This window comes from Tachypleus tridentatus, chromosome 2 (genome assembly GCF_004210375.1).
Source record: "Tachypleus tridentatus isolate NWPU-2018 chromosome 2, ASM421037v1, whole genome shotgun sequence".
NCBI lineage: Eukaryota > Metazoa > Arthropoda > Merostomata > Xiphosura > Limulidae > Tachypleus > Tachypleus tridentatus.
Window position 1 is genome coordinate 74,207,000 of NC_134826.1, and position 144,179 is coordinate 74,351,178.

The window sequence follows — 144,179 nt, forward strand, 5'->3', positions numbered from 1 at the left end:
TCTTATTGCAAAGCCACCTCTAGCTATCTATTGTGTCTACTGAGGCGAATCGAACGCCTGATTTTAGCGTTATAAATTCGTATATTTACCGCTGTTCTAGCGGGGGACTAAGAGAATAGTGTTTGAATGTTGTTGTTGTTTTTACGTTTAGCACAAAGCTACACATTGAGATATCTATGCTTTGCACACCACGGGTATCAAAACCCGGTTTCTAGTGTTGTAAGTCCGGAGATACACTACTATTTTACTAGGAACGTTTTTAATAAAAGGCAATGAAGAGCTTAGTACGAGGTAATGCATTTCAATATGAGTCTAATTACAACAATGAGCTTTTATTGCTGATATTATCGGGCGTTACTGACCAAAGTCTTTAGAATAATCTGGCACTACAATATATATGTAACAACTGCTACTGTTGTTAGATGAAAGATGGTCAGGCCCCAATTAAATGTTGTTATATGTTGCTTATTTATTTATTTTAAGATATCTTTCTTTTAACGTCTGGTCGTGTTCAACCATGTTGTTTAACTGCAGATTCGTTTTCCGCAAAGAAAATGAGATCTATTCAAACTCGAAAACAATTTGCGTTATCACATTTACGAACTACTGAACCTCAGACGTTGTTGCTATGGGTGATGTAATGCGTACGATGATGAGTCATTTTACAAGAGTTACCAATAAAAGGTTAGTTGTTTATCGCCTGTAATCACACTGGTCTTCGCCATCTAGTGGTATATACAATAAGCTATTTATTATCCACATGAGTCACATTATCAAGTTCTCGTTTGGAGGTGGTACTTTGTGTTGTCGTTTTAGAGGGTTTAAGCGAGTGAATATTTGAAAACTGTTGCACTAATAATACAAAGATTGTGGTTAACGTAAAAAGAAACAACAACATAAAGTATTGTGCTGTATTCATGATTAATATACTGTGAATTTTTCAACGTTTAATTCATTATGGCAGTCGCAACGAACGAGTCTGGCATCGATCTCGACTTTGATCTCCTTCGTGATGGTAGCTGTAGTACTACTATTGCTGATACAAGAAATTCTACTTCAAGTTTTATTAATAACAACACCGATGATGGTTTTGGAAGACCTAAACCAACCGAAAGTATCCGTGTTAAAAACGACGTCAGCTCAAACTTTATGTTTTATGAATTGAAAAGTAAAACGCCACCCGAAATTTACAGTAAAAAGTAAGTGTTTACTTAATACTAGTAGTTTCTTATTTTGCTGATACAGTAATACTAATAGTAATAACAGAGTTCAATTGTTGTAACAGGTTTTCCTGGATTAATTATCTCTTATTCTGAGAATGAGCGTATCTAAAAACGACAATATATTTCAAAATTTAAGGTCTGATATTTAGATTTAGTGTAGTGCTCTTTAAGTAAAAAAAAAAAAAAAAAAAGAGTTTTTCTGTTGATCTAGTAATTTTCCCAAAGTAAGTATTGTATTGTATTTTAGCAGACGCTAAAAGTTAAATAAGTCGCATCGAAGACACGTTGGAATTGGTACTGCAGTGACGTCAGTAAAACGTGCGTATGTCATGAATCACAATAATAGTTTTGTAGGTTGACAATAACACAGTATAGCGTATGAACTTCAAAGAAAGAAAGATGTTTGTTATTTTTAATTTTGGTTTTATTTACTTTTAAGACAGAACACTTTTTGTCACCGTGCGGAAACACATTTGGCAGTAACATCGTAAATAACGAGCTGTTGTTGACACTCTCCAATTCCAAGAGACCTAAAGGTTCTTCATACTTTTCATTTATTTAAAAAAAAACATTTTTTTTTACAGGAAACTGTAAAACTCGAGACAGTTGTTATTTCTAATGAATCTTTCAAATATAGTTCATTTTAAGTAATAAAATGGACTGTAAATTATTATAAATTCAAAATGCAAATCTGATAAAGTATATTAGCATTTTAAATGTGTTTACTGAAACTTAGTTAAAAACCATGACACAGACTAAATGTACAGTTACATAAAATGCCATTAGTTGTCTTTTTTCTTTTTGTTTGAGCAGTTCTCATCTTCATATATATTTAAATATATTTCTTAATCTGTCTCTGCATTGTGGAACTCCTTGAATACTGATGCATTCTGTGTTCTTGTGAGAACTGACCTGGTGCCAGACCTTCAGTTATCTACTAAAACAAAGAATGATAAAATACTAGGATAAAATATTTGTTTCATGATGAAAGAAGTAATTACACATTGTACTTTAACACCAACCAGAAAATGTGTTAATTGACAGAAAGGGTTTTGAAAGCTCTATTTAGCCCTCCAAACCAACCAAAACAACTGCTACCAACCAGTCCTAAATAACATCGAAGAATACTGCCAGAAATACAGAATCAAAATTAATATTCCAAAAACCCAAGTCATAGTATTCAGCAGACTGAATAAGCTGAAAAAAGATCCACCAAAACTCTATATGAATGGATCACTTTTACTGACTGCTACTTCTGCTAAATTTCTAGGTCTAACCTATGACTCAAAATTAACGTGGCTACCACATATTAAAAATGTACTGATAAGAATCTGGAAAAGAGCAAACTATGCAAGAAGTCTTTCAGGTAAAATCCGAGGAACATCACCAGACAACATACTTAAAATCTACAAAACGTACATTAGACCAACAATAGAATATGCATCACCTGCCTGGATTAACATAGCACCCACACATGTACAGAAACTTCAACGTATACAAAATTCTGTACTAACTTCAGCATACAAAGTACCACGTAGCACCTCAACCACATTCATGCACAAGTATGCAAACATAGATACAATAGCTGAAAGACTCTTGCATAATTCTCTAAAATATTTCAATAAGAATTGGCACAAAAATGACTTAATGTGTGATCTCGACAGATATCACGTACATGATGTAAATGGTCCTAAATACCTCTCCCCTTTTAACATATATTTAAGAAATGTAACACAAGCTGGCCACTATGCACTAGACACTTAGTCCTTGTTTCTTTTATTTTTATAATTATTATTTTCTTTTTTAATCATTATTATTATTATTATTTTTTCTCTTCTCTTTTTGAATTATTATTCAAGTATTGAATAATAATAATTATTATTACTTTCTTTTCTGTGTGAGTGTTTGTGTTACTACAAGTAGTAGTAGCATTCTCTCAATCGAGAAAAAGGAGAAAAAATACAAAAAATATATATATATATGAAAAAAAAAAAAATTAAATGGGAAAAAAAAACAAAAAAACTTCTTGTTCGTCCATGCATGGACTGAGCCCTGAAATGGACCTGAGTATGATGTTATACTTTTACTCTGGCCCAAAGCTTTAAAAAAAAAAAAAAAACCCTAAAGACAGACGCTATAATCGTTCGGGAGGGAGGAAGAGGTCAAATGTACCTGACCCTCCTGGGTATTTAACAACATCAATACCCAAATACCCACACAGTCAACTCGAACCAACTCAGTGTTAGAAGAAATTCTCATACCATATAATTTAAAACTCCCAAGATTTTATATACAACAGACTTATAATGTTCGCTAAGAGCTTTCCAAATTTTGTGAAGATCCACCTAGTGGAATTTGAGTTATATATAGTACAAATGAATTGTGTAAACAGGCTGATCTAGTATAGGAACAAGTGACTGATTGTTATGTAATTAACATATCATAATGTTCATTATAACCAAGACAGATTGTGTAGTATCTAACACCATGTTGGAGGAATGTGTCTTTGGAAAACTCAGAAATGTGAATGATCCATCTAAATTTGTACGTGTCAATGAGTGTTCGACTTCAGCTATCAGAACTCCAGTTAAACTTTCTTTGTTACTGAAACAAAGGTATCATGCAGTGTTTCACTACCTTCCCATAATACATTTGATTGCCCCAGTAGTACTAACAATACTTTCTTCTTTTACTCTACCAAAGAGTTTAATATACAAGTAACTATACTATATTTATTTAGCTCATTGAAGGCACATGTGATATATGTTTCACTGGTGTATTGTACAGTCTGTAACTAAAAATTAGTTGTGACCCACCAGTGGGACAAATAGCAGCAAACATGTTAAGATATCCACATAATGAATGTTCCAGTTCTCTAATAGTTTTAGGATTCTGGGTTTTAGGCATAATATGCCCATCTTGCATCCAAGCTTTCTCTTCATGATAAAATAACTTTACATAATTATAATTTAGATTATATTACATTAGTCATTGCAATTGATTCGTAAACAAATAGTTATGAGTATAAATCAATGAATATAACTTTTTTTTTCATCATAAATGCTTTCATTATGATGAGCATCATCAATTCTAAATCAGTAGATGCATCAGTTTAAAGCTATACATTTAGAAAGTTAGTCTATATTCAGGGGTTTAAAGGCATGAGACAGGTACGTTTTCTTAAACAGGCTGTGGTTGCAGCCCACTGTAGCTTTTCAATATATTTTAGACTTTTTCAAGATTTGTCACTCAGTCAAGCAATGGGAGACCTTATCTTTAACTCATTTTAAGTCTCACCCACTCCTTCGAAAATAAAAACAGGAAAATGTTTACGATAACATGTTGTCTTATCATGAAATATTTATTCAGACAGGAAGATGGAGGTAGGGGATGAATTTTTCTTTGTATTCCACACACTACAACAAAAGTCACACATGAATATATTTTGATGCCATCTAAAACACATTTCTTAAAAATTGAAATATTTTTAGCAGAATTGTATTCATCCTCTTTTGGTAAGATAGATTAAAATACCATTGAATTGAGACAGATTTTGGAATAATTACTTACCTTATGATGTAAATATAAGAGGATGAGGTTGTTTGGAGTTATTCTACAGATAGAAGTCATCTAGCAAGGTTTAAAATTTTTTGATAATCAGCATGGTTTCAATTTTGCAAGAAGCACACTAAAATTTCTCTTTTTCAAAAAAAATTAATTCAGGCAGATTCCTAAAATTTGGTAACCCTATCACACACTAGTGTGTTTTGCAGAGTCATTGTGCTTGAAGATAACTTGTATTGTTCCATTCTGACAGACAGTGACATTTTCCATATTAAAGTAATTGTAGACAGGATACAAGGGGCAGATAAGAATATCAGCTTCAACTGTTTCCCTGCACGTGCCACAAATTGAGTTGATTTCTCAATAGTTGTGTAATCTAATGTAATGGAGGTGGGGAAGGTCAGAGTTCTGACAATGTGTATAATGAGTAACTTGTTTTCAAGGCCATCTGCTAGTTTTGGTATTGTATAAACATATTTTTATACCTGGACTGGAGCAGCCTTGTACATGTGTGACAGATTTCTGTGAAAACATAATACACACACAAGTGTAATTTTACATGAAAACGTAGAAATACACACACAAGCATAATTTTTTTTTCCTTTCTGATCATCTAAACTATGAACAAACACTGTTTTCTTTTCACTTTTACATTTATTGTGAAACAAATTGACAACAAAAGTTTAAAGTTAAATTCAGCAAGCAATATCTTCCAAAATAATCATGACTATGTAAGATATGTGTAAAAAAGATGAAAACAAAATTTAGTTTTGGACTGAAGTAAATTGTGTTTAAAAACAGATAAGTAAAAATGTAACAACTAAAGAATACTGAAGAAACTTAGATTTCAAGAACTCAAGGTTTCATGTGTATCTTCTTCACCTGCGTGTTGTTGGAATACAGTTTACGAAATTCTGTTCTTACACCCTGTAAATGTTTATGACAAAATGGCCTTGTAAGTATATAAATGTTCTTTTCATTTCATTAAACAAATTTCAACTATTTTGAATATTTTTTATTTTTATTCAGTCATCTGAGATGTTTTAAAATTCATTTAAGTACCTTATGGTGGTAAATTCATTTTGTTGTGAAACATGATTAACTTATTGATATGAACTTTCAATCAGCACCAGCTATTTATATGGATCAAGAAAATAAAAACCAATCTAGAAACAAATATGAATAATCCAGCTGTTCTTACTTTCTTACTTACAGAAAAAATTATTAGAATGCATTGCTTCATAAGTTGGGTACCACTATTGTTAGTGTTGTTTTTAGTTGTAAATTCAATAATGCCTAACCTGGTTTGGCCAGCTTAGCAGACTTCGGTTAGTTCTTTATCCATATATGTGTAACATTGTAAAATATTCACTATAATAAAAATATAATAATGATAAAATACTAAAACTATATATATTGAACAGTCTAACTAATACTGTATATTATAAACATGTCCTCCCCCTTTTTCCAGTGGCTTGGCACTTGTTAATAGGGCTGTAGACATTTAACATTAAACATTAGATTTTGATACCTATAGTGAGTGTAGCACAGATATCCCAATGTGTAATTTCATGCTTAACCATAAATAAATGTTCAAGAAAGACTGATATGCCTTGCTTACTGACAAATTGGTCTCTTTGTACTCCTTTAGACAGATGAAAAGTGTGAATGTGTAAGTTCAATAGTTCTCTTGCAGTTAGTATTTTGCTGGAGATCAAATTTGAACAGTTGTTTCTTCTTTCATTAAGATACAAAAAATCTCCTGAACACAAAATATTAAATAGTATGTTCTTTGGGTAAACAATTAGTGTCATAAACACTGCAAAAAATTTTCAAACTGAACTAAATAAAAAAAATAATATATTATTTTAAAAGATAATTCTGCCAGTAAATTAAATGTACCATGAAATTTACATATGGATAGAATTTGTTCAAATGTAAGTTTAAGTAAGTAATATTCTGCCTTGATCAGGGATTGAACCCAGGATGTCATATTTATAATTTGGCATAAGTACATACTTGATAATTCTTAATTTGTATTCCAATGATGATGGAGTTGGTTATCTGTTAGTAATGGTGAAACAATAAAGATTTATCATTATGTACCTTTGTAATACTGGTTTCTCACCTTTCTAGCTTGTTGAATAAAACAGTATACCTGTTTTTCATTAAGTTAATAACAGATGTGGACTACTATTTCTTAAGTAAAATATTGTCAGTATAATTACTTTTTGTAGATGTGGTTAAAATTTCATATTATTATCATGGGTGTCTGCAAAAATATTTACAGGGAGGGGCAAAGTTCTTCATAGGGTTGGGGAAAAAATTGGTGTGAAATTTTGAATTTAATAAAAAATTTGTATTCACGTGCTGAATGGATAATGAAAAAAAATTTCTCATTTTTCAGGGGAGTAAGTGCCCATGCCCCCTTACTTTTAAAATTGTGTTATGAAAATAGGGCAGTTAGTAACTGATCAGCTTTGCACTAAAACAGATAAAAAATAGAGTGGGTTTGTGATAATATCTTTTTATATTCTTTGTTACATTTTATCAAAATCATCTGATTTAAGATGTAAGCCTTATCCCTGCTGTTGTAGACCATTTTCCAGCTGACATCACATACCTGGATGATATTTTTTATCAAATGCTTCATAAACATCTGTAACCTTTCAGAGGATATATGGTAATCATACTGGTATGTGGACCACTATTAGTTGCTTGTTTCAGTTCCTAACTGAATCAACAACCTTCCTTTTCCTCTCTCTTTTTTTTTTTTTTAACCTTCTCATTTAGTATATAAATCATGAAGGAGATGTTTATCTATTTATAATTATCAAAAATTAAACCAAAGTAGCATTGTAGGTTTAATAACAGGAGATATAATTGTCTTGTACTGCTGAGAATTGTAGTGGCATGATAAGACTAGTCATTTGTTATAAATTTGTTTCATAGCAAATACAAATACTGTTTTATCATATAACAGTCTACTAGCATGCAGTAGAAAAGAGTTTGTGTTTTACTTTTAATATGAAATACTGAGATACCTATTGAGTATGATTACAAATAAGATATATCCTATAACATGATTCAAACTTTTTCTTAAAAAAATTGTTTTCCAGTTCCTAGTATAAAGTTATCTACATAAATTAGAATTTAAAATCAACCTAGTAATGAGTACAGCTAATTAAATACAACATTTTTACTTATACACATTATAATGAAGAGTTCTATTACTTGGGTACTATTATTGTTAATATTCACAGTGCATGTAGCCAAGAACAGAAGCTATACAAAATTTTAACAAGGATTTTTAGTTTCATGCAAGAGAATTCTAATTTTTTTAACATACAAACAGGTGAAGTCCATTGTACGTGCACTTTTACATTTCTCAGAATATATGAGCATATAATTCATACACATCTTGATGGAACCTGCTATATTAGTTAAGCTGACATTCTAAACCAGATGTGTGATACTGGGTTGCCAAACAGTTGTTTGGATTGAGACATTGTGCATGTCAACATATATTGGTGAAGCTTATTCACATTTCTGATCATGCAGTTTCCTTTTAGACAAATATTAAATGATACTCATTTTATAGTTCACTTTAAAACCCACTCATAAAAGACAATGACTATGAATCTACAAATAGTTTTAATGAGAGAATGTATTTCCACTGACTTGTAATGATTAACAAAGGAATTGTCTGCTATATGACTCGTAGCCCTAATAGTTTTGTTAGAATAACTCCACTCTCAGGTTGCTAATGTTGGCTAAAGATTCTGTGCTTAAGCTCTATTGAGGGTAAAATATTAATGTTAAAATAAGTACAACCTCTAACCCTAGGTAAATGAAACTTTTGATGTTCTCAGTGTTTCAGTTTGTCTTTATCATGGCATCTGAATTGGGTCTCAAATGTCATTATATAATTGTTTTGGTATCTTGGTGATTATTTGTTGAAAACGCAAAGATGAGCTATGTTCAGGTGTGGAAGAATGTGTAATTTTTCTACAGGGCGTGCAGTCATGATATCTTGGTTGGGAAAGCACCAGGGTTAGAGCACTAGTGCAAACTGAAGATCCAGGGCTTAGTCTTGATATTATTTCCTGAAAAAGTTGTTGGAGTCATTGTCTTTTATGAGTGAGTTTTAAAGTGAACTATAAAATGAGTATCATTTAATATTTGTAAGAAAACTCTTGTCTAAAAGGGAACTGCATGATCAGAAATGTGAGTAAGCTTCACCAATATATGTTGACATGCACAATGTCTCAATCCAAACAACTGTTTGGCAACCCAGTATCACACATCTGGTTTAGAATGTCAGCTTAACTAATATAGCAGGTTCCATCAAGATGTGTATGAATTATATGCTCATACATTCTGAGAAATGTAAAAGTGCACGTACAATGGGCTTCACCTGTTTGTATGTTAAAAAAATTAGAATTCTCTTGCATGAAACTAAAAATCCTTGTTAAAATTTTGTATAGCTTCTGTTCTTGGCTACATGCATTGTGAATATTAACAATAATAGTACCCAAGTAATAGAACTCTTCATTATAATGTGTATAAGTAAAAATGTTGTATTTAATTAACTATACTCATTACTGGGTTGATTTTAAGTTCTAATTTATGTAAATAACTGGTTTAATCAAAAGATAATATTAGGTAGAGCCTACTAGTTCATTTACTTACGACTGAACATTAAGTATACAGACTCGTATAGCCTTTTGTTAACCATGGAATGAAGATGAACATGTTTTCAGAAGTATGTGTTTGCTATATTTTTATGTAAGTATATTGATGTAAGAGTAAGACTGTACTTAATGTACTTTATATCCTATCATAAATAAATATTTTATTCTTTTTTATTTTGCCATTTTACTTCACAACACTTTAACTGAAATTTATAACTTTTACCCAAGTGACTATTATAAATTTTTTGCTCATACATTTGAACATTCAATGTTTTTGTATGTTATTTCTGACTGAAAATGCATGTTAGCACATATACTACAGCAAGTTAGTTAGAAACACGTGTACTTCTGCAAGCTAGAATTGCATGTACTATCTGCCAGAAAAACTTAAGTTTCATGTATTTAATTTATTTTTTACTTTTGCTCACATGGTTTGTGTTGGAGCTGAATACCAGTTACACTAGCATGACCACATGCCTGTGTCACACTGTTAGGTAATGTCATGTTAAAGCATAATGTAACTGAATGGTTAGTCACTTTGTGTAGGACTTGTTATACCATGTTAGAGTGAGACTAGGACTAATATACATGCATAAAGTACTTTGTTTGCTCCATATTCCTCTTAATCCTTTTATTAATTTCTGTGATTGCACTTTAAAACAATAATAATTTATTAGTTAGAGTAATTTTTTTTTATATTTATAAACCACAAATAATAAAATTTTCAAAATGAAACAAATTTCAAACTGTATGTGTTTGTAAAAACATTTTCTTCTTATTGATTTCCAAGGGAAACCAAACGTAAAAAATACTGCTGACAATAGAAGTATGATTATTTTTATCCAGCATGAATATTAAAGAACAAGTATATTTTAATGGCAATTTATCGTTATAAGAATGCAAATTTGCATATTTTTATAAAATAAACTTGATTTATGAATAGATTTAAGCATCTGTATATGTGTGTGTGTATATATATATATATACCACAATGAAACAAATGTAGTAATTGAAGTTTCATAGACACAGTTTTTGAGTGGATTGTTTTATTTATTTCTTATAATTGTTATATATATTATATAATCCACTCAAAAAGGTGTTTTGTGACTTTTTATTAACCCTTAAACAGCAGGAATGTTGTAGGTATTAGGATCAATTGATGTTAATTGTCGTTTAAAGCTTAAACTATAAAGTACATTTCTACTTACAATAAGTGTATAGTAATTAATAAATATAAATACATCAGTAAAAAATAATTACAAAACTTGCTGATGTATATATATTTTTATCAGTTTTTAGAAACATTTGCTGTAATGACACTGTACATTGTTCAAGAACATATAGGTACTGTACAAAAAGCTCATGTATGAAAATATGTAAACTTGTGACTGTTATGTAACATTTTTCATACAATGCTGACTATATTTTTTACCTGCTTTATTTATTACCATGTTATTTAAAATTCTGCAATTGAAATGACTCTTGGCAGCCATCTATAAGGAAAATTGACAATTTCTTGTAGTTTGTCTTCATTCAGTTGTTTATCTACAATTTGATATCTGTAGCATGGTACCTGTGCTTGATTATATCTTGAAAAAGAATAATTTGCTGGCAGCTCAGGTTTTAGTTCACTGTATACATGTTTATTATGTACTGTACTACGTGAAAGCCATATTAATTTATGAAGGTATTGAAACCTGTTTTACTCTAAAAAAAATTTATCATAAAAATTTCCGTAGATCTCCAGACCTGAAGACTGTCACTGTCATGAGTCGCACCCACCTCAAACAACAGCTGATGCGAGAACAGATGCAACAGTTGAAACAGAAAGAAGCATTATCTCAACAGAAGTCAGAGACTGTTTCTTCTCTTTCAACAGCTGCAATTGAAGTTCCTATATATACCACTGCAGTGGGAGTCTCTGTTCCCTCTCAAGTGCTTCAGGTTAGTTTGGAAGACATTTCTTATCTTATCATCCTTATTGTATACTTGTTAGGAACTTTTCTTTTTCTCTATAAACTTAATTGTACAAATTTAAGTTGTACTTTTCTGAACCCTAATTTTGTTGCCTGTGTGTACAGGGGAGAAGTTTAATGTGATGTTCAGCCCCACAGTTCATTGTTAAAGAGTAGTCAAAGGGTTGGTGGTGGGTGATGCCAGCCATTTGTCTTCTCTATGGTTAAAAGTTCAAAAGTAGGGTCAGTGGCAGATGATCTTAGTAGCTTTAGCTTTAAATAAATAAACTACAGAGAATATGGGAGGAGGGGAGAATCAGTTGGCATTATATTACCAACAAGCCTAAACACATGGGGAAAGTATATCATTAAATTTATTTTTTTTAAAATGTTGCTATTTTAATGTTCTTACTAAATATTAAATATGTTAGTTCTTGTTAAATGTGAAGCCACACAATGAACTAACTCCATCATATTCATATCAAGAAATCAAACCTCATATTTTGACATTATTTATTTATTGTCATGAAAATAATTAACTAGTCAAAGTTAGTGTTTCAAGTTTTTAATCTTTTCAGTTATTTAAACTATGAGTTAATCAAAATTGCAATTAAATTTATTGTCACAAAAATAATCAACTAATTAAAATTAGTTATTCTGATTATAACTAGTTCAGCTTATTTCAACAGTTGTTTAATTAGAATTTCAGTTAAATCAATTGCCACAACAATTATTCATTAATTGAGATTATATTCATGATTACAACTATTTTCAATTATTCCAGTTACTCAAGTAATAATCAACATATTGGCATTATGTTTGTTTGTTGAGCATAAAGCAACACAGTGAGCTCTCTGTGCTCTGCCTACTGCAGACATCAAAACTAGATTTTATAAACATAAGTTGTTTCTTCAAATTTGTTGAGCTTTGAGCTGGTATGATCTGTTTTTTTTTTGTTTTGTTTTTGGGGGGGGGAGTCTTGGGATTCAAGGATCTCAGGTTTAATTGTCATTCCCGCTAAACTTGCTACTAGGACTACCAACCATTTCTACTGAATCTAAACTTCTGTAAAACAACTGGCTGGTATCATCTACTGCCAACTCTTGAGATTTTTTGTTTTGTTTTATATGGGAAATGGATACTATGGTTTGAAGAACTCTGAGCTAATCAGTTAGTGAGCTCATTGATTAATCAATTAACAAATACCTCTAACTGCTGAGCTTTGTCTCTAAAACATTCTTGAGTGATTTCTTAACATCAAACCTTTTTAAAGATATAGATAAATTTCCAGTAAAGCTATGAAATGATACACAATTTATAACTCATCACACGCCTCTCAAAGGTTGACCTCTCTTCTTCAGGGGCAAACTGTGAATCCAGTAAAACTATTCTTGAAGTTACAACTCTCAACCACTCCATATGCAGTCTTATTTTTTCTTGTGGTGTTCAGAATTACAGTTTTGAGTTACACCAGTAGTTATTGTTCTACTCGTATAAAATGTGTGTTGGAGGTGATAAGATGTATGTATTTTAAAGCTAATTGAACTTGTAGAATTTGTACTACAATTGTAGCATTTGTTTTCTCTTTACAACCAATTGCTATAGAAGGATCTGAGTGTGTTATCACTTTTATACTTAAGTAAGTGTAATATAACTTATGGAGGAAAAAGGACCATCTGGACTTTAAAAGCTATCCATGCACTTTCACTTAAAAGTAAAAGAAAGTAAAACTAAAATCCAGTTTTTATTTTTTGAGAAGTCATAATTTCCCTCCCTCTTCTAACCTTTTGTAATGTATGTACCAACCTTGCCTATTGCCAATAGCAACTCAGTTTATCAACCAACTACTCTTTTAACCAAAATATAATTGTTGTAACTGAAGCCTAACCTGCCTATTTTCAAACATTGGTTTGTGCCCTTTTGTCGTATTGCCCTCAGAATTCGCCATAGAGAAATCAGAGGCATTATTGTATTGATCCTCCAGATAACCTTGTATACTTCAGTTTGACCATGAAAAACTGTGGTTTCACAATACAAAATGAAAATGGTTTATGCTTTAAAACCAATTTTTACTACTTCAGGGATGTGTAGAAAGGAAGAAAGGTCTTTTGAAAGTTTCACACACTTACTTAAATGTTATGTCCATATGAACACTACAAGAATGTCGGGTTCATTTTCTCAGTGAACTAATAGGTCATTATACTGAATATCAGTACATTGTATAGACATGACACTTTTATTTCTCACTAAAATGTTTGTTGTTCATTAGTTCAACCCCAACCAGATCAAAAGTAAAACTTCATGAAGTTATTCATTAATATAAGTGTTATCTGATGAAACTTGGTATATTTGTAATCCTTTAAATTCTACCAGTTTTAGTTTTAAAAAGAAAAGTGATCCATTTAAAAATCATGTTGAAAACTGTGTATTACAGCAGCTAATGAATTCCTGATAATTTACAGTGTATCTAGTAACTAATGAATTCCCGATAATTTACAGTGTATCTAGTAACTAATGAATTCCCGATAATTTACAGTGCATCTAGTAACTAATGAATTCCCGATAATTTACAGTGCATCTAGTAACTAATGAATTCCCGATAATTTACAGTGCATCTAGTAACTAATGAATTTCCGATAATTTACAGTGCATCTAGTAACTAATGAATTCCCGATAATTTACAGTGCATCTAGTAACTAATGAATTCCCGATAATTTACAGTGCATCTAGTAACTAATGAATTCCCGATAATTTACAGTGCATCTAGTAACTCATGAATTCTCGATAATTTACAGTGCATCTAGTAACTCATGAATTCCCGATAATTTACAGTGCATCTAGTAACTCATGAATTCCCAATAATTTACAGTGCATCTATTAACTCATGAATTCCCGATAATTTACAGTGCATCTAGTAACTCATGAATTCCCGATAATTTACAGTGCATCTAGTAACTCATGAATTCCCGATAATTTACAGTGCATCTAGTAACTCATGAATTTCCGATAATTTACAGTGCATCTAGTAACTCATGAATTTCCGATAATTTACAGTGTATCTAGTAATAAATCACAGATGAGAAGAGTTAAACTAGCAGTTATACTTGTCTGGAGAGTTGGTATTTCTGCTAGTATGTTATAATATTCAAAGATAAAATATCTAACTGGTGATCCACTGACTTTCAGGTCCAGACTCGTTTAGAAAATCCAACCAAATACCATGTGATTCAGAGCCAAAAAAGACAAGTACAGCAGTATCTCAGTAGTACCCATCGCAATAATCGTCCTCAGATCCATTTTTTGTCATCCGCAGCCAACAGTGAAAGTTGTGACCCAAGTCCAGACAGTCAATCATCTGTTCCACCAAGCAGTTCAACAGCCACTTGTACCACAGAAGTGAGTTTTTTAATTTCTGTTCAGGTATTTGAACTAAGTTTAATAGTTAAATATGCATGGAAGTTTACTCATTGACTGAGCTGAATAAATTATTTAAGTTATTGAATTTGTATAAAAATAGTAAACTGGGTTCACTTTGTGCTTTGCTGGTCTGATACTTGTGACTTTGTTATGTATGTTTTTGCTTTTTAAAATAAAATATTCTGTTGGGAGGTGCATTTTGATTATGTATGTGAGTGTTAATTTTATGAATTTATAAGTAAAACTTTCATCCTTATGATGTGGGGGGTGTTTAAGGCATCCAGTAGATAACTTCCTTCCATCCATGTTTCTTTAACAAATGTATCAATGTCTGGTTGTTTTCCCATTTATTTTGGAACATTTGTTCATGGACATGACTAAATCTAATCAAAGTAATCTTCATTATTGATTTCTAACTTTTCTTTGTTGACCAGTCCTAGCTTACTTGGGTCTAGAATCTTTGTTAATCTTTATTTATATTGTATCTCTGTTCTAAGCAGATACACTTTATTACTTCCTTGGTACATTTGTTACACAACTTACTTTCATGTATTTTACCTTTTGCACCAGGTGTAAGTTGTTATTAATCTTTTTTTTCTGATCCATTGATGGTGAATGTCTATTTTTAACCTTACTAATACCTTTTCCCAAAGGATAAAAATGTGTTTTGTGTTCTTCTGTATCACGGGAAGTAAAGTGAATACTGATTTCAGATACAATAAAACAGATGAAGTTAAATGAATAAAATATAAACATTTCCTGTAATCATCTGCTATATTTCATAATCATGTATTTGAGGAACAACTTGAATGGCAACAGGGCAGCATCATTTTTTTTCTGATGACATATTTGATTTTAAAACTTGTATATTTTTAGCATTACGTTTGGCCCAGCAGTAGTGGGAAATCAACCTTTCTTGTTTCTTGTGAAATATAAATAAAATTGTTTATGGTTAGCCTTGTTCTAAAAACATTTTTGATGTTAAATTATTTTAAGCATAAATAATTTCTGAAGTAAGAAAATACGAAACACCTTTCTACTAGTAATTATTATTCATTAAAAACGTTCAGTGCCATCCATCACTCCAAGTATGATTTTGTTTAAAGTTTTTTTACTGCATTTTGAAACAAGTACAAACATAATAAAATGTGTTGCACATACACATTTTACTTAACATCCACACGTGTTTTTATTTTAACTAAGAATGAGTACTATAATTTATTTGTCCTGAACTCTTAAGAAAACATGTGTCACAGTAAGGTTACTAGTATATGTATGTAAGTGTTAACTAACACGGAACTGAACCTGAAGAAATGGATAACATTTAAGTTATGTCCATCAGAGCAATGTGATGAGTCATGTTGCATTTCCTGTGCTTTGAAGTCTAGAAGTAAAGTTTCCAGAGAAAAAAGGATGTGTGATTCAGTCGGTCATCTCCAAAAATAAATATTAAAATTAAGTTCTTTATAATTGCATAGGTTTTTGTTGGTTTTTTTGTACGTGTATATATAGAAAAAATATTTTCTTTAATGACATTTTTATTTCAAAATTAATTTCATGTTTTAATTGAGACATAAGTGGTAACAAAACTGACACATTTTTAATTTTGTTGTTAATATAAAAATATAAAAGTGTATTTCTTACTTACTGTGCTATGTCTGGTTATTTAACCTTTTCATAACAATGTTAAGATTTTTCATAACAACGTTTCAACTTCTTAGGTTATCTTCAAGTTAACAAAGAGAGTTTGTAACTGACCATTATCAGGTGCATGTCTTAAGGACAAGAGTGTTACTTAAAGGTCTTAAAAATCACACGAATATAAATGTGTTTGAAAAACAATTATGAACCACAAAAAACAATAAAAACAACAACATGGATTATTTTTGATGCATTATAACCTTGTACATAACATGTTTGAAGTTCGTGTAGTTTTATTTTACTACAATGTCTGAGTAAAGCAGGTAAAACTCGTTTACTAGTGCGTGGCTTACTATACAGTATAGAATATTTACAGACGTTAAATTTATTATTCTGTTGCCGTGGTAACAGCGAGGATGATGTAATTGTCTGTTCACATTACAGATGCTCACCAGTTTAATGGTTACAGACAACGTTATCAAAGTGCTTGTTTTAGTTTTGCTTTTAGTAACCTTACGATGTTTGCATGGCTAATTGTCTCGTCCTTTACTCCAGCTAATATAATTGTCTTCGTTAAAAAAGGACACTTAAACTGGGTTCGGTTCGTAACTAGGAAGAGTGAAACAATTTGAAAGTAATATAGGAATAACCTGCATATCTAGCGTTAAATTCCTACTTAATTTTGGTTTTGTGACGGCACCAATTTCGCCTCATCATCTTCACTCCCCCCACAAACAAAAAAGTATTCATGTTTTTGTTATTATTTTCATTTTCTTTATTCTTTAGAAGTACCTTAAATACATTAAACTGTTACACGATTTTTCTTTTTTGCCATGAAAATAAAGTGTATTGTATTTTTTATTGATTTTTGTATATTGTAGTTTATGTTTTCAGTAACTAATTTATTAAAAATCTTGTCATCAAATAATAAAGTATCTTACAAATATTACTCACACATGAATAGTCGGACCCCGACGATAAGTTTTTACATCTGATTTATGAATTTTGGCAAACTGTTTCAACTAAACAAAAAAGTAGGATCTGTTGAAAATATCATCTGGTGGGACAGCGATAAGTCTTCGATATACGAAAATATACACACACCTCTCAGTTGTCACTTCTTTTTGCTAGCTCCTATGTCGTCTTGGAGCGTTACAACCTGTTGCATAATATTTCTTGAAAGTCTTGAATATGAAGTTGTCTATGTGCGATGAAACATGTGAAATTAGTACTGGTGTAGACTCCGGAATTCATGTTAAAAAACGCATTCAGAATACAGGTTAACATTTTCTTTAGTTCTGTTCATCCCATTTTTCAGTTGTTTCTAATTTTTATTTGTTTGGCAAACATTTATTTGTTGAGTGAATAGACAGTTCTTAATTTAATCGAATGTGAAAAGTGATCCGAAATGTGGAAGTTACCCAGCGAATAATAGAGTACTGGTTGCGTGATTTTGGTCCTAGGATCGAAACCTACCTCCGAACATGATTGCCATCTTAACCGTGGAGGCATTGTAATGTGACAGCTCCTCCCACTGTTAGTTGGTAAAGAGTAGTCCAAGAAATGGTGGTGGATCTCCTGTCCGGTTGCCTTCCTTCTAGTCTCTCGCTTCAAAATTAGAGTACATTCATACGAAAATTCTTAAAACAAACTTAAACGTTTCGATAATGAATGTTAATCTCACTACAAAGATGATCCATTATGTGTTAACATCCATCACCCAGAATTGGTGGGCTCAATTACAATAATTATTTTTTTTTGTCCGGTAACTCGAAATTGCCCTAACGGTTTACTTTGACCATTTTTGCTTGATAAGGGGAATGAAAAGACTGGAGTTGGACACATTTCCACGTTTTTATATAGGCTTTCAGCTCTGAATTTAAAGACACAAACATCTAATCAGTTAATAAATGAGTCAGTTCCTTAAGACAAGGTATGTAATTAGCATATAATGAGCTCATTGGAAAGTTAATAAGAAAATAAAGAAGGGGAACGTTATTTTCCTTCATCTGTAATTACAATACTTTGACAACCTAGTTTGTCTTGACACAAATTGACGATAAGATGTATCGGTTCGCAACATGTGAATTGCGAATGCAAACTTCGTCACTCCACAGGCTCGCCCTTTCAGCCGTGGAGGCGTTAATACCCGTTTGTTAAACCGACTGTTCGTTGATAAAAACAATAGCCCAAGAGACTTCCTTATAAATTAGAGACAGATAGGGGTCCGGCATGGCCAAGTGTGTTAAGGCGTTCGACTCGTAATCCGAGGGTCGCGGGTTCGAATCCCGGTCGCACAAAACATGCTCGCCCTTCCAGCCGTGGGGGCGTTATAATGTGACGGTCAATCCCACTATTCGTTGGTAAAAGAGTAGCCCAAGAGTTGGCGGTGGGTGGTGATGACTAGCTGCCTTCCTTCTAGTCTTACACTGCTAAATTAGGGACGGCTAGCGCAGATAGCCCTCGAGTCGCTTTGCGCGAAATTCAAAACAAACAAACAAAGAGACAGATAGCCCTCTAGTGGCTTTGCGTGAAATTAACCAAACAAACTTTACGCCCCACAATAAGTAGAGATGTACTTTCTTTTTCTGGTTAATGTCCGAAATGTTATAAAATAAGAAATAAAGGAAAAAACAAATCAAAGATACTGAGGTAATGAATAATGTGCGTGTCGGTCAACGTTTCGTTCACAATAATAATAACGAAGATTTGAATATACTGTTATAGAATGAATATATGGTACTATAATATAAATAAATATAAGCGAGTTTTATATTTATCGTGAGTCAAATTAGAACACAAGTCGACATCACATAAATGAAAAATAGTAATTGTTTTTATAAAAAAAAAATCCTTTCCTTGAATTTAACCAGTAGATGGCACTACCGATCTGCAACAATTGAAATTTCGTGTCAATAAATATTGTACAAAGCCTTATTGTTTGATAGGAATAGGAAATTCTTTCTAGACGACTACGGTTTCCGTGTACATTGAGCTATATCCAGCAATTGAAAAATAAAAAACAAAACTTGTGTTTTAGATTAAATTATTTTTAATAAATATTTTTATTTAATGCTTTAAGGTCGTTCAGTAGAGCGCATGTTTTCGTTACGTGGTTTAGATCATGTCAGGCTCCAAACAAAACAACAAGGTTAACCTGAAGATATGGCCTAAGAAGGTCAAAACGTTATTCTCTACTTTATTGTAATATTTTTAATACCCATACCAGCCATCTTGAGATACATTATAACCTGATGCTGTTTGTATGAAATAAAATGTATTAACAACAAAACTGGTAAAATATTTGCTGGTTTCTTAATTTAGTCTCAATTGTTTAAAGAGATTTCTTCTTCTTGTTTTTTTATTATAAACGTTTATATAACAGAAAATAACTTACGGTGTTTAACGCCTTGTAAGACGTACTTTTTTCTTTAAAAATACCTTGAAAACTCCCCATGCGTTTTCTAAGACAAAAGTGATGGGTTAAGTAAGACAAAAAGTTAGCTTACGGTCTGCTCAAAACGGCCTCTCATACAGATCGTAATCTCGTTACACTCAATTACACGTATTTTCAATAGCAAAAAAACATTTAATTAATATTGTTGATATACTGTGGAGAATATGGTGTATTTGACTGTATTTACTCAGTCGGTTGAAAAAAAGTCAAGGTTACATCAAGGTGTTGGTTGCTGAGTGAAAACATTTTTTTCTTAGAATTGTCTTTCTAGAGTTAGGGTGCGTCTTTCACGATGTAGCGTCTTACAAGGCATAAAATATGGTAATTCAGAAATAATTTAAGTTTAACATTGAATCGATAATTTTACTTTTATGATACATTTTATGCAGCTGACTCTAGCTAAGTGATTCCGTATTTCATATTTACATGATATTTATTATAAAAAGACACAACAATTATAAAGTTTCACGGCACCCTACCACTTCACGGTGACTTTGCTTCTCCATCACTAAAATCGTAATGGGCAGACAGTAATCGAGCTATTCTATCAGGATAAATGCATTTTGGCTTTTACGGCTCCTGTGTCGAGAAATCAAGCGTGACGTGACACACAATGGCTTTTGTATAGGTTAGATCTTTTGTGTCACTGCTCAAGACGCTTTTCGAGTACTTACACCAGAATTCATGAACCATAACGGTAGCCAAACGTTTATCTGGAATGTTATTTGTATGCTCTGTTTTAGAGAGAAGTCACGTTAGGCTGTTTGCTGTGCCCACTACGGAGAATCAAACTACGCATGTTGGCGTTGTAAGCCTGCATTTACAATTATAAGTTCTGGTACTGAGCGAAAAGCAATCTATGCGTAGATAGCCTAGTTGCTTTGCGTCTTAAAACACCAAACCAACCAATTTAGGCAGTAATTTGCAGCAGAAAAAGAAATGTTATTTTTTTACGTGCATTAATTATAAATCTATAAAGTATTAGAAGAAATGCGAAGAAAAGTATTAAATCAAGTATCATTTTTATCAGGCCTAAAAAGTTCGTTGTCCAATGGGTTATAGTTGTAATCGGACGAACTGATGACAAAGTCAATGAGCATTCTTCTTGTACTTTACTAGCATCAAATAGATTGGACACTTGTCAGAACTCAAGTATGTAAGGATAGATAAAAACACTTGAAGCAAAATAATGATGCGATTAGAAGTTTATAATATGTTGGTATATTCACAGATCACAATAATTACGACATAGTTTTTATTAATAAAGAAGGTCTACCACCTATAATTGTACTCCGAATGCTTGTAAGATTTAGTTGACTAAAGCTCCATCTTGTAGTATAAAAGTTAAGTATTTACTGGTGACACGTCATTTTATGTTTCATTCGTACTTATTATATTTGCTTTAGGGATTCTAACTTCCTCATCAAACCACAGTATGAATCGCCGCTGTTAATAAAGTCATGTAATGAGTCACGATGGTGACTTTTAAGTTACTTAACGACTTGCTTGTTTTGTTGAATTTCTCGCAGAAGGTACTCGAGTGCCAACCGCCCAAGTCGTTCTTAACTTTGAAGTGACAAACTGGAGGAAAGGCAGCTAATAAAACCACTCACCGCCAACTCTTGAGCTACTCTTTACAGTCAGTTGCACAGCGGCATGTCTGCAGACTTAACAATGCTAGAAACGTGGTTTCGATGCTCGTGATGTGCAGAGCACAGATGTGTAGCTTTGTGCTTAACTGTAAATAAACAGACAAAACCCTTGACAAAATGTTATGTGTTTGTTATTGTGTTATGATGAAATTTCTTTTGTTATCTACTCAAGTCGTCTGTCTAAACTTTGTGTTTACTAAACATTTTTTTTAAATATGCAGTCTATAGACATCTAAGACTTATGCTATCAGATTTTTCTCCATGTCGACAACACAGAAAAGTTTTTTCTTGTTGTTCTTGTGTGATACGTTATACTCAGTTCCTGTTTGATTTGCATGTATAGTTTTGTTTCTAATTGTAGTAACTGAAGAACAGGCTTATACTGTTTTAGTTAACTGCTGTTTGTCTTATTTTAAACCCTTGCTCGATTGGCTAACAGGAACTTTTGTTATTCTAAATCTGAACTCGACTGGCTGAAACCAGCTTTTGTTATTCTAAACCTATGTTCTATTTGCTGACTTTTGTTTTTCGTTCTAAAACACTGCCAATTAGCTAACACTAACTTTTGTTATTTTAAACATGTGCTTAATTAAAGACAGCTGCTTTTATCATTTTAATTTGATTGACACCAGCTTTTGTGATTCTAAGCCTTACTCGATTGGCTGACGTCAGCTGAATAATACGGCAGTTTTCATGTTTGTCATACTTAATTCAGTTTTACCTGTTTGTTATATAAAGATGCTAAAGATGACATCCAGTCGGACAGTGGATTAGATTATTTAGAGTGACAATAGTTGGTGTCAGCCAATCGAGTACAGGTTTAGAATCATAAAAGCTGATGTCATTCTAATCCACTATCCGCTTGGACGTCATCTTAAGCAGCGTTATATAACAAATAGTTATTAGGTACGATAAACACGAAAACTGCCGTATTATTCAGCTATTAAAAATAAATTGCACAGTATTGCAGGTGTTTGAGACAAAACTTACATAAATGTAACAATTCTTCTACGGAACTTGCTCATTAAACATATTTCATTTGTAGGATAGGAGGAAAGACATTCTGTATAACCATTAGTTTCTATTCTTTCATCCATCCTCTTCGTCACAGCGTTCGAAACATAGTAATATAGATAACTACTAGTAGAGTAACCTTCCACTTTATCTCTGTTTTCCACAATTTAAAAACGTGACGATGGTCAGAGGATTTTCAAAAGTAAAGTCTTTCCCAATGACACAGCACAGTGACAGCAGTATGTCTGCTAGAAACCGGGTTTCGTTACTCGTGGTGGGCAGAGCACAGATTTTCCTTTGTGTAGTTTTGTGAGTAATAACAAACAATAACTTTTCAAAAGTGATAATTGTGTTATTGAATATAAAAGGGTGAAAAATGTGAATCAAAGGATGAGTCGAAAAATTCTGGTCGTTCAGAACACAGGCTATTGCTTGCTATTAGGGTCAACAAATACGTTTTATAGTTTAAAAAAAACGACTATTGCTTGCTATTAGGGTTAACAAATATGTTTTATAGTTAAAAAACAACTATTGCTTGCTATTAGAGTTAACAAATATGTTTTATAGTTAAAACACAACTATTGCTTGCTATTAGGGTTAACAAATACGTTTTATAGTTTAAAAAAAAACGACTATTGCTTGCTATTAGGGTTAACAAATATGTTTTATAGTTAAAAACAACTATTGCTTGCTATTAGAGTTAACAAATATGTTTTATAGTTAAAACACAACTATTGCTTGCTATTAGGGTTAACAAATACGTTTTATAGTTTTAAAAAAAACGACTATTGGTTGCTATTAGGGTTAACAAATATGTTTTATAGTTAAAAACAACTATTGCTTGCTATTAGGGTTAACAACTATGTTTTATAGTTAAAAAACAACTATTGCTTGCTATTAGGGTTAACAAACATATTTTATAGTTAGCAAAAACAACTGAACTTAATGTTACGTATTCGGATTTTTCAGAAAATATTTTAGTTCGCGAGGCCAGCACTGGTTTTGTTTGTTTTTGTTTTATTTTTGCGCAAAGCTACACGAGAGCTATCTGCGCTAGCCGTTCCTAATTTAGCAGTGTTAAAACTGGAAGGAAGGCAGCTAGTCATTGCCACCCACCGCCAACTCTTGGGCTACTCTTTTACCAACGAATAGTGGGATTGATTGTAACATTATAACGCCCCCACGGCATGTTTGGTGTAACAGAGATTTGAACCCGCGACCCTCAGGTTACGAGTTGAGCTCCCTAACAACCTGGCCATGCTGGGTCTATGAGCACTGGGGATAAGAAGAAAACACACACACACTCGCACGATATCGAGTGCTGGCGGTAAAAAAAGAAGTACCACATTAAATCTTCAACACCTGGGTGTTCAGGTTTCACATGAGTTCGTGATGGAATGTAGGATTTTAGTTAACATTTTTGCCGCATGTAATGAGGCTTCAGTGCATCTGCATTTGTATTTATCTTTGCTTTTTTTGTGGCGTAAGATCATTGATTTAAAAACAAACAAAAAAATTGGATTTTTTATTTCTTATAATTACTTAGAATTACCATGCACAAAGTTTTCTCAAAAAGTTTAGTATAGTTTTAATTTTGAAAGGTTGTGTAAGTACGTGTAAGTAAGCTGTTCGTGTGTCGAAGGGAGATTTTTTTTTTACAAAACTGATATATAAACTGAATTGATGTGTTTATCACTGAACTGGAGGTCAGTGTCGTCAGAAGATGTGGTTAGCTGGCGTTCGTTAAGCAGGCTATTTATCTGACACCTTGACTATTAACTGGAATAGGTAGTTGTAATATAACAGCGTGACATAGTGTAAAGCGAGAATGTAATCTGTTAGAGTGTTCCTGTTGGATGGTCTGGCATGAAAAGGTGTAGCGGTGAATAACAAGCCTGGAACTGATAAAAATCGGATGATAATTTACTTTTTCCTACTTAGCTGCACCGTTTGAATAACGTGATCCAAGATGATCCTAATTGATCATGATGCACGAGTTTGTAGTTACGTGTATACACATATGTATATATATAATGAATAGTGATTTATTTTATTCAAAAGTACATATATATATTGTCGTCCCTCACATGTATTTATCACAGCCGTTTTGTCTCACCGTCTAAAATGAAGCTTGTTTGTTTTGTTTTTGAATTTCCCGCAAAGTTACACGAAGGCTATCTGCGCTAGTCTTTCCTAATTTAGCAGTGTAAGACATCACCACCCACCACCAACTGTTGGGCTACTCTTTTACCAACGAATAGTGGGATTGACCGCAACATTATAACGCCCCCACATCTGAGAGGGCGAGCATGTTTGGTGTGACGGGGATTGGAACCCGCGACCCTCAGATTACGAGTCGAACGCCTTAACCCACCTGGCCATGCCGGGCCCCTTATATAAAGCGCCCGCCTTTTTTCTGGATTTTGGACAACTAACCATTGGTCTTCGTGACAAGGGGCGTCGGTATTCAGAGCCACACACTCCACTGTTAACCAACTTACGTTACGACTTACAGTCTTGGATTACCAGTTCCTGGTAATCATCGTGATTATCACAGAGCTTCGTTGTAAGTAAACAGTTTATGATTACAGTAGAGATAATATACAGGGTGTTCGAAAAGTCACTGTGCACTTATATATTTATTAACAGACATGTTTCAATATAGAATACAGGAGGTAAATATGAATGGCAATTATAAACAATGTTGAAAGTGACCCCCGTTGGCATCAATACAGGCCTGGATCCTTTTTATTTTGTTTCTAAACACCGCTATCAGTTGATGGCTTGAAATAGGCTGAATAAAATATTATTACAAAACTGCACAGTGACTTTCCGAACACCCTGCATTATCAACTGAAACAGTTTATTGATACAGTAGAGATAATCTATCATCAACTGAAACAGTTTATCGATAATCTAATATAAACGAAGGATTCAACAAACTTACCCCCCTTAAAACACACGCACATACAGTAAAATCACTTCACATTTCAACGTGGATATTCGTTGAAATGCCCATATCAACAAGAAACCATGGTGTCGAAGCGGACATTTAATATATATTGTACTGGAGGCAGTAACGTGTGTGTATCTGTGATCAATGGCAGTTATAGTTGTATAAATCAGAAGGGAAATGCAAGCGAGATTAATATGAAAACAAGTAGTTTAACAAGTTCCGTGACCTTCTGTTGGTTGACTTTAACCTCTTTGTTTTATCTCCTCGGCTTTATGGACATCAGCTGTAAAATTCGTCTTATAAGACTATAACTTTTTATTTGTATTTGTTAAGTTTATTATGTATCAAAAACCCAACCCGTGGTGGGAAAAAGCCTACTGAAATCTATGGAGAAGGCAAAATGGTTGCTGACCCCCGTGTATTGGAAGTGGGGGACATGTCTCCAGTTTCGATGGCTATGTATTGCTTTCAGCGTCAGTTCGTTAATCTAAATAAAGGACAGCAACCTTTATTCTGCTGGAAAACTTTGTTTTCATGATATTCATATAGGATTACCCCTTCCCCCACACACCCGTCTTGGAGTGAGCTTGGGAACTTATAACGTTAAAGGTTTAGTCTTGATATTGTGGTTATTACAAAGCAGAGCAGATAGCCAGTTGTATCACTGTATCTCCTCAGAATTCCAATGTGTGTTTTTAATGGTTTTAGACCATTGCATTATCACTTCCTTTTCTGTTAATCCAATTATTGTAGTAGTGTGTGTGTGTAACGGGTCAGGTCATTATTGTATCGCTGTCTGTCCTTAGAATTCCAGTGTAACAGAAGCTTGCATAAGGATGAGAATAGATAACGATATACAAATAAAGGCATACCTAAAAACTTGTAGACAGAGGAAAACAAATACGTCACACACCATGTACAGAAGTTACTACACCTTTTATTAACTAGCATATGTTATTCTTTTCTGGGCTAGAAGGTGTAACTAAATTGGTACCACATACGTTTAAAGAAAGGAAACATGTCTCTACGATTAATTGACCGAAAAATGTTGGAGGTAATGTTGTTGTTGTTCATACAACGATTTAAAAATATATATATATACAAATAAAATTAAACCGGTGAATAGTAAACGTTATAACAAAATCTACGAGCCAGACATGACGTAATGATTAGTGTGTGGTCTAAACATCAAAAAGTCCAGGGTTCGATACCTAGATTAAGATACTGTTGAACACGCACTCAGTATATTTAGTTATAAGCGCATTATAGAAGTGACAGTCAATTCAGTTTTTGTATTCAAAGGACCGATCAGTCCTGTTATTGGATTAAGAGAGCTGGACAAAAGTCATTATGACCACAGCTGCTACTGACTGTCTACTTTACCTCTCACCAATAATTCCAAATAATTGAACCCTAGGAATCTCTTATGTGGCCATTTACCAAACATTAACGTATTAGTGGCATTTTAATTCTAACAAAATTCGTTGTTTCGATACAGTTTGTTCTTAGGCGTAATTGCTACCGCTGAGATCCGTTATTTTATAGCTGTAAAATACCACGTAGTTGTGTTGATTATTAAACAAATAATAAACGAGCGTCCGTCCTGTTGTAGACTTGTAAGAAACTATGAGAAACAATAAGATGGGTACTGCTGATTTCCTATCCTGCGTGGATCGATTAATGAATCAAACATGACCTTTCATTTCATTGGTTTGATATAAAGCACAAAGTTACACAAAGGTATCGAAATCCGATCTCTAGCTGTGTAAGACCGCAGACATACGAAGGTTCTACTGAGGGCTTTTCCTTTAATATACGTTTTTTTATAAAGACCCACGAACTGCATCTGAGTTTCATATTGCACTGACGGACTTCCTTTCATCTTGACCCATGGAGTCAGGGGTTTGAATCCCCTTCACACAAACATGCTCTCTTTTTCACTCGTTAGGTACTTTGTGATGTTACGGCCAATCCCATTATTGGTTTGTAAAAGAGTAGCCCAAGAGTTGGCTGTGGGCGATGTTGACTAGCTGCTTTCAGTATGGTTTATCAGCGCTAAATTATGGACTGCTAGCGTGGATAGCCCTCGCGAAGCTATGCTCGAAATTCGAACCAAACAAATCTTTATCCACTTAGTAGCACAGCTGTAAGTATGTAGATTAATAACACTAGACACAGGGTTTCATTACCTGTTGGGAGAAGAGTGTAGCTTTGTGTTTTACAACAGTTATACTAACCTGGAAACAGGTCTGTCTGTAGCGATAGGGTTACATTGAATTTGATATTTATTTACTCTTTGTAACTGTAATCGTTATTAGTGATATTTTTAAAATGTAGCTGCAAACGCACGTAAATTGGAAAATTAAAAGTTCTGTATTCTAACGAATTTTTTTAAGGAATTTTTTTTTAGTGTTTATGGAACCACACTGCTCCACTCTTATTGGCAATGGGCCCGGCATGGCCAAGCGCGTTAAGGCGTGCGACTCGTAATCTGAGGGTCGCGGGTTCGCATCCCCGTCGCGCCAAACATACTCGCCATGAGGGCGTTATAATGTGACGGTCAATCCCACTATTCGTTGCTAAAAGAGTAGCCCAAGAGTTGGCGATGGGTGGTGATGACTAGCTGCCTTCCCTCTAGTCTTACACTGCTAAATTAGGGACGGCTAGCACAGATAGCCCTTGAGTAGCTTTGTGCGAAATTCAAAAACAAACAACCAAACTTACAGGCAACGTAAGACTTTTGTGTGTGTGTGTGTGTGCAACATTCATCCGCCAATAAAACTTCCACTTTTTCTCATACCCATCATCAGGATGAGGAACTAATTTGCGTTTAGAGACAGAACAGGTAAATGAAATTGCTCGAACGGCCATTTGTTTTAACACCTTGCACTATTTTAGAGTAGTGTGTTGTCTGTCAGTCAGTAGACAATAAAATGACGTCACATAAAGAACGCTTAACGAGAAGAATTGCTACGACACAACATGACGTACGAACTTGATGAGCAAGAAATAAAATCATTTGTTACTCTGAATTTTGGTTTATTTACTTTTGAAACAGAACACTCTCAGGGAACCTACATAATTACATCTAGTCTGTACATATAAAATGTTCTTAGCGTTCTACAGAATCAAGAAAATTAGTGGATCATATCGAAGAGCACACTTTACCAAGATACGAGAACATGTCTTAACGTGCCCGAGAATGTAGTGACATTTTGATATACAAATCACTGCTGTGCAACAAGATATTAACACATTTGAAAATACCAGAGGATCTGGTTCGGGCGCTTCTACCCGTAATGGCATGAACCAAACTACAAATTCATTTCTTATAAATTCGAGTGTCTACGTCTCCTTGCACAAAAGAAAAAAAGAAAGAAAATCCATTTCTAATTTTCGAGTCGTGGGTGCTTTGTTAGAGTGAGAGTCAAATTTCACTGTTACATTAGAGAAGCCCAAAGGGTTGGTGGTGTATCAATTTAAAATTAGGAAGGGTTAGCATCACTAGCTTTAGTACAGCATCCTTCATCCACCTCACAATCACCACCCAACATTTAGTACAGCATCCCTCATCCACCTCACAATCACCATCCAACAACGAACACTCAAAACTGTATTAAGTTTATGTTCTTTTGTTGTTGTTTTTTCATGCCAGTTCCATAATTTTAACACTCTTAGGTCACGTAAAATAACTTCTGGCGCACACACAATGTATGTATTATATATTAGATGTATTTCTGCAGAACGTGTTCTGTTCCAAGAGTAAATAAAACTAAAATTCAGAGTAATAAATATTTTTATTTGGATTCCATATGTCATACTGTGTTGTAGCCTCTAGAGTGCATAATTCTTCTCGCGAATCATGGCAAGCGTATGTTTTACTGAAATCACAACAGTACAAAGTGCAGCATTAAATGTCTCTTATGTTACTTTATTTCAGTGTCTACTGACTGACAAATGTGGGTGAAACTGGTGCCTCCTTCAGGCCGCCATCGGCCCCCTTTCGAGGAAAATACGTAAATTATAACTGGCTTTCATTGCCTTTCTGTGCCGATTGTTTTGCATTTATAACGCCTTGGTGGAAAGCACGCTAGGCCTATCGTCTTAAATTTCAAGTTTTGAAATGAAGACTTTATATAAGCTATCATTATCGGCTCAGGTTTCGAACCTTATATCCTTGCCTTAACCGAAACAGATCCGACCTTGTATCTTTGCCTTTACCGAAACAGATTGTTTCTAAGCCAAATATAAACAACAAAACTTGTCTAAAACACGTTTCGTGTCTGTGCTAGCACAGTGTTTTTTAACAGGTAGTATGTTGTAATCTCTAACCATAGAAGTTATTATATTACATGTGACTAACATTTGGTGAGGCCAGGGTCTAAGGTTCTAAGGTTGTAGGTTATTTACACTGATTCGAGGTCAAGGATAAGCTTGGATCACTTAGATGGCAAACATCTGTTGCGATTTAATTTAGTTTAGCAGCAATTTGTTGAATTAATGTGCAGTGTGTATTGACTTGTACATTCCACTACATTAATAATTTAACCCTAGAATTATCGTTATGCACTACGTCGGATTGCTAACACTTATTTTAGATTTGTTTACACCAAATCACTTGTAGGTCCCTTCTTTGTTACAGGGGTCTAATTAACACGGGTCACATACACACAGAAAATGAGTTATTTCACCCTATTGTATGCTAGTTCTTTGCATTTACAGTTTGTTCTGACACGGCCAAACTCGTATTTTGAGAGGCACGGGTTCGAATCCTTGTCACACCAAACATGTTCACCCTTTTAGTCGTGGTCAACTCCACTATTTGTTAGTAAAAAAGTAGCTCAAGAATTGACCAGTTGCCTTGTCTTATACTGCTAAATTAGGAAACGGCTAACGCAGGTCGCCCTCATGTAGCTTTGCGCGAAATTCAAAACAAACAAACAAACAAAGCATCTACAAACAAATACCCAAAATGACTCATGATTACTCTAAACGCGAGCTCTACCGGCAGTGAACCATAATAGAAACAAGTCAGTACGTTTCGAATATACTATGTTCCAGAACATTCGGAACTCTAGAAGAAACATTCATAACCTCTTACTTGCAGAAGTGGCTAATATGGAATAATATTGTATCTGTAATGTTGTTATACTTGGGAATAAAAGAAAAATTATTTATTAGTTTCACTGATTGTATGGACTCGTGACGAATATATATAAACAGAGAGGAACGCGACTATCAATCACTTCGTTACCATTGAAACTTAGGCTTGTACAATGAAAGCGTTTGTTCATTTAAATGAATGGTAGGAAGCTAAAACATTATTATTTGTTCTTTTGCCCCTGACTTACGTTTAATTTATTCACGTTTGCTCTTGTGTCCTGATTGGCTGTCTGAGAACGTGTGTCGTCACACCTTCGTGTTGAGAAAGTAGTAACACTTAAAACCACGTGTAGTAAAAGTGTAAGTAACACTCAGGACCACGTGTATTGGTATTTTATCCGTATTTCTTCTGTCCCTATTACAACTCACCTTTTACAATGGTATCTGTGCCTTTTTTAAAACCGTGGAATCTATGTGAATAACACTCTCCAAAGTGGGTATATTTTTGTATAATGTAAGTGTGCAACATGTATGTGAGTTGTCTGATAACTTGCGCGTGTTGATGTGTGTACCTAAAGCTTGAGGCTACGTAGTTATATCTATATATTGACCAGCAAGTGCAGGACTATATCTGTAGTTATATTTATATATATTGACCAGTTATTGTAGGACTATATATGTATATATTGTCTTGTGAAGTGGTTTTACAGGTGGTGAATTATATGTACATACTATCTAGTAAATGTGGGTTTACATGTGGTGAATTATGTTTACACATTGTCTAGTAAATGTGGATTTACATGTGGTGAATTATGTGTACATATTGTCTAGTAAACGTGGGTTTACATGTGGTGAATTATGCGTACATATTGTCAAGTAAATGTGGGTTTACATGTGGTGAATTATGTGTGTATGTTATTTGATAAGTTTTATCTGCATGCAGTAAAGTATGTAATTATCAAACGTCTATAAATAAGTGTTGGTTTCAAACAACAACAGTATAATACTACTAATAAATTAAACCAAAGTGTATTTGTCGCTACGTGTGGTTATATACCAGAATCCTACAGAATCCTATCTAGAGAATAACGGTTTTCTTGGAAAGATTTGGCTTCTTGTGTAGGGGTGTTTATATGATTTTGTGTACTTTAATCCTGTAAGTTTTTGGCATTGCCATCCATATTGGGCCCGGCATGGCCAAGCGTTCGACTCGTAATCCGAGAGTCGCAGGTTCGAATCCCGGTCGCACCAAACATGCTCGCCCTTTCAGCTGTGGGGTTGTTATAATGTTACGGTCAATCCCACTATTCCTTGCTAAAAGAGTAGCCCAAGAGTTGGCGGTGGGTGGTGATGACTAGCTGCCTTCCCTCTAGTCTTACACTGCTAAATTAGGGACGGCTACCACAGATAGCCCTCGAGTAGCTTTGCGTGAAATTCAAAACAAACAAACCATCCATATTTCATCCTTAGTTTATTAAAAAAATTTATTACTTTTTTTTTAGAAAAAATCGGTCCTACATGGCCGTGTAATTAGCGAACGATCAACTTGTAATCTGAGAGTCGAGAGTTTGAATCCCCGTCACACCAAAATATGCTCGCCTTTTCAGTCGACGTTATAATGTGACGGTCAATCCCATTATTCGCAGGTAAAAGCGTAGAACGAGAGTTGCGATGGGTGGTGATGACTAGCTAGCTGTCTTTCCTCTATTCTTAAACTGTCACATAAGGAACGGCTGGAGTAGCTGGATCTCGTGTAGATTTGGGCGAAATTAAAAAACAAACAAACTTACTTATAAACATTATATTTGTATTGTTTCATAAATTGGACGTTCTTGCAGTTTAAGAAATTTTCGGCCGTAAACCAAATATCTCACGAGGTTCGTTTAGCTGAGGAGATTTAGGTTAATCCTAAAATACACATATTAAGTTAATAATGCGGAAAAGTGTCTGTAACAAATTTGTAATCACAAGGCTAGATATTTGAAACATCCTAACCAATACTGATAATTCAATAAATGATAGAATATACCTAAATTATGTAACACACAAACACTAGCTATAACCTTCAAGCACCGTATGATACCATAAAATATTTCCTGCATTTCAAGCTGTGGGCACATTATAAGGGTGACAGTCAAAATATTAGCGGGGATGGTAGTTGATAGAGTGACGCTGACTTTTTCCTTTTTTGTAGTTAATAATTCAGAATTAGGGACAATGAAAGCCAGTCTTAGAAGCATGTCCATAAAATACAAATGTCTAAAGTACCTCAATAATTTTGTTAGAAACTTAGAATATGTTCACACTTAAAAGTTCATGGATTATAATAAATACAAGTTCTGGTGAATTTGGGAAAATCGGTTTTTGCTAAAGTGCCATTTGGTAGTTCGAAAGTGAGTACTTTTGGACAACAGGTAATCACTGTGAACTTATTACTCTGAAACTACACTCTTGTGCAAATTAATTGAAACAAGACGGAAAATTACGATTTTTTTAATTTTTTGCATTTTATTTCTGAGAATCCAAAAATTACTCACACATTAATACATGATATGGCCGCCTTTATTTTTCGGAAGATCATTAATCCGCTTTGACATTGAGTCCACGAGTTGACTGCAATCTTCACTAATTTTTGGATCGCGGTACCACACCTCAATTATGTCCTCAATTTGCTTATCTTTCGTAGTACAGTCTTTTCCCTAAAGTTTTTCTTTACAAATCGCCCAAAGATTTTCAATAGGATTTAAGTTCGGAGAGTTTCCAGGCCAGTTCAGCACCTTTATTCGCGTTGTTGTCATAAAATTCTTCACAAGTTTCGATGTGTGGCACGGAGCCAGATCTTGCTGAAAAATGTCAGATCCATCTGAAAATCTCTTTTTCAATTCTGGAACGACTCTTCTCTACAAAACTTCAATGTACTGTGGTCCTCGCATCATACCTTCTACGACATGTAAGCCTCCGACGCCATAGTAGCTGAAAAAGCCCCAAAACATCTTCTTCAAGGGATGTTTTACGAACTGATTGATGCGAGATTGTCGAAGTTTCTCACCTGGAGATCTGCAAACATGCAGACTTCTTTGACCCTGTATGAAGAAATGAGTTTCGTCACTGAATACCGCCTTCCTCTATTGTTCTTGCATCCAGTTCTTGTATATCAGACCCCATTGATACTGTTTATTCTTCATTGAGTTGGTAAGAAGTTGTTTTTTGACTGGTATCCTTGCCCTTCTAAAGCAATTTCGAATGACGTAATATTCCTCAAAATTTCGTTATATATCCCAAAAATAGATCGACCGTACTGCAAAACATAGTTAATGACGCCGTCTGTGTGAAAAAATGACCATTAAAGGAAATCAGCGGGTCCAGCGAGCCTACTCCAGCCGCCATGCTGAAAATATTGTAAAACGACCATTTGTTTCAATTAATTTGTACAAGGGTGTATATCGACATGCTGTTATGCTGCAAAACAAAAACGAAAAAAAAAAAAAAAACTCCACACGTTGGGGCAACAGGAGTAGCCCAAGAAGTGTTGATAGATACGTTAAAATAATAATTGTAAAATCCTACTATGCTGTCTAACGAAAGTAGCTCAAGAAGTGAAGGTGGGTGGGGATGGATGATTAGTTGCCTTCCCACAAGTTTATGACTTCAAAATCAGATAGTTAGCTTTCCCTGTAGCTCTACTCAAAAAACTAAACAAAAAAAACAACAAGAATCTAACACGACATTGCAGCTTATTTGAGAAAGATACACTGCCTTGTTTAGCAGACCTTGTAGTTGGAAGAAGTGAAGTCCGATTGTCAAAAGATAAGAAATTACGTTTTTATTCGAACACTTGTTAGCGACGTATACGAGTAGACAGACGTGAAGGCCGTACGTGGTTAGTTGGTTTGTTGCAGTTTGACGAAAGAACCTAGAAGTTTCGTATTTAAGTAATTTTAAATTTGTTGAGTGTGTTTAGAGTAACATCACTAGAAACAAGTTACTATAAAATAATTTTCAAAGTGAAATTTCTTGGTAATAATAATATTTAAGAAAACATTTATAACGAGTTCTTGACCTTGAATGTATTGAGTTCACATTTTTAACTTTGAGTTATATGAGTGATAGTTAAATCCTGCTAACGTATTAAAGTAGCCTGAAAGTTGGTAGTGGGTTATGTTGTTCGCTAGCTACGTTGTCTCAACTATATGGCTTCAAACTTAAGGACAACTAACACAAATACGTGAGTATCTTTGCATGAAATTTTAAAACATGCCATAAGGAGAGGTGGGAGGGGATAGCACCTACATTGTGTTTCTTGTTTACTATGATCAGGTTTCTTGGGTTTCACTTGCTGTTGTATGGGTTATGGCAGTCTGTTATTGATACTGTGGCCAGTATCATGTTATCTTTCACTTCTGTCTCTCTCTTTTTTTTTTCTATCCAGGTGTATGATACTTGGAGAAGTGAAACTTCCAAGGAATGTCATGATATCATACACCAGAAACAGAAAAGGCAAATGTATTTTGATTGACACATTTTCAGGGCTTCAGATTTTATTTTTAATAGCCTAGAATACATGGCTTTACTTTTTTGTTTAATACAACTAGATCTTTTTTTGACAGGAATACATTAGATTTGATTTCCTTAGCCCAGGTTCAAACCTGAGATCTCTCACACCCATGTGAGTGTTCTACCAATTCAAGTAAAGAATTAATCTATTGGTGCTTGCTAGTAGGCAGGCCCCTTGTTCTCAATTCATGCCAGGCTCACCAAACTGTAGAGTGGGGGAAGCCAAATGGGATAAAAGAATATTATGATACATTTTTTGTTTGAAATTAAAACTTGCAACAAAAATAATATAGTGTTATAACAATCAGTAGTCCAATGAGTGTTTTGTTATGGGTCTTATGATTATTATTGTTTGGCCAGACTCAAATTAATAGAAAACATAAATGCAATTATAAATTTTTTTATAAAGACAGAACTTTAAGATTAGCCTAGTTGTGCAATTTAACTTGTTTTAAAACTTAATTGATTGGTAGAAACTGTAATACTTATTTAAAAAAAAGGACTAACAGTTTTAGGCTTATCAATGAAAATTAATGTCATTCATACATTTATTTCTAAAAATGTCATGTTACAGAAATAATTAAAAACTGTAGTTTTGGCATATCAAAATGTTATATTTTATTCAAATGTTAAGAAGAAATGAATGTTTGTTCTAAAAGAAAAATAAAATTAATTTTTAGAATTTTGTGCAAAAGAAACTGGATTATTTAACAAAATCCTTTTCTAATAGATTCCCTTAGTAATTTAAAAATATTCAGTTGTTAAATAATGAGGTTGCTTAAAGATGTTAAAACAATAACTATCTTGTTTTTTCAAACCTATTCCTCAGTGTTGGAATATTAATGGATATTTTTATTGCTAGAAACAAAATGCAAATATGTTCCCCATTTTGTAGCTTCTGATATTCATTTTGAATACGCTCATTTTTTGTTTTGTTTGTCTCAGTTGGAAGAATTCTGGGATGATTTTAGTAACCTAGGAACTGAAGTGATGGGGGAAGATCTTCTTGACTTACAACCTTCTCTCAATCTTCCAACAATTGTAGGTATTAGTATTAGCCACCATTTAATGAATAAATTGTATTCAGAAATATCAGGTATACTTCCTGTGTCAGAATAATGAATCACCAACTTTTCAATACTTTGCCTGAGCTGTATCTACAAGTTTATTGCATTAATGAGCATGCTTTATTCATCAGAATGTAATTTCTTTTAACAGTCTTGTATGATTCTTTACTTCATAAGCTGTTACCTTATAAGATGCAAGAAAGAGAATAGGAAATGTAAATGTTTTAAGCACACATTTTTGACAAAAACGTTTTAATTTACATTTTGATGTAAGATTAAGTGGTCTAGTTTTATGAAAATAATTTAATTTTTATCTAGATGATTTATCAGAAGCTGGATTATTGAATGGCTTCTGTGTAGTTGAACAATTTTAATTCAGTTGTAGAATGGCAAGCATATTGAAGGAATTTCTTCTTAACATGTAATGGGTGAGTCTGACAGGTTAAATTAGAGGATAGATTTTTGAAGATTAATGTGTTAGAAAGAAAGCTGCAGTAGAGTTAAACATGATGTTTATTAAAAAAAAATTAACTTGAGAAGCCATTAAAAATATTCAGTTTACATAAGCAAAATATGCTTCTGAATATACAGGAATCAAAACTGTGGTAGTGGATTTGTATCTCTTATCATTTTAAAAGAAAAAACAAAATAAATAAAATTTTAACAAAGAATTTTGTAATTCAGAAACAATATGTTGGAAGAATTACGTTTATTGTCTAAAAGTTGTTGATTAACTTGCATATTCAAGTGCCAGACCTCAAAGTCACTCTGGAAGGGGGCTAATAGCATTTGCCAGATTTGATGACAATTAGTCCAGCAGTTACGAGGACTTGCATGGCCAGGTTGGTTAAGGCATTTGACTCATAATATGAGGGTTGTGGGTTCAAATGCCCGTTGCACCAAACATGCTTGCCCTTTCATCCGTGGGAGAGTTATAATGTGATGGTCAATCCCACTATTCGTTGATAAAAGAGTAGCCCAATGTTGGCAGTGGGTGGTGATGACTAGCTTACCCTTCCCTCTAGTCTTACATTGCTAAATTAGCGATGGCTAGTGCAGATAGCCCTCGTGTAGCTTTGCACGAAATTCAAAAATAAACAAACCAGCAGTTACAAATGGATGCACACACACACACATACATTTGTTAAATAATGGTTAAGATAAATAATCACAGTTTAGTATTAGTCTACAATCATTCCAACTAGTTTTGATCTTTTCTTGGTTTGTCTTGTGAAATTGCATATTTTGTGTCTATTATTGTCTCAGTAACCAGTTTCAATTTTATATAAGCTCCTCAAGAAAACTACAAACTTATTGAATGGCTGTTGGTAAAATATAATACTTGAAATTATCATTGCATCTATAACTCTGGACAGTGGTATAACAACAAAAGATGCCTCCTCCGCACAAAGATAAAAAGTAATTGGGCTTTCAACATTGTCGGCAGTTCATAAGTTGGTTATGACCCCCCCCCCTCCAGTAGTTTTAGGGACATATATTAGTGAGTCTGAGTTGTACTGAAATGATTTAGATTTGAAGTAAGGTACTTAACTGTCTCATTCTGTGTGCATTGTTTTCTTCATTACATTTTTTTAATTACAGTGCAGCTTTATCATGGTTTTTGTGATATTTAAAAGGGTATTTATAATTGTGCATATATATGCATTTTAAATATTATATAGGTTAATTCATATGTACTTGGTTGCTATAAAACTTGTAAAGAGCCAGCATAACTCTATGTGAGGATATGTCAAGGTTAAACTGAATTTACTTTAGAATATTGAGATGGGTCCACAAGTTAACAGGAAATTTGACTGGAATACTTATTAGAAAATAATTCAAAATATTTTAGTGATTAAGTCATAATATTATGTTGAATAGTGAGACTGGATATACAAAGTATACTAGATATATTATAACACTAAATTCCAACATAGTGTGTGTGTGTACTTTACTCGCTATACGGAATGTCTCATTGGTTTTATTAAACTTTGTTAATTGTTTGTGCCTTGTTCTATATTGTCTTGATTTAATGTGTCTCAGGTTGCAAAAAATGTTTCATTCACTCAGAGTGACTAGTTTTAGTCACGTGACTGGCTATTCTCATTACAATGCAGATGAGGTTGTAACCTCTAGATATAATCTAAGTTATCATTGATTTTAAACAGCTGTTAAGAGCTTTAAACAAAGTGCAGTATAGCAGTAATGCCCTCTCGGGAATAAAAGAACAAAGGCAATTGGAAACAAACTTAACAGATTTCTTGACCACATATTACGTGAAAGCTGCATGTATACCCCCCCCCAAAAAAAAAATTCAGAATAGTATTAACATGAGATAGAAATGTATCGTATATTCATAATCAGAAAAGTGTATTCCATATTTAATTATAAAAGAAATAAAAAGGTTTAAAATAATAAATTATTTACACTTTAATCCAAATGAACTGCGCTGTTAATAATAGCTGTACAGATGAACAGCTTTTAAATAGAAGTTACTTGAACTGAAGTACCAAGTTAGAAAGGTGAAGAAATTTTGTATGTTTGACCAATTTGTACTTTCATAGATACCTGGAGCTGCAAATATACTCGACCTGTTTCCTGTTGAACAAGCCAATTCATCAAAATCTTGCCCATCTGATACACACATTAAGGAAGAACCATTATCAGTGGTTAATGACCATTTGCATGCATTGGTGAAAGACAGGCAGAAAAAAGATAACCATAATATGAGTTAGTATATTGGTTGTACACTGTGAATTTTAGCTATGTTTGAAACATTATATAATTATATATTCAGTGTACACTGGTATCATAAAGTGTACATTGATTGGTTGTTTTAATCACCTTAAGGCAGACAGTGTAATAATTGTAGCTTATTCTGTGATGCATTATTTTACACATCCTTACTTTCTGTAAGTCCTAACAAACATAGAAGTTTTATTGTTCTAAGCCTGAGAAGCTATTTTATCAAAGAAAATTACATTTTTAAGCAAGATGATTTTTAACAAAATTATCTCTGTGCTAATATATCTATGAATGTGTGTGTGTGTTTATAAATATTTAACACTGTCATGTTTTATGGGGGCCAGAATTTTTACAGTAGCTTCCTTTGACTTGTTAGCAATTAAATATTAACAGTAAACACTTGTTTTAAAATAATGTGTATTCAAAACAAGTCAGACGTATCTACAAAAAATTTGTTACACTTTTGTTTACCCAGTTGATCTAGAACCTTAAATAATTTGTCTTTTTGTTAAAAGTCTGCACAGGCTGGTTCAGTTACTTTAGAACCCCACTGACAAGACAAATTATTCTTTATCTATGTTGTTACAATACAAACAATGAAACTTTCACTTTAGAAATTACCAATTACAGCTAAACTGGAAATCACACAGTCTAACTTCCTTTTTTTCTCACTTTCACTTGCTTTCCCTAACTTGATTTAACTCTTGTTAACTTGCTTCCTTTTCCTGTGTATCTGTATTGTTGTCTCACTAGAGGGCTAGAAATATCAAGCCTTCTTGTGACAACAATATTCACATAATGAGAACGTCTCAGAAGCTGTGAGTAAAATGATATAAACAATATTACAAAACCCTAGAACAACAATTAAACTACATACACAATATGTGATTCATAGAGTTATTTAACAACACTTGCCATAACTATTGCTTTTAAAATAATTTAAATAACAACAATTAACTTTGCTTGTTTTAATGTTGATGTTTCATTGGCTCAGCTCCCAGTAGTTCAGAAGTGATCTGAAGGCTTATATTGATTGAAAGAAATGGGTTTTAATACTTGTGATGATCAAAGCACAGATTGTGTAGCTTTGTGTCACTAAGTTTTTATTTCTCAAGTTAAAAAAATATTAGAGACAAAAGATTTGCTTGCTACATATGACATTTTATTTTTACTATAATTGTAGCATTTTGCTCATTACTGTTGTATTAGAGTACCATAAAAAGTATATATGGTTGTACTTAGGTAATAAACTATGATATGATGAAGTGATAAAGACATTGTTACATTTAACAAGCATGATGAAATACAGAGGCCATGAGGAATATTAAGTGGTCTCTACTTGCTGTTCCATTCATTTGCTTGAAAAAATCATTGTGTGCAAAAATAACAATAATTTAAGAGGCTGGAACCTTCATAACAGCCTTCTTTAAATTATCAAAATGTGTAACTTTTTTTTTCATTTCACTGTGTTATACCAGATTTGCAAAATTAGTACATGTCTGAGAGATTAAAGTTACATGAGTTCACATTTTACATGAATGTTTGGTAGGATTACATTATTTTTACATAAATTTTATTGCTTCAGTGTTATTTTTCGTAAAAATAAGGTTTATTTTTCTGTACCGCATTTCTTAAAACTTGTTTTTGTTGGACAGTTGAAAGACGTCGGAGGTTCAACATCAATGATCGAATCAAAGAGCTTGGAACCCTTCTACCAAAAAACAATGACCCGTGAGTAATTTGCCCCAGAGTAAAACACATGAAGAGTATAAAGTTAAAAATTAAATCAACATTTAAAATGCAAATTAAGAATATTATTTGATCAATTTGGCTAAAATATTTGTTGTCCAAAATTAAGAAACTACATGTTCTGGTAGCTATGCTTTTTCATTGTCAGGTACTGAAACATGGAGAGACTTTTAATTTTTGCTGTCAACCAAATAAAAAATCTTTATTATTCATTTTAAATGTTTATCCTGTTTTTAATTTTTAAGTTATTGCACCAGCTGTCTTGATTGAAAATTATACAGCTACATTATTTCCAAATAAGTGTTTTTCTTGACTTTTTAGCAATATAAATGTTGATTTCAATTTCATGTTCTCAGAAATTTGGAACTGTTTTTCCAAAAACCCTGCAAGGACTATGCTAGAGGTAGCTAACAGCATTGGTTTGCAGTGGGTAAGGCTACACAGTGAAAGACCAAGTGTTAAGCTGTTGACTGCCAAGTAATTCAGCTGCTATGGCAGCTACTATACCATGTTTTTTCAGCAAAATTGAGTAATTTTTAAAACAAAGGAAATAAGCAACAAATACTATTTTTTCTCTAATCCAAACTTATAGTAGTACACAAAATGAAGAAATATGTACAAAACATGAAACAATAACTCGTCCGTGGCACTGTGTTACCGATCGGCTTGGACGGGTTATCTTGTCTACAGCACTGAACAGGTTAATTGACCCTTAAATGGCAGGCATCATCCATTGATGATGCTATCTACAACATTCCTGCTGTTTAAGGGTTAATACCATTGTTGTCTGGTAGTCGATGGGAAAACATGTCACTGTAAAAGTGGTTTGTCAAGAATATGACATTGGAAGGAGGGGATGCTCCTCCTGGTGACGAATTTACCGACTTGCACCTCTTTTTTTTTCTTCTTTTGCTTGGTTGGATGAAACCTGGTTATTAAGTGAAATAAAAACTAACCTGAGTACTTATTGCTGATTTAATTTTAATTAAACTAGTTTTAGTTAGAAGTGTTGTCATGACTTTTTAAAAATTGATTTCTCTTTTAACTGTTAGAATTTAATGACCTTCAGGTGGGAGGATACAAGATTTATAGGTGGTGTATAGTAAAACAAAAACTGTTACATGTACATAAATGATTGAAACTTTCAAGCTATTCAGATTTTTCAATTGGAAGACTTTTCATGCACCTTTTTTTAGTTCATATTTGTTATTTTTTATCACAGTAACATTTGCTGAATCTCGGGTATTGTGGTTTCAGGCATTTTGATTTGGTTCGAGACCTCCGACAAAATAAAGGTACAATTCTCAAGGCAACTGTGGATTACCTGCGCTGTTTGAAAAAAGAAGTTTGCAAAATCCCTCAAATGGAACAAAAACAGAAACTGCTGGAGCAGCAGAACAGGAAGCTTCTTCTCAGAATACAGGTTTGTTCTTATTGAAGTCTTAGTTTATGTGGTTATCAGGCAGAATACAGGTTTGTTCTTATTGAAGTCTCAGCTTCTGTTGTTATCAGACAGAATACAGGTTTGTTCTTTTGAAGTCTTAGCTCCCATTGTTATCACACAGAATACAGGTTTGTTCTTTTGAAGTCTTAGCTCCCATTGTTATCACACAGAATACAGGTTTGTTCTTTTGAAGTCTTAGCTCCCATTGTTATCACACAGAATACAGATTTCTTCTTATTGAAGTCTTAGCTCCCATTGTTATCACACAGAATACAGGTTTGTTCTTTTGAAGTCTTAGCCCTCCTTGTTATTAGACAGAATACAGGTCTATTCTTATTGAAGTCTTAGCTCCCATTGTTATCGCACAGAATACAGATTTGTTCTTATTTAAGTCTCAGCTTCTGTTGTTATCAGACAGAATACAGGTTTGTTCTTATTGAAGCCTTAGTCCTCACAGAATACAGATTTGTTCTTGTTGAAGTCTGAGCCTATGTTGTTATCAGACAGAATACAGGTTTGTTCTCATTGAAGTCTTAGCCCTCATTGTTATCAGACAGAATACAGGTTTGTTCTTGTTAAAGTCATGACTCCCTTTATTATCAAACAGAATATAGGTTTGCTCTCTCTGAAATAATGACTGAACTATGTAGTAAATAATTGTTCTGAGGTGTTCTGTAAAATGACCATAAGTAAGCTAAGATAAGTATGGTTAGCGGTAAGTTTATGGACTTTACAAGATTGAAATATAGGATTCCATTCGTTTCAGTGGACAGATTGCATAGATTCCAGATTTTAGCTGTGTACTAAAACAAATAAAGAAAGCTAATTATTATATTGAAACAAATAGTTAGTAATCTCAGGAAATCACATTTCAATATAATATTTAATTACTTGATATGTTGTTGTTTTTTTTAGACTAAGTGATAGGTGGTATGTGTATTTTTACTCTAACTATGTATTAATACTAATATTGTACAAATGTTTGTAATAATAATATATAGATATATTTAGTTGAATCATAGTTTGCATGCCTAAGATAATATTATGTAAATACCCAAAATAAAACAGCACCAGCTGAGAAAAACTGATAAGTTACAAAGTGTACAAGGCTTAAGTATATGGTTTTGTATGATAACTTGTGAAAAGGAGAAAAAATGGTCTGAAAACACTCTTAATAGATTGAGAAGAACATTTTCTTACATATCAAAGTTAAGTAAATATAAACTGGTGGAAGTTCACTGTTATGTCTGTTCAGTTTAAATTTATTTTATTCTTTCACATGTTAGGAACTAGAGATTCAGCTACGTTCTCACGGTGTGCATGTCGCAGAATCCACTTGGCAGCCATCAAAACAAGAGGACCTCAACTCTCTTATTAAACAGGATCCTCTGCCACCAACATTGCTTATCAATAATCCAGGAACTGTCAATGTGTATTCCCATCTTGACAAGAGGAACCATTTGTCTACACTGGACATGGGCTTGCTAGGATTGAATGTCAAGCAAGAATCGCAAGTTAGCCCTGCTCCTAGTCCAAGTTCTGGGCTAGGTTCTCTACAGAGTGCAAGCCCATGTCCTAATTTTGGCCAGTATGATGATATAATAATGGATGACATGCCTCCCATAAATAATGACCCTCTGCTGTCTTCTCATCATATAGGAGATGAAGCCCTCTCACCAGATCACATGGAATATCTTCCATGAATAGTGACATCAGACTAATCAAAGAAACTATGTCACTGATTCATCAATAACTGTGAGAGAAACCAGTCTATAAATTTCAGATTTAATGACAAACTTCACAAGTTATTGAGATGACTTTTTGTATTTTTTATTCTTGTTATCTCATAGATAAGATAGAGAAGACTTTATGGTATGTACATTGCAAGTCTCTGGTTGAGAGGTAGGACTATGTGTGTGTGTGAATTTAGTTCTTGTGACATTTAACTCAAGGTTATCACTGGAAATTAGGAGATTCATAATAAGAGAACAATGTCAAAATTTCTTGGATTCTCTGTTCAGAAGAGAAAGAACACTGGATTATTTTCTACGATCTACACACGTAAATACGTTTCTTTGATTTTCCAAGATGGAAAGTACTCTAGCCTATTTTAATAATATGATTTTGTTATTGTGTTATGAGAGATTTAGAAATGTTTTAATAAATAAAAACGTAATTAATCAAGGTTATTAATATTATTTTAAAAGAGAATTCAATATAACATTATACTTCTAGTTTAGAAGTCAAACAGAGCGCTGGTCGGAAAGTAACTTTTTGTCTGGCTTTATGATCATGTAATGCTATAGAGTTTTTATCTATATCAGAAAAAAAAATGGTATATATATATATATATATATGTGTGTGTGTGTGTGTATAAACAGTGACATAGGCAAGCCTTTAAAGTTGCCTGGTGAGTACCACCAGGGTATGCTCACATTGCATATAGCACTGTGGTCTGATCCCTATTGCAAGTAAGTATTCAGAACTTGCCTGTGACTATGGCCAATGAAATGCATAATATTCTAGCATTGGTTTGTGTGTTATTACATAAGTATAGCAGTATTTTATAAACAACTAACCAAATTATCCATTTTTTGTATATGCAGCATTTATCTTATAATTTCAGTGATGAACTTAACTGTGTAATAATGCATGATTTCATCAGCTCCTTGATTATTTGTTTTCACTTGCATCACTTCTACTGAAACAGACTTATGTGCTTCAGTTCCTTAACTGGTAGAGAATTTATCAATTTTAGCTTGAGCATTGGCCAAGCACACAGCCAGACTATTCTTATCTTTGGCTTCACCACTGTCTACAAAACACTTCCAACTTCAGACTGTAAATTACAGACATTCTAGCCATATCATATCCAGTCTTTTAAGCAGAAAGTGTTTAATGTTAGAGTAAAGCAGATACCTTAATATCTGCTGTCAATAACTTGTAAATAATGCTTGCCAATATATTTTCCTGTTCCCATAAAAGTACCTTGTAAATGTATTGATACTCATTAAAAAATAATTGTGGTTGATTTACTTAGTTATTAATAAATTAAGTATAAATCTAGACTGTTGCCTCATGCATGTTCAGAAACACATATAAAGATAAGCTACTACTAAACTGTGATTCTCATGTAAGTAATTTGTCTCTATTAAATGTCATCATTCCCCAGTATTTACTCCTGTATTTCTAAGAATGTTTAGTTGTGATTGCTTCTAACTGATTATTATAAAATATCGTTATTTGTTAGCATGAAATAGGAATGTACTTCTTCAGCTGACCAGTACAGTTGTATGAAGTCTTTTTTTTTTCATCTGTGGTTGGTTATTGGGTCGCAGGTTGAAACAGTCATCAGTTTTATGGTGATAATTTGTGAAGTACACATTTATAGAATGTTTGGTTATCATACATAACTTCTGAGATTTCTATTTAATTTTAATAATTTAAATTTTGATCTCTAATTTCTTTAGCTTTTCCACTCCTGTTCACACATGAAAACTAATATGGTTAGGAGGCAACAGAACTAACATGAGCAGAAAGCAACAGAACTATCATGTCTAGGAAGCTAAAGAACACTTCTAAGCCTTAAAGCATAATTTCATTCACAACTGTGTAGCTGTAAAGACAAGCTAATGTGTTGTAATACAGTTTTAGTCTGTTTTTCAGCATCTGCCAACACCCCCCAGTGGCACAGTAATATATCTGAGGATTCTCACTGCTAGAAATCAGGTTTTGATATCCATGGTGGGCAGAGCACAAATAGCCCATTTTGTAGCTTTATACTTAATAAGAAATAATAAATCAATCAGCATCTACATGGAAAGGATTAACACGTCTCATTTTTAAAAATTAATAATCATTACTTGAGATAGAGTGGACATGGATCAGTTTGGTCCTTGAAGAGCTATACTGTGTCTGAAGACATTTATAAGATGTACTTGATAAAGGGTTAAAAACTGTAATCTTCCTACCATGATGAGTTTTATGCACTTGAATAATTTGTGCCAATTAAGTAAACTATATGAAAAATAATAATTTGTTTTAAATAAGAAAAAAGATAATGAATTATTTGAATTTACTCTGTGTTAACAAATATATTTATTCAAACCATGTGTTATTATTTCAGTGTTGAGTGTTATCAAAGTTTCAGAGCACAGTCTGAGTTTTCAGTGCTTAACTCTTTCACTCCCTTGGGTAAATGTGTGCAAACTTTATAGGATTACCATGAGCACATTATATAATCTCTGTTTTAGTTTAAAATTACAATATTAAGTAAATGTGCTGTTGAGTAGATGCACAATTAAATTAGTGCAATGGTTAACTGAGTGCAAATTGATTATTTACACACACAAAAATAAAAAAATATTGTTATTATTAGAACTTTGTACCTAAAACTAAACCTGGCAGTGAAAGTGTTGATGTAAATAGAAATTATAACTTGGAACATTGTTGGTAAATTGAAAAATACTGTTTAATTAATGCAGTTTTCAAAAGATAAAGTTTTATTCAGGGTATAATTGAAAAAATTGAAAAGGTGTTCAGTTGAGTGAAGTGGACCTGTTTTTGAGAACGAAAAAAAAAAGTACATGTGAACTTAAAAAATGATAAGGCAGCTCAAGTAAGTCCTGGTACTAGTGCCACCTTAAAAATAAGTTTGGAAGCTAATATCAAGGATTTTTGGCGTGCACCTGACATGGCCAGGTGGTTAGGATGCTTGAGTTGCAATGCGAGGGTTACAAGTTCAAATCCCTGCCCTTGGCATGTTTAAATTCTGCAGAGAACCTGAAATAATAATTAGGCCTGGAATGATATTAGTCGTATGTTCAGGTTGTTAGGAATTTAATTTGTGATACATTGTAGTTTACAACAGTTTAGAATTACAAAATGTAATTCCGAAGTTGTTGTATTTGAAGATGCCTTTTAAATTAAACATAGGTTAGTTCGAAAATAACTTAAAAAAGAGTCCAGAACAAGTTGAAAATTTGTCTGCACTGAATCTTTCCAGGTGGGACAGCGATAAGTTAAAAAAAATCACAGCTAAAATAGAGTTTGAATTCCTAAGTGAACAAGAAACCTATTGTGTACCTTTACAATAAAAACTGTTTGAGAATAATCCACTGATGACTGCTGTCATGTATTATAACTTATCCTAGACGAGCCCACACTTTATTATTGTTACGTACGCATTATAATTTATGTCGGACGAGTCTCCAATTTATTATGTTGTGTATTATTTTATATATTTTATAACGATTTCAAACAGCTTGAACTGAGTTAAATTTGTAATTTTAATTTAGAAATTGATTGAATACGATATGTATCAAATGTATGATATATGCCAACGAGATTGATACAATTTTCCTTCTTAACACAAAATATATTTTAATATACAAACAACAATACAATTTATAATAACGGTTGCTACAAATAATTATTTATAGACGAAAGTTTTACAAACAATAATGACTCTTCTATCCGACTTGAAAGTGAATATTTTATCGACGTTTCACGATGAGCGAATTAATTCTGTGTTGATATTATAACACTTAATGGCTTTACTCACGCCGTTATCAAGCTGACTTTTCTCCGACGAAAATATATGATGTCCTCGTATACTGATGTCTGAACTAAATTCACTGAAGTTAAATGGTTCATGATGTTCGAAATATATAAACGCACATTAAAATAAATCCATAATAGGAAATCTTTTAAACAGTACAATAAGCAAATTCGTTATATCCAGCTGTAGAGAACAGACCAGATTTTCGCAATACACATTTGACACTGTAAGTTATGTGCATTTCTAAATATATATTAAACTGAAACAAACATAGATATTTAAATATATAGTATTAAATTTGTTACAGTATAATCGATCAGTACAATCCACAAATCACTCAGATCTATGTGACTGCATTTACAGTCCTCCGCTTGGAGAGCGGTAAGTCTTCGGATTTGCATCGATTAATATCAGGGGTTCGATTCCCCTCGGTAAGCACACCAGATAGCCCGAGGTGACTTTACCATAAGAAAAACTGCATTTACATAACTGTTTTCTAGTACATATTACGATCTTTCATTTGTTCCTCAGTTTTTATGTTTTTAAAATAATTCTCGAGACATCGTGAAGGAATACTGTAACATATTCATTACATTTGTGTAGTTTTTTGTTATGTTTTTTTTATTTCTGTAAGATGAACAGGTAATACAAGTAAGTATTGGAGCTGAAATTTCAGAAGACCACACACACACACACACAGGTACAACCAACTGGCTAAATAGATTACCAGTCTATAAACATGTTTATATGATTCTGCTATTTCACAGTATTTCTAATGTTGCAGTTTAGTTAACTTCAGATTTTTTTTGCCGTATAGTCGAGAAGATAGGAAGAAATGTTTACAGTCATTGTTCCGCAAGATGGCGAAAATTTGAAACTAGTTGGAACTGCTCAGAAATACGATCTATCTAGCAAGGTTTATTTGTTGCTTGGTACAGTCAGCCACCTAGATGATATTTTGGGATCACAAAATTAGTAACAATATATAAGTAATCTACAGTTACTAATTCTGTTGTTCAGACGATAATGACATCTTGTTGATATCAACATTAATTCTTCCAACAGTTGTAACCAGAGTTTATTTTACAATTCTTTATTGATTATTCCGATTACAAAATGTTTACGTTGCATTTAAACTAAATGCTCAATTCTTTCCGATAAGATCAGAAACAGCGGTATGACAAGAAATAAAATTAAAAGAGGATCATCGTATGTTACAAACAAGTAATAAAAGTGTTTTTAATAAAGTATAAGGCTATAATACAGTAGTGTGTCTGTCAGTTAGTCAGTAGATACTAAAATGATGTCACATTGAAAAACGCTTAACGTTGTAATTTAGTTTGCCCTCACGTCAATAAAACGTGCACGTACTATAAATCACAAAAAGAATTGTGTACTCTGTAGGTTACAAAACTTGAGCAGCAAGAAACCGAAATATTTGTTACTGTTAATTTTGGTTTAATATACTCTTGAAACAAAACACTTTGGGGACTGCGCAAGTACCCCTAATCAAAATGCCCTTATATGAGAAAAAGAAAAAACAACACGTAGACACCCAAAATCTTGTCATAAGCTTATTGGCGATAATAGTCTAGATTTTCACAGCGCTGTTTATTTAGTTGGAGATGTGCAGTGGCGAATTTAAGGTTTTGTGGGCACCACATTCCGTGTAATTTTATGTAGAATAAAATTATCAATGGGCCCCATTAAGACCCCTGGAGCTGAGCCCTTACATAAGTGCGACACTGGAGACGTGGGTGCGTTATAAGAATGACGATTAAACACCAGTATTAAGTTAGAATAGCACACGGATTCGGGGGAGAAGGTAATTGGATGCCTTCTTTACTATTCCGTAACTTTATACCTGGTATGACCACGTGGCTAGGGCGCTTGGCTCGTGGGTTCGAAATCTCATTACACCAAATATGCTCACTCTTTCAGCTGTTATTATAATGTGACGATTAATCCCACTATTCTTTGGTAAAAGAGTTGGCGGTGGGTGATTATAACTAGCTGCTTTCCGTTTAGTTTTACACTACTAAATTAGAGACAGATAGCGCAGACAGCCCTCGTGTAGTTTTGCGCGAAATTCAAAATACAAACAAACCGTAACTTCAAAAGGAGTATGCTAGAGCAGGTAGCCCTGGACTTGGTTGGCACAAAATTCAAGCAAAACAAGCCTAAATAAAGGCGTTTTTCTTCAATTTGATATTTATTTTTAGTGTTTTATTTGTTTTATTTTTGTGTACTTTTTAAAAATGTAATTAAGGAACTGATCCAGTTAACTTTCATTTTAGTTGTTTAGTATTTAGTGTGCAGAACCGTGGGTCCAATGTTCGGTACCGGTACTACCAAAAACAAATATATATATATATATATAATGCAAACATGGATGCTTACCTTTTAAGAAGCTAAAGGTATGGTACATTGCCACATAGATTTATTTTATAATTCAGTTTTCTTCTATATAAACATACATATAACTGGGACTTGAGTCATCATGAATACATTTTACATATAATATCGTGAAATATATATAAAAAAATTAATTATACATAAAAAGAAGATGACAAAAACCCTACATATATTAATGAAACGGTAATGTAGCGGCAAGGATCCGATTTTGGAGGTGGAGCTTTCTCCATAATAAGACAAAACACAACCTTTTTTTTATAACTCTGTTGTCTACCAATATTGAAATGGATGATGATATAAAAATATTTTGTCTTAAGTCTTATATTACCATGTTTCTATGGTAACTGACTCCATAGATGTAGCAGCAGTTTTTTATGGCTAAAAGGGCCGATAAAGGAGTTATAATCTCTTCTCTGTAAACTTGTTGCTACATAAAATTTTGTTGTTTTTTAATTCGGTCTATATACTTCAATTATTCTCTATATAAAAACAAACAGCAATTGATTTGGCTAAAACAGGCTTTTAAGCTGCGACATAACGGCTCATAGAATTGGTTCAATTTTTAAAGTAGAAACATTTAATTCAAAGCTCTGCTATTTCTTGACCAATTTGAGATCTAATTATAGTTTTAGCCAAACCCTTTCGATTGATATATTTAACCATACCCAGGATTTCAGAGATTAATTTACTTTAATTCTGCTTAAAATAATTTCAATTTGAGGGTAAATTCGTAGGGGTCCTGCTGAGTAAAAAATTCAAATCGCATATACGAGCGCCGCATGATTGGTATTGCTCGCTCACAAAAATATAACTAATAAAAGCGATGGGAGGGAGATCTTTATAGATTAATTCACTCTAATTCTGCCTAAAATGATTTTGATTGCCGCGGCTGTTGAGGATTCCATTTTGTTTTTAAAAAGAATAACAAAATTGACACAAGCTGAACTTCTGTATTATACTTTAATTTTTTGCATTGTCTTGTTTTGAGCTACTTAGATTAGTTGAAGATTCTTTACAAATGTTTTGAGCCGTTTTGTAACTCTATATACATGCATACAAAAAATTAAAATGTGTTCGTAAGAAGTACTTACTTCTAACAAATGGCTCATAAACAACGGAGGATACTGAGTTACCAAAAAGATTAAAACAAAAGTTGCAAAACTGATAAACTCTATATATCATTCGTTCCAAGATCCTCAAATAAAGTAAAAGACAATATATCTGTAAAAACTTCAATATTGTAAAGTATACGCTTTTCTCTTCAGCGCTCCCAGTGGCACAGCGATATGTCTGCGATCTTGTATCGCTAGAAAATGAGTTGCTTTTGAGTCGACAAAAATGTTTAGTTTCCAATCGGTAACCGCTAAGGTTAAGCGATTACATGGGGACGTTATTGTTGACTTCAAAATTTAGAAGTTAAAAAGCATGTCGTTTAGCGATACCTGTTGACTTTAACAATAGTTAACCGAGTAAATAGTGAACGTAACAGCACGTCCAACAAGCGCTCGTGATTATAAGTGATTTCATAGACATTTTTATTGTTTTGCGCTTGTGTTGTTGTTTTCACCGTTTAGGGCCGTAATATACGTTATTCAGTGATATGATTCTTGATGCTTTAGCTACCATATTTCTTGCTCTGTATCCTGTCAGGTTAAACTTTTATATTTGGGTATGTAATATGAATAGATGTGAATGGGGTCAACCTTATTGGTACATTCCAAATGTATGAAACAAATAATGATTATATCATCATTGTGACTATTCTGGAAAGGCATATTTGATCAATTCCCTTTCGTTATATGTATTCATTATTAGTAGAGATCCACAAAAATTTGCTGTTAAAACATTTGGTTACTACCTTTAGTTCAGTTATGGCTAAATTTTACTGTACTTACTATCAGTAAATAAACTTACAATATTATTTTACGACCTAACGTTAGACCTTTTAAAAATTTAACAAGTTTTTAATTTGTTGTAGTACAAAATACCTACTATAAAGTACATTTACATCCGCTCTTTGCTTACACCTGCGCATTTAGATTGTAAGGTGCGTGTGCACTTGCAGAACAGACAAAAACTGAGTATTATTACAGCTGATTTTTCTCTACATTCTTCCATACAGACGTTTGTATGACCTCTCCCACAATGTGTGTATGTTGTATTATAGAATATTTAATAAAGTATGTACAGGCGTAGCGCCATCTATGAATGTAGTTAACGTTAACTATGGCCAAAGATAATAAATGCTCAATAACAGCAACAACAGGGAGGTTGAGGTTTTATGTCACGCATTAACGTGGTACGTGTTACTACAAACTGTCATCCCATAAAGCTATGTTGAGACCGGCCCAGTGAAGTAGAAGTAGTTAGATAACAGCCAAACAGAGACATTAATTTTTTGTGCTTTATGTATATAGATTAAATATTTGCATAATATATTTTTAAAATAATAAAATGTATTAAATACTGTACATAATAACATATTTCAGAATCTTGTTACATGAAATTTTATTTAATGCAAATTTGTGATGGGTCGGTCTAACCTTATTGTACTAGTTTATTTATGTACAGGGCGGCCTGTAAGTCCCTACCCATCCATATGTTATATTCAATTACGTATGTATTAAAAATTTGTTTCTTTTTTTTCAGAGAAATATGACCAATGTAAGCCCATCTACACTTGAAGAGCGTATTATGACAAGTATATTGCAGCGAGAATGAGGGACAGCACACAAATACACTGGATACGTAAGATATATGGATAGGTAGGGACTTACGGGCCACCCTGTAGTAAGTGGTATTGGTTAAGTTGTTGGAGGTTCCAAGTTTTGAAACGTATGAAATGAGTTTAGTGTAAATTAACTTATTTTAATATTGCTGTTGGAACTTTACCATCGCTAAATGAGGTTGAAAAGTTGTTTAAGTTAAAATTTATTATGTCTTTTAAGTTCGAATTATGAAAAAATTGTTCATTTTAGTTTTACTAAGAGTTTGATACTATCGGAAGTGATGCCAATAATGGCTACATTACTTCAATTAGTAATAGCAACGTTAGTGGCTTTAAGCCTAAAAAATACTTGTGTTAATACGGAGGAAGGAATTTGTGGTAGCATTAATAAAGGAGAAAGTCCAACGAGTGAATGTGGATGTTCTTTAAATAGAAAAACTTCTGAAGAAAACTTCAAGACGGTATTAGATTGCGAGTCTGTAAAAACCAGTTCAGATAAATCGGAGGCTACTCATAGTACTAGTTCCAATGATATTAACAAACAAACACCTGAAAATACTCGAACAAATCGCATGGTTTTTATAAAAGGTGGAGAATTTCAGATGGGAACAAACAAGCCAGTTTTCGTAGCTGACGGTGAAGGCCCAGTTAGACAGGTTAAATTAAGCAGTTATTTCTTAGATGTGTTTGAAGTCAGCAATAAAGAATTTGAGATTTTTGTTAATCAGACGGATTTTGTGACAGAGGTAAATGATATACACATCAGCTTTTAAGTAATAATACTGTTTCAAAGAAGTTAGAGAGCATAGTATAAATATTTAATCAAAATATCTTTGACAGTACAACACGCGTATTACTGTATGTGTTCATGGTATATCAAGTATTAATTTATGATTTACTAGTATGTAAATTAATTTAAATAGGAATTTTGTTATGAAAGTTTATCAAATGTGAAATATTTTAATTTTAGAAACAGTGCATAAGAACTACTATTGATGTTTCACATAATTTTCTTTATCATTTATAAGTACTTTTCAATCAAGGTTACCATGCCTTTATATTATTCACTGAAAACTTTGGATGTACATTATTTGTTATTTACACTTAATTCTAATTCTTGTTAAATCTTTAGCAGAAAGTATCTAAATGTCTAAACAAAATACACCCTTTTTACATTATCCCATGTTTTCAAGGTTGACCTTATAATTAGAGCAACAGGTATCCTGGTAAAACTTGTGTAACAGTTATGATGTGCTAGTGATGAACTCTTAAGTAAGCAGGTAAAATAGTTAAGATGTTTATGGAAGCTCTAAGCTATGTTTAATAAACATAGTTTAAACCAGTATGGTGGTCATTAAAGAGATGAACTGACTAGAATAACAAGGAAAGTTGAAACATAGATTAAGTGCTAGTTTCAGAGATAAATTTGTAACATACTAAAACATAAGCATAAAATTCAAGAATTAGCTTAATTGTTTTTTGTTAGTGTTAGGAACTTGAGAAACCAAATGGTAGAGATCAAACTTCTATTTGAGGTGGAAGACTATGATATAGTAGGAAGTATGAAATCATGACTACACTTGGAAGATATTAATAACACTGTTTGGGGTAGCTCATTATATATGGTTGTAAGTGATTAATAACGCCTCAGTAGGACTAAAGTAATAAAAGATGGTAGCCAAAAGGTTGAATATGGGTTACAATAAGGGGCTGCACTTGTTACGGTATACCTACTATGACAGATGAGCAGTTATCGTGAAGAGAGACATTGGTGCAGTTGTCATGGAAGATTTTAATTTTTTCTAGATCGTCGAAGGTACAAGTTTAGCATTGTTTGTTATTTCAGATGTTGGCATTAGTTGACAAATAAACACCCGTATATATCACCTGGTTACAGATTTCAATATCACGTATAGGTTTCAGAATCATTGACTACTTGCCTTGCATCTTTTCTTCAAAGGCTGAAGTTGCTTAGTGCAAGTTAAAGTATGACTAAGCAGTCATATGGCGGTAATTGATGTTGAGCCAGTCCTGCATAATGTATTGTTGATTTATTTGTTCCTTGGAGAGAGAAAGGTGTGTAAGCCATGGTAAGTGTGTGTAATGAAGTACAACGTACACTTACTCAGCTTGGGAATATAAAAATAATGGGAGTAGGACAGCTGTCAGTTGGACACTTCACATCCTGTATTGTGCCTTTACTTCTTTACAGGGGTCTGTGAGTGTTATTAGTAATAATAATAGGTTGTCAGTATTATTTTGCAATAATGAATTGCTCTTATTGGCACTCAGAATATATTCCATTTGTCCTACATGAATTGCTTTGTGTTACATTTAATGTTGGACTTGGAATTCTAGGAACACCCAAACGTTTTATTGTGTTGAGCTAGTTGAGGTTGATGTCCTTGTGTCCCACGGATCTGAAAGAAATAATTAACACAAATTTGTTGGGATCGTATGAAGTTAGATAGTGAGGGAAAGATGATTTTGAAGTACTTAGGATGGTTATTTATTCCACGGAGTCAACGAGGGAGGATACCATTTTAGATACCACTAATGAATGTATGGTTGCAATAATTGAAGAATTTGAATAAATGGCCATTGTACATTGAGTCTGCTGTCTTGGTAAATGTTGAGATAAATGAAATTTTAGTTCCCAATTTTCAGAAAGCCATTCTTTGGTTTATAGAACATACATGACTAACTAAAGACATAAATGAAAAAAATCATGTTTAAATAGCCTAAGTTTACAATATTTGAATTGATGGGTAGGTTGGAATATTATAATGAAGCTAGGGTGTAAGTTAAAACATCAAATAGAAAATCTGAAAAATACTTAGGAAAAGCAGTTTGGTGATAAAATTAAAATTTAATGGGGGGAAAAAAAATTAAGTTAAAGCTAAGATTGAACTCTTCTGCTCATACAGAATATTACTAATATTCCAACCCAGAGCACTGTGTGGGAGATATTGTAACTGATCTGAATCATTTAGATACTAACTTTGTGATGATAAGTAGAAATATTTGAAGAGTAAAAATACTAAGAACATCAGAATTCTAAAGGAGGTCAAAGATTGGACATCTAAACCTGTTATTTTTGGTAAGTTAATAGACTGTGGGAAGGTTTGTGAATATTGGAGAGTTGCAAATGTTCATCTTGTTTTTAAAGTGGCTGGTAAGTGTTCTGGAAGAAATAGGCTTGCAGTTAGTCTTAAGTATATAGTGGGGGGAATGTTAGTAAATCTGTGAAAGAAGTTTCACAAAATCCTTTATAACAATATGATATGAGTGAAGTCCATCATGGATTCATCAAAGGAAAATCTTGTCCTACTAATCTGTTGCTTTTTTTTTTTTTTTTTGTAGGATGTTATTTATTATCCAGATAATTGAAAGGATGTGGACTTGTATTTTCAAAAACATGTTTGATGAAGTACAACACAAAAGATCATCTAATGAAATCTAATTAGTAGGGTTTAGAAAAAGATGAGTTAATTGAATTGCAGGATGGTTGGGTAAGGAAAACAAAGTTGATTTTGATGGACAATTGTTACTGGAGAAAAAAAAGGATAAGAGTGGATTTCTATGAAGTTATTTACAAGATTATTTGAAAGATCAGTAGAATAGAGGCACTTGATTTCTCTGTGCTATATTCTAGAGATAATATAACTAGAGGACCAATTTTTTAAAATATGGACAGGTTAGGCTCTAGTCAAAACAGCTTTATTTTTCTAATTTGTTAACTTATGGGTTGCTATCAGCAGTTGTAGAGATCAGCACTTTAATATACATTTGATGACAGCATGGGGACCTGTTAATACATCAAGACCATTCTACCTACTTCAAAACAAACATAAATCCAGCTCTGGTTGTTTACATATTCATTGAGCCTTCCCTAAAACTGTTAAATTTACTATATTCACTGCATCTGAAAGCAAACCATTCTAAAGGTCAACCACTCCATTAGAAAAGTAAATTGTCAAAACTGAAGATGAATCCTAGCCTACTAAAATTTGTCTGCCCCTGTGTCCTACCATTCTTACTATGAAGTATTAGAGACATATTGCATAGGTACAGTCAATTTCCTTAGCAAAGTTGAATACCTCCACCAGGTCTCTTTTAATTTTTTTTTCAAGAGAAAATAATTTTTTGGAGATCTTAACCTGTCTTTCGTGACAATGTTTTTGTCCAAAGAGATCAAAGAGGAAACTGATGGTTTCCCACAATTTATTTTTTGAAATTGTCACAGCTTATTGCAGTAGAAAAGATATTTATTTTCACTTGATTAACATAATTTCAATAATCATGGATAGTCATTAGTTTATGATAAGAGGGAAGCCATTGCATTGAAGTAGGTTTGTTACAGTTTGTGTTAGACTTGATGGTTAACTTGATTAATTAATATAACTGATTACCCATTATTTTTTATAAAAATTCTTTAATGTTGTCTCATATTAAATTAATGTTTCTGATTATTTCAACTGTTTAAGTAACTAAAGTATTGCTATTATAGTCTGTCATTATTATTTTCAACTAATTCAAGGTCTTCTCAACTTAGTTGATTAGTGTTGTGGCTTGTGAAAATAACCATTTACTTGAAATTAGTGTTGCTGGTTATTACTGTTTTCAATGATTCATGTGGATGTGGACAGTTGATTAGTCAAATTGCTTAAACTTAAGTTAACGAACCTGATGATTAATCAGTAGAAATATTCCACTAATCACTTGTCTGTTGTTGTTAGATGGATTAACTGTGAAAGATTTATCAAGTCTTCTTTTCAAACATGCATCATTTTAAAACAAGGAATTTTGATTTATCTGTTAAACATGCTAGGGCTGTATCATGTTTCTTTGAACTTGATTTAATCAGACATTTTTAATCCTTTGTAATTTGTTTCCCTTCATCACAATTCATATGATTTATCACTTAGTTGTTAAGCATTGATATATATTAGTGTCATATTTCTACGATTATTTTAAACCATAGTTGGTTTATCACAGTAAAAATAAATATTTTTTGATTACTTGCTTTGTTTAAAATATGCTTAAATATATTTTTCAAAACAGGCTGAGAAGTTTGGGGATTCGTTTGTGCTGGAAGGAATGATAAGTGAAAACGTGAAGAAAGACATCACACAAGCTGTATGTAAATCACGTGTGGACTTTTACTTGTATAAGAAATTACTAATTTTAATTCTTCATGATAAACTATGGTGACACACAACAATAATTATAGACATTAATTTGTAAATAACGTAGAAGAAAAATGTACATTTCCTGCAAAGCAGTAAATTCCTCTGGGTTGCCTTGATCTGAGGATATGTGCAAGGCATTATGTTAGTGACTTTAAATACACATGCATTATACTGCTAGATTGGATTGTGGTTTTATAGTATTTGCTATTCTGGTTTGTTGTTTGTTTTTCCATTTTGAAAAATTATGCATAAGATGTATTTAATATTATATTTGAACATTTCAACAATTCTTCAAATACATTTTGATTCATCAAAGTATGTTATGTTTGTTACAATAAAGATACACAATATTGATAAGAGTAAATAAATATAAGTATTATTTGTTAGACTAGAATTTCACCAAAGTACATATGCATATTCTGCACAATGAGAACCCAACATTCCCTTTACATCACTGTAATGTGCATAATACAAGAGGGAAGTTAAATTGTTCACTTTTTTTCAAACACGTGGTTATTGGTTCATGTTGTGATATTTCTTGAACAGTTAAGTGTTATGGTACTGAAGTGTATAATTTAAGTGATAAAGCAGTATATAAATAGTCTGCTAAAGAAAATGTTCTGTGTAAGGTGGTTCACAAAGTAACTGTGTATGAACTGTTTTTCTAGTAAAGCATTCAAAACCTTGTACAATAACTATGTTGTAATCATGTTTCCATTTCTCTGTTATGCCTCCTCCCAAAAAGATATAACTGGTGTATTTAATAAAGCCAATGGCTCATTATCATCCATATTAACTGTTAATTACTCTCTACCAAAATGGGTGTTTTTTTTTGTTAACAGTGACACTTTTATAGTTGTTAACTTCAGATTTCTTTGTAGGTAGCAGCTGCCCCCTGGTGGCTCCCAGTAAAAGGAACTAATTGGAAGCATCCAGAAGGCCCAGATACTGATATAGCTGGAAGGTTAATTATGTTACTGATTAATAGTTATTAATGACAAATATATTGTGATAAGTTTGAAATATGTAGGAACTTGGAGCAGTGTTAAATGGGCATATTGGGCATACCTGAAGGCTAGAGGACAAAGTATTGAAAAAGATGGGTATGGAAAATAAGTTTTTATGGAAGTGGTCGCTTGAAGTTCAAATGTAGAAGAAAAAAGTAAAGAACAAGTTCAGAAACTTCGGTTAGCAAGACTAATTCATTTCACTTCTTATCCTCAGACGTGATTATAGTGTTAACTTGACAGTAATGATGAATTTTGAAAAAGACCTTGGAAAACATTTGCTTTAAAACATTTAATAAAAATAGTTTAGAATTTTAGTAATAATTGTAGATTCTGTTTTTCCTTTTTAATTCAGCATTTAATAATTTGATTAAATTTGTTTGTATACTAGTCATAATGTTCTACTTCTAGAATTGTTGGTTTTGATTAGGTTAAACCTTAAATTTGATATGTACAAGTAACATTTTGAATTAGAAAGATTATATTTTAGTATAGCTGTAATTATAATTATCAGTTTAAGTGGTATTTACTGCACTAATATTTCAATAAGGTATTTTCATCTTCATCTTAATAGACGTTTATTGATTTAGTTATATTTCAAACATTACATCATCTCAACTTTCAAATCATTATTTTTGTATTTTGTTTTTTAATTAATTTTGTCAATGTTTATTTATTGTTAAGAACAAAGCTAAATAATGGACCACTAACTATCTGTGCTTTTCTCACCACTAGTATCAGTACCTAACTTTTAGTGCTATAAACCTCAAATTCTAGAGGTGAAGGATATATAAAAGATGTTTATTTCTGTTAAAACTGTTAGTATGTACTTAGAAAAGCTTTTCAGTACTTATAGGATTTGTAATTATATACTCTAGAAAAATATCATTGCTATATGTTTTATGATACAGTATTTAAAAAAAAATACAAACTTGTATCTGGAACAGAATGGATCACCCAGTTATACATGTGTCTTGGAATGATGCCACTGCTTATTGCCACTGGGCAGGAAAGAGGTTACCTACAGAAGCTGAGTGGGAGATTGCTTGTCGAAGCGGACTACAAGATAGGTTTGTTAATAAGGTTTTTCTCTGCAAGTCTAATTTGTACTTATCTTTCCAATTACCCTTTTATATTATGATCAACAAATTCAGAACTTATCTTTGGAGAGGGTTGTTGCCATCTATCTGAAACTTGTTTTAATACCATGTTTTTGTGAGAAATATCTTGATTTGGTGATTTTTTTTATATGACTAGAGTTGTGACAGTTTTGTTTTCATTTGATTACTTTACACAGAGCATTAGGTAAACAAGGTAAACAGTGTGTGTGTGTGTGTGTGTGTGTGTGTGTATGTTACAAGCTCAGAGTATGTGATGTTACACGTGTTGAGGCACTGATTGTCAGACCAAAATGACAATAAAAGTTGTGCACTTTGAAAACGGAGGAAAACAACGGATTTTTTGCCAAAACGCATTCGTGTCCAATAAATTTGTTTGAGAGATTGCATGTTCTGCAAGTGCAACATGTGCAAAATCCCTATAAAAGTGATGGGTTCTCGGTTTCCATAGCTCAGTGTTAAGCCACCGACATGCAATACAGTTATGCCAAGACTGACTGAAGCACAACGCAACAATGCCATTGGTCGCTTGGAAGCAGGCGAATCTCGATCAGATGTTGCCAGAGCTGTGAATGTCCACCCAAGCACTATCACAAGGCTATGGAACCATCACCAACAACATGGATCAACTCGTGACCGTCCACGATCTGGCAGACCTCATGTGACCATGCCCGCACAAGATCGCTACATTCGGTTACATCACCTTCGGGATAGGACCACCACTGCGACGTCTATTGCCTCAACCATACCAGGGCTGCGTAGGATTTCCGATCAGACCATACGCAACCGTCGACGAGATTCTTAGGCCCCATGTGCAACCCATCATGGTGAACGTCAACGACGTTTTTTAACATGGCAACGCCCGTCCTCACACAGCCCGACTCGCCACTGTCTTCTTGAGACACCACAACATCAACGTTCTTCCCTGGCCCTCCAGATTACCAGATTTAAACCCCATCGAACATCTTTGGGATGAGTTGGACGACGTCTGCAACGGCGACAACCTCAACTGCAGACTCTACCTCAGTTGCAGCAGCTTTGCAGGCTGAGTGGACAGCCATTCCACAGTATGTGATTCATCATCTCATCACTTCCATGGGCAGGAGATGCCAAGCAGTTATTGATGCTAACGGGGGGCATACTTGTTATTGACGTTGAGTGATGTTAAACTTCAACTAGTGAGCATGGACTTTGCCTTTGCAGACTTTGGATGTTCAGCAGTGAATGTGCAAAGTTTCACACATGTCATACAGAACTACCCAGAATAAACTTGTTAACAATTTGTCTCAAATTTTGCCTTTTGCGTTTCTTTTTATATATATATAGAGAGAGAGAGAGAATGTAATGGAACACTTTTTTTTTTTTAACTCATTATGAAATAATGAATACTTTATGTGATTTAGAATTTTTCTTTGCTAATACACTTGGAATGACTAATACAGAGATAACTCTTTCATGATATTTAACTACAAAAAATAACTTCATAATTGTAGATTACAATGTTTACCACACTGCTTTCAGTAGAAGTGTTACAATGTAAAGTTTTATGTAAATAAACATCCATCTGATGAATTCCCAATAAACATTACAAGATTACTATGTGAACATGCTGCTCCTATGCTGTGTCACAAGGCTACTGTATATAAGTGTTGTAGACAAAGCATCTTGACTGTTATAATAAAAGTCAGTCTTGTCAGCAGACTGTTTTCCTGGGGAAACAAATTGATGCCTTTCGGTGAACATTACATGAACATCTGGCAAGGAGAATTTCCAGTTAACAACACTGCTGATGATGGATTCTTGGGAACAGCTCCAGTGAGTTTCTTTTAAAAGAAAGAAATTGTTTTTCAGTAACAAGTGTAATCAGTGAGTATGAATAGTTGAAGTTATGTACATCTTTGTTCTGTATATACTGGGGATAATTATTTTATATATAAATATTATTGATTAGTTGGTTACAATTTTCAATGTAATGGATTGTTTTTTCAACAGTGTTTTTCTCCTTGGCCTAAATAACTAGTTTCTGTGTGTGTTTGTGGTGATAATTGAAATTTACTTACTGCATTATGTTCATTTAACCCTTTATTTAATATATGTGAAGTGTGACGTCAAGTTATTCTGTGTTATTTTTTTAAATAGTCCTTTCTTTTTATTATCTCTTATGTAACAGGTTATGGCTTTTCCTGCTAACAAGTTTGGCCTCAAGAATATGCTTGGCAATGTTTGGGAATGGACACAAGACTGGTGGACAGTTTATCATTCACCTGAGCCAAAAGAAAATGCAGTATGCATTTAAACTTATTTCAAATATTTAATTAATTTTCATTGAACACAGAGGAGATTTAATAATTTAAATCTTTGGCAAGAAGGAAGAAATAGTTAACTGGCCCATCAGTGGAATTTTAATACATTAGGTGAACAAAGGTAGACATGTTTAAAACAGAAATACAGTTTGAAACCTGCAGGATTGATTGTCAGTTAGGACTTGTGAAATGTACAAGAAATACAGTAATAAAATTTGAATATTACTGAAAAGCAGTAAGTTTAAATTTTATATACACACTATCCTACATAAAAAATTTAGCTTTCAATTATATAAAGACATATGCTAAAGTAAGATTTTAGGGTTTTGAAGACCTTTTATAGTGATTTAAATTAATTTAGGTGTGTGTGGACAATAATGAAACTAATTACTCTATTATCAATGGACCAACTATTTAGTGATTATATATACATATGTGTTGCAGGTTAATTTTTTTTGCCCAACAGTAAAATTGAAAATATCTGAAATATTATATAGCTTTTCCTGTTAATATATTATTTAAATTTTTTAATGAATTATTTACAGCTCTTAATACTGTTGTGATTATTATGTGAAATTTAAGTATTGCTATGAAAAGGAATAAATACAATGTAAACAATTTTAATATTTGTCTACCCCAACCCCCTGGTGGGACAGTTGCAAGCCTTTAGATTTTCAACATTATGATCAGTAAGGTCATTTCCCTCGACGGACATTGCAGATAACCAGTTGTGGCTTTGCTGTAAGAAAACAAGTGCGCACTTGAATGTTTGTACTTGAGTTGCAATGATTAATCCCTGTGAGAAAAACTGTGCACATCTCTTCACAATACTATACTGTTTTGTTTTGTTTTTTGTTGCTTTCTAAATGTGGCCTCTTTCCTTATTAAACGTAGCTTTAAAATTGTTTATAAATGAAGTTAACATATGTCATTATGTGATGTATATGAAGTTAATAGATAGTTTGTGTGTGATTTATTCATATCTAGGGATATAATTATACTTGTCAGAAAGCATTAAACCTATTACATTTCTAAACACTACATTTTTTAATCTGATCCCTTATGTATTTTGAAGAATTAAGGTGTATAACAGCAGTATTTCAACCACACAATATTTGTCATATCCTTTGGAGACTGCTTAGTCCAAGACTAAATAAAGTATTAGACTGAAACACTGATGTGATTATTCTTTGTCAGTTTGTAAGGTGTGTACACACCATAACAAATGTTTTATCTTATTTCAGAAGGGTCCAAATACAGGTGAAGATAAAGTAAAAAAAGGAGGGTCCTATATGTGCCATAAAGTAAGTTTTCTATAGTTAATCAAATTAGTTTGGTATCTCCAAACTAAATGTTTAGCCTATTGTTAATTTAATGTGACTTTCTTTATTCAGTTTTGAAGACTTAGTGTAGATTAATTCAGATTGTCATTTAAGTTGAACTGTAAGTCATTCTTATATAAAGTCACTAATTGTAGTTTGTTTCTCACTTCTGAAGTGTAAGTAAGTTGTCTTACAAATTTGACTGTAAAGTACACCACTGTTTACCAGCTGCTTTTTCTTTAGTTCAGTGGTTCCTGATCTTTTCACCATTAAGGACCCCTTTTTATTATTATTATTATTATTTTTTCCCCCACAGACCTCACATTTTTGGAAGATTCCTTATACCCAGCAAACTGTTTTTATTAACTACTAGTAAACTCATGTTTCAATTTTTCACTATCAAATAATATACACACATAACTGAGTGTGAACTTAAAAAAACAGTACTATTCAAACTTACTTTTGTAAGGAAATGGTATTACCTTCACAGGCCCCTGGGTGGGAACCACTGCCCAAGTCTATTGGTTCAAAGTTGTGGATGACTGGTATTGATATGTGACTGCACTTAAATATCAAAAATAAACAAACATAGTCAGTAATTAATTAAACTGTTTTTATGCTGGGTTATTCTGTTTGTTTCTATAATCAAGGAAAATAATTAGTTTTATTGTTTTTAACTTGTTAAAAACGTTTCTGTTGTGGTTATCTTCTTTGTTTTAAGCCTGATGATGATGTAAGAAACTAAGTTTCATACAGATAGACTACAAAAAGTGTTATTTTTTAATACAGATTCAGTCAAACCAGTTATCTGTTTTTTCTTGTATATCAGTTTAATTTTTGCCAGATGTGTATGTGTGATATCTTGGCACATCATTAATGTTTGTTTCAATTAATAAAATACATATTTTCTGTTGTGCGAGTTCCATGTGTGTATCAGCTCTGTTTAACAAGTGTTTTGTAATCATTACATTTTCCAGAACTATTGTTACCGCTATCGTTGTGCTGCTCGAAGTCATAACACACCTGATACGTCTTCTGGAAATCTTGGTTTTCGCTGTGCAGCTGACAGTCTTCCATCGTACTTGAAAGAAGAGACCTCAAGGGGGTGACAGAGGAACTTTAATTTTAATTATATGTTTATTGGTTTAAGTCATAATGTCAGTTACTGTGTTATGTTTTAAAATTTTAAAGGCACAAACTGCTGTCAAGTTAATAACTCTTGCATCTTACATTGTAAATTACTGTAACATGAATAAAGAACAGTAAAGAGAATTATTATTTGATGTAAATTTGTGTATTTAACAATGAAGAAAGGGGAAAAAGAACAAAATATAACAAATTTATAGGGTTAACTAAGTTGTTTATTGTGCTTTTTAAGTTTCTTTTTCCTTTAATATTTCTTTCCTATTGGTCAAATTCATACGTCTTTACTTCTTTATAAGGGATTTATTATTCTATATCCACATCTTTAAGCTAGTCAATAGTTTGGTAACACTTTGTGCTACTGTGATGCAGATTTTTGTAATTGCAGTAATGTCTTTAAACATTCCATTTTCCTTAAGGTTACTAGGTTACAAATATACATGGCAAGTAACAAAATTTGATAAATAGTATACAACCATTGGCATCAAAACAGTTGATACCATAACAACATTATTTCAAGGTTGAAAATCAAAATAACTACAAGTGCACAGTTAGTCTGGGTCAGTAGTTTGTTAGGTGCATTTTTGTAGAAAACAACTTTTGGAACAACTGACAGCTAAAGATACTGTGTATGGAACTTCATGCAGCTTTGTAATATAATGTATGGGAGAAACTTGGAGACATTTATGAAATGTTAGTTCACTTTACCAACACAAATACTGTAGTTATTGTTGAATATACTGCTGTCACTGGACATTGTAATAGCTGTAAAATCATTATCAAATAAACAATAAAAAAAAAAAAAAATTTAAGCAGGAATCCAGTTCTCAACAGAGTTTCAGGTTTAGAAGGTAGCACAGTTTGTATTCAACAACTTACTATCAGCTAGTGAGATTTTAACATTTCCAAATATCTGAATCAATTGTATTTCAGGATATGAGAATAAATTGAGCTTTTGGATACACTGCAGTCCTCTATTTTGGGTCTTTTTTTTTTTTTTTGTGTTTTATACATAATGCACATAAATAATTGCAGCAGCCAACAAAGATTCACAGTAGTGTGTCAACATCTTTGCCACTTAACCCTTTTTTAATAGCAGGCTGTCCTTGTGTGGAAATGTTTTGTCAGTGTGCTGTATTAATTGTGTAAATTTTTATTTTCTAAGATTGAATCAAAATCGGTTTGAGGCAACTGAATTTTATTGATCCTTATGTTGTCTACAAGGTCTGTATTCAGACGGTATGTGTATGTGTTAGATCTACTAGGTCTGTATACAGACGGTATGTGTTAGATCTACTAGGTCTGTATACAGGTCTGTATTCAGACGGTATGTGTTAGATCTACAAGGTCTGTATTCAGACGGTATGTGTTAGATCTACTAGGTCTGTATTCAGACGGTATGTGTTAGATCTACTAGGTCTGTATTCAGACGGTATGTGTTAGATCGGTGTGTGTGTGTTAGATCTACTAGGTCTGTATAGGCAGTGTTAGATCGGTCTGTATTCAGGCGGTGTGTGTTAGATCTACTAGGTCTGTATACAGACGGTGTGTATGTGTTAGATCTACTAGGTCTGTATACAGACGGTGTGTGTGTGTTAGATCTACTAGGTCTGTATACAGACGGTGTGTGTTAGATCTACTAGGTCTGTATACAGACGGTGTGTGTGTGTGTGTGTGTGTTAGATCTACTAGGTCTGTATACAGACGGTGTGTGTGTGTGTGTGTGTTCTGTTAGATCTACTAGGTCTGTATACAGACGGTGTGTGTGTGTGTGTGTGTGTGTGTGTTAGATCTACTGTGAAAATACAATTTGTAGTTTTCTAAGATTTAATAAAATGATACAAGTGAATGCTTTTCTCTGTAATCTTCCATTACTCTGAAAGAGATGTAACTTGTTACCTTAGAAAGTTCAGAAACATGTTTTTTTTTCTTTTTTAACGATCAGTGATAGCCTAACTTTAAGTTTATCTCTACTTACAAAGGAAGTAAATGTAATTCAACACTCATAATGAATTGGTTCTGTAACATCAAAGAAAAAATACTGAAAAATGAATAGATGTGCCATTGAAATTTTTATCATAAATTTAAAAGAAATTCAGCGTGGACACTAAAAATAATAGTGATGTTGCTTTTAGTTTATAAATTTCAATGGTTATGTTTCATTGTGCCACTTCTGTATTTTTTATCTATGGTTTTCAACTTTTGTGTTGTTGAATAAATGTGAAGAAAGGATATCAGTTATTGTGAATAACATGTTAGAACACTGGATCTTGCACAAAAGTTATAGCAGTTTTCAAACAAGACTCTAGACTGTTTTTTAAAGGTGTGTATGGTGCATAAAAGACTTGTATGTAATAACAGTTATAAGAAATGTTGACAAGTTTTTTATAAAGATAAATTTAAAAATAAAATAAAGGTGGTGGTAAATATAAAAAATGATAATGTGATGTAATATATAGGAACATAAAATCCCAATCATGAGATTGATACCATTTAGCGATACAGTATTTAATAGTGATATTTAGTAAGCATCTTTAACTTCCATGACTTGTATGTAATAACAGTTATAAGAAATGTTGACAAGTTTTTTATAAAGATAAATTTAAAAATAAAATAAAGGTGGTGGGAAATATAAAAAATGATAATGTGATGTAATATATAGGAACTGATACCAATATAGAGGAATGAAAAATACCAATAATGTAAAATTAGTTTAATTATGAATTTAGTTTTTTTGATATTAGAGCTCCATATCTGTATGGTTGCATCCAAGAAGAAAATGGAAGGTGAAGGGATTTTGGATGAGTGACCTGAAGTCCTAGATAAAGTATGTTGCATGATCAGATTACTATAAATTTTCATGAAAATCTTTTTTCAGAGATATGTGAAGGTCAAGTATCCCAATCATGAGATTGATACCATTTAGCGATACAGTATTTAATAGTGATATTTAGTAAGCTTCTTTAACTTCCATGTTTCTTAAAAATTTAAGCAGGAATCCAGTTCTCAACAGAGTTTCGGGTTTAGAAGGTAGCACAGTTTGTATTCAACAACTTACTATCAGCTAGTGAGATTTTAACATTTCCAAATATCTGAATCAATTGTATTTTAGGATATGTGAATAAATTGAGCTTTTGGATACACTACAGTCCTCTATTTTGGGTCTTTTTATTTTTCCCTTTTATACTTGAAAGAATATTATTTGTTATATTATGATCTGTAAGTAAAACTATTATGATACATTAAGTGAAAGAGAGGTCAAGAGTTTCGGAGAGAGAAAGAGTAGGCTGGTAATATGCTTTTACCGTTGGGCTAACTAGTGGCCATTTGACATCTGGTTACATATATTGTAATATTTTCAGAATTATTAGGATTCTTTGTTAAACCATAAAGACTGCTTTTCAAAGGCTTGTTTAAAATCTTAAATATAAAGGAAGCCTGCTTTCCAACTGATCAGATAAAGTACTTGTTCAAGTGCTAAATAAGACTGAATAAAGTTTGTGATTATTTATAGACCTGTGTCCAGTCTCTTTCTCATACAAAGACTTGATCAGAGGCAGAGAAAATACAAGCACAGCTCTCTAGTGCAGAATTTGATGAATTATTTTATTTTTGTAGTTCTTTCTTACAGACTACAGCGAAGGAATTCTGAGAATATAAGTTCTATTCTACTGATAACGTGCCTGTCTTGCCAACACAAGACACTGTGTTGTATTATGGGGGAATAACTGGGAACTATGGTTTAGTGGTTAGCATGCTGGACTTTGAGTCAGATAGTTCATAGCTCCTATCCCTTTGTTACATTTGGACCATGGATGTGTTATAAAAGTGACAATAAAATCCTTTGAATTTAATAGAGTAGGCCAAGCATTGGTGATGGATGCTGTTGACTATGTCTTACCTCTAGTCTATCAGTTCAAGATTTAGAACAGCTTTGCAAGAATTTTGAAAACAAATCATCTGCCCCCCAGTGGTATGTCTGCAGATTCACAATGTCAAAACTGGGTTTAGATACCCATGGTGGGCATAGCACAGATAGCCCATTGTGTAGCTTCATGCTTAATTCTAAACAAACAAAATTGTCAAGATCTTGAACAAGAGTCCACTCTTGAGAATTAAGCCTTTCATAAAAGTTGTGTAACTTCATCTTTAGGAATCTTTTAATTTTTGACATTGATGTCACATAATCGATAAGTGGCTAAACCTTGGGATTTTGACTAATATCTATATCTATGAAACTTTCATATTCTAGTAGGTTGGGCATTTGTACAATGATTTTGAAATTTCGGTCATTAATAAAATGTATTCTTAATCAAATCTAATGTTTCAGGTTGTTCAACAGTATGAACCAATAGTTCTGTTTTGTAAAATGTCATTACATCATCACACAGACTTGCCAACAGTCCAGACTTTAGTGGAATAGTCCATGTTTGTACTAGGGCAAACTGAAAAGTGGAATTGAATGTATGTATTTTTCGTCACTCCCAACTGTTATGTCATGGTGGTTAGCACATTTGCCCTTTCAGCTATGGGGGCATTATATTGTGATGATTAATCCAACTATTCGTTGGTAAAAGAGTAGCCCAAAGGTTGGTGGTGGGTGGTGATGACTAGCTACCTTCCCTCTAGTCTGCTACTGCTAAATTAGGAACGGCTAGTGGAGATAGCCCTCAGGTAGCCTCCACACGAAATTCAAACCCACCCGATTTTATTAATGCGATACTAAATCTCCAAATTTTGATAAGTTTGCACTTAACACACTATTAAAATGAGATGTACTGACGTAGGATTACAAAGTGAAATATTTATACATACATATTCGTGAGAGATTAATTGTTATGGTTATTCCAAAGAGTGTAGTATTTGGCAAATACTGAAGTTTTCTATAAGAGTGGAAGAGAAAGCCTTCATTTTTTATTATTTCGTAATATATAGATAATCGGAGAATACTTTAGAATTTAAACAATATGGTAAACTATTACGGAATACATGTTACCTGTACCATGTAATTGTAAACGGACGTATGTTTGAGGGAACTTTCTTTCGTGTGTGATTATTTTTTGTCTCTCTCAGGGAATTTAGGGGTAAGTATAAGGGCTACTAGCGTCGTCGGTATGGTTCGTTTGTTTGTTTTTTGGAATTTCGCACAAAGCTACTCGAGGGCTATCTGTGCTAGCCGTCCCTAATTTAGCAGTGTAAGACTAGAAGGAAGGCAGCTAGTCATCACCACCCACCGCCAACTCTTGGGCTACTCTTTTACCAACGAATAGTGGGATTGACCGTCACATTATAACACCCCCACGGCTGGGAGGGCGAGCATGTTTAGCGCGAACCCGCGACCCTCGGATTACGAATCGCACGCCTTACGCGCTTGGCCATGCCAGGCCCGGGTATGGTTCAGACACGTGGTATGCAGAGCACAAAGAGTCATAATACAATTTTGAGCTTAACAACAAAACCTAATCTGGATAGTAGCAGCACACTAGAGGGCGATGAACATATGCAAGGAGTTGCTACATTTTTAAAAAAGTCACCTTGAGCTATTTGCTGTGTGTACAGCAGGGAACCACTTCCCGAATTTTAATAATCTAAGTCGATAAATTTACCGCTGTCCGAGAGTATTAACATTTCTTTTTTTAAATATTATTAATATTTTGCTGTTATGATAGTTAATGAACTTCACACAGTAAACTTTCAAATTCATGTATAATGACCTTAATAGTCTTTAGTTGTAAATTATAAATCGTGTTTTTCACCTAGGGAAGGAGATTAACAAAATGATATTTAGGGTTAACTTTACAGCATATTTATGGAACATGAGCTTTCAGGCTCGTTTATAAGATTCTTATCGGGCGCAAGACAGTTTGAGTGAGAACATTATTTTAAATGCAGCAGAATCACAGATATGTATCCAAACTTGTTCTTCCGAACATTCTTTCCTTGTGAAAGAACAATATCGTTAGTATCATGGCAGTCTCAGTGATTTGATGGTAAATTAAGTCAAAACAAGTGAAGTCAGTCATGTTATATAGTTATAATGTCGTTATTTCATTGTCGGGATCCTTCAACTTATCTAGCGAAAATAATTCAAACGTCCAGTCCAAGTAATTATAAAGAATTACTTTATTTCTTCCTTTAACTTGTAAATTGATGTAGGGCTACGCTACAAATGGCATTAACTAATGTAACACAAATCCATTTGTACAAAGTAACTATGATAAGTAGCATTAGTAGTTCAGTTTACCTTGAAATCCCTCTTTTTACACGTTTTACAACTATCTCATATTTATAACCTAACTTTGAATATTCTAGATAACTTGACATCACGTGCCACATTATTAGAATTCTCTAGACGTTCTGTGTCTTCTATCTAACAAGTTATAATATCCAAAATAAGCTTACAACAGCGTTATTTACCATGTTCCTGAAAATATTTTGTTGTTGAATATCGATGAAGATATATGTACACTTATTCTTTATATAATGTTCTCACTCGCATATTATGTGTACATGCTACCTACGTATTAAAATATACAAATAAGGAATAATGCTTTGGACTATACTGTGATGTTTCATTTTATTGTATGGTTTTGGAATTTCGCACAAAGCAACTCGAAGGCTATCTGTGCTAGCCGTCCCTAATTTAGCAGTGTAAGACTAGAGGGAAGGCAGCTAGTCATCACCACCCACCGCCAACTCTTGGGCTACTCTGTTACCAACGAAAAGTGGGATTGACCGTCACATTATAACGACCCCACGGCTGCGAGGGCGAGCATGTTTGGCGGGCGCGAACCCGCGACCCTCGGATTACGAGTCGCGCACCTTACGCGCTTGGCCACGCCGGGCCCTTTTATTGTATGACTTGTCACTTTGTATAAAGCAGTAAACATTACCAGGTACTTGCTCTTCTTCCAGCTTAGCATGGCTAGGTGGTTAGGACGGCGCTCCACTCCCAATCTGAGATTCACGAGTCACACCAAGTATGTTCGCCCTTCTACCAGTGAGGGCGTTATAATGTTTGGTCAATCCCACTATTCGTTGGTAAAAGAGTAACCCAAGAGTTGACGGTGGATGAATTGGTGATGAGTAGCTGTCTTCCATCTAGTCTTACACTGCTAAATTAGGGCCGGTTAACGCTGATAGTTCCCGTGTAGCTTTGCACAAAATTAAAAAAACAAACAACCAATCCAATTTTTGGTTGCGTGACGTCTCTAGCAGCTGTAAAGTATGAATAATTTGTCAAGTTGTATTTATTAGCCATAGAATTTTACAAAGTAATGTGCGATATAAGATATTTTGGTTTGATGACTCAGTCTTCCAGCATGTAAAGATCGTGAGTCCTATGAATGCTCAAATTTTTGATCGAAAAAGCTGAATTATGGTTTCAAAAGGGCTTGTTCTTTCAGAGAGATTAGTTGATGAGACTGATGAACACTGGGGGTCTCAAGGTTCGACTGAGCTTCCTAACAATATAAACAATGATATGGTTAGATTAACGTTTTAGATTATATATTCGTCGAGTTATTGGAGATAAGAAATATATAAATACAGTATGTTTTACCAGGTCGACCAGGTATCCAATAGTTTATCTTGTCTGTATCGGTATTTTGGTCATTGTGCGCGAAATGGGAGGGTCAGGTTCAATTCGGATCTCTTTCATCTCTCTTTACTATATATATCAAACTGTCAAAATACTATGGACATGAACACTAATATAAATATATTGAGTTTCCAAAAATGATTATTTTTCCCTCTTCAGGTGCAAAAGCTTCAGGCTTATAGCATCTAGTATAATTTCGCTATTTCTCTTCGTTTGGTTGTATATGCTCACACAGAGATAGCTCTATAGTAAATATTTCTCTTTGTCATGATATGAAAGACAGTTCAGTGTTGATATTATTAATTATTTTATTTTGTGAATGAATATTTTATGATTGTATAGTTTTGTTATTATAAGAGTTAAAAGCAGACAATTATTGGAAGTTGTGTTTGTAACTCATTGATGTAGAGAATATAGCAAACAGACGATTTAGTAATAAACATATGAATAGCACGAAATGAGAAGAAAACTGCCTACAAAGACAATTGGAGAGTAAAGTCAAGGCTTAGGAAAAGTTCGGCGTGAAGGTAATTTCGGTTGAAGTGATAGGCCTAGCGTTTAATATGTTAGAGTAATGCCAACAGTAAAAAATGAAGAATAATTTATTTCGTCAGAGCGTGGTTCTAAAGTAATTGCATCAGCTTGTATGCACTTTGACAAAAGGAAGAGAAGATATTTTGAAGAAAGAAGACCAAACGACTGTTGGAAGAGCAGTATAAGACTGCAGTAACTCGCGTAACAATTGTCAGTGAATGATGCACGCTATTAGTGCTATAGAAATATGGAAAGGTAGTTCAGCTTGCCAACTGTAATTCTAAAGCAATTTAATTGGCCTAAGTGTAAATAATTTGTTCTACGTATATTTAACTAGTTTGAATATATATATATATATATATATCATTTTGAAAGCAAGTGGAGAGCGTACTTTTCGTTTATCTTTAGTTTTATCACCAAGCCACAGATACCTGCTGTAGAAGAGTCCTAACCCCAACACAGTATATATTTGTACTGCTAAGAAGTAAAACATATTCAACTGACAATTGGCGAATAATACCTTAACATCTGACACTCTTTCATTTGATCCAATACACTCACAAAAAGTTCCGTAGAAAAAAAAAAGTTAATTTCTTCACATGAAACATATTGGTCACGCATTCAACATGTAATACCTTTTAAATACATTGGTGATACCTAATTCTAAGCAATATTTTAAGGTCTAGTGCAGGTGGACTCTTTTTTTCCATTGTAGAAGTTAAGTTAAGAGGTACTTTGGACAAGCATCATAATACAGTAAAACCTGTCTAAGTAGGAAACTGTATAGGGCGGAAACCTGTACAAGCCGGAAATATAAAAAATTTGCAGCATTATCTTAAGATTTCTCTTATAAAAAGCCGTCTATTTGGCGGAACCTGCGTAACACGGACGGAAAACTATCTTTCACCTACCTAATCTATCAAGTAGGAGAACCTGAGTAAGGCGGAAAAATGTTTGATTAAATATTAATTTCGTATTAAATTAGTAATTTCTTTAAACATTAATAAATTCTCGGACATTTTGTTACAGTAAGTATTTGTTCTTTTTTCTGCCGTCATTATTCTGGAGGTCGCTATTCGAAAAAACGACTGACTGTACTTTTGGTCGCATTTGCTGATGAAAAACTAGAGAAACCATGGGTAATAAGTAAAAGTGAAAATCTGCGCTATTTCAAAAATTTAAGGAAGAATCAACTTCCTGTGGAATGGAAAGCGAATAATAATAAAGCCTGGATGACAAGTGTTATATTCGAGGAAATTTTGAACAAATTAAACAAGAAAATAGGAATATTCTACTTTTCTTAGATAATACAACTTGTCACCCAAAAGTTCAACTTTCAAATGTTCGTTTAGTCTTTCTACCGCATGTACAACATCAGTTCTACAGCCACCAGATAATGGAATTATACAGTGTATAAAATTGAAATACAGAAAATTGATGCTTCAGCATATTATTACAAACATGGACGACTGTAAGAGAGCATCTGAAATGACCATGAAAATTGACGTGTTAGATGCAGTTGCATGCAATCAAATGCATAAAAGATGAATACGTAACAAAGTGCTTTCAAAACTGTGGATTTATTCTTGATAATGGTAGAGATTGTGGGGAAGTTTGTTATGACGATTCTAGTGAAACCCAAACTGTTTGAGAAGATTGATGCATATGATTCTGTGAACGCGAAAAGTTTTGTGAAATTTGACAAGAATGTTTTAACAGAAACTGATGAAATTGATATAAAATCTATAATGAAATCGTAAGATGGTAACAGTGTGAGAGATTCAGATGAACAAAATGGAAAATATATTGAGGAAATAGAAATTCCTACTTCAAGACAAGTGCTAAGTATTGTATGCAAAAATGAAGGGGAAAATAAACTTCATTAAAAGGCCATAGAATCGGCGTTCTTTTTTAATCGCACGAGAAAGCCCATTAAAAAATATAAACAGTTGAAATTTGATAGTTTCTTTAAATAAATTTGATTAAGATTTTGTGTACATATGTATATTTTGAATGCCTATTTTTGTTCTTATTCTAATAAATATAGCATAAACAGTATAATAACTGTTCACAAAAATTTTATTTTCCTTGAGTCAAGCACGTATAACGTTCGGCTGAAAAATTATATATAACTAAGGAAATGCATGTTCACAGTCTAAGACGGAAAACCTGCTTAAGCCGGAAAACTTACTCGGTCCCGTGCGATTCCGTTTTAGACAGTTTTTGCTGTATATGATATAGCAATCTATTTAGGTATACGAGTCGTTTTATATGGATTTTTATCAAACTATCGCAACGAACAAAGTACGAGTCTGGCAGAGACTTGTTTAATGTTTACGCATTTATGCAAGAATTTAATATTATTTGTTCTCGATACTTTGTTAGCTATGGTGATTACTGCATTTGGTATAGTCTGTAATTTCTTAACGTGTGATGATGCTATAGTAGTCGATACTAGACAGACATATTCCATGATGGTTTTATGCATTTATAAATATTTATTACGTTTTCTGGCGTGGCTTCTCTGCTTATTTCTATTAGTATCTTAACCTAGTTTTCTGGTTGCCATACTTTGTTCAAAATATATTTCAGGAGGATTTCTGAGTAGTTTAATCGATTTTGGCAAATAAGACTAGGTTCTTTTTGGAACATTTATTTTTCTTTTGTGCTTTTGACAATATACAATGTTTTGAAAGAAAACAATAACAAGTTTATCAGCTATGGGGTTTTGAGGGCGTTTTATTTTGGCCCGGCATATCCAGGTGGGTTAAAGCGTGCGACTCATAATCTCTGAGAGTCGCGGGTTCGCATCCTCGTCGCACCAAACATGCTTGCCTTTTCAGCCGTGGGGTCGGTAGAATGTGATGGTCAATCCCCCTATTCGTTGGTAAAAGAGTAGCCCAAGAGTTAGCGGTGGGTGGTGATGACTAGCTGCCTTCCCTCTAGTCTTACACTGCTAAATTAGGGACAGCTAGCGCAGATAGCCCTAGAGTAGCTTTGCGCGAAATTCAAAAACAAACCAACCGTTTTATTTTACCCGCAGTCCATAACAGAAAGAGTGAACAACCAATTACTTAAACAATGCATTAGGCCTTTGTTTTTTTTTCGAACGCACGACCCTCAAATTACGAGTCGAACGCCTTAACACGCTTGGCCATGCCGAGCCTTTCAAAGCTTTTCTCAGTTGGTATGCTTTCGTTTAAATTTAAACCGACAAAATCACTCAAATAATACAAGTGACGCTCCAAAAATTATGATGTTAAAATTTAAGCAAAATTTGAAAGAAAATTCTCAAAAATATATTTAACATTAAACCGACCAAAATGTGGCTACTTAATTCTACAACATACTAGAGGTTTTCTTTTTTTTTTACGCTTAACTACTGGTGCTTTGATTAAAGGGAAGAGAGGGTGTTTTATGGCTCTATCGTTAGGGGCACTCGACTCTCTTTCTCTCTCGGATTTGGGTATCATATGTACCCTGGAGGATCAGGTGTTCTTTGACCTCTTCCTCCTTTCTTTACTTGTGTAATTATGCAGTGTTTGATGGTGTTAGTTACTGCTTTTTCGGTCAGAGTGGACTGAATGACTCCGACCCTTTTTCAGGGCAATGTTCATGTACTGATATACATATCTAGATATTATTTTGCCCTGTCAGTAAGATGTCTAGTTTTTTTGATGGCCCTTTTTTATTTTTAAATAAAAGAAAGATTTTCGACGAAATTTATTACTTTTTATTTATATTTTTATTTTAAATATATTTCATTTATTTATTGGTTAATTTTGAATCATTGGTTAGACCAAGAAATTTTGCCAATGTGGCAGTCTGAAGTAGTTTTCCATTCATATATATTTCAGGCAGTAGTTTTTTTGTATTTTGTCAATTTTGTAAAGACGACAAGCTGTGTTTTTGCTGTATTTATTTTTATTCTGTATTTTTGACAGTATTCGCTTATTCTGTTTAGTCGTGGTTGTATGTTTGTGGCTGCTATTGTTGGTGTTGTGGCACTTTTCCAGACTGCCACATCATCTGCGAACTGTGAAGAGAATCCATGACTGGGATGCTTTAATGACATATTGTTTACATACATGATGAAGAATGTAGGGCTAACCACCCCTCCTTTAGGGACACCAGATTCTGGAGTAAAGTACTCAGAAAAGGTACCCTCTACATTTTCTATTTTCCAAAAAGTTAGATAACCAGCGAATAATTCCACGTGGTAGTCCCATTTCATTCGTAGGGAACCGTAGACCATTGTGCCATACAGTATCAAATACTTTCTCAACGTCAAGAAAGTAGGCGACAGTACATTGTGTTTTTGTTAAAGCTCTCTGTTATTTCTTCAGTTAGTCTGACTAAGTGATCAGTTGATTGCCTGAGTTTCCTGAATCCATTTTGTTCTTCTGGTAATTTTGATGTTATTTCCAAGAATGTGTAGAGTCTATTACTGATTATTCTCTCGAGAATTTTGCCTACACAGCTGGTCAGGCTGATTGGTCGGTAGCTGTTAAGTTTATTTGCTGTCTTTCCTTCCTTATGGAACATTAATATATTAGCAAGCTTCCAAGAAACTGGTGTGTATCCTGAGGGTAGAGATAAGTTAAAAAGTGCTTTTAGGTGGTCAAACAATTTTGGAGTGCACTTTTTTAGGAGGATGGCTTGTATCTCACCTTCACCCGGAGATTTGTTTTTTGTGTTTTTTATTGCTTCAAGAAATTCATGTATGGATATTTCTTTCGTTAGAATCATGTCTTCAAGATGTGTCTTGTGTTTGTCTCAGATATACTTGTTGGGAAAATTGGTTCAAATTGTTCTTTATTGTTTAGTATATAGTTTGTGATTTTGTTGTAGAAATATGTGTTCATATTTGGATCAGAATGAGTTTTAAATGTATTTTGTAGTTAGGCTTTGAATACTTTGGCCTTTTCTTTATTTGTGTGTGCTATTGTATTGTGCTCAAGTGCAGGATATTTCTTTGAGGCTGAATTGTCGTTGATGAGTTGTTTAAGGTGTGTCCAGAGTTTTTAAGGGTCGGTTTTGTCGTTTAGTTTTAGGCAGAAATTATCCCATTTATCTTGTTTTTGTAATTTTAATTGTGCTCTGATGTGATTTCTTATATTGTTTATTTGCATTTTAGTTTCTCTGTCTCTTGCTATCATGAACTGTTTTCGTAATTGTCTTCGTTTTTTGATTAGGGTAATTATTTGGGTATTTGGTTTCCATGTGTTATTTGTTGTTTTATGGTGGTGTTTTGGTATTGTTTTATTGGCCACTTTTTGAAGGCACTCCGTTATGGTTTGATGGTATTTATCCAATTCAATATGGATTTTTACTTCTTTTATAACGTTATTAGGTAATTGATTGTCTAATTCCTATTTATAGTTTTGCTAATTTGTTTTATTATAATCAAATTTATTTTTTCTGTAGGTTATATTTTTATGGGGAGCGAGATCGAAGACGCAATGTATTGGTAAATGGTTACTATCAACATATTTTCCCACCTGAAATTTTATTAGCTTTTGGCTCATATTGTATATGCTGAGATTCAAGTGTAGTATGTCACTGGGCACTCAACTCGTAATCTGAGGGTCACATGCTCAAATTCTATCACCAAACATGTTCCCTCCTTTCAGTCATGGGGCGCTGTTATGTGACAGTCAATCCCATTATTCGTTGGTAAAAGAGTTGGCGGTGGATGGCGTTGACTATCTCCCTTCCATCTTGTCTATCGCTACTAAATTAGAAATAAAAAAATTCTCATTGACTGTTATTTAGCCCCTTCCCCAGTAGCTCAGCAGTACCTTTGTGTAACTTGACGCTTAATGAGAAACTATTATTTAAAATTAAACTATTTTGTATACACGACTTTATACCTTTACTCACATTTTTATACATCTTTTTATTTTTGAGTGAAAGATAACTAAATGGGTTTTATGTGTAGCAAAACAGGGAAAATGATAAAAACAGGGAAAAACAAGTATTTTGAGTTGACTGAAATGGTGTCATAGTTTTTTTTATGAAATTATCATGTAACCCATCACGATGTTTATGTAAAGCGCTAATATTGCAGAAGATCTTGACTGTAAAGTGTGGTTAGGGTAGCTATCATACAGTAAACATGATAAACTTGAAGAAATTTAAACTACACACTCCATCACTGAGTAGCGTTTCTCAAGGTATTACTGATATTTCATACTATTATACCAAATCATTTTAGCGTAAACTATAATAAATTAATTAGTATATAAATATTTAAATATTAAGTTACTGTCGCAGCACGTAATTCTTGTATACGTAAAACTCGTGTTACTTAACGAGTACAGATGTTACAATCCTAATCGTATTGGTATATACTAGTATAGTATACTAATACTAGCGGTATAAATACGCCTTTGAAAAGCTTGAAAAATTTAAGAAATGCTAAAAAGGGGAATAAATGTGAGGGAGTCAGTTATTTTTATGCGGGGAGGAAGAGGCATCTTTTGTACTAATTTCCTGATCATACTGTAACGTAGCATTGGGACAGTTTAGTCTTTTATAACTGACCCTTTAAACCCAACCTTGAGAAAAGTAAAACTTTTAAACACAGCTTTATTTTTCAGGAAACAGCATAAATGCTCGTAAATTGCTATCTACTGTAATTATGAAGGGTATTCGTCAACATTTATCAACTTCCCAATTGTTACAAGTCATTTTGTAATAACTTGCACAATACACCTAGAAATATCCAAAATATTAAAATCATCACTAAACCTTAGTAAACTAGTAATAATGCTCTTATTGATATCATTAATTTGAAAAAAAACAAAAAAACAGGCCCCAAGCATTGGCTCCCTCAGACACTTCACTAGTAACAAGAGTTTAATTTGACTAGACTCAATATTATAGTAATAACAATTCCTTGTTTTTTTTATCCATCTGACTAGTTTTTACACATCCCAACCCACAGTGGTTTTTGTACCTAATCGTTTGAATGACAATTTATCGTAAAACCTATTGAAAATCTGTATACACAAAGTCCACATCCTTTTCATGGTCTAAATACAAAGTAACATCCTTGAAAAAAGGTTAATTATCTATCAGCTTTGGGAAGTCTTCATAGAAGATGATCACCCAAAAAACTATGAAGTAAATTATGTTTCTGAGCAATCCTCTTTACAGGTTTTAAAGTTTGTGTAACATAACATATTTTAATATTCAAGTCATGTGTAGTTATATCCTTGTAAAGCATGAGATACTTACAAACAGGTCATCACCATCATCATTTTGAATATCTAAATAAATCCATCTGCTTCTTCTCTTTCACAGGGAAGTGTTTGATTCACCTTGTTCAGTTTAATATTGTATCTTGTAAATCAGGAGTTATTCTAATAACAATCTGGAATGTTTACATATAGCATTAAATTAGTGTGTATTTTAATCAGTAGGTCAAATTATATATATTTTTTTACAAAAATACTGAAATATTAATATAAATTTCTCATCTTGAAATGATAATAAACTGATTTTGACCATTTTGTGAAATTTAATTTTGACACTGTAGACGTCAAAATTGGAAATCAACCGTGTTGTATTTTCTGCCAATGATGTTTTACAGTTTTCTATTCTCTCCTTTTTGTTTTAAGGTTATGTTTGTCAGTTTTCCTTTTTTCTTTACTTTTAAAACTTATGTTTTTGTAATTTTAGTACTTACTGTTTCAAGTCATGTTTTTCAGTTTTTCTCCTCTACTGTCTTAGCCTACACATGTTTGGTTTTCTCTGATTTGTTTTTCAGGTCATCTTCTCTTTTTTTCTCCTTTTCATTTTTATCAGTTTTTTCATTTACTTTTCTCAGATTCATTAATCTGTAGGTGTCATTAATGGTTGTAGTGTTAGAGTAATTTTTTTAAAACCAAAATTCTTGTGTCAATAAATAATTTTGAGAAATGTAAAACTCAATGTTCAGTTGAATGATGTTTTTTATTGGGTATATAATATAATGTAAAACACAAATTTTGGTGGTATTAAGTAGAGATTGCTAATGAACGTGATTGATGTAACATATGAACATCAGTTACATTGACTATTTCATATTTATGATTATTACTGTTTTTGATTATTTCAGCTATCCAAATCTCATGCAGATAGTAAGTTAGTTTAACTTAATTAATTATTGAGCTAGATGATAAATCAATTAGCAAGTTCTACTGATCAGTCAAACAAGTCTAATATTAACTATACCTAAGATGGTACTTACTTAACGATTGGAAAGGAGAAAATGTATGTTTGAAAAAGCTACAATGGCTATTAATTTTTGAAGTAAATTATTAACTTAATTATTAGTCCAGGACTGAAACTAACAGGGTGGGACATTTAGCATTGAAAAACCAAATTAAGGATAACAGTAGTTTTCTGAGTCAACTCATTAGGTGTTCATACTTGCTTCATTTGAGATCACAAAAGTTGAACTGAAGTTATAGTACAATCCTGGTTTTGTTCATTTTGTATTTAATTTTTAAAGGAAGATAATACTTGTTAACCTGTTTGAATTTATTGTTACTAGATAGAGATGAAATAAGCTCATTTCTCTAGATTTGTTCATATTATTAAATTACTGGATAGGACCAGTTTTTTAAAGATATCCTTAGTGCTAGTTAGTTAAATCCTTGCTATGCTTTTGAACTCTGGTTTTAAGTAGCACAAGTAGATTCTATCCTGAGCAGGATTCCAGTCCATTGCAGGTTTATCCCCATGATACAGCTGGATCCTTAGTGCTAGAATGGGATTAAGTAAATAAATGATCTCATGTTTAGTATGAGAAAGTTTTGATGTTGAATAGTCTAAGATATTATATTAATTAGAATATAATTATTTAGAATGGAAGCTTACAGGTGAGTTATAGAAACATTGGATTTATGATTGAAGATGTTTTTTATTAAGCTTCTGTTAATCCTGTTAAAACCCTGTGCTAATCTTTTTTATCTACTTATTAGAGAATTAAGCTTTTAAGTCGTAACTGATACAACAGTTTACATTTTGAAATTGTCTGATGTCATATTGAAATCTTCAATCTAGAAGCACTGTCAGTTGTTTTTAGATAGCGTTTTATGAGCTCTGTGATTGTATCATGCCATCTCACAAAATTACATCAAGATTAACTCAGTTGTAATGATTATGACGTGAACAAGTAGCCCATTGTAAAGCAGCCTCAGGCTCCTTGTGGATCACTTGTTTGGCAAAAATTATAAACAAGTAAATAAGTAAAGGAAGCTCCTAATCTTGGTAAAATCATGCAAGAAGTAATTAATAAATTATACAGTATTTTTAACTATGTGCCTTAATTTGTAAAACAGAAGCAACAAAGAGCCAAACTTCAATGTTAACTTGTTATAAAGTTACATTCATGGTTCATGATTGTGTGGCTTCAAAAAAATTTGGCCTCATGGAGGAGAATCAAAAATTACATTATTTTCTTTAAATGTATAAGATGACACTTTTTCACAATTTTCTCAACCCTCATACTTCTTCCACTAGTGTGCAGTATATGACACAGTGGTACTGTACTAATCTGTTGTCATCTTATACTTCACTTTCACTTACATATGAATGAATGTTGAAAAAAAAGATATTTAACCAATTTGAGGTGTATTCTTTGTGCTGTGTTACTGGTATGTATCCCCTAAAAATCTGGGAGTAATAAAGGTAGACTTAAGCACTCAGAGGCAGATTTTTTCTTTGAAACAGTACAATTGTACAGATGTGATTGAGGTGTTCAAATGGTGAGTAGAGTTGTGTTTGGGGAGTCTGGTTTCTGAAAGGCTTATCTTGACACCAGCTTTTGATCAGATATAAGCATGTGCTTGTTCTCACCAAAATTAACTGATTGTCTAAATGGTAACATATTTTAGTATTTTGTGTGCTCGGCTTGGATTGTTTCCAAAACTTAGTTATATAAATGTATGAACAAAATAAGTTATTTTTTAATTCTTCAAGGACAGTTGAGAGTCTGTGGATAGTTTTAATAGCCCTCATATTCAATTACTCTTGTGGTGATTTATGTGAATTGGGTGGGAGGTTTTATTTCTAATGCTCTTGTTTATGTCTTAAGTGTACATTATAAGAACATAACAAATGTTAAAAAAAAGTTAGAGTCAGGTATGTATAAGATATTTCTTGCTGCATTACATGATGTGCATTCTTTCTGCTGTGTTACTAGTAACTAAAACTTAAATTTTGTTTCAGTTCTCTCTGAAGGCTTGCAGAGTAATTTTGCCGAAGTTAACGTGTCTGTTGTTGACTGTCCAGATTTACGAAAAGAACCCTTCATGCTGGCATCAGAAGGTTATGTTATGATAGATGTTTTCTTCATGATTTAAATTAAAAGTGGTGATCAGTAAGAACTGTTAAATGAAAGGAAAAAAGAATATATAGTGATATGTCTACCACACTGTGTCTGTTAGCCTTAGTGCTTATGACACCATTTTTCCAGTACCAGGACTTTGATATGACAGATATTTGTGTTAACTTGACAATTAACAACTGTTGTGGTGTGAATTAGATTAAGTTATAGAAATGTAATTTGTCACAACACATCAGAAGTAGGTTAATTATTTTATAACACCAGATTGGTTAATGTTATTGCTTATATTATATGAATTAATCTGCTCATCATTCAAGGAACTATCTCATAAGGAGTTTCTATGTGATTAGTTTTGTAATGTTTACCACTGCCAGCCTTAACTACTGTCAGGCCAGAGGCAAGCTACTAAGTGCAGGAACCCCTCAGAATATTTTATACAATAAAAATATGTGAAAGTGAAAGAAGACAAAAAGACTGAATTTTAACAGAGTCAGTATATTAACCCTTTAGAGATGTACCTTTTTCTCAGTCATGTTTTTCTTAGAATCATTGTTAGATAATTCAGGTTCAGAACCAGAATCATCATTAGCTTCATTAAGTTAAGTTGTCCCTTCAAGTGTGAAAACACTGGAATGATTTGACATCATTTTGGTTATGAATTGGTGGCTGAGGTCATCATCTGGACAGATTATTGTTTCCTTATTGATTTTTGTGCTCAATTTATATTTCTAGCAGGAAATAAAACCACATTATGTGGCCTGCATATGGGTACACCAAAATGGTTATCATGCCCAAAAGAATGTATATTTGTACCTACATCTGTCCAGTTAGCTATATCTTTATTTACTTGATTTTTACTTTTCATCAAGTAACCTCTTCATAGTTGTATTCCAGGTATCTGTGGACACCCTCGATTAGCTGATGTTGGTGGGGTTCCATATCTCATACCTTTGCCACAGAAAGATAAGGTATGTATTAGTTAGTATTTGGTTCCTTGCTCATTTCTCCATTTATATGTATTTGTGCTTCCTAAATATAACATTACAACCAGAAAAGAAATGAGATAACTTGAAATTTACAAAGATCAGTCTTTTGAACATTCTGCCTTTTCACCATAATCATAGAAATAACAACAGTATCTCTTTTTGTGCATTGTCTTCTTCAATAGAGCTATGAAAGTATTAAGATTATTAGCTTTAGAACCTATTGTAACATTTTTTAAAAGTATGGTATTTGAATAATGCTTTAAATGAATTATTTTTAAACTACCAGTGTTATTGCTATTAAAAGAACATTTTTTCTAAAAAAAACTAATTATTTTCAGAGTTATTTCTATTCTGGCAACTAATATTTGGTATCAGACATGTGTATTTATATATAGGCGATACATGCAATGTAGCTTTCTTTCTCCATGTTGCAGGTAACAGAAAAAAAACATTACTAAAATATGTTGATTGTGCTTTGTTCACAGTTCCTATTTATTATGAAACAGAAAATGGATCCATCTTCTACATGTGTCAAGACAGAGTGAGAAGAAATTATTACAAACTTAAACTGTTCTTCAAGGAAATTCTAACAGCTTGCTTTTAAATGCTGTTTTACTGAGAGAAGTTTGTTGTGCTTAGTGCACTGATTCTGTGGTTGAGTGATATTGATCTGTGGTTGAGTGATATTGATCTACACTGATTCTGTGGTTGATCTATAATCTTTGATCAATTAAAGATATACACAATAGGATTATTTAATGATATACATAAATAGGTAAAGCCCATGAGTGAACAAAGTAATAAGGAGCCCCAACTTTATTACTTGTACCAGCTTGTATGTGTTTTGTTTTTATATAATGATTTTAAGATATGAACTTTAGTACCTTGTATTGATACATGACACTGATGGTTTATAATGTTAATTTTTTTTTTTTTGCTAATTAAATCTTATCAGTACATGAGGTAACATTACATTTTACCATTATTTCTATTATTATTCTAACTCATGTTTTTCTTAATGAACGTTTTTCTATGCTTCTGTCTCAGTGAATGTCTCTGGAAATTTTGATGGAAGGTAGACTTTTTAAACTAACAAACTCTCATAGGCTTACTTTTATTTCAACATGTTTTTACATCTAGTTCATTGCTGTATTACTCCTACCTCAACATAGTTTTTGCTCCTGATTCAATACTATTTTACTGTTAATTCATTGTAGTTTTGCTCTAACCTATGAATGGAATCATAAACTAGGAGTTAACTTTAAAAAAAAAAAAGACTGGATCTGGATGTGAAAAGCTTGTGCCTTTTAGCCATGATATTCAAACCATTCAGTCAATCCAGATGTTGGAGACTTCTCAAAATGGGCTTTTCCCAAACTTGTGAACATTTAAATACATGATTTACATTAGTCATAGTTAAGTCTTTTCAACTGCTAATAGTATCAGAACAGTTAATAGTAACTTACTGGCAATGAGTTACATTAAGAGTAGGGTTTAGATTGAGGCTTCCTTTATTCTCATTCATTTTGAGCTGGGGCAGTGGTGATGAAATATAATAGTTTAACAGAGTTGGTAATTTCTTGTAGATTTATTTCACGCTGTTCCTTAGAGTTGTGTTTTTATGTACACTTTGAGTTGAGTTTGTCAATATAAGCAGTGGTGTTTTTATAAAGGGAGCAAAGTAGAACCTTATAAAACTACCCTTTTATATATGAAGAAACAGTAAGCCAAAGATGTATAAATACTTTCCATATTTGCATATCTTTAGATATACAATCTAGAAACTGTTGCTAAACAAGTGGAACTTCAAATGGATTTCTACTTGGTGCTGGAGCAGGGCCTTCTCATTATGTTGGAGTTAATTGTGAGGTGAGATAGTGCTTAAAGAAATGATGAAACTTGAAATTGTGTGATTTGGCTTGCTGTCTCTTAGTTGTAAGATTTAAAAACAATCTGCAGTTTGATTGATTATTGAAAATTATATTAAAAAATTGATTTGTATACAATTGTCATGTATCACTAGAGTTACTATCAAACACTTTTTGTTTATCATAATGGTATTTAGTCTTAATTATGTTGATACTGTGTATCAGATGTTTGTGTTTTCCATCTTGTTTATCAAAAGTTTCAAATATCTTTAATTTGTTATGCGAAAGTTGTGTGTTTTGTTAAATATAAGTAACAATAGAGTGTACAATTATTCACTTTTTACAGCTTATGCCCAACATCAGTATTGGTGACCACCAAAACAATACACACTTTGCAATAATTACAGAGGTTAGTATGAATGCAAGAAAACTGAATTTGACATCTTGCCTTAAATTTCCTGAAGTAACAAATATCAAGTAATTTTTTTAATTTTCAAAACTTTCACAAGTATTATAAAGATAACATAATTTTCAGTCAGTATCAATATTCTTTCATTTTCTTTGTGTTTATTTTTCTATAATATAAATAACCACTTCATAGTAAAAATATAATTTGAATGTATTTGTTCTTTTACCTAATATAATTTATTATGCAAAGAAACAAACTCTGATAATTTTCAATTAAGCTTTTTAAGATACACAACAGATAGTGAAATTAAATATTTATTAAACTCTTTATATTTATTAACAAACTTAATAACAGCTTGCCTTTACTAAAACTGATTAGTATGGTTATTTGGTAGACTTGTACATGTTAATGTTAGACATACTTTACCAAGTAACATAAAATATATTGATGTGATATATACAGGGTGTTCAGAAAGTCACTGTGCACTTATATATTTATTAACAGACAAAACTGCACAGTGGCTTTCTGAACACCCTGTATTATCCAGTAAGTGGTAGACATAAGATATACTGGTGTGATATGAACTATCCCTCAAGTCTACTTAGTATTATATATATAGTATATGAGTGTGACACACATTGCCTAGTAAACCTGTAGTTTTTATTTAATTCAAAGGATGGTAAATGCCATTTGGAAAAGCTGAAAGGTACCACTGACTTCTGCCTTCTTGCCAATTTATTTGCTTCTGAGGGTCAGCAGGGAAAGGTAATACAAGGAATTTCTACTTATGATGTACTTTTTGTGATATTATAAATAACACATTATTAAAAATTTGTTTGAAAAGTGAATCTTTTAACATTATTTAGGCTTGTTGGTTTCTTTTATGGTTAAGCATAATGCTATACAGTAGGCTATCTGTGTTCTGCCTACCAGTTTTTAACATGAGACTTGCTGCTGAACCATTAGTGGCACACTGTTTAGAAGTTGTAATATGCTCTGTAGTATTAAGTTACAATTTGTGACCATGTTGTGTGGTAATAATCAAATGCCAAGAATAAGCTTGCCCAATCAGCATTTTGTATCTACATTAAAATATGATTGTATTTTATTTATATTTTTAATTGCTGTAAGGCAAATAATTCACCAATGTTTTTCTGTAACCAATAATTTGTTTGCCTAGATCATGTTTTAAAAATATTTCTCAATTTTTCTTGTATTAGAAATCAGATATGAATACAAAGAAAACTATAGTTGCTTTAAAAGAGTTAAAAATAGTTATTGAGCTTTCTGTGCAATGTATTCATGCAAAGACTATGTTCAGCTTATGTGAGACATGTTAACATAAATAAATCTGTTATGAAATTAATATTATTCTTAGAAGTTACAGGTACAGTTTTTGACACCATTATATAACTTTTTGCTGCTTTCAGTCATGTAGGTTTTCTCTGTTACTTCATAAACGTGTATGTATTTCTTGATGACGAGAAACAAACTTGAAATAAAAATGTATCTCAGAATGGCAGGTATGGGTATTAACACCTTTATTAATAAGGAGAGAACAATGTTTCAACCTTCCTATAATAGAAATGTACATACTAAACATTCAACTAATACAATTGATGAAAACAACATTAAATGATGGATTATATTGCTTTTGACCATGGTCTTTATTGTTACAGTTTTAATTTCTTTTTACATAAACAACATTAAAGTCAAAATGGTTCTACATGTTCTCACTTTCTTAATTTTTAATGTAGGTCACAGTAACGGATATTTTGGTTATATTATACATATTTGAATATTCTCTTTCTGCCATAGGTAATATGCATCCATGTCAAAAAACGAACTGGCCCAGACAATTTGGTTACTGCTATAAGGAAAATACTCTTGAACAAGTATAAAGACCAGCCTGTAGGGATGGGTGGTTCATTTTTAATAAAAAATGGAAAGGCAAAACTTCATGTTATGGTAAGGCACACGTGCAACTGTATCAAATAATTCATTTCTTTATATTACTGATAATAGCTCTAAAATAATTAGGGTTTGGTTTGTTTGTTGTTAAGCACAAAGCTACACACCATGGGTATCAAAACCTGATTTTTGGTGTGATAAGCTTGCAGAATTACCATTGAAGGGCATGAATTAGGAAAAAATAAGTTAGTTTATTATATGGTATGCAGTATCTTATTGTAGTAAAATAACTCTCCATGACAGACTGTACTATTTAATATGAATTAGAAAATCAAAATCAGTGAATACAGCTTTACTTCAATTGCCTAAAAAATAATAACCTTCATGTGTACAGGAATAAATAGAGCTAATGTCTAGAGGATTGGCCAGAAGATCTCTAAAGTAATCTGAGAATATTATCTTAAAAGCTTAAACATATTAATTCTTTCCTTCTTTCCAAGTTTATTAATTAATTCCTTTGTTGTTAAAGTAGTCTGTATATCTGTACCTGCGTAATGTATTTTAAGACAAGTTTGCACAGTTTGAATTCAATTATGAAATGTAGCTGAAACATTAAAATCATCAGCTGCTGCTGACTGGTGTTCTCTGTCTATGAGTAATAGTAATATTTCAGTAACTGTAGAAAACTTAGAAGCAGAACAGTGTTAGTTTACTAATAAAGAAGCATTACTGCAGACATAAATATTCATACACTGCATTGTTGTTGGCTAGCTTTACTAGCAGTTATTTTATTTTTAATTTTAAAAATTATCACACAAGTTATTCATTTGAAAAGTTTAAACTTTATGTGCACTTGTAGGTACTTTACTTTCAAGACAATTAAATACTGTTGTCATATTGTATGCATCTCAGTATATGAGGGGTAAAGTTAAATAAAGTTTTGTGACTTTTCCCAAGTAAACCTTGTATTTCAGTAACCTGTACACTTTCTTGTGCTGTGGCACTAATGGATTAAACTGTGCAACCTTGAATTAGTCAAAAATGATAATGCATACTAAAATACTGCTAGTAAATCAGATTTGATTTTGGTGAAATGCATTTTCTAAAGTTACCTGTGGCGTCTCTGTTGGTCATGGTGAAGTACACTGGTGGATTTTGTATGGTTGTGTAGGACTTCTCTGATGATCTTAGGGAAGCACATTCTCAAATGGCCTTGAGAAAGAATATGTTCTTTTGGTTGAAATAGACATATTAACTTCAGCAAGATCTAGTTATCAAGTTAGTTTGTAACAACTATTTAGTTATGGTTTTCATATTTTCTCAATATTACTTGATAGTTGTGCTATCAGAACAACTTACATGAGAAAAACTGTGAAGAAAGAAAGAAATGTATCATATAATTATTTATTTTAAGCTTTCACACCTTTGTATTTGTTATAATACCTAAGGGCTTTTTGTACGAGTTCTTGTGTTTGTATGTCAGTATATTAAAAATTTTCATTCAAAGACTGGCTTCAGTGTTGTTAGTTTTTTTAAAATAACATCACCCTTGATTTCAACACTAGTCTAAAATTAGCTCTGAAGTTTAGCATTTTTCATTTCAGTATTACGTTACTTAGAAAAATATAAGAAAATTTGTTATATATAGTATAATAGAAGGAATGGATTCACATTAAGAGTAGCTTTTGAACTGGTAACACTGTGTGTGTGTAGGTATTGCAGTTGTTCCTTATTTATGCATGCATGAGTGCATAGCACGTATATTACAACTTTACGTTCTGTGTTTTTTTCAGCCTCACTTTTCCGAAACTCCCCTGATGACCGACGAAGATGTCGATAACTGGCTCAAGTTTTACAATATGAGTGCTCCACTTGTCTGTCTGAGTGTTTTTGTGTCATATGATCCAGTGAGTTTAGACTACAACATGTGCCTACTGTTAGCTGGGTATTATTTTCACTTCTGTGTGTGTGTGAACAATATACAACTCAAAAATATTTTATCTGATTGTGATTAAATATGGTATAGAGGTCGAATGTCCCCCAAGAACCAAAAGTTTAACTCTTGGTGAATGTGAATCAAATGTTAATGGTGAAACACATAACTTCATTTTATTTTGGTCTGATTATGTACAGAGATTTAGTGTCACCTAAGGAACAGTTGATTAAATGTTGGTAAAAGTAGGTCTATGTTGAAGTTTAAAAGGTAAAAGGATTTTGGTACTTAGAAGTGAAATTTTGAAGGCAAAGAACTTTTTGGTGTACATTTTAGGGGGGCTACTGTAAAAGTTGGAAATATTGCAGATAGGGCAGGGGTTTTACTTTGTAAGAACTTAGAATTAAAGTTTATTAACAGTTATAAAGAAGAAAAATCTATCTAACTTTTGAATGATATTCAAGTTAAAACAATTTTTTAAATTTCTTTTCAGGGTTTGGACTTACGAATAGAACACACCCACTGTTTCAGTGACCACGGTGAGGGTGGTCATTACCATACAGACACCACACCAGATGAAGTTGAGTATTTAGGGTATTTCAATATTGCAGAATACATGTTCAGAATCGACCCACCTGCTCAGACTCACCTTATTGGAAGAGATTAGGTTGACATGGCAACTGTAACCAGGGAGACACCTGAAATATACAAAATCTGTTACTTTGTAATTGTTGTTACAATATTCCATTTATCAATCAGATATTAAGTGGTTTTTTTGTTCATATTCTTTATGTTTTGCTGTTACTATTGTTGTTAATTTTAACATTAATCAACATTCAAGTCAAATTTGTTTTGAATATTTTAAATTGTTGGAATGAATTTTGTTTTTGCAAAGTTTATTTTTACCAGCATTAAAATGCTTGAAGCAATATGCAAATAAAGAGAAAAAAATAAGTATTTTTGTTTTGTTTAACTTGTGTTTTAAACACATTGTAGCTTATATCTCATGTATTTTGTACAAGTTATGAATACACCAATTCAGTTTTAAAAACTAATCTAATTGCTTCCTGCTCTTTACCAGACAGTGTGTCAAACAAATCGATTATTATTTTTTATTTCTTGATATCTGTAAGAAGTCAACTCATCTGGTAGTACTCACTGGATTAGTGCAGTATTTATTAACCTTTTCATGGTTGTGGTAAATATGCTCCAGAACCCCAGTTGAAAAATCACTGGATGGTAAATAACAGTAACACTTCACTATATCAACATATTTACATTTCGACACCTGAGAGATCACCTGAACATATTTCTCTGTGTGTAATATCCAAAACTCAGCATTAAAATAGGATTTCACATTTCATACAAAGAATTCTATAACTAAAATACTGCACATTTGTCATAATATACTTAAAACATACAAGGATGTATTTTATGGGCTCATTTTTTCCAACCCTGTTCATGGAGTATTAGGACTTAAAACTGAAGTGATGAACTGTTAAGAATGCACGTGGAATATTTACACCTAGAAAAATAAAAATATTTTCTTTTATTTTCCTAACTAAGAACATATTGTATTTTATTTAACATACAATCAATGTTTTATGAGCTTGTGTATATTGTGTAATATAAGATTCAAAGTATTTGTGTTTGTTTAGCTGTTAATACGTTTTAACAAGCTTTTCTGTGGTCATTTGTACAATTTACGACTACTCTTGAAAAGACGCTAAAGTATATATTTTAGAAAAATAAACCGTTCATATATTTTAATAAGCTTTTAATTTTGAAAATGCATTTGTTATAGTATAGCTTTGCTTGTTTACAAAATAATTATATAATATTTATATCATAAATCAGTCTTATACGCACATGGTAGAAGGGGCAAATACCTCATCTTTCCGTTTAGGGTACATACACTTTCATTAACTACAGTGCTAGATTGATTTTATTCTTTATTAGGTTTGATAATAAAGTTAGGCCCTAATTATATATATTAATTATTTAATTTTATGTAGGGTCATAGAATGATCGAAGACCGCTAGAGGGCCTGGAACTCTTGAAACGTAAGAGTGAAACAAACAAAGAAAAAAATATTCTTAAAACAAAATATATACCAAACAGTTTCTTATGTATAACAATAAAAAGTTATATAGCATTTTATGTCACTGCTTTAGCGAAGACAGTGCAGCTCAAAAAACTTAATGTTCAGGTTTTTGTCAGAGGCGTTGCTAAGGGAGCCCCTTCCCCTAAAAAATCTAGACATATATTTAAACTATTATATACAATAAACTCAGTTTATTATTTTATTTATTTAGTTCAATTTCAGCTTTTTAATTTACTAATACCTTGAAATCATCTGCCCACTTCCCCTGAGTAGAGAGCTTAATTGCGCTACTGGTTATTTTATGAATTATGCATACATTTTAGTGTAAGCTGTGCTTGTTGCAAATGTGTTATCACCTGCTAGCGTTTTAAATTCATCATCCTAACATACGACATTTTAATTTACAAATTCAAATTTATGAAGGAATACGAAACACTGAAAAAAAAAAAAGAATTGTATGTAAAGTGTTTTAGTAACGAATGTGAAAGTTTTACTAAAGTTCCAGATATACCTCGGAAGTGGATGATATATTAATATCCGGATATCTTTTTAAACACATTAAATTTCTTATTAGTTTACTATCTACGGTTTATTACGGGTAAACGTTTGAGGTTTGTTTTCTACAACTTTTGAATTAGCACTTTCTTGTCCAAGTTCTGATGAAGGGTTTGTAAGGAATATGGTGCAGTCCACGATGATATTATTGGGTTCATTTACTGCTGTGTAATTTCTGTTGTCACTCAAATTAGGAAATTAGGGATGTTTTACACTTGCAGTATTTAGCTGTGATTATTTATTAGGTAGTTATCTTTGCTTGCTATCCTCTAAACGTTTCGGAAATTCATAACTATTATTCACTAATTTGCATTGGTTGGTAGCTATGGGAGTTAATATTGTTAAGACAAACAAACCCGAAACCATGAAAACAATAGTGTTTTCTTTGTTATGTCTGTCAGTTTGGCTAGAACTTAAAGACCTTTATTCTGCATATACTCTAATATATAACAGTTTTCTTATCGATGTTTGTAAAACACTCGTTTTAAAACCTAATAACTAATTATAAGTAGCATAATCAGTTAAAGGAGCGCTCTCTTTAAGGTGGCCCCCCGCCAGTACAGCTGTGTGTCTCCGGATTTACAACGCTAAAATCAGGGGTTCGATTCCCCTCGGTGGGCTGAGCAGATAGCCCGATGTGGCTTTGCTATAAGAAAAACACACTCTTTACGGTTAAAATTATTATACTAGAAATCTTGATTTTAACCCACTTTATAATTTCAGACATATGGGTCAGAGTTTCATTTTCTAAATTTACTGATTTAAAACTCTACAGAATTCAGTCTCATGGTAGACAGAGCTCAGATTCTATTTTATGTAGCATTCCGTTAAAACAAAATTTAATACTGTTTTAAACAATATAGTTTTTTTGAGAACATAAAACTTTTATAAGTTTTTTTCCCTAAGTCTTTTCGAGGGTGTGTGTGTTTTTTTATAACAAAGACACTTCGGGCTATTTGCTGAGCCTACCGAGGAGAATCGACCCTCTGATTTTAGCGTTGTAAATCCGTAGACTTAACGCTGTACTAGCGGGGGAAGTCCTTTCGAAGTGACTTTAAAAGTTTTCTGTGTAAATAACATTTCGTCTTACAATTTCGCTACGCCTAGTTAAGTTTATTTGTTTCTAATCAGCTCAAAGATACTCAGTGGACTATCTGTGCTGCGCCCACCACGAGTATCAAAACCTGGTTTTTTGCGTTTTAAGCCCGCAGGCATACTGCCACCGAGGACCACCTACTTATAACATTGAAAAAAAAAAAAAAAACGATAGAAAAGGGTAAAATGTTGATAACCTTGAAAAGTCTTTGTCCCAGCAAGGAAAGCGTTAATGCAAGAATAAAGATATGCGAAACAAGCCTTAGCCGTTAACACAACCAAAGCAAAAGCTGCCACCCTGGCTAGATGGAAGAAAAACTGAAGCAAAGATATAAGCAAAAAAGCCAGGAAATGTTGATAAATGGTTCTAAGAAAAGCTACGAGAAGAACAGGCCTAGAGCCCAGTTACTCTCAAGACTATAAAAACGAAAAAAACTATTGGTTCAAGTGTAAAAAAAAATTTGGAAGTAAAGATGGCAGCACCAACAAGGTAGATATGGGTGGACTAACATTACAATACTTCGTGTTTGTTGCAGGAAGACTTAAGTAACAAAAAAACTTCCACTGAACTCGACGTAACGTATTTGCAGTTAGGTGTGGGGGGAGGAGGAGGAGGGGGGGAATACATTTCTTCTCATTTTAAACATTACTATGTAAGATAACTAAGCGTAATAATGTTAAATTATACTAGATTGTGATATTAAAAGCGATACTTACAAGTTATACACTCATTTCGAGGTTGCACAGTGTCAGAAACCACCAAGTGTTGTTGTGTTATCTTCCTTTTGGCCCGATATGGCCACGTGGTTAAGGCACTGGACTCGTAATCCGAGGGTCTCGGGTTCGAATCCCCGTCGCATCAAACGTGCTCGTCCTTTCGGCTGTGGGGGCGTTATAAGGTGATGGTCAGTCCCATTATTTGTTGGTTATAGAGTAGTTCAATGGTTGGTGATGACTAGCTGCCTTCCCTCTAATCTTACACTGCTAAATTAGGAATGGTTAGTGCAGATAGCCCTCGAGTAGCTATGCGCGAAATAGAAAGCTTCTCAGATATTATTAAGTTTCATTTGTAGGAGCTCTCTCTAGCAAACAAGTAAATTATAACGTTAGGTTCAGTAGAAGTTTGTTTTATGTATAATGTAACTATCATATTGCATCTATTGTGAGAACTTATGAAAAGGTGAAAAAAAAGGAATGTTATAATCTGTCAACTATACTATATTAAGTGCTGACAAAGTATTTCGCCCGGTATCCGGGCTCGTGTTTAGAACCACATTTTACAACGGCTCTGTAAAAAGAATTTGAATGTTTTAGGTTGCATAATGCTACACGAGGGCTGTCAGTATTAGCTATCCATAAATTTGAAGTTTAGAGAGAAGGCAACAAGTCAACACCACCCACCACCAACTCCTGAACTGATATTGTCAGATCAGATTATGGGTCTTTTACTGTTAAACCCAATAATACACACATAGCAAGAAAATACAGTGTTCTTTTTGTGATAATAGATTACTAAACTTGAAGTATCGGCTCTAACGGTCCGGATCATTAACTATTAGGTCGCGCTTTGCCCATTGCAAGAGGTAACAAATTGTGTTAAGCGATTTGTTCTGAATTTTGCATAAAGCTTCAAGAGGGCTATCTGCGTGACCGTCCCTAATTCAACAGTGAAATACTAGAGGAAAGGCATCACCACCTACCGTCAACTATTAGGCCACTCCTTCGCTAACTAATAGTGGGATTATTCATTAAATTATAACGCCCACATGGTATGTTTCATTGGATTGTCAAGCGAATACGAGATAAATAATCGACTCTACTAAAAACAAAATTAATATTAAAAATTACTTAATTTTGCCATATACGAGATAAATAATCGATTCTACTAAAAACAAAATTGATATTAAAAATTACTTAATTTTGCCATTATAAGTGTTTTGCTTACCTCACCCACCCACAAGCCCGGCATGAAAATGAATAAATCATGTCATGATGGTATGAGTTATACTTCTAAGTAGCCATGGTGAAATATAAATAAAGCTTAAATCAGGTTTATCTCACCTTCGGAAGTTCAGTGTACCCACGAAGCTCCACTTGGGCGTTCTTATAAACCAATAGTTCCAGTACTATACTTTAAATTAAATATGCATTAAATAACAATAATAAAATTAATACAAATCAAAGTCAAAACTGTCACAGAGAGACATACAAAAATATAAAAAAAAACACGAAAAAAAGTGTCCAAAGAAGTCATAATGGGAAACGTTTGTGATTGTAGCTCCCTAGTGACACATTGATATGTCTGCCGACTTGTACCTCTACAAACCAGGTTTCGATACCCGTACTGGCCAGAGGACAGACAACCCTTAGTATAGCTTTGTGCTTCATAACTAACAACATGGCTACTAAAAACGTTGGGAATATTCCATTTATCAGGTGTTATCCAAACACAGACGTACAACTGGTTAGCTGTCAGTGAAAACCAAATTAGGTGTTGAGTGCAATGTTTTAACTCCTACTACCTTTTGCTGTCTGGAGCCAGCTGTGGGAAGCAGTCACCTCCAATATTTAGATATATATAAAGAACCTTGTAGTAGAGATGCAGTTAGTATATGTCTTTGTACTCTTACAAAAAAATAAAGAAAAGGAACGAACATGAAAAGTATCATTAAAACTTTGAGTTCTATGACGGACATTAAATAATTTATCATCATAGACAAAGATGTATGTTAAGAACACTGTGGAAATAACAGAAAGTTATGTAGCCCAAGAGAATGGTGGTTTATACGGCTCCCCTCTCATGGTGGATCATCGGTAAGCCCATGAGATTATAAACACTAAAATATGGGGTTCGATTCCATTGTGGTTTTCACAATTGACATTCGTGTTATAATTGAAACGAATCAAATTACGCGTTAGATAAGAAATGATAAAGGCTGGAAAACGTTTAATCCAAATCAACATTCAGTCAATTATCACTAGAAATTAGAAACATTAGAAATATCTCCATACATTTAAAATAAAATATTGGTTTGTTCTGTAACAGTCACTTTGTTTTTGGTTTTTTCAATACTGTAATCGATAATTCGATTTCTTTGTCGGGTCACCTTTTATCCGTGATTTGCACAAATCCTTTAACGAAATTCATCCTTGAAAAGGTCACATTCATGGAGGTTCCGGATGTAGCAGAACAGAAGCACACGCCTGTTGCTACTGTTGCTATGAAACGAATTAAGATCTTCCAGGGATCCATCCAGGTTGAATGGTTTGGTTTGAATTTCGCGCAAAGCCACAAGAGGGGTATGTGTGTGTGTTCTTAGAGCAAAGCCACATCAGGTTATCGGGGAATCGAAACCCTGATTTTAACGCTGTAAATCCGTAGACTTACTACTGTACCAACAGGGGACGCTACAACAGAGCTATCTGCGCTAGTCATTCCTAATGTAACAGTGAAAGACAAAAAGGAGAGCAACTAGTCATCACTACCAGTTCTTGAGCTACGAATAGTGGGATTGAACGTACATTATAACGCCCCCAAGGCTGAAAGGGCGAGCATGTTTGGTGTGACGGAGATTCGAAACCGCGACTCTTAGATTACGGGTCAAGCGCCCTAACTACCGGGCCAAAATGAGGGGGTTAGTTTCTCCTCTGTGGACACATCAGATAGACTGATGTGGTTTTGCTGTAAAAAAAAACACGCACGCAGATAATAAGCATATTTCGTATGGACCTCTCGGAATAAGCAAATTTAGCGTATACTTGAAATTGAAAATATGAACAATGATTCAATCATAAATGTTAACAAATATACATGAAACAATTATATTAATAGAAAAAATACACAATACAAATACAGGATAGAGTTTATGTGTAAAAAAAAATATCTTGTTGGAATGATCTCCGTGTATTGTTTCATTCAGGGTTAGCTTCTTTACTGAGAATGGTTTCCTTAATTATTACTTCTATTTAAAAAAATTGTATAAATTTACGAAAACGTCTTTTACGAAAAAATGAGCCTTGGAGATATCAAATATATTTTATAAGAAAAATGAGTTATTTGGTTTCTCATTACGAGCGTATATACGATAATATATATATATATATACCAGTTATGAAGAACTATCCCTCTCGTGTTCAAAGATTGTAACTTTCAAATAACTTGTTTCTTTGTAGTGCCTGCAATTCGTGAACATAAAGGAATCAGTACATAGAAATTTCATACATGACAAGTCGACGTCAATGTGATTCAAAGTTGAGCTGTTAAAGTATAAACATATTTATATAGGCCCGGCATGGCAAGCTGGATAAGGCACTCTAATCCGAGGGTCGCAGATTCGAATCCCCATCACACCAAACAGGCTCGCCCTTTCAGCCGTGGGGGCGTTATAATATTATGGTCAATCCCACTGTTGGGTTCCAAACGATAAGAAAATCAAGATGGCGGTGAATGTTTTTTTCTCGAGTTTACAAGTAAAATGATGTGGCAGGGGGCTGGAATATAGACGGTCAAGGAAGTGATAAAAATTATATTTACAACAGAATTAGGTAAAAATATTGTCCACGTACCGTTCGTAGAAGACAAATAGATGGTGCTGGTGTGAGACCACAAGTTTGTCATGGCATATGCCGACGACTGAACAACTACTCTGTCAGCTTCTCATATTTCTGTTGTAAACGATACGTAGACAAAACTTTTATCAAATCTGTCCACCTTAAGAGCTGTTCGTTGTTTTCTCTGTGTTCGTATCACACGTGAAATTCACGACTTTGATACACTTTTATGTGTCTAATATCACAATGCAGTCTCGTCTTTTAATTTGTCCGTTACTTTGAGTTGAGAAAACCTTTTCACATCCATAGTCCATACAGAGTAATCAACTTCCCACAACATTTAGTTTTCAAAGAAGAATATAACAACTAATAATCTATTACCCATAGTAATACATAATTTTACTCAGTAGCAAATAAGGAAAACAAAAACCTATCACTTTCACAGATTATCTCTATCTTTGTTCCCTTAGCAAATGGGGTTTCACTTGAAAATTATTAAAACTGGCTAAGTAATTGCATTTCCAAGTTTAACTTGGAATAAGGTTAAGTCGTCTTTTCTACTAAAAGAGTGTCATTAAAGACCACATATCCAGTGCCGGATTAAAAGGGGTTGCAACCCGCGTAACTGAATGCAAAAGAAACTGCTGATGTTATGAATAGTTATGAGAAGCAAATTATAGCAATTCTAAAATTAAAACATATAGGCGTCTTAAGCGTAAAACAATAATAACGTTTTATACTTAAAACAAAAGAGGTGACTTACGCGCATGTATTAATACGTCCCACAGTTAAAACAATACAGGTAGGTTAAATATAAACGTTCAATAAAGAAAGAAATACTAAATCCTTAAAATTAGAACAATACTAGCGTCCCAGTTCACGTGTATACGAAAAATATGTGAATATCTTTGAATTTTAATATTATTCATATAGCTTCTGTTGAAATAACTACAGTACTTAACTTGTTTTTAGTTCGGATTTCTTTGGTTATTAAAAATGTTAACGCAGTTTTATTTGACACAAATAATCAGCAACCGTGAAACAAACAGAAAACGAATGAAACATTTTTTTTTTCGGATTTGTTTCCCACTATTTCAGGTTAACTGCAGTGTCATTATTAAATCGTTTAACAACAACTGGAACTGGATTTTGAAACAGCTATTTATACTGCCACTGAGTAATAACACTTCGAGTAGGCACCCAGTTTCTAGTGTACATAAATGATTAATTCATTATTGTTTTCAATGTGTCAAGGATACTTCCCAAATCTTAAGAGCCCCTGAGATGGAACGTACATCGATATTACAAAGGTAATTACTTGTCGTAGTTCAACTAGTATAGGGCTTAATAAGGTTATTCATATTGTACATACCCTTTCCAATTACTAAACAATGGCAGGGACCTTACAGTCAAACGTTATCGTGACAATTATCTGATAAAGAACAATGGCTTTTAACGAGAGTATTTTTGAAAAAGGAAAACTATAATCTCAGTCCCTCGCTTATATAAAAGTGTGAAATTTTTGCGTTGGTTTCATTGTGTGGTCCAATAAAATGTATGTAACACAGATAAGTACAGAGACATCGGATTACCAAAACGTAGATTTTTTTTTGTAGCTCTACAGATGTCTAGAAATCTATTTTGTGAAGTGCACACAAACTTAATATGAAAGGCAAAATAGATTACATTAAATTGTTTCCCGCGAGCACAGCGGAAAGTCTCCGGATTTACAACGATAAAATCAGAGGTTTTGATTCCTCTTGGTGGACTCAGCAGATTTTTTCTTGTTCAGTTTTGAGTTGACTCAAATAATGTAAAACCAGTTAGCGAAAAAAAAAAAAGAGATAAAAAGTTTTGGAACATTTGAAATTAACACACTCGAACTTAATAAATTTCTGTAGTTATCTATTCAGGTAATTTGAGAAACGTACGAGTATGTTATGTTAATGGTTACCAACAACAACACAGAATCGAGAAATTAGACACTCCACAATCTTGTAAGAAAGGTCTATCTTCTCAAAGCGCTGTTATTAGTTTTTCTTTTCACCAAAACCAAAGCAATTGTGTGACAAAAACCACGTGTCACAACCAGAAAGAAAAGATTTCAGTTGATAGTATGTCCCACGGAAGTTTAACGGAAAACATGGCTCAAGCTAAGAAATTCGGGACTCGATCCTCGCTCGTGGTCAAAGATAACTATTGTGTAGTTATGCCGTAAGAACACACAAATAAGGAACATAGTATGTTTGAAAACGCATTTTAATATCACAGTGATACTACTTACGACACGAAACCTTGGTTAAAAGTATTTGTCCGCTGGTTTTTAATTAATTTGCTAATAGGTAGATGTCATTTCTAAATTTTAAAACTATATAATATTCAAGTCATAAATATAAATCTTACAACAACGTAACATACAGTGAAATATCTAACAATACAGCTTTGTTAAATTCTACTAAACTGTTTTAATATTATACTAGCATATGTTAATTCACACCTCTTAATATGTTATTTTCAAACGCCTGAAGTGAAATAATGGCCGATAAAAGCAATACGAGGATTATAACAACTATAGGCCTAAAAACATTATCCACTCCCCAAAAAAATCTTTATGAGCCTTTTACTGAAATTTTTCATTATTTTAAGTAGTTTAGAATCTAAGAAACATTGATTTATAGTCCAGTATGAAATTGTATCTTGTGACAATACGAAATAATCAGTACACAGTACTAAAATGCTATGTTATTATATTTGTTTAGGATAACATAAACTTGCGTAAATTCAGTGGCGGATTTAAGTTTGTGGGCCCAGGGCCTAATAATTTTTGTGCTCCCTACATCCCATATAATTTTACATAGAATACAATTATCAATGGACTCTGGAGCTGAGTCCCCCCTAACCTCTACCTAAATACGGTGTCTACGTTATAACAATCCTGTGAAGCACATCTTTTGGGAGGAGTTAGTTTTGTAAATGCTTTTGTTTGTCTTAATGGATAGTTCTGAGATTTCTGGTATATAAAATATATATTTTTAATGGACAGTTCAGAGAATTATGGCACTTAAAATAATTATCTTTAATGGATAGTTCTGAGATTTATGGTATTAAAAATAATTATCTTTAATGGACAGTTCAAAGATTTATGGTACTTAAAATAATTATCTTTAATGGATAGTTCTGAGATTTCCGATGTTGGATAGTCCAAATAATTGTCTTTAAGTCCAACTTACGGAAGACATCAGTAAAATGTTTCGAGATTTTTATTTCTGGATCTCACGACAAGGACAAACTGTCCCATTTTTAAATGTGGGATTTCTCCTCCTAATTTACGAGAACAAAAGTTTCTATTGTTATACAAAAATAAAAAGGGTGTCCTGTTGTTTAAAAAATGCAATGAAAAAATATCAACAACAAACCAACTGAACATGGGAGAAAAATCTGTCTTGAAATTAACATTGGCTGTTTCTGTCACAAATAATTGTCGCCAAGGTTACAAAGAGTCTAACAGGATTAAAAGTTAGTTAAGGCATGTAACCAAGTTCATCTTTCAGGCTTGTGTAAGACCAGTGACGAAACTCTCCCTGTCTCACCCCATTAACTGAAACCACTTCTTGATTTAACTGTGAATCCAAAGTGGGTGAGTGATGGACGACATCCTCGGAACAATCTGAACTGTTTTCTTCCACGCCGGAATCGGATGCACCCCCACATTTAGCACCATGACGTGTTTTGTGGTGTGTCTTTACTCTTCTGTCCTTATATGTGATCGTCTGAGGGACGGAACCACTTAAGGCTGATGTCTGATGTTTTAAGGAGTTCGTAGATGGAGAGTTGGAACTCAGATCCTGGTAGCTCGAGGATCGATGATCATTCTTCTTTTTTCTGATTTCAGTGACTCTGTTCCCTTGAGGGTTGTGACATACTTCTGACGTATCATAGGCAGAATCTTCTGAGAGGTCCGAATCTTGTTTGCTTTTGTGATTTTTGACTTTAGATTTGAAGCTGTTTAGTTTGTTCTTGGCACGATTGAAGGAGTTTACACTAAACCTTTTTAGGTTCTTAAGAAAACTGGGCCTTCCCTGAAGATTGACATCAGGTGAAAAGCGTATGGACTTGTGGTGGCGCCTGGACGTCTCACTGATCGGTACCATTGTAACTCCCTCACAGGTTACAGTGTTCTGGCTGGTAGAATTGGACGCCTCGCTTAGAGTGGACCAGTTTTTTACTTTGTTAAATCTGTTGTACGAACGGACCCCGTGCGGTAAGAAATAGGTCTTCCCGTTTGGCATCAAATCGTTTCGTTCAGTCCAAGAATTCCTTTGGTAAGGGACCTTTATGGTAAGTTTTATATTCTCGCCACTGCTCATATTGGGCCAGTTTTTATTTCCTGGTGATTTGGTTTTAGGTTCCTTAACCGTACTCTCTTCTATATATAAATGTTGTTCTGAATGACAATTGCGTAGTTTACCATCTTTCTCCCTGTGTTCCCACTTAGGGTTCACATGACCTGTGGTTAGGTTACCATTTATCAAAACTTCGTTTATATGTTCTTTATTGTTATCGCTGTTACTCTCGACACCAGAATAAGAATATTCACTTTCACTGCTAAAACTCATTGTTTTAGACATTTCCATCACTTCCTTATTTGGTTTCCTCACTTGACTCTCATCAAAGCGTTTTTCTTGCATGGAAGCCTCTGCATGAAACATAATTTGCGAATCAAAATTATCTGTTAATTTGTTAATTGGTATTTGAGTGGTGTTTATTTTACAGGGTCTTTCTTTGGGACGTTCCATCCCGTCTGAGGAATGACTGTAGTAATCGCTACTATAACTACTGGTGAATCTCTCTAGTCTTGAATCAATGCTATTTTTGTTGTTTTCATAACTTCTGTGTCGGTAATCCAAACTATAATCCTCTACCGTAGTGTCACTTGAATACTGAGAGTCAAATTCATTTTCTACATTTGTCGTTTGCATAGATGTTACCGCGTTTTTTTTATTTTCTACGGTGTTTATTGAAATATTTTCCACTGTACAATCTTGGGAAGAAGGAAAATAAGATACTTTATTGCCGTGTTTCTCTGGTGAGTTATTTTTAAGATTTCTTCCGTAAACAGTGTGCTGCTGTATCGTTTGCCAAATATACTTTCGTTCTTCTTCGGGTAAAATATCTTCGTCCAAGTTAACCGTTTTCTTAGCTTTTGTTTTACAGAAATGTCCTCACCGTCTCGTTTAGCACCCACCTTCTTTATAGCACGTTCAGGTATTCCATGTTTGTTGTAATAAATAGAGATACCATTATTACCATATCCCGAAGTAGTCGAATTAATTTTAAAAGGTCCTGAGTTTACTTGAGTCGCAGGTTTAAAGCAGTGTATCTCAGAAGAGTTTGGTGACGAAGAAAAACCATTCTCTAATCTATTACACGAATGAAAACGTTTCATTTTAGTCATGTTTCTGTCACGACAGTTGATTTTAACGTTTCTGGTATTTTCAGATGAAGAACTGTCGTTGATTTGGTTGATTTTACTGCTAGATTTCGATCGGCTCTTCAGTATTTGTTGTCTGGTAAAGGGAGTTCCATTTTTAACCACAGTCGTGTCATCGCAGCTTCTTTCCTGGTCAGATATAAAAGTGGAAGAGGTTCTGTAAACATTGTTGGAGAAGGGTACGTTTGATCTATTTATTGATGAAAAATGACCGTCGACTAATACACCACACGATTTGCTTCTCTTATTCTGAGCCTTAAGTGCACTGATATGTTCTAATTTTTCACAAGACAAACTTCTGTTGTACTCTTCCTCATACTTTCTTCCATGATGAGGACCACTGGAAACTACTGCTCCTCCTTTCTCGCTGAAACCTTGATGGCCATATTTTATATTTCTATTATTGGAACCAGGACGCCCTCTTTCCTTGTTTTCGTAATACTTTTTAAAAGCTGTTATATTTGTTTCATCATTCCTTCTCTGTGGCGTGATGATCTTGTGGTCCGCCATTTTATCTTTGTTTCTACTGTAATGATTGACCAATGACAGCTCAGGAATGACAACGTTTAGTTTATTGGAAAATGTTTCCGTGGCATGTAAAGTCGGGTTGCTGCTTCCATCTTCCACAGGAAAACTTAACGAACCGGTTCTTTCACACGTATTTTTAATGCTATCCAACGAAGAACAGATTATCATGGCGTCTTCAATGTTGGCACACACAAAAGCGTGGCACTCCACAAACTGCGGTAACCCCACACGACGAAAAAGGCAAGCAAAGAGCGGAGGATGGGTTAAACCAATCAGGAACCGGCGTTTCTCTGCAAGGTGGACGTAACAGTCTTTTTCAAACACGGTATCAGAACAAGCCAAGGGAACAAAGGCAGCTCCAGACCTTTTTTTCTTCAGTATTCTGGTGTGAAAACGAACTGCAGTCCAAAGGATAAGTCCAGCTACTGGAGTTATTACTTTTATGACCACGGCTTCCTGGCACCTCGTTTTCATGTTCTTCTCGTTTTCGGCTACCACCAGGCCATAATCGGAGAGATGGAGATGCTGTGTCAAAGCTAAAAAGTGGACACCACGGTGGTCCTCACCTCTCTTTCTAGCCTTAGTGTACAGGTCGAGTAAAGGCTGCTGTAAGCTCTTCATGTTAACTTTCTTTGTTTTGCTCGGAAAATGGATACTTCCAAGGTATCGCACACGGAACCCATCGTTCATGTGCTCTTGACCAGCAGAACTACAGTGAACAGTCATGGTCAAATTTGTGGTTCTTCTTCACGCACATCCAACATTTTTAGTGCCTAAAATTAAACGAAAATTAAGTCATAAAAATAAGAAATTGCTGAAAGCTAAATAATAACACAGAGTTTGTATGAATGAACATCAAAAAAGCAATATTATAAACACGCAGCATCGTTAAACAAGTTACATATAACTCACTTTCACACTAATGAAAAACTACATCCTAGACTGCAGAAAGAAATCCACGTTCTCATCAGTACGTCTCAACAACAGCTAGGGAAGGCAGCGAGAAACAGGTCGATAAGTTAGTACACCAGGGCTATTTGTATTTCCTGTCAGGTTTAGCCCTGCAGGTAGGCCTACCATTTCATACTTTGTATAGATATTAATAACAACTAAATTGTTGCGCAAGTAGGAACTACTTTTTTACTGCTCCAAGCGGAAGATTACTGATCATATCTGAACGACGTAATTTTATAATCACTTTGACATAGCAAACAGTTTCATTTTTAAGAGGCGATGCTTCATTATTTCTTAACGTTCTTTACAAGAGCGTCTCGCGTTTCAATATAATCATTGTCAAACTTACAGTTCACGGTATACAGGTAATAGCGTATTTCACGTAGGGTGTAGAAAGTTTGCCCCACCCTACACACAATAATTTTGTCGAATTACGTGACTCAGTTATCCGAGCTTAGAACTCGGACCTCCTTGGACGCGCTTCTACATGGATTTAAGATTCCTGGCGAGTACGTGATCTCGAAGGTCGACCAATGAATAACAGGTGTGTACGTATATGTTTACTGATGTATATGCGTATGTTGTCAAGTTTAAAGAAAGAATTGAAGGCCAGTCATACAACATGAAAATAAAATAAAAATGTAAGGTTATGCTAGGTAAGTTTATGAACCAAACGACACACAATTTCCATCATCAGTGAGAACAAGTAAAAACAAGAGAATGTTTAATTCGTATAGATATCAAATTTAAATTCGAGGAACTTATCTTCCTTAGGACAGTCGCTAGATTTTCTGAAAATAAATACAATTCAAACAAAACTCTACTAACAGTTCAGCGTCATCCTTAATAAATTGACGTCTTTAACCCTAGAATCGTCAATGGCATTCACCTCCCACCCCTCCAATTGGCTTTTTAAACCCATTTTTCTAAACTGTTTATGAACAAGTTACTTGTGTGCTAGTTACAGAGTTGCTAATAACGCAGGATACATAAAAACAAAACAAAAAACGTAAATATGAAATACTGTCAATACAGAAATGAGCATAACTACTACATGTCGGAGTTCAACTCCGCTATAAAAAGAAGTGATTGCAAGGGGACATTATAAAAACTAGTAGGTAAGTTGAAGGAATCGCAGTGTTGTATTTATTTTAGCTTAAACCCAGAACCTTAAAATTTTAATATTGGTTGTTTATTTATTTCTTTTAGCTTAATATTATGGAAAGTTTGCACAATTTGATATTGGGTGCGTGGCTAACAGATAAACTTTTTTCCCCTACAGGATAAAGATGTATGAAGGAGTGACCAAAAATGTTTGTTCTTCTGAATATTCTCGTCAACCTACACGAGAACTGTCTGTACATAACTAGCCGCCCCTAGTTTTGGAACAGTAAGTACTTGTGGCTGACCTAATAGTGGAATTTGACCATCATGCACTCTAAAAGTACATCAACAGCCCCGACGTGCCGGACTGTTTCACTAAAGGACTGATCAAGTCTAAAATCACGAGACACGTTGTTAATACTCAACTGACAAACATGCCTTTCTTCCCTTTCTTCAACAAGATGCAGTTAGCTCCATGTATATCAGATTCGTAGACTTCCATTTCATAAAGCAAAATGGTTAGGTGGTTAGGGCGCTCGACTCGCAATTTGTGGGTTCGAATCCCCATCCCATCAGACATGCTCGTCCTTTCATCCGTGGGAGCGTTGTAATGTAAAAATCAATATACCACTATTCGTTTGTAAAATACTAGCGCAAGAGTTGGTGGTGATGACTAGCTTCCTTCCATCTAATATTACACTGCTAAATTAGGGACGGCTGGCACAGATAGCCCTCGTGACAAAAGTAAAGAAAAACAAATTCGTTCTTGAGGTTCAGAAATTCTGCATTCTTACTATAAAATACCCCCCACCGAAGTTTACACAGTTGTCCCCAGTGGTAAAATGGGGGATTGTAGTACACCATGAGTAATTAGTATGTAACATTTGTAAGTTTCCATGCATGCAAAAGTAAGCGGTTCAGGGACAGCGCTAGGGTCCACTTTCCACCTTTCCTTTTAAGTACCAAGCGGTGACTATAATTTACTAGAAGTAAAATTAAGATGGCAATAACAGTCAGCTTCTTTGAGTCGTTTGTCTCTTGTGTAAATCTAGTTATAAGGAACGTATGTTTGTGTGTACGTAACTACAGAACTTGTGCCATGACCTACATAGTGTCAGAGCTAACGTCAGTTTTCGCACCTTCATCTTATTAGAAAGAAGTTATGGTCTGTTGAATTTTTATATAGAGCAGAGTAGAATAACAGGTTTCTCAGAGCGATATGCTATTTTTTTAAATCCAGTTTATTTATTTGTTGAATTTCGTGCAAAGCTACTCGAGGGATGGTTTTGAAGTGGTAACCTAGTGGGAAAGGGAGGTAGTCAACATCATCCACCGCCAACTCTTGGACTACTTTTCCAACGAACAGTGGTACTGCCCGTTACAATACAACGTACCCACTAAGTATTTTTGGTGATATGATTCGAGCACGTGACCCGCAGATTGCGAGTCGAGTGTCCAAACCATCAAGACATGCTAACCTTTTTTTTTTTTTTAATTTTATACTTACATTCTGCAAATGAAACGTTACTGGCACATAAGAGATTTAGCGTGTAAGGAAGAGGACATATTGTTTGTTTGTTTTTAAATTCGCGCAAAACAACACAAGGGATATCTGTACTAACCGTTCCTAATTTAGCAGTGTAATACTAGAGGAAAAGCGGTTAGTCATCACCATCCAAAGCCAAATCTTGGGCTACTCTTTTTACCAATGAATAGTGGGACTGACCGTCACATTATAACGCTCCCACGGCTGAAAGGGCGAGCATGTTTGGTGTAAAGGGGATTCGAACCCGCGACCCTCAGATTACGAGTCTAGCGCCATAATCACGTGACCAGACAGGGCCGGAGAGATATTCATTTTTAGAGTACGCTATATATAGAAGTCACTAAAATTGTTAATGGAAAAAGAAGAAGAAAGAATGAGGTGAAACAATAAAGGTTCTGAAACTGTTGTTCAATTTTAATTAATTGGAAAACTACGATAAAACTACATTTGAGTTCATTAATGATTAAAGCGTGTGTTAAAAGTACCATCTAATTTACAAATTTTATATTTGACGTATCTGTTACTAAACTTATCAGTTTTACATATGCTATTTTGTTTGTTTATTTTCTCACGTGTAAACCGAGTGTAAACCAAAACTTAAACCTATTCTACCGTTTGACCCGATATTACCGACTTGGTTTGATGTACTTCAATGCTGGCGGCATGTCTGCGGACTTATAACACTAGAAACTGGGTTTCGATACCCGTGGTGGGCAGTGCACAGAAAGCTCATTGTGTAACTTTGTGCGTAACTTCAAACAAACAAACATATTCAGGCCATTCAGCTCGAGCGCCACGAGTCTGAGGTCGAATCAGGTAAAAGCACATGTTTAAGGACCACATTGGTAGCACGTGACTGAAGGTAAAATACGATTTCATTTTTAAATGAGTATAAATATTTATAACAATAGTCTATTTTTATTTGAGTTTGATTGTAACTTTCCAGTAATGCCTAAGAAAAGAATAAAAACAAACTCTAAGAGATAAACGTGGCATTTTTCTTAGCTTGCTGCCTGTATGAATGAGCGATCTCTAGCGGAAATGACAGAAAACCTTGACGAACAGCATTAAGTTGCATTATCATTAGGAAGAAAAAAGAAAGACCCTGGAAACACATCACTTTACGAAGGACTATCAATGTAAAATGCCTACAGCAAGGTAAACTTCTTCCATTAAAGACGCCTTGTTTCTGATACTGATATGTATATATATCGTTGCCAATACCTCTCTCATTACGTCCACCCATTTTATCCATCTGCTTGTTGCCCGTCCCCAAATCTATCCATCTGGTTGTCTCTCCACCCACTGGCCTCTCTGTGTATATATTTATATAATTGCTTTATGAGATATTATTGTATTTTCTAAATTCAAAATATCAAGATATAGTTGTTGTTTTTGTCCATTGTAAATTAGTGAACTTTGCCAGGTGGCTAGGGTGTTTGATTCGCAATCTGAGGGTCACGGGTTCAAAACTCCGTCAAACCAAACATGTTTGTCCTTTCAGCCGTGGTGGCGTTATAATGTTACGGGCAATCCAACTGTTCGTTCGTAAAAGAATAGCCCAAGAATTTGAAAGCTAGCGCATATGACCCACGTGTAACTTTGCGCGAAATTCCACTAAAACACATTGGTGAAGAAAATATCAACAAACCAGACATTGTTTGCGTAAAAGACATTCGATGCCACTTTCTATATTTATTTTCACACAACGCGACACGCTAGTAAAACACGTTCCTTATTAAACCACCCGAACAATGTCGATAAAATCAAGTTCAACCCACGTTTCTTTCAAATGTAAAGTTAATGTCCTTCCTTCTTGGTTCATGCTTCCAGCGACAAGACGAAATGAAATTGCAAAACACAGTTAGCCCAGGGTTATAAATTTTGCCAATCATTTAATAACGTGACCAGCACTGTACCTGGCACTGGTTTGAAATTTATTCAGCAATATCCGTTTTGAATGTTTGTTGAAGGTTGGGTCGTTTCAGTTGAAAATAATCCACATTTGAGAAAGGAAAAACGACGAGAAATATTTACATGTATTGATGAACACGTGTAAAAATTCATTTGTAAAAAAGAAACGTTTATACACTTACTCACACGTGTAAGAATTTATTACACTGAGTACCTCTGTCAGTATCTCGGTGCTGTACCTTTACCTGTTTACGTTTTTTTACCACGTACATTTTGAAGTGTGTTTTACCTTTACCTTATCATAACATCAATTTCAAGTTACATTTCCATGTGGCTCCTTATATAATTCTTACCATTTCTCTGAACTTAGTTACAAATTATCATGGAATTAGAATTAGAACTTAAGGTATGTGAAATATAAACATGCTGAGGCCATCAGGGTTCTAGCATAATTTTTTTTTCTGGGTCTTCTAAATCAACTGCCATGGTAGATAATTCTGTGATAGACCTTCGTATATTACATCAGTGTCCATCAGAATACTAAAAACTTACAATTTTGGTTCTTTTCTAGCTCCCTCTAACTTGTCTACAGCTGGCTGTAAACCTCAACTCAATCTATTGTAATTTCTGATCCGCCCACAATTTTAGGCCTGGCTACGACGCCACTGATTTTACGCCCAACAGGAAAACAATATCTTACACTGTGGGATGCTATGGAGAATACAGGTGTATTTTGGTGTTTCGATGTATTCCCTGCTTATTATCTCCCTTCTTCCACTGGGAGATATTGTGAAACATATCGCTGTATTGATATTTACCGCTGGTGTTTTTTCTCAACTGAGGCCTGGCATGGCCAAGCGCGTAAGTCGTGCGACTCGTAATCCGAGGGTCGCGGGTTCGCGCCCGCGTCGCGCCAAACATGCTCGCCCTCCCAGCCGTGGGGGCGTTATAATGTGACGGTCAATCCCACTATTCGTTGGTAAAAGAGTAGCCCAAGAGTTGGCGGTGGATGGTGATGACTAGCTGCCTTCCCTCTAGTCTTACACTGCTAAATTAGGGACGGCTAGCACAGATAGCACTCGAGTAGCTTTGTGCGAAATTCCAAAACAATTTTCTCAGCTGACTAACTTGTTTACTTATTTCTGCATTCACAGCGGGTGAGAAGAAAGTGGAAGAAAACCTAATCACTGTGCACCTAGTAACATTTTGTTGTGTTTTGTACCCAGTCATACCGTGTTGTGTTATGCACCTATTCACACTGTGCTGAATTTGCATTTAGTCCCACTGTGCTTAGTTGTGTACCTTGTCACACTGTGTTGTGTTTTGTACCTATTAACACTGTGTTGTGTACCCTGTCACACTGTATTATGTTTTTACCTAATCACATTGTGCTGAGTTTTGCACTTAGTAAAACAAAGAAATAGAGGAGATTTACAAAAACTTAATATTTGTCGGTTTGATTTAAAAGTTCATAAAATTATTTGTGAAATTTTACTGCCATATATGTAATTAAAACATAGAAGACATACCTCGAACAGAAAGGCATTCCATTCAAGTTGTGCGTCCGTCTATAACACCCAAGTGGCTCAACCGTTAAATTTGAAGGCTTATAACTTTCAAATCGGGATTTGACACTCGTAGTGGCTACACCATAAATAGTCCATTATGGAGCTTTGCGTCTAACAAACAAACCAACAAATTTTATAATATTTGTTTTCTGGGATCGTAGAAACAGGGTTCGCGACGTCACGTCACAGGAAAAATACTGGAGTGTAGCAAACGCACACTATACACGCCACTGTTAGGGTAATCTAGGTATAGACGTATTAGGTGGGTGGGTTATAACTTATACAAGTTGATTTTCGTTGTCTAGTATTTAATCTTCTTTAACAAAACTTTTGATTTATTCCAACGACGAAGGAGATAGAGTCGCTTAAAGTTTATTAAACTGTTTCAACGAGGGTACAGTTGTCGGACCTTACTGAAAATTACCTTTGTGAGTAATGTCTTTTGTATGTTCTCGGACCTCGAATAACTTAACAATTTATTAATCATCTCATGCATTACGCCTTTAGAAGATTTCTTTTTCTCATAGTAGAAATATGGAACAAGTGGTTCAGCACAGCCGGAATACTAAATACGAAACGCTGTGGTATATTTATTTACACTCTGCACATTGTGGCCTGTTTATTTACACTCTGCTGGTGAAGCGAAACCACCAAGTGCCTGAATTTTTATTCCCCTGCCGATTTCTCTCTGAATGTACATTCAACAACAACAACAAAAGTGGAATGACCCTAAAATCTGTCTGGTGCCTACCATGTTTTATTAACAGTAACTTCTGAAATCAAAACAACCTACTCCACTTAGTACAAAACTGAAGTATCAACCTGGGAATCAGACTAATTAAATAGTTATAAATGTACGTGTCTTCAGTCAGTACCATCGCTGTTAGCGATAGTTTTATCTGTAATCTCAAAATGTCTCACGACGAGTTTACGGAATTACAACGCTAAAACCTGGGTTTGATTCTCGCGATGAACACAGCAGATAACTAAGACAAGCAAATAAAATATCTTACGATATTCAGGCAGCCTCAGGAGACATAGGTTAGTCCTAACTCCTCCCACTAAGCAAACAGAACAAAGCCTGGCCTGGCATGGCCAAGCGCGTAAGGCGTGCGACTCGTAATCTGAGGGTCGCGGGTTCGCGCCCGCGTCGCGCTAAACATGCTCGCCCTCCCAGCCGTGGGGGTGTATAAAGTGACGGTCAATCCCACTATTCGTTGGTAAAAGAGTAGCCCAAGAGTTGGCGGTGGGTGGTGATGACTAGCTGCCTTCCCTCTAGTCTTACACTACTATATTAGGGACAGCTAGCACAGATAGCCCTCGAGTAGCTTTGTGCGAAATTCCAAAACAAACAAACAAACAAAGCCATCTGTATAATAAAAGTATAATTAATAACTTATTATTTTAAACTTATCATAATGACAATAAATTAAAAAGTAATAAAACCAAATATATTAAACATTTTAACTTTATCATAACAATAAACATTCCAACAAAAGTTTTATGGAAAGTAACATAAGACAAAGAAATATACCCTATTTACCAAACACACAAAAATTAGTTAGAGGAGTGTAATAAATTTTTTTTTTTTTACAAAATATGCACACGCAATATAAGTGTAATCGCCTATAAGCTAATCTAAGTTATGAAACGTAAAAACTTCGGAGGTCTTGCGAGTTTTAATATCCGGGAACATAAGGAAAAAAGAAAAAATGACGATTTTCATTGCATCGCTCATTAACGTTACTTATGATATTAAGTAGTACCTAATTGCACCTGTAGATGGAATTGTACTGTAAACTCAGGAAATTAACAAACCAATCGACACTGTAGACAATGAAATAGATTATTTGTTGGCGCACTTAAATTCGATAGCTTTGCTTAATGGCCAGGAATTAATTGTGTCAGATAAATTTATCAACTCAGTTTCCTGGTGTTTTATTTTGAAAAAAAAAAAGCCCTCATGTGATGACGTAGCAGAAAAGAAAAACTCTAGAAAGACGTACATCTGAAAACTACACACACACACACACACATATATATATAAACGTTTAATTCAAAGACGGTGAGCAACACCCGTTGAAGAGGAACTTTAGTTTACAAGAATAACAGTACTCTAGAATTGTACACAGATACTTACTAAGAAGATATAAAACCCTACTAAAAACAGTAGTAACAGAAAATAAAAAAACTACAGCATCAGTTAATTCAGTATCTTCTATCAGAGGATATGTGGAAAGAATAAACAACCAGTGGCGTACTTAAGTATGGGCTGGAGGGGGTTCAGTCCAGGGTCCATGATCTTAATGAGAACCCATTGATGATTTTATTCTATGTCAAATTACATGGGATGTAGGGTTTACAAAAATTATTAGCCCCTGAGCCCACACAAGCTTAAATCCGCTACTGACAACCACAAGAATAATTCAGGTATTAGGTTTAATTAACAGTACCCCACAACCATCTCTTCGGCTACTTTGATTGGATTGTATCTTGTAGTGTAACCAGGGCTCCAAGGTGCAGAGCACGTTTTGGTAGCAAGTGAACGGACTTGAACCCTGAAACCTGGGATTCTCGGTGCTTGGTACACTAACATCTCGCTCACGCCTGCTCCACACCTACAAGTTGTTTGTATAATTTTTCACATTGTGTCGCTTTGACAGGTTATGATGTGTTCCAGCCTATTTATTATTGTGTTATATATAAAACTTTTACGTCTGTTGACATAAATTCCTTTACCCAAAATAGAGACAATTAAATTATCTATAACTTACCGTCAATACCAGAACGGTGCTACTAATGTGAGTGTAGACGATGTAGTATTTAATAATTCTGATGTAAAGGTTTACTTAAGTTTTTCCCATGCAAAATTCCCAGTGTTTCTTGACATAAAATTCCATAATTAACCATTAAGGAAGTGTACACAGCATACTTAACAGTTAGATTCCATGTAATGTACAAAATAGACTAGAACTTACAACTTGACCGTTGTAGACTAAACGACCATGTTAAAAATCCTTTAGTAGGAATCTAATATATTTATCCCTAATTTTAAACTGCCGAACAAAAGAAAAGGCAAACAGTCAGCGACAACGTCCGCCATAAAGTCTTCGAACCTAATCGTAACATGAACTGTTACTTTTATAACACACCAATAGCCGTATTTTCGGCAAGATTACGAATCAACTCTTGGCTTTTGCAGCGGTAAATTTGAGTGCGTAAAACGCAAAAATCGGGTTTCGATACCTGCGTGGGCAGATACTTACTAGAATACGTAATAAAAATGAACTATTCTTCTATTAGAAAAAAAAATTCGCGTAAGATTTAGCAAGAAGAAAGAACACACACACACCTATATATAAGTATACAAAATTATAGTTTAAAAGTCAACATAGTATATCGTCATAGAAATGTTCTGTCCCGAACGTAAGGCACCCTGCCGTTGTATTTCATACCTCTCTCTATATATCAATAGGTTAAATTTCACAGGTTGACAACTATTAAGAAACTAGTACGCGGATAAACAGCTGGAAGATCCGAAACATTGTAACGTACAGGAAATGTTCTGTCAATTAATGTTAGTTATTTAGAAACTGAAACCCCACCCATTCCCTGCCTCTAAATTCAACACATGATCCTATATTTCATATTTTTCTTTACAGGAAGCCTTCGGTTATAAATATGAGGGAATATAAAGCTAAAAATTAGGATTCGATACCTATTGGGTAGCTACCCCAATATGTAGTTTCATGCATAAAACAGCAAACAGTTCTGGTTATTCGATTGTTGTAGGTTTAGGTCACCAATGAACACTCATTCTTTGATAGATTGTTTAGGCAGAGTATTTGTAATGAAACTTTATAGAATGGACAGAAACTGCCCGTTGTGGAGACACAAGTGTAGAGGACGACGTTTCGACTTGAATATGAAAGGCGGAAGAAGTTTTTGTCTACAGAATAACACGCTTCTGTTTGTTATTGTTGCTCAGATCTTTTGATAGACCTGGGAATATCAGATTCATCTTCACTTATATTTTCCCATTCTGCATTATAACTGTTGCGACAAAGCGTTTTCAATATTTTTTAAACAGGAAGAAAGCAATCAAATATCATTTCTTAACCTCAAAATTACAAGAACCGATACACAATTTAAAACAGAAATTCACCAAAAAATCACCCATACTGCACTATACATTCCTTGGGACTCAGCACATGAAACAAAACAAAAACTCAACATACTAAGAAACCAAATAAACACAGCCATAAAACTATGCTCACCAGATAAAATTTACGATGAATTAGACAAAATAGAACAATACTTCATCAACATCAACAAGTTTCCTCCACAAACCGTAGAAAACATTATACGCACACACCTAGACAAAGAGCAAAATCAACCAACAAAAGTAAATATACCCCACGAATTAAAAAATCACAAAACCATATACTGCTGCATACCATATATTCCCGACATCAGCAGAAAAATAACCGACATTTGGCAAAACCTAGTAACAAAATTTGACATGCCAGTTAATACCAAATTTATTCAAAAGCCAGGCACAAAACTAAGGTCTATACTATGTAAAAACTACACTGACAAACACCACATCAACATTATTTATAAAATACAAGTAGAAAAATAGGAATAGATTCAAAGAACACAAAATGTCACCTTCACACGTTTCCGAAAACTACAAATCAAATAAACACAACGTAACCATAAAAAACTCCCAAATACTAAATAAAGAAACAAACATAAACAAACGCAAAATTAAAAAAGTCTTACTTATACGACAACTCAAGCCCAAAATAAACCAATGCAAAGGAACACCTTTATATCTATATTTATAAATATAATCAAATATCTAACCACGCCTTCTACACTCAATTACAGAACCCCCTTCAAACATGTGGTCAGCTATCGGTTAGTTACCTCTTTCTTTCTTTGTGAACCTGACGATGACCGAAGAAGGTAGAAAAGTTGTTCGCTCCTCTACATAAAAATTTTCTCAACTCATACCAGCCGTTTTTACATATACATTTTTCTCGTCATCACAGATTTTGGAAGACTGATTTCTTAGTAGCGACATCTATAGGCTGAATTTATATTAAATGAATGTATAACTAAGACAAAAAGAAATGTTTCAATAATTTGTAAAAATAGCTTAAGAAGAAGTGTGCAGTCCAAAATGTTGTGACTTCTGTCTTTACAAAACTCTTGGAATTCCTTATTAGTATTTCGTCCAGAAAATAGTTTTATTAGGCTATTATTATTATGTGACGATTATACCATCTGTTGACAAGTAAAATAATTAAATAAAAGTAAAAAAATAAGGGAATTTCTAGTTTTGTTAATGAGGAAAAATATAAAGGTAAAAAGACATAAAAAACAATTTTTTCAGCTGTTACACCAGAAAAGTACAAACAAACTGTTTATAAATATTGTTCATCGGTATTGGTTTGGGGGAAAAAAAGAGATTATTTGTCGAGAAAAATATATATGTAAAACGGCTGGTTTGGGTTGAGAAAATTTTTTTGTCCAGAGGAGCGAACAACGTTTCGACTTTCTTCGGTCATTGTCAAACCAACAGTTTTTACATATATATTTTTCTCTACAAGTGGGTTTTCTCGTCATCACTGAAGATTATTTGTCTGTACAAATAAAACAAAGCATCAACAATTTTGATCAAACATGGGTGTCTTTGTATTTTATTTGAATATTTATGTTGTTAAACTGGCTTTTAGCAGCATAATTTACTTTCCGAAAAAGAGAGTGATATTTACGGAGGTCCAAGAACCATTAGAATACTGAAATCTCCTAGACTGTCTGAAAAGATAAAGAACAATACGTTATTGTCAGGGTCTTTTAATCTTCTTGGGGAAAAAGGTAGGCGTTCCTCCAGTTCCCTTATAACACTATGTAACACAAAGGTAAGTGTTCCTCCAGTTCCCTTATAACACTATGTAACACAAAGGTAGGTGTTCCTCCAGTTCCCTTATAACACTATGTAACACAAATTTTGTTCCTGGATAGTATGTGTTATATCTTAATTGCTTATGTTGTAAAAGTACAGAAAATGACCATTATTCCCTTCAAATTTTGCTTTTGTGACCTGGATAATGAAATTTAGAAATTAACCTATTTTTTATGTAAAAATGGGCAAATTTGCACATTTTCATTCATGTAAGGTCTGAATAAAACAACATATGAATCAAGATTTACATGTATTTATAATAAAGTTATACAAAAATATTTAGAAGTGAGTAGCTTTTCGAAATTTGCGACAGTAATGTAAATCACTTTCACGTATCAGCCCCCAAATATAGTCTCCCATTATGTTTTCGTTATACGCTCCTTGGTAGCGACGTTCAAAGTCCAGTATGTCTTGGTGGAAGCGCTCGCCTAGCTCCTCTGAGTATGCTCCCATATTCTCCTGGAATTTATCAAGATGAGTGTCAAGGATATGGAATTTTAGGGACATTCTGCAGCCCATTTTGCCGTAGTTCTTCACCAGAGCCTCAACCAGTTCCACATAATTTTCGGCTTTGTGATTGCCCAAGAAGCCCCTAAACACTGCGACAAAGCTGACCCAAGCTTTCTTTTCCTTTCTACTGAACCTCTTGGGGAATTCTGTGTACTTCAGGATCTTTATTTGTGGTCCAACGAAGACACTAACTTTGACCTTTGCTTCAGACAGCTTAGAGAAGAAGTCTCGAAAGTACTTGAAGACTGCAGACTCCTTATCAAGAGCTGTGACAAATTGTTTCATAAGACCTAATTTTATGTGCAATTATGGGAACAACACCTTCTGGAGGTCCACTAGTGGTTTACACTTGACATTGTGCCTACAGAGCACTCGGTCCGTTGTGGCTAGTGATTCCTGTTGTAGTGTGCTGCGGTGTCCCTGCTGATCCAGAAGCAAATATAATAGAGAAACATGGTAAAGCCTTCTTGGAGACCCATCAGGAATGCCACCATTTTAAAGTTTTTGATAGCCTCCCAGCCATACTCATCATACTTCAAGGCTTCTAGCAAGGTCTTGACGCTGTTGTATTCCTCTTTGAGGTGCACCGAATGAGCAAGGGGAAGAGACGGATACTTATTCCCGTTGTGGAGCAGCACAGCTTTGAGGTTTCTGGATGAGCTATCAATGAAGAGGCGCCCCTCGTTCGGGTTATAGACAATTCCAACTGCCTCGCACAGACTGAATAACGTATCCGCCAGAAGTAGAGTCCAGCTTGATGAGCGGAGAAGCTTGAAAAATGTCGATGACGCTTCCTCTGACTTGCGACTTGCACACTTTCATCTAACAAATCATTGAGTTTAGATGTCGAAAGTTTGGCATTTGACTTTGTTAGACCAAGATCTCTGATCAAGTCATTGAGGTCTCTTTGGTTTCCCTCTCCAGCTGCACTTCTGAAATTGTAATCTGGATTTTCAACGTTTACCTTCTCTTCTGATTTGCTGCTCTCTTCTGAGGATGGCTGCTTTCTCTCTGGTGGAATGGGTACAGGGAGCTAAGGGCAGTGTGGCACTGGAGCGATGGATGATGGAAGGTCCGGATACATGATAGCAGATGCATTCTTGCCAGTCCGACGTTTGCAAGGGTCCAACATGCAGAAGCAGTAATTGCTTGAGTGGTCAGTGGGTTCACGCCAAATTCTTGGAATAGCGAACTTCATGGCTCTCTTTTCCACTCTGTAGCGTCCTGTAAAAGAGCGAAATAAAATTGTTATTATGAAGAATAAGTTTATTCCATCCACAACTAATGTGTAAGAGGTTCATGAAAATATTTTATATGTGATATTTTTTCTATACTATTGTAAAGTTAAAAAAATAAATAAAAGATATTTAAATTTTAAAAAATCTAAAATTTGTATAATATAAAACCTTACTATTCAAGCAATTAAAAATTGTTCGTCTTATTTCTAGAGTTTTTTGCAGTGCTTGCAGATAAAATGATATGCCCAGGGTTTGTCTTGATCCCCGACAGGCATGCCGAAATATGCCTTGTAGGCTTCACACATTTTAGCATATGCTGTCACAGAGTACTTTTTCGCTCTTGTGTTGATAAATTGGTCACATACATAGCAGACTGTGTCTGGAGAATGCTTGCAACTTCTTGATGCCATCTCTGATAAAATCAGATAAGTCTGTGTGTTCACTTAGGCAGCTAGAACTAAACTGAACTGGTGAGTGATGAGCCCCTGTGTATATATTACTATGGAAACTTCTAGAAAATTCTAAAAGGTTCTTAAAAAAAGTTCTACAACATTTTAGAAAGTTTGTGAAAATTCTCTATAAACTACTCAGCACTGAATCTACCTGGAATGTTCTGGAAAATGAGTAAATTTGAAAATTTCATTACCCAGGTCAAAAAAGCAAAGTTTGAAGAGCAAAATAGGTCTTTTCCATTTACTTTAGACATAAGCTATTGGGAAATAATATCTTCTGCTCAGGACAAGAAAAAGTAAAACTTTTGTTACATAGCGTAATTGATGTCCCTACTCAAGGTTTTTCTCCTGTTTCATAACAATTGGTGTTTGTTTTCTAGAGGTGGCTCTTGTCCCCTAACAATTATTGTTTCTCCTGTCTCGTAACAATTGGTGTTTGTGTTCTAGATGTGGCTCTTGTCCCCTAACAATTATTGTTTGTCCTGTCTCGTAACAATTGGTATCCCTGTTTTATTTCCGATAACAAATTGACAAAAGTAACAATCAATATTTTGCATTCTATTATCTGATATAAAATAACAAGTGTATTTTACCGGCTGTTGTTAATACATTTAGCATGATATTTTTATTGGAGGGAGGGGACATTTAAACAATAGGCTACAACAAATGGTCGCAATGTTTATGTGCGTTGTAACTTTTTACCTATTGGTATGTGTATATCTAACAAATCTTAGAGAAAATGGAAATGTTTGGTGCGAAATAGTGAATAGTTTGACGCTTAGTTTGTATACTTGATTCAAATAAGTGAGACCCCTCGTGAATCAGTGGTGAACTTGAAGGTTTATCATACTTAAATTTGATGTTTGGTCTCTGCCGTGGACACAGCGCAGATGGTCCAATGAGCGTCTTTGAAATTACTAACAAAGAGATCGACCCAGTGAATTAACTGGTACGTTTTGATTCGTAACTCCAACACTGAATTTGGCCTTGCATCAATAATTAGTGTACATATGTGTGAGGAACTTAAACATGCTTTTATTAAGATTCAATCGCTAATTTCGCCGAGCGTAGCTTGGTAGTTAGTCTATAAAGAATGAAAATCCAAAGATTCATGGTTCGCAAGCCGTCTCTATGCATGCACTCCACTTATTAAAGATATTGGTGCAATATTTGATCAGTTAAGAGTATCCCAAGAGCTGGAGGTTGATGCAGTTGACTCGCTAACATCCCTGTGGTTTATTACTTCATCATTACAGAATGTAGGTATCACTTATTTTAGCTATGCGCGAAAACTCTAAAAACAACAACAAAAACAATTCTAATGTTTGAAACTTAAAAACATTATAATTCCCCAAAAGGAGGTCGAAGACCGTCTGAAAAGGTCATCTGCTTTAACCACTCGCACAGGTATACAGCAGTGCTATCTGTTAATCACTCAGTAGACACTAAATTGACGTCACTTTTTACGTTGCAGTTTGTATTGTCGTGACGTTAGTAAAAACGTGTGCATACAATGAATCACGAGAAGGATTACTCACTCTATAGGCTACATCACAGCAGCACGCATGAAAATAGTTGTTATTATTAAATTTGGTTTTATTTACTCGTGAAATATAGTTCTTTCTGGGACCCCTGCAAAAGAGCATCCAGTGAAATATACGTACTTAACGTTGACTGTATTTTCTGTTTCATAAAATGTTGATTATAGCATCTCTCTTACGCAACTGGTATTAAAATTGTCCAAAAATAATTAATGTTATTGTAAACGTATAAAAAAGCGTATTTGGGAGGATTATTTGAATATTTTACTAGATTCACAAGTTTTAAAAGTAATAACAAATTCTACCAAGTGTCACACTCTTCGATATGTACTAAATAAAATAGTTTCCGATAAAGCTTTATGAGTCAACGAAACATGTTATTTTTGCACCAGTGCATTATTTAATTGTATAATTATCGAGTAGTTCTTAATTAGGGTAAGAAGCATAATTACAGAAATCCAAATCCTTTTACTATTTACTAAAATATTTTTACTTAACATAATGCTTAACAAGTAATAGGATTATAGTATAATGCGGTATAAAAGTTGGGTGTATGTATTGTCTTATAGCAAAGCCACAAAGGGTTATTTGCCAAGTCCACCGAGGGGAACCGAACCTCTGATTTTAACGTTGTAAATCCGTAGACTTACAACTGTACTAGCGGGGGACATTTTTCAATTTCATAGCTAATTTTCAGTTTCGCCAAAAAAATATTTTTAATTTTAATGAAATGGGGTTTTGTCCCCACTGGTATATTTTGATAAAATTATTATTCTCATTTTTGACTCGTCTCACTTATATTTTATCATTTAAAATATTTTTTTATTTCCCCACCACCACCTTGCAGAAGAAGTAATTCTGCCATCTAGCGGGCGTTGTTGAACTTAATATTTCATAAACATTTGGAAATACTGGGAGTTCCAGCATCATTTCGTTATCAGCAAATTAGTTTGCAAGATACATTTCCGTGTGATAATTTTTACACATAAATGACTTAAGCTATATGTGTGAGCAACTTTATGACACTCACTTTTCAGTTGTTTTATATTTGTTTCTTTGTTTAAAATTCGCGCAAAGTTACACGAGAGCTATCTCTGTTAGTCGTTCCTAAATTAATAGTGAAAGACAAGAAAGTGAGCAACTAGTCATCACCACCCACCGCCAACTCTTGGACTACTCTTTTAACCAACAAATAGTGGAATTGACCGTACATTATAACGCCACTACGGTTAAAAGGGAGAGCATGTTTGCTGTGGCGGACATTCGAACCCACAACCCTCAGATTACGAATCAAGTGCCTTAACCATCTGGTCAAGGCAGACCCGCTCGACTTGTAAATATATATATGTATATATGGATTATCCGAATTCCGTCACTTAACATGCTCGTATTTTTAATTATGAGTGATTTTATTATGTGACGATCGCTTTCACTATTCGTTGGTAAAGAGTAGCATAAGAATTGGCGGTGGGTGATGTTAATGATAGCTAGCGTAGATAGTCCTCGAATATCTTTATGCGAAATTTGAGAAAAGAATTTTTCTTTTTGCTAGAAACGAACCATGAATCTATAAATCAAAGTTCTAGAAAAATATATTCTTAAATCAAGGAGATGAATTTCCCGAATTAAGAAAAAAACAAACAATAAACCCAAAACAAATAACAATTTATGGTAACAGCTGATATATAGTAAATCCTCTTATCTCCTAAGTAAAATATATTTATATATGTATGTGTAAGAAACACTAGCTGCAGTTAATGGAATTCACTCCAGCATTGGAGTAATTTTGGTTTACAATTATTGCACGTCTGAAATGTTATTAGAAATTCTATAACCAACAGCGCCATGACCCAACGATAAATCTAGGGTGTTTTCGTTGATATCACGGATGTGACCTTTGGTATTGGTTTTTTATGATTAATGACGTAATAATCTCCTCGCGCGTTCGTCATTTATCAGACAACTCGCTACGAATGCTTGTAACGAAATGATTTTGTTTCAAAAAAATTGTGAGGTTCGGGATGTTACTAAGTTTAACGACGAAACTGGAAGTTAACAGACGAGTCACGTTTTGTCGCGAGAACTAACGAAGCTGTGTGGTTTTATTCATTCTTTTGTTGCTGAGTTAAACTGATATTGTTTAGATTATTAAAATATTTAATTACTTTGTAAATGTTACTCACATATTCTCCGCATATTATTATGTCACTTTACACTATTAAACAAATAATAATAATATATTGGGTCCGGCATGAACAGGTAGTTAAGGCACTCGACTCGTAATTCAACCGTCGAGGGTTCGAAATCTCATTACCCCAAACATGCTCGCCCTTTCAGCCGTGGGGGCGTTATAATGTGACTATCAATCCTACTATTCATTAGTAAAAGAGTAGCCCAAGAGTTGGCGGTGGGTGGTGATGATTAGTTGCCTTCCCCCTAGTCTTATATTGCTACATTAGGGACGGCTAGCGCAAATACCCTCGCGTACCTTTGCGCGAAATTCAAAAAACAAAAAAATATATTGACTTGTCCAGGCTTGTTTCCTTGTATTAGCGTCTAAAATGGTCCTCCTATTCTATACAAAAATATGTCATCAAGGCTACATAGTATTAGTATTAATATAACTCTAACAAAATATTTTACACAAGGTACATAGCACTTTCTTTTCAAGGGTTTTCTACTCCACATGAGCATCCTTTAGCAAGTATCAAATGTTTCTAAGTCCACATTCATGACTTATTTCAACACGTATCGGGTTATTTTTAACGTAGTTACTTTAAAACCTTATATACTGTTTGTCACATTTTGCTTTTCATAGACAGTATTCAAGATTCCTGGTTGTTGTATTTTTAATACTACAAAGTTACTCAGTAGGCTATCTGTGCTCTGTACACCATTCGCCACCTTTTTCTTTAAATTTTAACAATTCTGAAAATTCAAGGTTTTATGGATCTTGACTTGGATGAATGTATAAGCTAGTATAGTGAATTCGAGTATTCATGGTTCGCTCCCAGTGGACACAAAAACACATTTTGTGGCTGTGATTGCGCTAAACGACTGATGGTCAAATTCCAGTTTACCCATAGATGAGTAGCCCAAGAGTTGGCGTTGGGCGCTGTTGACTAACCGTCTTAGTTTTTTTACCAGTTTAAATAATTAGGGACAACAATGGGCACATAACCCATATTTGGCCTTTCACGAAATGTTAAAACAAGGAAAGAAAACTAGTTCAATAATAATTATGCCTCAAATATAATTTCATAGGCGAAAGACAAGAACAATTGTATGTTGATATGAGGCTGGTATTCGACAGCACGTGGGTTCCTCAAATTAAGAGTAATGGATACGTATTGAAACAAAAACTAAATTACAATATATAATATGATTTGGAATCGTCATTTACAGTGTTTTATTCGTCAATAGATGACGGTAAACGTATAAGACGAAGGCAAAAAACATCTCATTTAGGAGTTCAGTGGTAAGTTTGGGAGATTATAATGCTGAAATTCAGGGCGTGGTCCTCGCGGTTGACACACAAGTGGTCCGACATGGCCAGGTGGTGGTTGGGGGTTCAACTCGCAATCTGAAAGTCGTAGGTTCGAATCCACATTCTACAAACCATGTTCGCCCTTTCAGCCGTGGGGGCGTTATAATGTGACGGTCGATGCCAGCATTCGATGGAAAAAAGAGTACCTCAAGAGTTGCCTTCCCTCTAGTCTTCCACTGCTAAATTAGGCATGGCTAGCGCAAATAGCTTTCCTATGTATGTCTGTGTTGGGCGTTTGTATGAACAACCTGTGAAAAAAGAAATTTCTCAATTGTAGAATTAATGTTTTGGTAGTTATTAATATAAATGGTGTTTATATATTTGTCCTAAATATGCCAGTAATGATTGTAAGTACATGGACTGTATGTATATCTTAGGTAATGAAAGAGACAACTAGACAAATCCCATCAGTACCCATAACGGCCAGCCCTACTAATTTGTCTATATTTTTAGCCAACATTAGAACTATGAAAGCAATTCATTTAAAAAAAAAAAAACTTGTTGATACACTACAAATTATAAATAATTCCTGGTTGCTTAAACTATGTTTGACAGATTCAGATGCAGAAGTAGCCAGAGGAAAAATAAACCAGGTGAAAAGCTTACAAGGAGTCAGAGGAAAAACTAAAAACACACTTTCTCTAAGATGAAGGTAACTTACTAAAAACACACTCTCTCTAAGATGAAGGTAACTTACTAAAAACACACTTTCTCTAAGATGAAGGTAGCTTACTAAAAACACACATTCTCTAAGATGAAGGTAGCTTACTAAAAACACACTTTCTCTAAGATGAAGGTAGCTTACTAAAAACACACTTTCTCTAAGATGAAGGTAGCTTACTAAAAACATACTTTCTCTAAGATGAAGGTAACTTACTAAAAACACACTTTCTCCAGGATGCCTCTATACGTAAATGTGGGCTCAGCTGTATGACACGTAAGTTGCAACAGACAAAGTTATCCTTGAAAGGTTGAAGGTAACTTACTAAATACACACTTTCTCGTAGGTTTCTCCCAAGTAAGTGTTAATAAAATACTAGACTTCCAAGACCCCAATCTTATTTTAACCTTATGTCAAAGCAATTATATATTTCAGGACAAATGTACAGCGTATAAATTCGTCAATGTTTACCTTGTACACCACGTGTCAACAAAGTACAAGATACAGTTTAACAAGAACTACTGTACTAAAAGTGTTTTGTCCAAACAAGTTTATAAATTGAACCTCACTTTCTTTTTGTTTCTTTTGTCTTGAGAATATTTTATGAGTTAATAATTAAAGAAAGATATTATCAACACCGGAGTAACCTTGTATATATAGATCACATTGTCCTCTTTAGATCAGATATATAAAGCTTTTAAAAATAGTTTATAAATATAAATGTAATCATTCCGGAGGTTATTTTAACAATAATTTTTAAATAGCTAGATTTAAGGTACCAATAAGGTAAGAATGCTACAATAAAATATTTATGTAGTTTTGTTTGTAGTTAAGCAAGAAGCTACACAATGGGCTATTTATGCTCTGCCCACAACGAGCATCGAAACCCGCATTGGAGCGTTATAAGTCTGCAAATTTGCCGTTCTGGGGAAATATTCTGCATGCAATTTGTTCCCCTTGCGGCACTATATAACCTTATCAGTTGTTATTACAAATATACTTGTACTTAAAAATAAAAGATATTGATGTAAAATAACATTTTTATTCAGGCCTCAAGGACGGTCAGACTTAATATTATCATTGACTTATAACTTATATAAAGTTAGGTGGGTAGGCAAACAAAATTTGAGATAATTAATTTCGAAATTACCGACTTCTTTGCGTTAAACACTCTTTGTTCAATTGCGCCTTTTATAAAAAAACACAAGGATAGTTAAGGTATAGAGAACTGCAGATAATACATACATAACATTATATATGAAATATATATGATAAAAGCTTTGCCGCTCTTTAAAAGGCCTGTCTTAATAAAATATATAGAGCGTGTGAAATTTTAATACTGTGTCCACATATTGATTACGGGTCCCCCGATGGGACAGCACTAAGTATACGGACTCAAAACGCTGAAATTCGGAGTTCGACACAACAGGTGGCTCTAAGTGTTTTTGCTTTAAAAATGTATAGACAGAATTAACTGCAATTTTAACATATTTTAACGGCATTTTTGTAAATATTAATTTCTCTTTCCAGTATGTTCTTTGGAACTATGTAATCAACAGTAAAGGGCCCACAAGCAATTTGATAAATAAATATCTTCGAAAAAATATCTACCAGTCAGTGATACGTTAAACTTTGATTTAGTTTGTTTGAAGTGTAAGACAATAAGGAAGGCAATTAGTCATCACCACCCACCGCTAACTCTTGGGCTACTCTTTTACCAACGAATAGTAGGATTGATCGTACTTAATAACATCCCACAGCTGAAAGGACGAGTATGTTTGGTGTGCTGGGGATTTAAACCCGCGACACTTAGATTACGAGTCGAGCGCCCTAACCACGTGGCCATGCCGGATCTGAAATCGAATATGAACCTTCTTCTAACTCGGTGTTTGATATGTTTGTCATAAAGGCTAAAAACAAATTCAAGGCTATTAACTTGGAAACGTATTAGCAATTAGCATTTGATTCACGAGTTATTAAAACACCACACGACAAAACATTTAAATGTGATACAATTAACAACAAAAGAAAAGAAACAATTTCAAAGGAACATTTTTCTAAACTGATGTTGTATTAATCTCTAACGGTTCAAAAATAGTTATGTTCTTGTCATGAAACTGTAAAGACTCTCCCCGTCGTGGCTCAGTGGCAAGCTTACTACGCTAAGCACCTGGTTACGATACTCCTCCAAGTTAGTGTACAGTAAAAGAAACCAAATAAACACTCTAAAAAATTGATATGCAAATGAAAAGCATGTTTCGTCTGTTAAGAACTCAAGTCAAAGTGTAGGTATTACTGCGCATCTGTTCTGACCAATGGTGTAGTGCTAAATGTTAAGGGTAGGTGTCGCTACAATCTCCCTTACACAGACAACATATCATGTAATTATTAAATTGGGTATTTAATATTACTACCGTGTTTACTGTAACTAATTATGAATTCATAGAATCATTGCTTGAGGTACATTATTAGAAAGCAACAGTATATGTGAGGTCAGAGAGCTTTTAGTTTCTAACAAAAACTTTAAGACATTCCATATTAGAGATGAATAATAATCTTCACCTGAAGTACGGGGGATTAGCTCCCCCTGAACATAAAACGACGCTTTTATAATTTTACTGTTATCCATTGTTGACTTATTTACGCATTTATTTATTATAATATATTAGTTTCAAAATATACTGGGGTGTGGTTGCCTAACAGAAAGAGCGCAATAGGCAGGTTCCCCATCGATTTTTCCAGTTACCTTACGTACCATGTTATTAACACCTATATTAAGTTGATTTAGTCCTACGTACCATGTTATTAACACCTATATTAGGTTGATTTAGTCCTACGTACCATGTTATTAACACCTATATTAGGTTGATTTAGTCCTACATCCTTCCATCTCATTTTCCACTCAGACTCTTATCTATTAGTGTAAATATCGAAATCAAAACCAAGTTATTTCGTCAAGGTGAGTTTCGATTTTTGAATTACAATGTTTTTTAAAATTTAAACATAGGCGTCTAAAATTGGTCAGTTTTGTTTGATAGTTTGTTGTTAAGCTCAAAACTACACAGTTGTCATTTGTACCCTGCCTATCGCAGGAATCGAAACCAGAACTATAAGCTCTCAGACTTGCGACTGAACCACCAGGTATCGTCTTGATGAAACATATCTAGCCGCTTTAGTGTTCAACAAGAAGTATTTGATTTAGGGTTATCCGTCTGTTTTTCTACTTGATCCCTCCTCAAGTGGCACAGTGGTATGTCTGCGGATTTATAACGCTAAGAAACTGGGTTTCTATACTCGTGGTGGGCATAGCACAGATAACCTGCTGTGTAACTTTGTATTTAAGTTTAAAAAAACATTTTTTTTTCATTTACACTTTCAGAAAACAATACCACTGTTTGAGAAACGGATAGAGCTGTGATTGGTGAAATACAAGTTCGCAGTGAAATAATGTGGTTAGGAAATACAATTTTCGGCAATAAAGTTAGAAAGGAAAAACGACCTTTACTTTCCAGGAAATAATAAATGAGTTATAATTAGAACAAGATTTTAATTTAAAGAGAAAAGTATATTGGATAAATAATAATTAAGATGTAATTATAATAAAATTTTAATTTTAAAATAAAAGTGTATTGGGTAACTTTAACCAATTTCACTTAGTTTTGAGCATTTTTAATATGCTTGATTTGTACATAAGGTTTGTTTATTTACGTTTAGTTAAAAAGCGTTAAATCCTGAAGACTGATCTTTCATGTCACGAAACTGGTTAAAGAAATTAATAAACTGAAAAATATAATATTATGAAATTCAAATCTTTTGTTACTTGTATTCACAGGTAAATCTTATATACACTGACATATATATAAGTATTTGGTTATATGGATATATGTTAGTATACCTTTTGCACACTTATTTAAGTATATTCTTTTCTTTGGTACAAGACTGTTGGTTTTCTAGTTTATAACGTATCAGCTACATCATAATATACCAGAAATGACAGTATTTTAAAACCAGTACTGTGTGGTACTGTATGAGATCGAAAATAATGTGGTATAGTTCCTTCTCAAAAGGAAGGATTTACTGAAAAAAACAACCTATTCATTTGTGTGTTTTCTTGTGTTGTTTTCAAAATTTGTTTCTTGTTTTGAATTATGAGTGGAGAAAATTTTTTATCAGCCTAATTTTTATTTTATTCATTTTTTTATTAACTAGCGTCATCCCTAGTCACTCTTGGTATCATCTTTACGTGAGTCACTCTTGGTATCATCTTTACGTGAGTGTGATATAGTTTGTACAAAATTCGACAATGTAAAATTTTATATAAATATAGAGGGCGAATCTGATAACTTGAATATTGTCAAAAATTCTCATGCCAACTCATTATAAATGTTATCAGTTGGACGTTGTCACTGGTTCCCTTGGCAACTCATTATAAGTATAAAATCTTTCTTTTACGCAACATTCCTTCCCTTGTACTCGTGTTATTAATTTAAAATACGTTTTAGTACTAAGCATCAGAAATGTGAACATTTTCACAAAACTCAAATAAGGATATGTTTCCTTTTCTAGCTTATTATTACTGACATGTTCTGATGATTGATTGTATTATATTATTATTGTTGTTGATATATTATAACGATTAGGTTATTTTATGCTATTATTATTGTTGACATGTTCTGATAATCAGGTATTTTATCCTTATTATTATTATTGCTGACATGTTATAACGATTAGTTATTTTATCCTTATTATTATTATTGCTGACATGTTACAATGATTAGTTATTTTATGCTTAGTTATTTTATCCTTATTATTATTATTGCTGACATGTTATAACGATTAGTTATTTTATCCTTATTATTATTATTGCTGACATGTTATAACGATTAGTTATTTTATCCTTATTATTATTATTGTTGTTGACATGTTACAATGATTAGTTATTTTATGCTTAGTTATTTTATCCTTATTATTATTATTGCTGACATGTTACAATGATTAGTTATTTTATGCTTAGTTATTTTATCCTTATTATTATTATTGCTGACATGTTATAACGATTAGTTATTTTATCCTTATTATTATTATTGCTGACATGTTATAACGATTAGTTATTTTATTTTTATTATTATTATTGCTGACATGTTACAATGATTAGTTATTTTATCCTTATTATTATTATTGTTGTTGACATGTTACAATGGTTAGGTTACTTTATGTTATTATCATTCTCGTTGATATGATCTGATGATCAGGTATTTTACGCTTATTACTATTGTTGTTGACATGTAATAATGATTAGGCTATTTTCTGCTATTATTATTCTTGACGTTATAATGATTAGGTTATTTTATGCTATTATTATTATTGACATGTTATAATGAATAAGTTACTTTATGCTCTTATTTTATTATTATTGTTGACGTGTTATAATGGTTAATTTATTTTATGCTATTATTATTATTGTTGACGTGTTACAATGACTAAATTACTTTATGCTATTATTGTTGGCATGTTATAATGATTAAGTTACTTTATGCTATTCTTATTATTGTTGACATGTTATAATGATTAGGTTATTTTATGCTATTATTATTTTTGACATGTTCTGATGATTAGGTTATTTTATGCTATTATTATTGTTGAAGCGTTAAAACGACTAAGTTATTTTATGCTGTTATAGTTATTGTTGACGTGCTATAATGATTAGATTACTTTATGTTATTATTATTGCTGTTGACATGTTCTGATGATTAGGTTGTTATTATTATTACCGTATTATGTTGTTGTTATTTTTTAACCTGTCCTTCACATTAAAAGTTTGACATACTTTCCAGTTTGTTACTACCTGTCTCTTAATAAATACATCTACTCTGAGATCATATCGGGTTCAGTTTGTCAGCTTGATCAAAGTGGACATTAAGTTAAAACTATAGTAACACAGTTAAACTTTCGGTAACCTGTTATAAACTTTACTGAATTTATATGTTACATTAATTTAAAGTAATTAGTCGTGAGTTAATAATTTTAGAAACTACTTTTTCCATGCGTGTTTAAAGGTTCCCACCACTCCACTTTTTGTTCTATCTTGTTAACTATATTTTACACATACTCTGACGTTCCGTTTCTCTGCGTATTAAACCATCGACAGCGTCCATGTTAGGCTTCACATCAGTTTCATTGTAAAGGAATGTTAATTATATTTTCAAAGAAATCATAATTACTTTAATGATTGCCTTCGCCCATTTTATACGCCATGCAACTGTATTATAGCTAATAGTAATAAGATTCACGGGCAAAAACCTATCTTTTGAATTTTTTTAAATAGTGTTACAAATTCAGATTGTTTGATATTTTTTCATTGCTTCTTATCGTTATTTAACAGTTATTTATGATAAAAATGAAAGGAAAAATCATTTATATTAATGTGAAAGAAAGGGATATCCTTTGTGAATACTGCCCTCTGTGGGATGACGGTAAGTTTACAGACTTATAAAGTTCAAACATAATGTTTTACCTCCTCAGTGAACACAGCACATAGCCCTTAATCAGCTATGCTATTTCAGCTTTGCTCTGAAAAAAACCTAAAACATTTATCATCTAGGATTTAAAATAAAATGAACATAAAATCATAATACTAAAAATCAAGCGTTGAAATTTTGAATTGGTTAATTGTAGAAATTTTGAAATATTTTTATTCAGTTTCAGATTGCTTAAAAAACAAACTAATAATTTGGTCTTACTAAAAACAATTAGGCTTAGCTCATTGACAGCAAAACCAACTTGAACTACTGGCGTAGTATATGTATCAAATCTAGAAGATAGTTTAGTTGTTGTCCCTACATTTTGTTAAACGCTTGAACTAAGGCCTATTACTTCTGTAAGTTTCTTAACGTTAAAAACAATAATAATAAATTTATTACCCATACAATTTAAGTGTCACAGAAATAAAAAGTTTGATCATTCACGTCATTTAAGTAGTGTGCTATTGTTAGTGATAGGGCAAATAGGAGTTTATATTGTATCTACTAAAACAATAAATACAAGTCTAAAGATATTATAATTTCATTGTTTAGGTCACATTTAGAATACTGTTTACCATCTTCGATGTTTTACCTTAAGAAGGACATTGAATTGGAGAAAAAGGTTCACAGAAGGGTTACCAGGATGGCATATCGGACGGAAAGGCTGTTGTTATACCAGGACAAATTAAAACATATCAAATTATTTTATCTTTAGAAAAGAAGGGTTAGTAGAGACCTGATTATGTTGTTTATGATTGTTAAAAAATTTTAGTGTTGAAGCATCATCTTACGAGTATTTCTCGTATTTCTTACTTAATGATAAGAACGAGGGAACGCAAGTTAAATTTTGGCATGGTAAAAATCATCTTCTACAAGTTAAATTTTGGCAAGGTAAGGATTATCTTCTACAAGTTAAATTTTGGCAAGGTAAGAATCATCTTCTATAAGTTAAATTTTGGCAAGGGAAGAATTATCTTCAGCTAAGATAGTCTTATTTTTCTAACAGTGGTTGGCGTTTAGAGCGGGTTGGCGTCAGATGTGGTGGCTGCAGTAAAATGTTTGTTTTTTTAATTTCGCGCAAAGATGTACGAGAATTATCTGCGCTAGCTGTCCTTAATTTGGTAGTGTAAGACTAGAGAGAAGGCAGCTAGTCATTACCATCCACCGGCAACTCTTGTGTTACTCTTTTACCAACGAATAAAGAGACTGACCGTCACATACTAACGCCCACACTGCTATAAAGACAAGCATATTTGATGTGACGAAGATTCGAACCCGCGACCCTCAAATTACGAGTCGAGTGCCCTAACTTCCTGGGAAATTAATACAAAAATATTTTTCGTCATATGTTCCGCAAAAGTTCGTTTCCTCCAAGACATTAAATGAGAGGTTTTAGTTTATACTGTAACAAGGATAAGAAATATTTGTTTGTATTTTATCTTTCCTCACCAGAGACAAAATGGGAATGATTTACAGAAAGGCCCATTTTTCGGAAGCGCTTGGATTAATAGGATTTTGTTTTTTGCTGTTATTTCTGTCCTTGGTTAGTTTTTTGGTATTCGTGTATACGGTATGACCAAGTATAGCTAAATAATATGGACTGACGGATACCTACCTCTATTTCACGATAGTTTGTTTATCATACTAGTGTTAGAAAACAGACATCCAAACCCATTTCTTGATATTGGGACATGGTCTGTTTATCATTCGGAAGTAAAATGACAATTACATAATTGACAGATAGATTGCTACGTGAGGAACGTAGAATCGCCACATTGTCGTTACCAAATATATTAACAAAACAATAAAACACATTGAATGTGGAACTAGTGGCTGTTATTTCCGCATTCTTTTTTCTCTGACGGGAAACTTTGCATTCTTTTTCAAATTCGGGTAGTTACGACTCCTGTTTTTCTCCCATGAATAGTTTATTTTATTTCGACACGTGATATACCTTTTTTGTTATTATTGTTCTCTTCTACGACAACATCAGTTGTGCCAACTATTTATAATAATATAACTATCCACATTTAAAAATACACTTCTCGCCCTTTAAGCCGTGGAGGTATTATAATGTGACGGTCAGTCCAACTATTCGTTGGTAAAAGAGTAGCCCAAGAGTTGGCGGTGGGTAGTGATGACTAGCTGCCCTTCCTCTAGTCTTACACTGCTAAATTAGGAACTGCTAGCGCAGATAGCCCGCGAGTAGCTTTGCGCGAAATTCAAAAACAAACCAAACCAGATTTTATCACAGTTATGGTGCCCCTTTCTGTATGACTCCTGTCTTCGGTTATTCTCCTCTGACAAAAATCGGATGTGCTGACTAGCAGTCATGAAATCACGATAATGGTTCATGATAGGGGTCGTGTTTACACGAGATCTCAGGTACGAAACACCTGGTTTAGTAAATAATGATGAGGAACCAATTCAGCAGTAAACTACTGAAAAACATGTAGCATCCAACTGAATGTATTTAACGTATGTAGCTTAAAATGTAATCCACCATAAAGGGAATAGGGATCGTTAAAAAGTACACAGATATGTTAAATCAATATGCGTATATGTTTTCAAGCCAAAATCTGAGGACTCTAAAACTAAGAGGTAAATATTATTTTCTCAAGCTATAAATCTCTATTTTAACCCCCCTAAAATTGATAAGCAGCGCATATATAAAGTCAAAATATAGATTTGTAGTTTGAGAAAATAATGTATATACGATTTCTAATCTAGTTTATCTATTATTTTAGAGTTCCTAGTTGTAGGCTTGAAAATATGATATTTGCATTTTAATTCAACTTGTTTACTTTTTGACGACCTCTATTCCCTTTTTTATATTAAAAAATAATTATTTTATATAGATGTCCTTTCTTTGCGCATAAAGAAACAATTCGAAAGAAATATTAAATCATGACAATTTTTAATTAACTTCGGGTTACTTAAGTATAACCCCAGTCGATAACAAACCACTGTGAATATATTTACAAAATTTAAAAATCTAACATAATACGAAAAATATTACGTATTTCTTTATTTTGTACAAACTATGAGTAAATATATTATCAAACAAATATAAGTAACTGAAGTACTAGTTATATAATAAAAGAAATTATGATTTTAGATTTTCTTTCTTAATTCTCTTCAATTTTTCGTATACACGAAGAACTTCGGAATGTTATTTCAAATCAAGCAGAAACAATAAATTAACCCCTAGGGGCGTATATTATTTTGTGAAAAGTTTTATCAATCTTAGAATATTACAAAAACAAACAAATAAACAAAAACTCAAGTTTTTTAATAAAGAAGGTTTTGGGTTTACTTACAAAATAATTTTTAGATTAACAAACAAATACATAACCTCCAAAACATTTAAAGTTTGTACATTTACAGTTTTGACATAAACAGATAAGCGAACCTTGTTATTATCCTCCAAAACAAAACAATGGTAGTTGTAAATAAACACCCTCCATAAAAGTTATAAAAACAACAAGACACTTATTTTACTTACCAGCCATCATATAATGTCCGTTAGATGAAATATAATATTATTATTAGACGTACTTTTTTTTACAATAAAAATTGATACAATTTAAAATGTAAAAGAAAAACTTATTATCAAAATGCAAAGATATTTATGGTCAAAACCTGTTGAACTTTTGCTGGCAATAATTCTTGGGAGCAAAAACCAGTGATGTCCTTGTTATCTAACATCTTTCTTGAGCAAATTACTCCAAAGTTTATGCTCTGCAAATACGCCCATAACAAGTATTTATTATACTTGCACTAAGCAGTAGTTAGTGCAGTAAGCACTACATCAATTACCACGGTAGTTATTCACAATCAAAGGAAATGTTACATGAACATCTCAAACCTTAAAAGTAGTTTTATCCATCATATGACGTGCTTAAACAGCACCTGTAACTAATAAACAGAAGTTTCTGCCTGAAGTCTACATATGTTCCTTGTTTGTGGTTTTTCATTAAGCATTACTTCTAAAGAACTTTTCATATTACGTCACGATCATGGGGAATAGATTTGGACAAAAGTGATACAATGCTCTCAGATGTTAGTCTCAATACGTAGCCAGGAGATGTCCAATAGGTCTACTTGATTTTTATTTCATCAGCACCTATGTAAGTAGTAATAAATTACAGTTCTGGCCGGTAGGTGTATTGAGCATTACAGTCAATTATCGGTTGAATTATTCATTACGTGACGCACTAACACTCTCTTCAACAGACAGCTGCAAAATAAAAAATAAAATGCCATTTAAACTCGTGATAAATAAAACCTTATTTTAACTTATTTAATCTTCCTTAAACTATACACAGATGAGAAGAATAAGTTAAAAGTTTTCAAACAACATTTTATTCCGTAAGACAATTTCTTTAGGCCTAAAACTAATTTAAACGTCAATTGTTATGGTGTGAAAGCCATTTACAAACTGACGAAGCATGATTATAATCAATTATAACTTGTCATTACATATTTTATTAGGACTGTCGTAATTTGAACACAAAATTCTTAATATAATCCGTTATAGATTTGCAGGAAATGGAAGAGTGCATAATATTCATATTTCAACTACGATATATTCATTTTACAATTGTCGACGACGTGTTTCGTTCAAACCACATCTCTTCTTGCCGACTTTGATATAACAAACAACACGATAGGGGTCGAAATATTATTGCAACATACTCTTTTAATTTTTGATAATCGCAAAAGGACTACATTAAGAATGTAGTGTTAAAAATACAATAGGCCTTATTTAATATCTTATAATGGTTATAATTTAATAACTGTCACTATTTTTTGTTTGAAATTAATAAAACGACCGCGAACTCTAGAGAATCTTAAAATTTGTTTTATTTGTTCAACATCTCATTAGGCCTGAAACTGTTTTTCTCATATTTAGATTTGATAACACTACGGTGAAATTACCTGATGATTAAATTACAAATTAAAGACATACAACAACTTCATAGTATATCATGTATTATAACAATTTCTTTTTGACAAAACAAACTGTATATGATACAGTACGAAATATACAAACAGGCAGGTGAATGATATGGTAAAACGGTCAAAAACTATTAATTAAAGAAAATGTATTTAACATAAAAAACAGTCGGTGTATACCTTTTACATGGTAGTAGTAAAGGCACCATTTATAGTATAAAAGTGCATGACAAACAAGTATTAAAATGCTAAGTCTTTAGGCCCATAACTTAAGATCACAGTGGCTATAGTTGAAAATATTAATATATTTCTTAATTTGTCATAATTATTCTAATTAATTCTAAGTAGTATGAGCCTGCATTTATTTGTTTTGTTGCCAAAGTATCAAGCAGTGATATAGTAGTTTTGATCTATGATACATATCTTAATATTAAACCCACAATTCCCTTTTATTTGCATTGGAAACTTAATGTAAAAAAAAGAAATATATATATAACAATAATAAATAATTAACTGAATAAAAATACATCAATTAATGAATTACAAAATGATATTAATAAAAAATAGAAGGTTGCTGCTGACCGGCTGTCTCTGTAGTCGTGAGGTTAGAAATTAGAGATGGCGCTATGAAACCTAATTAAGTGCGACAAGCGTACTTTCGACAGAACTCAATAACACTATGTAATAAAATTTTTACATTTTCTTGTTCCTGGGCAGAAAGTGTTATTTCCCAATTGCTTATGTCTAAAGTAAATGGAAAAGACCTATTTTTATCTTCAAACTTTGCTTTTGTAACCTGGGAGCAAATAACGAAAACATGATGGCAGACTATATTTGGGGGCTGATACGTAAAAGTGATTTACATTACAGCCGCAAATCTCGAAAAACTACTCACTTCTAAACATTTTTGTATAACTTTAGTATAAATACATGTAAATATTGATTCATATGTTGTTTTATTCAGACCTTATGTAAATGAAAATGTGCAAATTTTCCTGTTTTTACATATAAAATAGTTTTATTTCTAAATTTAATTATCCAGGTCACAAGAGCAAAGTTTAAAGAAAATAACTGACATTTTCTGTACTTTTACAACATAAGCAATTAAGATATAACACATACTATCAAGGAACAAAATTTGTGTTACATAGAGTAATTGGAGGGAGGAAAAACCTGTAATTTTGTCATTGTTAAAAAATATCTGTCGTATAACCATCATATCCTTAATTTCTAACTAAGGGAAACAAAATTTAGTTTTAATTCTTGAAATGTGGATTACAGTTTCTTTAAAGCATGGTTTCTGAACTATGTTCATCATAAGCATTTTATCAGGCATTAAAATGCCATTATAACCATAGAAAACGATATGACGGGATTCTGGTAGGCAAGCTATTGGTTGAATGTAATTTTCAATATTTAAGTTAAATCATTGATTGGTTTTCAAAGATGCAGTTTTGAACTCTTTTTTTATTTGTATATTTTCAAGAACCATTTATTGTAAAGAGGGACTGAGGACTGTTAAATATTATATATATTTTCAATTCAAAACATTCTAGTTCTAGAGTTTAATAAGTTCTTACCGTTGTTGGCTCGGCAGTAACTATGGAGACTTATGACTCTACATCTTGGGTTTGAATACTCGCGTTGAACAGAGCAAAGAGTCCATTCTGTAGTTTTGTGTTTAACAATAAATTAATTGAAAAACGTTTAATATATTCTCAATATTTGCAGCTGTAATTAGACACGAACTCGGTTAAAAGATTGGGTAACGAGCCAGAAGTTTGTACTTGAAAAAAACAACAGCAACAGCTCGGAACCATTTTATTTGCCATTTTGCCGCGACTAAAAAATACGAGTTTTTTTATATTACGTTTAGAATGTTTTCAAAATTTTCCAACATTATTTGTCACAGAGATAAGCATATGTATTTGTGTTGTCGCAGGCATGTAACAAGACGTGATCATTTATTGACAGTCTGAAGAAAATCCTAGGAATACATTAATTTATCAGTAAATCTTTAATAAATTATAATAGTCATCATAGAGTGAAATATATGCCAATAAAGTTAAAAGAAAAATACAAAATGTTTGCACTTAAATATATCTATATTACACACAAAAGTGTTTTCATTTAAATATATTTTGCAAAGTTGGTGTGTTACGTAGAAGTAACATCGTCCAGTTGAGGAATAAACAAAAATAATTCCATGGTTTATTTAGAACGTTATCTGTAGATACGACCACTCGACTAGTGAACTGAAGCATTTTTGTATGTGTGTTAAAGTTACAAAACTAGATTTGTTACTTGTGTATTACAATGTATAATAGAGGGTTAAAGTGTGGAATGAAAGTTTTTAAGCTCCTTTGCTAGTTGAGGTGTGAATAAAACATAAGGGTTAAATGCTGGAAAGCTGAATGACTTCAAGCTCTTTTTTTTTTAAATAAAAGAACATAAAATCCTAAAAGTAAGTCAGTGATCATCACGTGTTTAAGCCAGTGTAAGGCTTAGAAGGCTGATTAATAGTGCAGCATGGTGATTGATTTACGTTTTTTCTGCTTGTTTAGTTGTTTGAATTAAGTACACAACTACACAATGGGCTATCTGTGCTCTGCCCACCATGGGTATCGAAACCCGGTTTTTAGGGGTGTGAGTCCACAGACATGCCGTTGTGCCACTAGGGGCACGAGCGTTGTTTTTATATAAAGGCTAATTTGAATACCTGTCCATCGGACTGGTGAAATAAAACCAGATTGTAACAAAGGATAGGAAAATGTGCTTCTGTTTTTTTTTTCTTAACATAATAAACATTGAAAATGTAATAAAAATACACAAAGGCGCTAAAGCTAAAAGGAAAGACATAGTGTGTTCAATAGTTATATGACTATGAAATTATAGAGGTTTTTCTAAATCCTCATCTCATGACCTTATTCATGTCACCCTGTTTCACATTTGGCGCTGATTGATAAAAAACGTGGAAACATAAGGAACAAATAGATACACACTTATTGACGTTTATTTATATACATATTTAAATTATCACTTGTGTGACGTATAAATGTTTGTTTGAGCTTATATACAAAGATAGACAGTGGGCTATCTGTGCTCTGCCTTCCACTGGTATCGAAACCCGGTTTCTAGCGTTATAAATCTGCGGACATACCGCTGTGCCACTGTTCGTACATACACAACAGTGCATTTTGACACATCTGTCTCTAAGTGTACAAAGCAGTACTAATGTTTTCCAACGGATGAAAAGTGATATTTTGTTTTTATTTATTATTATTACTTAAATTTATGAGATTTTGTATTCTAATACAAGTTATTAAAAAGAAAAACACACAGAAAATAAGTTATTGAACTTTTTTGTAACTGATACGTGTACAATGAATCATAGGAGATGTGATATAGTTTTATTAAAGAAATAAATGTATGAAATAATAAAGTTGGAGTTGTGATCCGCAAGGCTGCGCCACCGGATGTAGCCGGTTCAACCGCCAGTATGTCTGGGCCCACAATATCATTACTCACTCACCTTGGAGCAATCAGTTGACGGGTGCTAAGAACACAAGTGGTTGACAGAGGTGTCTACAGAGGGCGCTAAACGAAAACAAAGCAAACGAGATATCCAAGGTCGCAAAACTGTTAAAGGACTTTTGTCGACTATATATATATATATTACAATAACAATGATACTTGTTTGACAAGAGTTTTAAACTGATCCTGACAGAATGTGTACTACGTGTGCTAAACACATATAAGTAGTGCATACGGAACTAAAAAAATGTTCGTCACTCACTCAAGGGCGTCGGCGGAAATTTCTCACGTATTTTGATATATTTAAATGAGTTATAAAGCTAGATCAGAGACAACAGGATTTAGGCATAAAAATTACTAATTTCGAATTTTTGACCAGAGAAAGCGATGTGGTAAGAGATAGCAACCAGTTATCATAACTAGTTACTTTTGTTTTAGTTTGCCCACCCGGAAGCGCCAGGGGTTCGATTCCCCTCGGTGGGCTGAGCAGATAGCCTGATGTGGCTTTGCTATAAGAAAAATACAAATACAAATACAAATGTTTTAGTTTGAGTGGTTAAAAAGTGTCAAACTAGCAAACACTACGGGGTTAGTCCATAAAGTTAGTTGGTAAGCCTCGGGCTTATTAAAACCGTAAGCCAGGAATAATACATAATTATAAACCGAATAACAGGACTGACGGTTACTCTTTCAAAGTGCTCGCAGATGAAACGCGGCTTCAGTCCATAATATCTTGAAGACGAAAGGCGGAAGACTTTCGAAACGTCGTCCTCTACACTTGTCTCCACAACAGACAGTTAACATCCATTCTATAAAGTTTCATCATGAATACTCTGCCTAAACAATCTATCAAAGCGTATATACTAAACAATCTACCAAACCGTATATACTAAACCAGTGGTTCTTAACCTGGGGGCCGTGACCCATGGGGGGTCGTGGAAGGTTTGGGAATTATTGGGGAAATCATGGAGAGTTTGTAGTTTTTGTGGCAAGTGCCTGTAACTGCCACCAATGAGAAACGCTGAAGTGCGGCAGTTGAACCGCGTCGAGATGCTTGTTGCGTAACCGCCTGTCTAATTTTGAGTAAAATTTTCATATATTACGTTTTGCGTTGCTTAAATTTTTTTAACTATATAATATTAATAATCGAACTTAAAAGTTAAATATCAATGTTTCCATCGCATTTAGTATATTTTCTCATTATATATATATATTATATTATATCAATCCTCACACTGAGTGAATAAGTAGGTTTTGTATGATGTTCAGTAATTCTATGGATTTTCCATTTGTTTAGCACTTGTAGAATTTCTCAAGGTCATTTATTTGTAACATTTTCAATAAATTAGGATCTTTATATAGTTTTGTTTTATTCTACCTTTACACAAAGTTCACCATTACAAAAATTATTATACAGGTCACGGTAATACTCTGGAGATTCTCAGAGGGTAAGACGATGAAAAAGGTTAAGAACCACTGTACTAAACAATTTGTCAAAACGTATATACTAAACAATCTACCAAAGAGTATCTACTAAACAAACTACCAAAGCGCATATACTAAACAATCTGTCAAAGCGTATATACTAAACAATATACCAAAGAGTATATACTAAACAATCTATCATAGAGTACATACTAAACAATCTACCAAAGCGCATATACTAAACAATCTGTCAAAGCGTATATACTAAACAATCTGTCAAAGCGTACATACTAAACAATCTATCAAAGAGTACATACTAAACAATCTATCAAAAAGTACATACTAAACAATCTGTCAAAGCGTATATACTAAACAATCTGTCAAAGCGTATATACTAAACAATATACCAAAGAGTATATACTAAACAATCTATCAAAGAGTATATACTAAACAATCTATCAAAGAGTACATACTAAACAATCTACCAAAGAGTATCTACTAAACAATCTACCAAAGAGTATCTACTAAACAATCTATCAAAGAGTACATACTAAACAATCTACCAAAGCGTATATACTAAACAATCTGTCAAAGAGTACATACTAAACAATCTACCAAAGAGTATCTACTAAACAATCTATCAAAGAGTACATACTAAACAAACTACCAAAGCGCATATACTAAACAATCTGTCAAAGCGTATATACTAAACAATATACCAAAGAGTATATACTAAACAATCTATCATAGAGTACATACTAAACAATCTACCAAAGCGCATATACTAAACAATCTGTCAAAGCGTATATACTAAACAATCTGTCAAAGCGTACATACTAAACAATCTATCAAAGAGTACATACTAAACAATCTATCAAAGAGTACACACTAAACAATCTGTCAAAGCGTATATACTAAACAATCTGTCAAAGCGTATATACTAAACAATATACCAAAGAGTATATACTAAACAATCTATCAAAGAGTATATACTAAACAATCTATCAAAGAGTACATACTAAACAATCTACCAAAGCGTATATACTAAACAATCTGTCAAAGAGTACATACTAAACAATCTACCAAAGCGCATATACTAAACAATCTGTCAAAGAGTATATACTAAACAATCTGTCAAAGCGTACATACTAAACAATCTATCAAAGAGTACATACTAAACAATCTATCAAAGAGTACATACTAAACAATCTATCAAAGAGTACATACTAAACAATCTGTCAAAGCGTATATACTAAACAATATACCAAAGAGTATATACTAAACAATCTATCAAAGAGTATATACTAAACAATTTATCAAAGAGTACATACTAAACAATCTATCAAAGAGTACATACTAAACAATCTACCAAAGCGCATATACTAAAAAATCTGTCAAAGAGTACATACTAAACAATCTACCAAAGCGCATATACTAAACAATCTGTCAAAGCGTACATACTAAACAATCTACCAAAGCGTACATACTAAACAATCTATCAAAGAGTACATACTAAACAATCTATCAAAGAGTACATACTAAACAATCTGTCAAAGCGTATATACTAAACAATCTGTCAAAGCGTATATACTAAACAATATACCAAAGAGTATATACTAAACAATCTATCAAAGAGTATATACTAAACAATCTATCAAAGAGTACATACTAAACAATCTACCAAAGAGTATCTACTAAACAATCTACCAAAGAGTATCTACTAAACAATCTATCAAAGAGTACATACTAAACAATCTGTCAAAGAGTACATACTAAACAATCTATCAAAGAGTACATACTAAAC

The 144,179-nt window shown here is 33.5% G+C and overlaps 5 protein-coding genes and 1 long non-coding RNA gene across 10 annotated transcripts in view; 3 read left to right on the plus strand and 3 right to left on the minus strand.

Moving 5' to 3' along the window:
- The first annotated feature begins 713 nt into the window (after positions 1-713).
- LOC143244239 (microphthalmia-associated transcription factor-like) lies at positions 714-47,354 on the plus strand. The gene is made up of 8 exons (XM_076488548.1): positions 714-1,199; positions 11,221-11,425; positions 14,623-14,832; positions 36,176-36,271; positions 38,862-39,027; positions 40,698-40,773; positions 42,049-42,214; positions 43,522-47,354. Exons 1-8 carry the CDS (start codon positions 958-960, stop codon positions 43,936-43,938), a joined length of 1,578 nt encoding a protein of 525 aa, XP_076344663.1. The 5' UTR covers positions 714-957; the 3' UTR covers positions 43,939-47,354.
- Positions 758-5,150, minus strand: LOC143244241 (uncharacterized). Its single transcript, XR_013024981.1, has 2 exons — positions 4,794-5,150; positions 758-2,160 (listed from the first exon to the last, which is right to left on the minus strand). It is a non-coding gene; the product is annotated as an uncharacterized LOC143244241 (long non-coding RNA).
- Positions 47,355-52,595: 5,241 nt separating the features above from the next.
- LOC143244240 (formylglycine-generating enzyme) lies at positions 52,596-65,982 on the plus strand. Of its 2 annotated transcripts, XM_076488550.1 has the most exons (9): positions 52,596-52,619; positions 52,860-53,684; positions 58,003-58,077; positions 59,012-59,094; positions 60,085-60,207; positions 61,956-62,070; positions 62,426-62,539; positions 63,803-63,862; positions 64,858-65,982. In XM_076488550.1, the coding sequence occupies exons 2-9, from the start codon at positions 53,220-53,222 to the stop codon at positions 64,987-64,989; spliced, it is 1,167 nt and encodes a 388-aa protein (XP_076344665.1). In that variant the 5' UTR covers positions 52,596-52,619; positions 52,860-53,219; the 3' UTR covers positions 64,990-65,982. The 2 variants fall into 2 exon arrangements, with proteins under 2 accessions (XP_076344665.1, XP_076344664.1); XM_076488549.1 differs by lacking the exon at positions 52,596-52,619 and having other exon boundaries at positions 52,998-53,684; positions 61,953-62,070.
- Positions 65,983-79,176: 13,194 nt separating this feature from the next.
- On the plus strand, positions 79,177-91,560 carry LOC143244242 (ester hydrolase C11orf54 homolog). Its single transcript, XM_076488551.1, is given in 10 exon segments — positions 79,177-79,333; positions 83,379-83,477; positions 84,391-84,464; positions 86,251-86,287; positions 86,290-86,351; positions 86,697-86,759; positions 87,435-87,524; positions 88,578-88,727; positions 90,464-90,577; positions 91,097-91,560. Coding segments are annotated over 10 exon segments (921 nt in total). The 5' UTR covers positions 79,177-79,275; the 3' UTR covers positions 91,271-91,560.
- Positions 91,561-101,149: 9,589 nt separating this feature from the next.
- On the minus strand, positions 101,150-112,127 carry LOC143244243 (uncharacterized). 3 transcript variants are annotated; one of them, XM_076488555.1, is made up of 2 exons: positions 105,840-106,223; positions 101,150-105,700 (listed from the first exon to the last, which is right to left on the minus strand). In XM_076488555.1, the coding sequence occupies exon 2, from the start codon at positions 103,885-103,887 to the stop codon at positions 102,430-102,432; it is 1,458 nt and encodes a 485-aa protein (XP_076344670.1). In that variant the 5' UTR covers positions 103,888-105,700; positions 105,840-106,223; the 3' UTR covers positions 101,150-102,429. The 3 variants fall into 3 exon arrangements, with proteins under 3 accessions (XP_076344670.1, XP_076344669.1, XP_076344668.1); XM_076488554.1 differs by lacking the exon at positions 105,840-106,223 and adding an exon at positions 111,975-112,127 and having other exon boundaries at positions 103,897-105,700; XM_076488553.1 differs by having other exon boundaries at positions 103,897-105,700; positions 105,840-106,144.
- Positions 112,128-135,380: 23,253 nt separating this feature from the next.
- The window catches only part of LOC143244244 (uncharacterized), a 20,766-nt gene continuing 11,967 nt past the window's right edge, over positions 135,381-144,179 (minus strand). The window contains exon 3 of one of the 2 annotated variants that reach the window (XR_013024982.1): positions 135,381-136,697. The gene's annotated coding sequence lies outside the window, so the exon portion shown is untranslated. The remainder of the gene's footprint in view (positions 136,698-144,179) is intronic. The other variant, XM_076488556.1, reaches the window with a different exon arrangement.

Coding starts and splice junctions, on each gene's coding strand:
- LOC143244240 (XM_076488549.1), top strand. CDS start 53,220: ATGCCAATAATGGCTACATTACTTCAATTAGTAATAGCAACGTTAGTG. Junction 53,685..58,002: donor AGACGGATTTTGTGACAGAG/GTAAATGATATA, acceptor TTTTCAAAACAG/GCTGAGAAGTTTGGGGATTC. Junction 60,208..61,952: donor CGAAGCGGACTACAAGATAG/GTTTGTTAATAA, acceptor CAGTCTTGTCAG/CAGACTGTTTTCCTGGGGAA.
- LOC143244243 (XM_076488554.1), bottom strand. CDS start 105,653: ATGACTGTTCACTGTAGTTCTGCTGGTCAAGAGCACATGAACGATGGG.
- LOC143244239 (XM_076488548.1), top strand. CDS start 958: ATGGCAGTCGCAACGAACGAGTCTGGCATCGATCTCGACTTTGATCTC. Junction 40,774..42,048: donor CTACCAAAAAACAATGACCC/GTGAGTAATTTG, acceptor TTGTGGTTTCAG/GCATTTTGATTTGGTTCGAG. Junction 42,215..43,521: donor AGCTTCTTCTCAGAATACAG/GTTTGTTCTTAT, acceptor TTCACATGTTAG/GAACTAGAGATTCAGCTACG.